The 132,722-nt window shown below is 43.9% G+C and overlaps 1 protein-coding gene across 3 annotated transcripts; it reads left to right on the top strand.

Moving 5' to 3' along the window:
* Positions 1-32,875: 32,875 nt before the first annotated feature.
* On the top strand, positions 32,876-118,696 carry TRABD2A (TraB domain containing 2A). Of its 3 annotated transcripts, none has more exons than XM_061364982.1 (7): positions 32,876-32,998; positions 40,588-41,148; positions 94,198-94,344; positions 96,512-96,686; positions 109,594-109,684; positions 114,952-115,218; positions 118,474-118,696. In XM_061364982.1, the coding sequence occupies exons 1-7, from the start codon at positions 32,897-32,899 to the stop codon at positions 118,652-118,654; spliced, it is 1,524 nt and encodes a 507-aa protein (XP_061220966.1). In that variant the 5' UTR covers positions 32,876-32,896; the 3' UTR covers positions 118,655-118,696. The 3 variants fall into 3 exon arrangements, with proteins under 3 accessions (XP_061220966.1, XP_061220967.1, XP_061220968.1); XM_061364983.1 differs by having other exon boundaries at positions 114,955-115,218; XM_061364984.1 differs by lacking the exon at positions 94,198-94,344.
* The last annotated feature ends 14,026 nt before the right edge of the window (positions 118,697-132,722 follow it).

Raw genomic sequence — 132,722 nt, forward strand, 5'->3', positions numbered from 1 at the left:
GTCCTGCAATTGGATCCCCACGGCTTTCAGGGGGTCGGCAAGACCCCATATGAGGGGAGTTATACATTCAGGATCCACCAGTATCATCACTGGGGACTCATTTTTAAGTCTAAGTTCCTGATCACACATAATTTGCAGACATGCTGCTTTCTGTACATTTTCTACTGACCGGTCTACTGTCCCTGTGATGGCGAGGGGAGTCCGAAGGGTAAAATCCCCTTTCCAAAGGGTTAAGTCCTGCAGCCGAATAAGTTGCTCTTTGAGTTAAGGACCAGGGTGCACAATGGTCAACAGTGGTTAAAAATACTCCTGGCCCCCAATATCACTCACCTTCGTTCTCACTTAGTAAAATCTGATCTCCCCCAGACAGCGATCCTCTCCAAACATGCTCGTTTTCTGATTCCTTTGGAGTACGACAGGATTCCTTTTTAAGTTTAGCTAATTCCATAGCAGTATATGGAACCTCTTTGTTGGTAATTTGTGGGAATTCATTCTCTCTGCCTTTGTAAGTGTATTCTGGTTTTAGCAAGGGGCAGAGAGAAACAGCAGGAGCGTTTAATTTTTCTAACCTTAGTTTTGTCTCTTCGAGATCTCTGTGGGGGTATTCACTTGTTTTCTCAGACTGTGAAGAGGCACTTTTCTCTGCAAGGAGTTGCTCTTTCAGGGGTAATTGCAAGTAGTTAGCCTGATTTTTCCCTTTGACTAACTGTTCTTTCAAGTTAACTACCTGGTCCCACAGGGCTTGGACCAGGTCTTGTAAAGTTTGAATGAGCTGAGATTCAGCTGTTGTTCTTCTCTAGCCTCTACTGCAGCAGCCAAGCTGGCACCCAGTATGGCACAGACAATTGATTTACCCTTTCCAGGCCGCAGTTTTGTGTTCTTTTGCAGGGTGCTTATTCGCTCTGTTATGCTTTGCAAACTATGACAATTTTAATTTGCCCACCTCACCCCTGCCAGAGAGGGGCGAGCATTACATTTGTCTCAAAGACCGTACAACACATGTCTGCCCTGAAGCGCAGCTTCGCAGCTATTCATTTCTGAACGGGACAATCTCAGGGAGGCAGCACATTTTGGTTCAACAAAACCCATTCCTTAAGTCCCAAGAGGTAATAAAAAGCACAGCAATAGGTTGGGGCAGTCGTCTCAAGGATCCAGCACATCTATTTCAACAAAATCTACCCCTTACACCCCTGAAAAGTAGACATGCAACACCTTACACTTTACGTGACATTACGGTACTTTTCACTGCAAGGCATCCTGTCCATGATGTCAATTAAATGTCAGGGTCCAACTGGAGAAAAACCCAGTATCAGACCTGTTTCCTTCATAGTCCCAAGCGTGAAATTAAGACACAAATGAGGTCAAGTACCATAATCAATCGGTTGGTTTATTATTTTCCAAAAAAAGGGAAATTTTTATTAAAAGGGGGATCGTGATAGTTAAGATTGGCAAAAAAAGTTAGAAATGAAGCAAGAGTTTGGGGTGCAGAGAGAGTGATAGTCACCACCATGGATCCAGCAGTGTCCCAGGGGTCCACTCTGTCATTGCTGGCGGTGGGAGTCCCTCAGGGTCTGTAGTCGATATGAGAGCAGAGTGTTCCCAAGAGTCCGTAGTTGTCATCAGAGGTGGGTGGGTGTCCTTGTGGAGGGTGTCCTCACAGAAGTGTCTTTCATGGTTATGCCTTTTTCCCCTTTTTGTTATGACTTGGCAGGAATACCTCTGCTCTTAATGTCACATATTACATGTTCCTGGTGGACCAGTTTTGATGGTCTTGCAGTCACCTCTTCAACTGCACATGGCTGCAGCAATTCTTGAGATAATGGACAGCAATTCCTCACACCAATCCTTGAGACAATGGGCAGAAGAGACTTACCTCAGCTCTTCCTACCCATCTCTCAGGCCATGGACAACGGATTCCCAGTTTAGATCCTCACACCCTTCTCCCAGGCAATGGATATTGCAGTCTTATCTCAACTCCTCCCACCCATCTCTGAGGCAATGGATTGGTGGAATCCCATCTCAGCTTCTCATTACAATCTTTAAGACAATGGACAGTGGAGTCTGATTTTGGTTCAGTCTCTCACAACTGACTGATGAAGGTTGCTTTCTAGACTCTTAAAAATATTGCTGAGAGGCATTTTAAATAGGAAGACAGAGACTCTGAACTGGGGTTTATGCCAAGAGTGAATGTATGCTTGTTTTGACCAGTACTGTTAAGGAGATGGGCTGCAGCCATTCACAGTTTCAGGCCTGCTTTGGAACAGGGAGGCCAGGGAAAGACTATTGCAATTGTCTGGGAGGCACTAGACACAGCATGGGCAAACTGTCTGCGGTATGTCATGTACCTGCACCTCTGACCCCTGTGGTGTAAAATGGCGCTGACAAAAGCCTCAGAGAGGCTGTGTGAATTGGCTAAGGTCATATAGGACTTGTGTCTGAGCTGGAAATGGTGCCCTAATCTCCTGGGACACCCCATTTCAATAATACCAGCCTTCCTGCTTAGCCTGGCTTTTCTTCTCTTAAACACTAGTGCATGTTCTCATTTCCCCTGTAATTAATTAGTAAGGAATAATTTATTCTTTGAGAGAAAAGCCATCTTTCTCAGCCTGCTGTGTGTTTAGACAACTGTCAGTCTCCTGAATAAATTGATACAATGACTATGCTGAATTTTTAAATCCGTACGGAAAATAACCATTACAGCTTTTATGTGTATGTGTGTCTGTTAACTCAACACCTCCCCAAGGAAGATGGGAGCTGTTGGCTTTGAATAGGCACTGGGCTTCCAGGCAGTGAGAGACATGGTTGCTGGTGCCTTGATGTCATCACACGTTTCCCTACCACATTGCAGGCAAGGAAATTCTGCTATGGAGCATGCTGCTTTGCTCTGCCGGGGGCTATAACCTCATCTCCCCATGGAAGGGGCAATGCGGCCCTTGATTCCCTCAGGCAAAGAACTGATCTGCATGGAGTGAGTTTGAAGAGGACAGGGCAGAGACCTGCCCGTGCAGCCATCCATGTGGTACATAAGGGACAGCTGCCCTTTTTTATGGCTATGTTGTTTTAAAGGCTGGTGCATCATCATTCTTTCAAAAGTGTGGTATCGTTGTGTGGCTCTGGATGCCAGTTTCCAGTAAAGGCCAGAGCTCATGGCTTCGAGGAGCACTAAGCTCTTGCTCTGCAGGTGCAGCTTTCTGTGAGGTGCGGTCGCCCTAACTACAGAAAAAAATCAGTGGAACAGGTGGTGCCATCTACTGGGAGTCGAGATTTTTACTTCTGCTTTGCTCACAGGCAAGACCATGTAATCTAATCTGGTGCAATCAGCGAGACTCCCTCCAGGCTTTATCTAGCATCTTTGCAGCAAGATATTCACGGACAGGAGGCAAAAACCATTCCCGCTGGCACCATTATAAGTCAGGATCTGAATTCAGCCTGTCTGTGTAGAAATTTCTGGGAGGTTCTAGTGTGACATCTCTCCACCACATAGTAACAAATTACTGATGCAAAATCACATGAAAGGACCAGAAAGTGCTGCTTCTGGCTTTTTGACCTTGGGGAAAAAAATATTAATCCTGATGTGGCAGAGTGGAGATTAAATGTCTTGTAGCTCTGACAGACAGATGCAGGGTGTTACACAGGGCTGGTAGCAGCGGAAAGCACTGATATTGCAAAGGAGCTTCTGGAGACATTCTCTGTTGTGTTTTTACCCAAAGTGTTTTCCAAAAAGCTTGGCAGAACACCCTTATAAACCACAGTTTGACACTAACCTCTGCCTCAGTGCCTAAAGCATTTGAGGAGCTCTGGAGCCTGAAGAGAGACCTTTAGGAGTCCCCCTACCCAAACACCTGGCATATTGGATGTAGCCATAGTTTTGCTTATGAAACAGATTGACTCAGACTGCTCAGCAGCCCCTGTGTCCTTCTGAACAGCAATTTCTCTTTGCTGTTCAGTGAAATATGTGTTTTCTGGTACGTGATACACATAGCCAAACACTGAGTCAAGATTTGCTTCAGCATACTATCATTTTGTCAGATCCCTAGGTAGATAGAAACTTTAACAAGCCATTTAATGCTGGCTGAAGTCTGTCCCTATTTAATTCAGTGAGAGTTTCATCTCTGATTTCTGTGGGAGAGCTATGATCAATGCCTTAGAAAAATCCCTTCTGAACTATAAGTTTGACTCTTTGCAATATTTGAATCCTCCCTCCCTGCTTCCATTTACTGCTAACAGCTTTTGTCTAACAAGCAAGCAAGCAATTAATTACTAATATTCTAAATGCTGTCTCCAGAAGTTATTTTAGACAAGCTATTTGCTGTATTAGAGCTGCAGCTCTCTGTTTTGTTCTCAAAAAAAAATTCGTAAATTAATCACATTGGCTTAGACACAGAAACTCATCAGGGCCATATAAATGCGTAAGTGCCCTGCCAAATAGATCTGAGACTTTTTCAGAACACAGATTAATATATCGTTTGGATCCTGAATGGAATTGCAAGGTGTATAGGGCATGGAGGCATGAAGATGGACTCCAAATCCTAGTCTAGCAAACTTCTACTTAAGTGAGATGGAGTCCTGTAATGGAGGAACGTGAAAGCAGCCCTTTCTAACACGCTCTGCTGTGAGCTGGGATGAGTGGGGTTTTTGCCATACTGAGTGTCCCTTCGCCAGAACAGGACCTTGAAGCTGGATTTCCTCATTAATGGGCTCTTGTTCAAAGATGGACTATTCATCCTTCGGCTCTCTGTTTCGTGGGGTTTGTTAGGCTTCTTTTTTAAATCCAGCTCTCTATCCTTGATGCTCTTACAGTCCTGAAATATGACTCTGATGACAAAGAGGCTGTGTTTGGGTAAGAAAAAGAAAATGAAAAACCACAGTACATTTCTTTGACTCCAAGAGGTATTTTTATTCTGAGAAAAGCATTGTACATTCAACAGTCCAGATAAAAACTGGCTCCGAGCTCAAGATCGGAGCATCCCGACACGTAGGAAGTCGAGGAAGAGGGTCAGGAGACCTGCGTGGTTAAATAGGGAATTGCTCGGTATGCTCAAGTGGAAGAGGAGAGTTTACAGGTCATGGAAGGAAGGGCTGGCCACTTGGGAAGAATATAAGGCTGCTGCTAGAGGATGTAGGAAAGCTGCTAGGATGACTAAGGCCTCCTTGGAATTAAAGCTGGCGAGAGGGGTCAAGGACAGCAGAAAGAGCTTTTTCAAATACATGGCAGGTAAAACTAACACCAGAGGCAATGTAGGCCCGCTGATGAACGGGACGGGTGCCCTGGTGACAGAAGATACAGAGATGGCAGAGTTACTGAATGCCTTCTTTGTCTCTGTCTACTCTGCCGGAGGCAGTCCTGAAGAGCCCTGTACCGCTGAGACCTCGGATGAAGATAGGTCAATGGAGCGGTCTGCCTTAGTCGATGAGGAATGGGTTAAAGACCAGTTGAGCAATCTGGATATCCATAAATCCATGGGTCCAGATGGGATGCACCCGCGGGTGCTGAGGGAACTGGCTGAGGTCATTGCTAGACCGCTCTCCATCATCTTTACCAAGTCTTGGGAAACAGGAGAGGTGCCTGAGGACTGGAGGAAAGCAAATGTCACTCCTGTCTTCAAAAAGGGCAAGAAGGAGGACCCGGGTAACTATAGACCGGTTAGCCTCACCTCCGTTCCTGGGAAAGTGATGGAACACCTTATCCTTGGTGCCATCTTAAGGCATATCAAGGATAAGAGGGTTATGAGGGGCAGTCAACATGGCTTCACCAAGGGGAAGTCGTGCTTGACCAATCTTGTAGCCTTTTATGAGGAAATAACACGGTGGATGGATGATGGTAGAGCGGTGGATGTGGTCTACCTCGACTTCAGCAAAGCGTTTGACACGGTCTCCCACAGCATCCTTGCGGCTAAATTGAGGAAGTGTGGTCTGGATGATCGGGTAGTGAGGTGGACTGTGAACTGGCTGAAGGAGAGAAGCCAGAGAGTTGTAGTCTATGGGGCGGAGTCTAGTTGGAGGCCTGTATCTAGTAGAGTGCCTCAAGGGTCGGTACTGGGACCAGTATTATTTAATATATTCATCAACGATTTAGATGAGGGAATTGAGTGTATTATCAGCAAGTTTGCTGATGACACTAAGCTGGGAGGGGTGGCCGACACGCCAGAAGGCTGTGCTGCCATCCAGAGGGACCTGGACAGGCTGGAGAGCTGGGCGGGGAATAACTTGATGAAATATAACAAGGGAAAGTGTAGAGTCCTGCATCTGGGCAGGAACAACCCCAGGTTCCAGTATAGGCTGGGGAACGACCTGTTAGAGAGCAGTGTAGGGGAGAGGGACCTGGGGGTCCTGGTGGACGACAGGGTGACCATGAGCCGACACTGTGCCCTTGTGGCCAAGAAGGCCAATGGCATCCTGGGTTGTATTAGAAGGGGGGTGGTTAGTAGGTCGAGAGAGGTCCTCCTTCCCCTCTACTCTGCCCTGGTGAGACCTCATCTGGAATATTGTGTCCAGTTCTGGGCCCCTCAGTTTAAAAAGGACAGGGACCTGCTGGAGAAAGTCCAGCGCAGGGCAACTAAGATGATTAAGGGAGTGGAGCATCTCCCTTATGAGGAAAGACTGAGGGAGCTGGGTCTCTATAGTCTGGAGAAGAGGAGATTGAGGGGTGACCTTATTAGTGCATATAAATATATAAAGGGGGATTGTCACGAGGATGGAGCCAGGCTCTTCTCAGTGGCAAACAATGAAAGGACAAGGGGTAATGGGTACAAATTGGAGCACAAGAGGTTCCACTTAAACCTGAGAAGAAACTTCTTCTCAGTGAGGGTGACGGAACACTGGAACAGGCTGCCCAGGGAGGTTGTGGAATCTCCTTCTTTGGAGACATTCAAAACCCGCCTGGACACGTTCCTGTGTAACCTTATCTAGGTGTTCCTGCTCCGGCAGGGGGATTGGACTAGATGATCTTTTGAGGTCCCTTCCAATCTCTAACCTACTGTGAAAACTGAGCAGCCTCCTGATTGATAAATCTTTTAGTCTTGTGTCTTTTTTTATGTATAGGTGGGAAAAAAGCCCTTTCAAAATTACTTACCTCAAAATCCGCACCTGAAATACTACTGTTTCTGGAAGAAGCCAAAAGCATCTGTAGGAAAATTGCCTTTGGAACTCTTTTGCCACTGTTCAATATGAATAGCTGCTTAATGGGAAGAAGGCAGTGTTGTCTCGATTCCTATGCTGACAGGCTTTTCTGAGAACTTTAGGGTTTTTCATATAAGACTGGTTGTCTTAAAAAATAGTGAATCTTGTAGCCCATTCTTATGAATGCCCAAACGCATACTCACATGTGCATAAATTCCATTAATATTCTTCCTGTTCTTAACCCTTGGCTTCAAGAAGGTATAAAACTGCCTCCTTAAAAGGAAGAGCTGGGAAGAAATCTTGATTTGGTGAAGAGATGTAATGCTTCCAGCCTTAGGAACTGGAAATATACTGTTTTTCTGAAAATCATGTGTAAGAGGGAGAGGGGACAGGGGCAAGAGGAAGTGAAGGGGGTTAGAAGGATGGGTAGAGCAAGTTTGGACATGACGCTTAAAATTATTTCCTGCTTAATCATGATGTCAGTCTGTGCCACAATGCCTCTTTAGATAGAATTTGAAGTGAAAACATGTCTGAATAGTTTGAGTGCTTTCTTTCAAGAAGATAAGTAGTCTCAGAAGAAACAAATAAAAGGTTTGGGTTTTTTTCTGCTAGAAGTGGTTTATTTTTGATGTGTGAGGCCTGATGCAACTCTTGTTCATGTAGCTTTCATATTCATGAAGATAATTTCACTGTCTCTAAGGAAGTTGCTCCTGATTTACATCAGTTTCCAGCATTCCACCCAAAGGAGAGTAAGAAGACTCAGGAGGGCAGGTTGAGTGAGCCCAGCACTGAACAGGAATGTCCCCACAGGCTTCAGAGCTGGAGGTTAAAGCAGTGTAAAGGATATGTCATATTCCTTGTCCTGTGAGCCAGTGACCTCAGAAACTCCAGTTTACACACCTTCACCCTTCGTTTGCTGAAAGGAAAAGGAAAAGTTTGTCATGGTACATTGACGTGAAGGCTGTGTGTGCAAGTGGCTCCAGGGAAATTTATAACCATGGAGCTTTCTTTACAAAAAGCCCTTGAAAGAATGCTTTGGGAAGGGAGAAGTCAAACTCTTCCCCAGTACCAGATGGAATGTGCAGCTGAGAATTTTTTATCTCCTTTTTGTGATCCAAGAGAACTGGAGGTGGGTGACTTGCCCCACAGAAGTGGTGGTAATACTTAGCTGCTGACATTGGTTTGTTTCTATGTATCCCTGGAGGATTTGCTACGGATCCAGGGGGACCTTGCATCCTCCTTCCCATCTGTGAGGAACAACTTTTATTAAATGTTGCTGGAGGAGAGTGGATGAGATTTGAAAAATACGAAAATACGGTATATGGTATTAGGAACAATGGAGAGACTTGTAGTGGCTTTAAGTGCTTTTGGGTCAAGGACCTCATTCAGCCTAGTACAGGCTAAATTTTACAAGGAGGATGAAGCCCTGACAGTGTGGCAGGCAACAGCAGTTTTCATCAGCAGCCTGGTTACAAGCATATGCTAACAAAGACCTTGTGCCCTAACTCAGAAGACTAGTTAACTGTGTTTCCCCAAGCACCATGGACTGTATGCCTTTGCGGACTAGTGCTGCCTACTCTGGTAGCAAAGTATTCCTCTCCCTTACCTCTCTTGACTCTGTCAGAAATATGACCTTTGATGCTGCTTTCATGAAGGCTTTTGCTGAATGTGACCCCAGTGGAGAGTGAGCTCTGCTCTGCCATGGATGGGGGTCACCATGTGCTGCCCACACATGAACAAACCAGGATTTTCTCCACAAGAGCCTCCTCATCTGGTGGCACAAGCACTATCAAGTGGAGGGGACAGTGAGTACATGAGTCTCCAACAACATGTTTTGTCATGGCAAATGGTGGCACAGGTTGCACACACTGCCTCTCGCTGCTGAATTTGAGTGTCACCTGTGCCCTCTCAGACAAACAAGGCTTCTCTGGAAACGGCTCATATCTGGCAGAGCAGACTTTGGGCTCTTCAGGAACCTGCTTAGTAAGGTTCCATGGGATATAGCCCTCGACAGCAGGGGGCCCAAGACTGTTGGTTGATATTCAAGGATCACCTGCTACAAGCTCAAGAGTGTTGCATCCCAACTGGAAGGAAGTGTAGCAGGAGGGCCAGGAGACCTCCTTGGATGGATAACAAGCTGCTGAGGAAAATTTGAAGGAAAAAAGAGCCTTATAAAAGCTGGAAGCAAGGACAGGCGGCCTGGGAAGAATACAAGGATATTATCTGGGAAGCTAGGGACCAGGTTAGGAAAGCTAAAGCCCAGTTAGAATTAGACTTGACTAAGGAGGTTAAGGATAACAGGAAGGGATTCTATAGGTACATAGCGAATGAAAGACAGACCAGATACAACATAGGCCCCCTCTGGAAGCTATCGGGAGAATTGGCTACACAGGATTTGGAGAAGGCTGAGATTCTTAATGACTTTTTTGCCTTGGTCTTCACTGGCAAAGGCTCTGACCGCACCACCCAAGTCTTGGAAGTAAGATGCAGGGACTGTGAGAATGAAGACCTTAGGCCCACTGCAGGGAAGGATCTGGTTCAAGACCACCTTAGGAACCTGAACATACACAAGTCCATGGGACCTGATGAAATCCATCCGCGGGTCCTGAGGGAGCTGGCAAATGAAGTTGCTGAGCCACTGACCATCATATTTGAAAACTCATGGCAGTCAGGTGAAGTTCCTGAAGACCGTAAAAAGGGAAATATAACCTCCATTTTCAAGAAGTGAAAAATGGATGACCCAGGAAATTACAGACCAGTCAGTCTCACCTCTGTGCCTGGCAAAATCTTGGAGCAGATTCTCCTGGAAGGCATGCTAAGGCACATGAAAAACAACAAGGTGATGGTGACAGCCAGCATGGCTTCACTAAGGGGAAATCCTGCCTGGCCAGTTTGGTGGCCTTCTAAGATTAGGCCACCAGAACTCATTGACAGGGGTAGAGCAGCTGATGTCATCTACCTGGACTTGTGCAAAGCGTCCAACACTGTCCGCATGACATCCTTGTCTCTAAATTGGAGAGACATCAATTTGATGGATGGACCACTCGGTGGATAAAGAACTGGCTGGATGACCTCACACAAAGAGTTGTGGTCAATGGCTCAATGTCTGGCTGGAGACCAGTAACGAGTAGTGTCCCTCAGGATCGGTGTTGGGACCGGTCTTGTTCAGCATCTTTGTCGGTGACATGAACAGTGCGATTGAGTGCGCCCTCAGCAAGTTTACCACCAACACCAAGCTGTGTGGTTCGGTTGATCCGCTGGAGGGAAGGAATGCCATCCAGAGGGACCTCGACACACTTGTGAGGTGGGCTGATGCCAACCTTATGAAGTTTAACCATGCCAAGTGTAAGGTCCTACATCTGGGTCGGAGCAATCCCAGGCACAGCTACAGGCTGGGCAGAGAAGAGATTCAGAGCAGCCCTGTGGAGAAGGACTTGGGGGTGTTGGTGGATAAGAAAATTAACATGAGCCAGCTTCAGAGTGTGTTCGCAGTCCAGAAAGCCAACCGTATCGTGGGCTGAATTAAAAGGAGCATGACCAGCAGGTTGAAAGAGGTGATCCTGCCCCTATACTCTGTTCTCATGAGACTGGGACCTCACTTGGAGTATTGAGTACAGTTCTGGTGTCCTCGACATAAGGAAATGGATCTGTTGGAACAAGTCCAGAGAAGGGCCACAAGGATGATCAGGGAACTGGAGCACCTCCTGTATAAAAATACACTGAGAAAGTTAGGCCTGTCCAGCCTGGAGAAGAGAAGGCTGTGTGGAGACCTCATAGCAGCCTTCCAGTATCTGAAGGGGGCCTACAGGGATGCTGGGGATGGACTCTTCATTAGGAACTGTAGTGATAGGACAAAGGGTAATGGAATAAAACTTAAACAGGGGAAGTTTAGATTGGGTATAAGGAGGAAGTTCTTTACTGTGAGGGAGGTGAGGCACTGGAATGGGTTGCCCAGGGAAGTTGTGAATGCTCCATCCCTGGCGGTGTTCAAGGCCAGGTTGGATGAAGTCTTGGGTAATATGGTTTAGTGTGAGGTGTCCCTGCCCATGGCAGGGGGGTTGGATCTTAAGGTCCTTTCCAACCCTAACTATTCTATGGTTTTATGATTCTATGATTCTACCACTTTGTGGAAAGTGATGGAGAGAAAGTGCAAAAATAACATAAATGCTGTATTTGAGTTGCACAGAAAGGGACATGTAGAACTTCCTTGATCAAAGGAGCATTAGGCTGACAGTAATATAATACACATCTAGGAAGTGTTCTCCCTTCAGCTGGTGAGTACTTTAAGTACTGGATGTGGTACAACAGTTTAGAAGGGAGGCTGGTGACACCTGTCTGCTCTCCAGATGGCACCAGAAACACCGCTCACAAGCCCATGTGAAGCTGTATCAGATTATCAACGTTTCTATGATGTATCTGTAAATTATGCTGTGCCTGCTGGTAACTCTGCACATTTACCTAATATAAAGTGAGGAAAACACAGCTTAAAGCATTCCCTGCCCTTTCTCCACATGACATCTTCTGGTGCAGCCCCATGCAGCCCAGTCCATTCTCCAGGTGGCCATGCTCTGAGCTCCCTGGAGACCCTGGGATGTGATTTCAGGCAGGACTGGGTGAGCTGAAGGTCTTGGAAACTGAAATTCAGGTTAGCATCTTTGCAGATCAATTCATAATTATTATGTTCAAGTGCCTTTTTTTCAATGCATGGCTTATGGTCTTCTTTGGATGTGAAGATACTCGGCTATGAAACTTCACCTTTGTGAGAAGCTCCTCTTCTTCCACTGAGTGCTTGCTCTTGTTGCCCCATAGCTGTCCCCATGCACCAGTGTCTCTGCCACTTCCCAGATCTTTAGGCTAGCTGGTGGTCCTTCCTGCCCTTCAGTGTTACTGGGAGCAAAAGGGAGATAGATACAGCTGTAAAGATGCAGTAAGTTCCTCTTGCAACTGCAGAATGACTTCCAAGAATCTTTCCCACCCTTCTTCTTTGATACTAAGAGCACCAACGCCTGTCATTGCACACCAGCTGTTGCCCGTGTTATGATGGCACTGCTTATGACATGTCCTATGCTTCCTTCCTGCAGCCGCTATGGCCTGCAGCACCTGCATTTTCTGAGAAAGAGTTTCCATGTGCACTGTCTGTACATTAAATAAGGCAAAACAGCTGCTTGCTGCTTGCTTGGCCTCCCCGTATGGGGTTTATCAGCCTTGGTTGGTTATAGGAGTCCTGAGGAATCTACTGACAAGAGACTGAAGTATCACAGGGTCAGGCTCTCAACTCTGCCTCAGCAAACCACTCACACCCACGACTAACTTTTCAGCACATGAAAACCCGTGTTGGCTACTCTGTGTATTTAGGGACTGAAGCAAATAAAGGCCAAGGCAGGGTAAATCTCAAAGTGCATTTCAGATCTGATAGCTGAAAAATGCCCACTTCCCTTCCAAGACGACAGCTCCATGCTTGCAGAATGATGCATGACATCAACCTGTCTCCTACCAGGTGCAACAATTTGGAAATAGATCTGTTTTAATTGTTATTGTGGGGGAACATTCTCTCAGACACCAGATCCTAATGCATGACTTCTGCAGAGGTCTGTGGAAGTAGCACAGGCTGGTAGGACCTGGTGGGCACAATCCTGCAGGGATGCATTTACCTGAGGTTTGCCAATCTGAGAGCACTACACAGTATGCACATGGGACTGGTGTTTTCATCTCCTGCTCTGAGATCATAGGTGAGTGTGGAAACCAGGGGAACTAAGAAATACCCTCCTATTTTAAGTGTCCTCCTATTTCAATCTTGTTCCACAAGGCCTTACTCCCTCGTGTACTTTTTGTGGTCTTTACCTCTGTACGTACATTATCACAGGCCAGACTTGAAAAGGGGCCGTTAAATGGAGATCAGCAAGCAGGAATTACATATAAAGGACCAAATGGTGGAGACCAGGTTGCTCATCACCATATTTGAGTATGTGTCATAAAGAAGGAGTGCTTTGGCTTGTCCTCTGAGACATCTGTGTGATGAATAGGTGAAGTCTGATGATCAGCAAGTGTTCAAATGCTGTTGAGAAGTCCAGGAAAAAGATGACTTGGTCCTTGCCAAGAGGAGGTAATCCAACAGCTTTCTGTAATATTTCAATTTCTACATGGCAGCACAAATACACGTAGTGTAGGGCTTAAGATGAGTTTCACTTCAGCTTTGGGTACACCCAGTGGTGTCAGGAAGGGCAGGTTTGTCTTTGAGAGATATCTGTCTGAAACAGCAGTATTGCATGTTAGAAGGAGAAAGGGCAAGATGGATCACTTCTCTGAATGACACGCTGGCTGTTTCAATGAGGACCAACACCACCTGCTTTTGACCCTTGCAAGCCAGGAAGGGTGAGAGTTGAATTTACATCTTTCAGAGCCTGCTACATGAGTGTTGTGGGCACAGGGAAGGCCAGCAGATTTCCACCTGGGGAGCACAAAGGGTGTAGGAGGCATGCAGTTTGAGGCTCCTGAGACAATTACCCTCCCAGCTGCTAGTGAATATCATTGTTCCATGTCACAGGCAAACAGTTTTGACAAAGCTTTCCTGCCTTCAGAATTGTTTTGGTGCAGGATTTGTTATCTCTCATGGAGGTAGAGAAGACTTTGGGTACTTCGTTTATATATTATCTTCCCAAGCCCAGTATCACATAGACCCTGGTGACAACCACAATTTTCATAAAGCAGGCACTGATTACAGCTGTGACCACAAAGAAGAATGCGAAAACTGGATTAATCAAGAACTCAAAACCATATAAAACAAATTCCACCTCTAGTTATTTTTCTATCTGACATTTTCACGCCTGTCCCATGACTTTTCAGGTACCAGAACTGATGGTGCATATATTGTCAACACTAAGCTGACAGAGATAACAGAGAGTTTAGTGATTTTATTGCTGATGCCAGGCTGATGGTGTGTGACACTGCAGCTGCAGCCCTGAGTGTTGCTACCTCTTGAGTACACAGCCCTTTGGTAGGGTGGTTGAATCTTCCCACTGAATGAAGAAACAAACCAGTTTAGCAGCTGTGACTTTGATTTCAAACACATCCCTTAGTGCTGATGATAGTAAAAGGTGCCTTTTGTGCTAGAACAGTTTCCTTGCTTCAGAAATGGCTTCAGGGATTTTCCTTTCAAGGGAGCGATACCTACAATGCAGCCAACTGTCAAACTCCACCATCTTAGCTGAAAGTCTCACTTTGATTTCCATAGGAGAATGCTGCTGTGGCTGACCAAAAGTAGAAGGTATAAATTTATTTGCATTGGATAGAGGAGTTTCTTTTTGCAGCATCTGTGAATGATCAGCATAAGGATTTTGTTTGATTGCTGGATTGCTAGCAAATCCAATTGAAACATCTGTGCATCAGATATGCATCCCTGCTGATCCATCTGGAAAACACATCAGATATCAGTTGTTTGACTTGCATTTGATTGGGCTGAGCAACCAGTAGGAAAAGAGAAACTACATAGCACAGTAAGAGTTGTGGGTGTCTGTTACGGGCCACCAGATCAGGGTGAGGAAGTTGACGAGGCCTTCTACAGGCAGCTGAGAGCGGCCTCACAGTCACAGGCCGTGGTCGTCGTGGGGGATTTTAACTTCCCTGGTGTTTGCTGGAAGGACTACTCAGCAACCCAGCCGCAGTCCAGGAGGTTCCTCCAGTGTATGGATGATAACTTCCTCATGCAAATGGTGGATGAGCCAACTAGGAGAGGAGCGCTGCTGGATCTCATCCTCACTAACAAGGAGGGTCTGGTCGAAGGAGTGAAGGTGGAGGGCTGCCTTGGTTGCAGCGACAACGAGATGGTGGAATTCAGGATCTTGTGTGGTAGGACCAGTAGAATAGCAAGTAGAATTGCAACCCTGGACTTTAGCAGGGCAAATTTTGGCCTTTTCAAGCAATTGCTAGAGGAAATCCCATGAACAAGGCTTCTTGATGGTAAAGGGGCCCAAGATGGTTGGCATTCAAGGACTGCTTTTTCTGAGCTCAAGATCAGAGCATCCCGACACGTAGGAAGCCAAGGAAGAGGGCCAGGAGAACTGCGTGGCTAAATAGGGAGTTGTTGGGTATGTTAAAGTGGAAGAGGAGAGTTTACAGGTCATGGAAGGAGGGGCTGGCCAATTGGGAGGAATATAAGGCTGCTGCTAGAGGATATAGGAAGGCAGCTAGGATGACTAAGGCCTCCTTGGAATTAAAGCTGTCAAGAGGGGTCAAGGACAGCAGAAAGAGCTTTTTCAAATACATGGCAGATAAAACTAACACCAGAGGCAATGTAGGCCCACTGATGAATGGGACGGGTGCCCTGGTGACAGAAGGTACAGAGATGGCAGAGTTACTGAATGCCTTCTTTGTCTCTGTCTACTCTGCCGGAGGCAGTCCTGAAGAGCCCTGTACCGCTGAGACCTAAGATGAAGACAGGTCAATGGAGTGGTTTGCCTTAGTCGATGAGGAATGGGTTAGAGACCAGTTGAGCAATCTGGATATCCATAAATCCATGGGTCCAGATGGGATGCACCCGCAGGTGCTGAGGGAACTGGCGGAGGTCACTGCTAGACCGCTCTCCATCATCTTTACCAAGTCTTGGGAAACGGGAGAGGTGCCTGAGGACTGGAGAAAAGCAAATGTCACTCCAATCTTCAAAAAGGGCAAGAAGGAGGACCCGGGTAACTATAGACCAATCAGCCTCACCTCCATCCCTGGGAAAGTGATAGAACACCTTATCCTTGGTGCCATCTTAAGGCATATCAAGGATAAGAGGGTTATAAGGGGCAGTCAACATGGCTTCACCAAGGGGAAGTCATGCTTGACCAATCTCATAGCCTTTTATGAGGAAATAACACGGTGGATGGATGATGGCAGAGCAGTGGATGTGGTCTACCTTGACTTCAGCAAAGCGTTTGACACGGTCTCCCACAGCATCCTCGCAGCTAAATTGAGGAAGTGTGGTCTGGATGATCGGGTAGTGAGGTGGACTGTGAACTGGCTGAAGGAGAGAAGCCAGAGAGTTGTAGTCTATGGGGCGGAGTCTAGTTGGAGGCCTGTATCTAGTGGAGTGCCTCAAGGGTCAGTACTGGGACCAGTATTATTTAATATATTCATCAATGATTTAGATGAGGGAATTGAGTGTACTATCAGCAAGTTTGCTGATGACACTAAGCTGGGAGGAGTGGCCGACACGCCAGAAGGCTGTGCTGCCATCCAGAGGGACCTGGACAGGCTGGAGAGTCGGGCAGGGAATAACTTGATGAAATATAACAAGGGAAAGTGTAGAGTCCTGCATCTGGGCAGGAACAACCCCAGGTTCCAGTATAGATTGGGGAACAACCTTTTAGAGAGTAGTGTAGGGGAGAGGGACCTGGGGGGTCCTAGTGGACGACAGGGTGACCATGAGCCGACACTGTGCCCTTGTGGCCAAGAAGGCCAATGGCATCCTGGGTTGTATTAGAAGGGGGTTGGTTAGTACGTCGAGAGAGGTGCTCCTTCCTCTCTACTCTGCCCTGGTGAGACCGCATCTGGAATATTGTGTCCAGTTCTGGGCCCCTCAGTTTAAGAAGGACAGGGACCTGCTGGAGAAAGTCCAGCGCAGGGCAACTAAGATGATTAAGGGAGTGGAGCATCTCCCTTATGAGGAAAGACTGAGGGAGCTGGGTCTCTATAGTTTGGAGAAGAGGAGATTGAGGGGTGACCTTATTAGTGTATATAAATATATAAAGGGGGATTGTCACGAGGATGGAGCCAGGCTCTTCTCAGTGGCAAACAATGATAGGACAAGGAGTAATGGGTGCAAACTGGAACACAAGAGGTTCCACTTAAACTTGAGAAGAAACTTCTTCTCAATGAGGGTGACAGAAGACTGGAACAGGCTGCCCAGGGAGGTTGTGGAGTCTCCTTCTCTGAAGACTTTCAAAACCCGCCTGGACACATTCCTGTGTAACCTTATCTAGGTGTTCCTGCTCCAGCAGGGGGATTGGACTAGATGATCTTTTGAGGTCCCTTCCAATCTCTAGCATACTGTGATACTGTGTTAAGAGTTGTTCTCTCTCGCCTCTCCATCTTTTTAGCTCTACCTTTTTGTTCCCCTGTTCACATTTTTGCAGTTGTTTATCTTATGTGGCACAGTATGGTGCTGAATATGGATAGGAGAGTGAAAGCCCACATTTCAAAAAGGCGGGAACACAGTTGTCCCTGGCAAAAATAACTGTATCTGTGATTGCCATCACCACAAGCATAAATGAAACATGTAATGAAATCTTTCAGAAACAGCTTTGAAATCTCAGCAGGAAAACAGGGGAGTGTTTCAACTGTGTTTGTGTAACAAAGATTTGAATATTTCTAGGTGTCTTCTCCTTTGCCTTTTAGATCATGTTGAATCAAACACAGCTGTGATACTAGACTTTGTTGTTTGAAGCTGAAGTCATATTTTCTTGCTGATCTGTGATTGTATTTATACCAATCACCCCACTCCTCATTGCTTCCTACTGCCCTCTTCCTTGGGTCATATGCAGGGGTAGTTATTGAAGTCTTCATCAGAAATACTTGTGCTCTTCTGGCTACTTTTTAGTAACCTCTGGAAGTGCAGACGTGCATGATGATGATTAAGAAGACTAATTTTTATTTTTTTAAATTATATGGAAAGCAACACAGCCTGGCTTATGACTTTGTATATCTGGTACAGCAACCACTGTATCATTCAGTACTGCAAATTCAGCCTGGGCCTGGGGCTTGTCTCTGTCCTTCCAGCAAGTAGTGAAGAATTCAGCAAGGTCACCTAACAGTGTGTGAGAGGAAAAAATAAGTATCTGTCTTGTTCACTTGTTCACTCTCCATTGCTTCTGCATCACCATGGGAAGTGATAGCAGCATGTTGCTGTGAGGTCTTAAGGCAGATGTGATCACCCAGGCAGCAGGTAGTAACTTAGAAGGTGGCAGCTTTATACAGACATCTTTCTGACTCCAACTGCTGTTGATACACCGTATCTGGAAAGCCAGCAGACAGATCCTCTGCTGGGAGCATGTCATGCTCTAGTTCCTCATGCTGCTCTAAAAGCAATGGGAACAGTCTTTCTGCACAGGCAGTATTGGTAAAACCCCAGCATTTCTGAGACTGAGGGAGATGAAGTCTTGCTCTAACAGCCTTGTGGGGCTTTCTGGCTATTATAGCTGACAGAGAGGATCTGCCACACAGTTTAAAATCACAGCCATCATCCTTCTAATGGTCTTCCCTCTGCAGCTCAAGGAAAGCTTGCTTGCGTGCCAGTTCAAACTTCCCAATATGACTGTGATATCTGGATAAATGCTTTTCAGACTGCCTTTTAATCCTTGTAGGAGCAGAGCAATCATTCAGCAGCTTGTTGGCCTAGCAGAAGAATCACCTCTTCTGTAGGCACCCGCTGCATGAGATCACAGATGTCTACATGGGAAAGGAAATCTTCTCATTAAAGGCTATGGCTCAGGTAAGTGTGCATGAGCTGTTTCATTTATACCGTGTCATTTGGAGGAAGAAATCTACTTTGGAGGAAAGGTCTTTCTGAATCAAAAAAAAAAATCCTCATCAAAAAAACCCCGAACAACAGAAAGACACAAAGTGGGACAAAAGCATGGATTTCATCAATGTGTATAGATATCTTCTGAAAGGAGGTGCAAATAATCAGAGCTAGTCTCTTTCCAGTGTGCACAGTAACAGGACCAGGGGCAGTGGGCACAAAGTGAAACACAGGAAGTTCCCTCTGAACATCGAGAATCTCTTTTACATTGTGAGGGTGACTGAGCACTGTCACAGGTTGCCCAGAGAGGTGGTGGAGTCTCCCTCCTTCGAGATCTTCAAAAGCCATCTGGACACAGTCTTGGGGAACTGGCTCTAAGTGAGCTCTGCTGGACCGGGGGGGTTGGACCAGATGAATTCCAGGGATCCTTCCTCTGCTAGTAGGTGATTCACAGCAATAAATGAGGGGATCTCTTCAAACTAGTGTGATGCAAGCATGGTCCTCACAAAGGTATTCTGAGCAGGGTCCACCAGCTCAGTGGCATGAAACAATGAAATGCCTTAGGCATAATACTGTGTTAGTAGTGATGCTTACTCTTGTGGAGCTCCCCCCTCTTAGAGGCATGAAAGCACATTAACTACCCACGTTTAATGACTGTGTTAAAATGAGACACTGGAAAGTTGATATGGGGTCATCTAGATCTAAGACAGCTTCACAGGCCAGTGCACTGGGCAATATCTCTTAGTGAACGAGGTGATTTTGCAATGCTGTACTTGTGGACAAAGAAGGAATAGATTCCAGCATTTTCTACCAGGAAAACTCAGACATATTCCTTTTGCTTCTGCCCTTTATGCTTGGTTCGACTGGTAACTGACAAAGGTAAGATTGCTGAAAGTGTGCCCAGCTCAGATCTAATAAATTATATAAAACAGAAGAGTAACAGAACCGGTTATGTCCTTGAATAACAAGCTGTAGTAACAATCTGTAACTACCTATTAAACTTGAAACACAAGCAAAGATTTGGTCACTTTTATTTTAGAATTAGGTACTTCTGCAGTATAAAAAAATAAAAAGCCAGCAAAAATATTTCCTTTCCATTATGTTGGGGGAAATGTGCTCCAGATGATTACAGTCTTTTGGTAACAAACAGCAGTGTGATAGACCAGATGGATTTTGAAATTGTGCCTCTAAATGATCTAAAGAATAAGTAATGATAAAATGCCCAGCAACTGGCTAGATGGAAATGACAAATGGAAGATTGTAATCCAGGCCCCACAGATGGCTCTCATTGCTCTTCATCTGGGGGGAATTTTTGGAGGCCGCACCCAAAATCAGCTCCTAATATTGAGTAATTAATTCACTCAATGTACTCATAGACATAGGTGCATTTTTCCAATGTCTGCCTGGTCTGAATCCTACTCAACTCTTTGAGCATGCAACACTGGAAATTTAGATGAGCAACATTACTGCTAGGACAGTTTGCTGCCTATGGAGGTCAACCTTGGCTCTGTGAGAGCTTTTGAGATCTTTTCCAGCAATAATAATCTACTTTTGAGGAAGAAAACAGACACTGAGAAGAACAACGCAAAGCATCTAAAGACATGGAGTTTCTGAAGCTGATCCAAAAGTGAATTTGGCCTCAGAACACATATTACTTGAGATACAAATGCCATTTTGGATGTGTTTTCTCCTTTCTGCTGCCACAACAGAACTAACTTGGGATACTGGTGCCTAAGCCTCTGTATAACCAGTTGCATAGCAAGACCCTACCTGAGATCCTTTGTTCTTACTGTTGATATTTGGCAAACTAGGCATAACAGACAAAATACTAAATATAGCAGTGGAAATTTCTGTATGAAGGGACAGAAGGGTGTTCAAGTCAGACTAAATAGATTTAGTTTCCTGGATTTACTCTTGTTTTATTTAAGCCAAGCATAAGTTTCCTGAGTTGCCCTCACGTCTTTGTGTAAACAGTTTAAGAGGACATCTTGATGTAAGTTGAAGCTAGTCTATTTGTAAGAAAGACCTCAATATAGAATCATAGAATCATAGAATAGTTTGGGTTGAAAAGGACCTTAAGATCATCTAGTTCCAACCCCCCTGCCATGGGCAGGGACACCTCACGCTAAACCGTGTCATCCAAGGCTCTGCTCAAACTGGCCTTGAACACTGCCAGGGATGGAGCATTCACAGCTTCCCTGGGCAATCCATTCCAGTGCCTCACCTCCCTTACAGTAAAGAATTTCCTCCTTATATCCAATCTAAATTTCCCCTGTTAAAGTGTTAACCCATTACCCCTTGACCTATCACTACAGTCCCTAATGAAGAGTCCATCCCCAGCATCCCTATATGCCCCCTTCAGATACTGGAAGGCTGCTATGAGGTCTCCACACAGCCTTCTCTTCTTCAGGCTGGACAGCCCCAACTTTCTCAGCCCATCTTCATACAGGAGGTGCTCCAGTTCCGTGATCATGCTTGTGGCCCTCCTCTGGACTTGTCCCAAAAGTTCCATGTCCTTTTTATGTTGAGGACATCAGAACTGTACTCAATACTCCAAGTGAGGTCTCAATCTCGACACCAGAACTGTATTCAATACTCCAAGTGAGGTCTCAATCTCACGAGAGCAGAGTATAGGAGCAGGATCACCTTCTTTGACATGCTCCTTTTAATTCAGCCCACGATACGGTTGGCTTTCTGGGCTGCGAACACACTCTGAAGCTTGCTCATGTTAATTTTCTCATCCACCAACACCCCCTAGTCCTTCTCCACAGGGCTGCTCTGAATCTCTTCTCTGCCCAGCCTGTAGCTGTGCCTGGGATTGCTCCGACCCAGATGTAGGACCTTACACTTGGCATGGTTAAACTTCATAAGGTTGGCATCAGCCCAACTCACAAGTGTGTCAAGGTCCCTCTGGATGGCATTCCTTCCCTCCAGCAGATCAACGGAACCACACAGCTTGGTGTTGCTGGCAAACTTGCTGAGGGCGCACTCAATCGCACTGTCCATGTATCGTGGTTTAAGCCCAGCTGCAAAATCATCCACGCCGTCGCTCTCTCACTCCCCTTTCCCTTCCTCCCCACCCCACTCCCAGAGAGATGGGGAGGAGAATCGAAAGAACGTAACTTCCACGGGCTGAGATAGGAACAGTCCAGTAACTAACGTATCACACAAACCACTACTGCTACCACCAGTAATAATAATGATAAGGGAAATAACAAGGGAAGAGAAAACAACCGCTCACCACCCACTGGCCGATACCCACCCCAACCCATGCAGTGATCCCAGCTTCTTGGCTTCTTTACCTTTTAGCTCGTGTCTGTTGGCCCCATTACAATAGAACTGGATCAGGCAGGAATTTGACAAAGTTGATTTCAAGTGCAGTATTTTGCAGGAGGTGATCTCTTTATCACATCTGGTGATAAAGGGTAAAAGTCAAATGTCAGAAGGATCGCTTTTTGGGTTTTAAGCAGGAGGTGTCAGAAAAGCTACCACAGGTATAACTGGCCTGTGGCGGCCAAGCGTTCATAGCGACGTCGCTTTTTGATTCTTCAATGTCGGCCCTTCCTATAATTGTGAAGCAGAATTCACCAAAAGTTGGATTGTTCACCCACCCAGTGAATGTGTGCTGGGATTAGACCGTCATGAGACAGGTTAGTTTTACCCTACTGATGATGTGTTGTTGCAATAGTAATCCTGCTCAGTATGAGAGGAACCGCAGGTTCAGACCCCTGGTGCATGCACTTGGCTGAGGAGCCACTGGTGCAAGGCTACCATCTGCAGGCTTATGTCTGAATGCCTCTAAGAACCTGCATAGACGCTGCTTGTGCTATTGCGGCATTGTTGCTTGTGATTGACCCAGGAGATGACAGTCTTGTCCAGAATGTATGGCTAAAGGTCTTGCCGAATCTTTATTAGCGAAGACAGGCCTTCCCCATAGGAGAAGTAAAACTCCTATCTTCAAACCAGGGCTGATGGAGCTTGTCTAGCCTCACACAGTCTTCCATCAAAGAGAAGGACACTCTTACAAAACCTACGACCTGTGGACTTTGCTGTCACCGTCCTAGATAACTAGGCCGTGTCAGTTAAACCTCAGGTTTAAAGGGTGGGGCCAGTGCTGCACAAGCTGCGCTTTACCTAAAAAATCCACTGCGCAGGCTGGAAGGGCTTACTCTCACTTGTCTGCATAGATGAGTGAGGGTCAAAACGGTAGGTGACAAGGTGCATGGGAAGCTGCAAGATCCAACATTGCATGCGGGCAGACTAGTGCATGGGTAGCTCTAGTTAGCTCAGGAGTTGAGAGTCATGACTGGACACTTCCTGATTGCCTCAGCACCCTTTTTTCCAACCAGATTTGCATATCCCACTTGCCCTTGGTCATCGTACTTGTAGTAAGCATGGTTCCCAAAGCCCTTCCCAAATCTTCGCTTGCGAAGCCAAGCCATCAAAAGGCAAATGTTTAGGTGAATAGGCTCTTGAGCTAGTTAGCTGAGTAAACATGGAAATTTTCTTGAAGGGGATCTGACAAAGCAGGTCTTCATAAATCTCCTGGAGTCCAGCAAGAAACTCACCCCTGTGTAGGTACTGGGAAGCAAGAAGGGTGCATTAAAGCCAAGACAACTTGACCCCCAGGCAGGAAGTCACAAGGTATAATTGTGTCCACAGGAGCAATTAGGAGAATCCCAGGAAGTGTGGTGTAAATTATCCCATTTCCTCCATCGGGGTTTGGCCAAGGATTATCACCCTTTTTGCTCAGGAGAGGTGCTTTTAATATCTGCAAGTGCCCATGTGTTGTTGCTGTCTCACACAAATGCACTGAACGAGCACTTCTAAGTAACCATCATGAATCAACACCGGCCTGAGTTCTTCAGGAAAAACAAATAGCCACCCCTTCAGCTTTTACTGAGGGTGTCTCTGTAATTTATGGAGGCCCAGGGGCATGTTTCATGAGGAAGTGTGATCTCCTCCCTGCGTTTAGGGTTACAGCCTGCAGGCCACTTTTAGAACAGTCTGGGTGCCAGCACAGGAAGAACATGTCCTGGCAAAACCGAACCTTATGGTCTTCACTACAAGCGTATTAGCTGCTCCTCATGAGCACATGGAGGGAATTTCCTTGCAGGATGACTTTCATCACAGGCCTGGAATTGTCACTGCAGAATTACCCCCTGTGTTTTTGACATCGCCACCTCACAGAGGAATTTGTCATGGGGGATGTGGGACACATAGTCACCTTTTTGTATCCTGACACACCTGTGATTCACCATCAAAACCAGAGCGGTGGCATCTTCCATGCTCCTTTTCTAAGGCACTGTCATCTCTCTCTGTGCCCTACCTGCCACGCTCCATCAGAGATCTACCCTTTAATTGATGATGGGGCTTATTTACAATTTATTAGCTTAGTGGGAAAGATTGTCTTGAGGTAAGCATATGGTTAGGAAAACCCCTTCTATATATAACTGGTGCTCCAGTATCTACTGCAGTTCAGTCAGTCTGCAGCTAAATTCCACGAGTGAGTAGACACTTCTGGGAGTTTAAGCAGCCAGCCTGGGATTAAAAGTGATTTTGCTGTGTGTGCAAGGCACTGAGCCCAAATTCACAAGGCCTGCCAGGGTGGGGTTGGCATTCTGGCAGCACTGGTAGGCAGGATGAAGGAGCAAGAGGCTGGGAGAAAGAAGTCCTTATTAGCAGAGCATCGTGAGGGTGTGCTAAGTAAAAACACACAGGAAACTTCTTTTTTGCCAGATAGGTCCAGGAAAGCAATCATGTGGGTGATGCAACAGATAACAAGTCAATGCAAAGACTGAAGGTATATCAGAGGCAACAAGGCTGCTGAATCGGTGTGCACAGCAGCCATGGAGTAAAACAGGTGGTGAATAAAGCCATGTTCTGGTGTCAAAGGGTTTTTGGCACCCAGAAAAAACTCTTGTACCTTAGTCCCAGAATGCAGAATGGGTATGTTGGGCTCTTTCGCCTTTCCTCATCAGGAGCTGAAATTCTGCTAGGGTATATTTGTCTGGATTCTCATTCAGGCAACAGCCATATAAAGGCCTAACTTTACAGGATACGTAATGAAAATTTTGTTCAGTTTTAATGAGTTATTCACAGTCAAATATTTGGAGAAATGATGCAATCTCTTCCCACCTTAATTTGCCCATCTCTCTGATATTCTGGCCTGAGAATGACCAGGATATATCCTACAAGACTTGCTATTCAGCTGAAGATATTTTATTACATTTTTAGACAGTTAGGAAATGCTATTGTCCTTGATGCCATCTCTTCCCAAAATCTTGCTATCTTTAGAACACAGCCTCTGTACAGATGATATTAAAACATTTTCTTTCTACTTCAGTTGCATGAATGTCACTCCATCTTGCTGCTGTACCTGTCCACAGACAGCCTGACACATCCAGGTACAGATCATTCTTGCTTTGCTGTCAAATTGCTTGACAATGAAAAGAGCCAATGTCAAGAAGAGAGCAGAGGTAAAAAAAAACAAACCAAAACCTTTAACTGGATTTAAAGTGCTATCTGTAACTTTTCTTAATGCTCTATACTGAACTGTCTGGCATCTGTAAATCAAATAGGACCAGGAAGTGAGAGTCCACAAAAAAACTAGTACTTTCATTGTTCCTTCTATAGAACTGGGCAATATATAGATTCCTGTGCTGAACCTAGATGGTTTTATTTGCACATACAGCTCTTCTGCCTTCTGTACAGAACTGTAAGAGCTGGCTCACCCTGGTACGAAATGCTTGGTACCAGTATGAATGCTTTGTGTGGAGTCTATATTGTTCTGCTGTTGGCCTATGATGTTGGCAGTTATTGAGCAGGAGGACCCAGGGTCAGATAGTTCATCATGTCTAACAGATATTGTGACAGCTACCGAAGCCTGAATCCCAGTAAAGTGGCCTGAATTTAATGAAGATGGGTAACAGTGAAAACACCAGCCTAGGAAAAGTATGATCCTACCCTTTAGGGTGCACCCACAGAAATCATGATTCCACCTTCTGGTCAGAGTGTCTTTATGCATTAACAGAGGAGTAGGGGCAAAGAACAGTACATTCCACATCCCTTTATCTGCAGAGAAAGAAGACTGGATTCAATGTCGAGTGCTCTTTAAAATCCCCCTCACTATCTTGTACAGATCCTGTCTGTGCAAGGGCACACCCCTGGGCTGCAGTCCTGTGCAGTCGGACTCAGGAAAGTAGCTCTGACCCTTTTGTGCAGTTTCCAGAAAGCAGATGAGATAAGCCAATGGGTGAGCTTCTGTCACTGATAAAAGCTAACCCCATGGCTGGGGAGGATAAGGGAGTAGCAGCTAGCTCATCTACTTCTCAGCTGCTAAGACAAAAAGGTCTGGGGGATTCATGGAACTCTTACTTTGGACCTTGTGTTTTCCAGCTATGGAATGTGTCCCTGTCTGGATGAAAGGAGGGTAGATGAGGTGCACAAGTCCTTTTGCTTCATAGGTTAAAACTAGGCTATTCCATCCAGAATCTTACCTTCAAGTGTGAAAGTTTATGGCACATTCTAGCAAAAGCCCTTGAGGCTTAAAAAATGAGGCTTTGGTTTAAAACAGTTGCATATAGACATGGCATCTAGGTATGAGTCCTGTCGACCATTGCAAGGCAAAGAGAGAGTGGAGTAGCTTCAGTGCATGGGCCTTGGGTCAAGGGAAGAATGGGCTGGCTTGTTAATGGTTTGGTACCAGGTTCTGGCTTGCTAATGGAATGGTACAAAAGGCTCAGTACCAGGTCTTTCACCTGATGGGGAAATAGCTTTGAGAAAAACTGTGTCCCCAGGAACTTTCCTCCTAAATGGTTTTACATGTATTTGGTATTAACCACATAGAACAATGGAGGTTTCAGTTTCCTTCGATTGTTCTTGTTTGGGTTTATTTTCCACACAACAGCGCATTTTACTAGACCTCAGCCTCAAAGTACAGATCTGTTTCAGCTGTGGTACTGTCCAAATGCTTCAAGTTAAGTATGCATCCAAGAAACCTCCTGGTCTTGAGCTTGAATTTACTCCTACTGCTTTCATGTCCCTGGCAACTCACTTACCTGAAAAAGACTATAATGATGAAAAAAAATTTGGTTTGTGTCATGATAGCGGGCACAGAGAAGGTAATTTGGCCCCTGTTTGTAGCACGTCTTTAACACGGGATTTTGGGAGTGATCCTGTGACCACTGAAGACCTGGACAGAGCTCTTGGTGGAGAGAGCACAGGTCAGATCCAGACCGGCTAAGAAAGTTAGGCAGCATTTCCAGCAGGAATGGTCATCATACCCGATAAGGGCTGGACATTCTTCCAGCTCTTTCAGATTACCTGTTGTGTGAAGCTAGGTGCAATATTAATAACTAAAGGGCAGTTAGCAGTTATTGGCCCCCCTCCCCAACCCCAAATGCTGTTTCAGCAAATAGGTTGTGCATTAAAAATAGTCAAGCTAGAGTTGTGCCGTTTCTGGGAACAAGTAGAAAGTACACTTATTGCCCCTTTTTTTCTTTTCTTTGATTTTAATTTATTTTTTTTTTCAAACCACCCCAATGAGAAAGTGAAGTAATTTTCTTCAATATTTAGTGGAGAGAAAGAAAATTCCCAGTTGTCTGAAAGCAAAGCAAGTGCTGACTAAAGGAAAATTAGCAGTGAAATAGAGCTAGAATAGAAACTTAATGTAAGCTCTGCTGCACTGCTGAGCTGACAAAAGGAAGAACTTCCACAGTCAAGTAAAGGATAATCACTGACAGGCTCATATCCAGCTATGTGATCTCTTGAGAGAGCTCAAGGCTAATCCTAAATTGTATGAAACTTTTTCAGTATGCTGTCTTTAATTTTCCTGGGACATTTTGCAGTGTGTGACACAAACTGCCTATGTACATCTTTGCAGGATCTGAGCATTAAATGCCTTGAGTCAGGGACTGTCATTTCCTGTGCATTATATAACAAATTTGTGCACATTTATATAGCAAATAACCCAGTAGGATCACTCAGTGGCTTAGTGCCATACAAGGACACACTCAAGTGCTTCTCAGAAGTCAGGCTTGAATGGGCATGCATGACAGACAATTCTGTGGTGCCATAAATGCCTGACCTGAGCTCCACCGCCCCATGGAAAAGTCCTGCCCTGCTGAAGTTTCTATTAAAATCATGCAGTTTCCCTTGTGCTGGAACTTCACTTTCATGATGCGCTCTGTAGGTCTGTTCTGCCTTAGTGACTACAAGGAGATATTCACCATATATGTGTCTGTTTATATAAAAAAACAAAAAAAAAAAAAAAAGAAGACCCCTTATATACTGCAAAGACAACATTTTGTAATAAGTTCGAGTGTTGCCTACTCTGTGTAGTTCTGCTACTCTGACAGTTTTGATAAATTTTTTTAAAGCCAGTTAGAAAACCAGAACCAAATGTTTTCTCTCAAAAAAAAAAAAACCCTCCCCTCTTTGTGCAAGTCTTTAATTACAGCTGCTAAAAAATCAGGATAGCTTTTCTCCCCAAAAGATATCCTGAAAAACTCATGTTACTTTAATGGATAAGCTGAATTAAATGCATTTCTATCTGGTTTAGACTTTCTTCACTTGTTCCACAGTGAAGTTGTTCTGATATTTTCTGGAAGACATCAGAAATCTACCTATGTAAACTGGAGATTTTACACATTGTGAATCCTTCCCAAGGGGCTCAGGCTTTCCAGCTGCTTCCCAGGTGGATGACTCTGTGTGCAGGACCAGGATCCACCTGGGTTTCCAGGGCTGATTGCTCCTGCATCTTTCCTCCAACCCACTGAAGGGCCTGAGAAGCAAGTGGGAAGAGAAGAGAGACTCTTGCATCTCTCCTTTCCAACACCTAAGCTGGTTTTTTTCAGCCAGCAAGGCTGAGGGCCATTTATGGGTTAGCGATGGAGCTACCATTCCCTGAGAGAGAGATGGACTAGCCTTCAGGGACCTACATTTCCCTTCCCACCCTGCAGAGCAGGTTTGGCCAATGTGCTTACTTGAGATTTCATGGTGCAGCAATGCTCAACCAGAGCAGCACTAAAGCATTAGATGGCAAGGGTTAGTGATGGACTGATTGGCATGCAACATGCCTTTTTGTGGACAAAATCAGCTGATATCACTCAAACTATTTGTGCTTCACCATGGAGCTTTCGTCTGTTTCTGCTTCTCTAGTTGCAGTGTGATTAACAATGCAACTCAGATATATAAACACTTCCTATATGCAAGAGATATGGGGTGCCTTCTTACTGTATTCAGTAAAATAATGCATTAATCATGTTTATCTCAACAGTGCTTTTCATTTTTTTGTCCTCACATTATGAATTAATAGCTGAATAATTAACGCTATTTTTACTATTTTGTTAGCATTTTATTCTCACCTTTTAAACGGTTTGGATTTTGATAGCACTCTTATAAAGACTATTTTCAGACTTGGGAAAGAGGTTTGTAAGCTGCCCTTTAACTCTTTCCAGCCTGGCTTCAAATGATCCTCCCTTTTATTTCTAAAGTGCGAGGGCCTAGCACAATTCAGAGCTCCCTGTTCTGGTCATGTACTTTCTCTTCACCTCCTTTCAATGCCTAAGAGATTTATTTTTGTTTAGCTTTCTCTCTCCATTCAAATTGAGATTACTATTATTAAGATGTGTTTAGAGAACAGAATTCCACTCTTTAGTCTTTATATTTGGCTTCTGGCTGACTATACTTGATAATTACATGTAACCACTTCACTTTGTAATATATTCCCCATATTTCCCTTCCAGCTGACCTAACACTTTCATACAGTAACATACTACAAAGTTCACTAACCCTTTTTATCTAGAGGCATAATTGGGGCTCTGTGTTCCTGAATCTCTGAAGTCCACATCAATCCTTCTAAGCAAACTTCCTTTCAAATGCAGATAGAGTACTTTTTCTCTACTTGGTAAAGAAAGCTCCTTTGCCTCCTTTATTATCTGCTTTATGATATCTTTTTCATAATTTTAAACTGTGATTAATCCTCATGTTTAATTGTTTTTAAAATCTATGTTGAATTCAAAACCAGCCAAATCCTGTTCGATAGTGGGTAAATCTCAGCTGACCTGCCTGTTAATGGACTCTGAATATAATTCTGTCCAGAAGTCTGTGCAAATCACTTTTGTGGCAGCTTCTTTCACTCAAGGCTTGCTGTGTTTGGCTGTACGAGGTGGCTTTCTTTCCTATTCCCATTTCCTAACATTGTTAATGTTAGGTAGCAAAGGAACCATGGATAAACTGGAGGTCTGTCAGGTGCACACGCACTGTACGCATACTGTGCCACATCTACACATGCCCCCTAAATCATCATGTGCAGAACTTTTGGACTGTGATCCTCTGCAGATCTGTCAGCAATAACAGCCACTTGAGGAGGCTTTTGCCTCTGATAGACTTTCAACCATTTCCATATAACTTCTCTTATGGCCTGGGAAACTGACTCAAGTTAAACGTCAGCTGACAAAAAAAGCCCCAGACAACAAACCCGAGCTATTTTTCACACATAGACCAGGTCACTACTTGGTCCCACCTGTAGGCATGCCTAAAAGCTTGAGATGTGAGTGTGAGCAGCTGCCTGTGTATGACAGCTGCTTAAACTCTGATGTTGTAAAAGACATGGCTGTGGAGCCTGTCCTTTCCGTTATCTTGAATTAACTACCAACCAGACAACTCAGGTCACAGACTCCCTAGGGTCTAAGGCCCTGATCAGAAAAGCATTTAGGCATGTGCTGCAGTTTACCCTTTCTATGCAACTTACATAAGCACATGCTTAGCCTTAAGCACATGCTGAAGTCTTATTGAAATAATTTTGCAAGGGACTGGGATAAACAAATCCCAGTCACTCTATGAACAGGACTTTGTTAAATAAAAATGTTGGGTTTATCTCTTAGGTTTCTGTTAATAGGTCTAGGATGTGGCTTTCTACCAAAACATTGCAGTGAAAGTATAAATTACTTCGAAAGTCTCTGCAAAACATTCTAGTTTTCCTTCCTCACTGCCTATTTTCCACTAGCAATTCACCACAAAGAATGCATTTCCCACCAGATCAAAAATAAAGCCAAGCAGCATCCTAATCTGCATTGCCTGTATGCCTGTGAGCTCTGTGTTTCAGAAAGTGCTGCTATGTATTTTGCTACTTTAGAACCTTGAGCGACTAAAAATGGTCACACAGAAAGTAGGAATTCAGTCTGGCAGCACCTCTTTATGCCATGAAAGATTTATTCTTGTTCTCTATAGCTTGATCTACATATTGCATGAGTGTTATCTGGCTTCCATGCTCCAAAATGCATACCAATTAAAATAGTTAGGGATTATAAATGTTGTCTATAGCATAAATGCCATACTATTTGTCAGGTAATGCTTTTTGCTCTAAATGGTTGGCATGACCTAACAAAAGAAGATGTATTACACATATTATCAATGTCATTCTTCTCAAAATCCAATGTATTAAGAAATATAGTAATGCATATAGGACAAGGCAAGACAGTGAAGGGGCTTGCTTCTGGATACCTTCTTCTAGAAGCAGTTACTTTGCATCAAAAATCTAGGCTATCTGGCCAAATGTAAAAAATGACAATTTCTTCATGTTGGTGGGAACTTTGCCATTGACTCTGAACCACAGTTTAACTTTAGGTTTAAATTTAACCTTAGGGACAGATATTTGGATCTCTGGCATTGGCAAAGATGAGTTTAAAAGTAAGAGTAGGCTAAAGCTAAATAAACAATGACAATTTGAGCCAGCAAAGAGCCTGAAACAGTTGGTCTGCAGCTTGCATGTTGCTTTGTGTATGGTATTTCCACAGACAGAGCAACGTTATCAAGAAATTAATAGCAGCCTTTTAAGACCATAATTGTTCACACAGTGTACCCAGCTCAGGGGTAGGTCAGGTCCACCAGCTGTTAGGAAAAGGCAGCATCATCTCCATTCTTCCCACAGGAAAGTGAGCATAACAGTGACTACTAAAGTAGAAATGGTAAAAATACTGTTACTGAATGTTGAGAGAAGATGGAGAAATGCATTTTGGAGGATGGTCTGAAGAAGAGCAGAACCTTTTTCTGCTACTTAACCTAGCAGATGCCAGTTCACAGAGTAGCATCTTTTCCCTCTTTGTTTAACCTTTGTTATCTTTCTGTTTATGCCTTCAAGAGGTTTTGATTTCTTCTGTGTTTGGAAGTCCTTAATTAAAACAACTGGGGATGGTGCAGGAGGGAATGTACCATGGAATAGCACCACACACCGTGGTGGGCAACGGAAAGTTAGTATTTTAACTTCAAGGGTTTTCTTAGCTTAAGCCCTAGATGTGTTGTTTTGCTCTATGTGAATTATACATGCCATATTGAAATTTTCAGGGAGATCCTATTGCAAATAACCTGAAAGCCATGGAAGTTTATTCTTTGAATTTCCAACAGAATAAATACTGTCACATTTCTGGCCTTGCTCAAAAGTTTAAAGAGTTACTAGCAATATGTACTTTTGCTTTAAATACCAATCTCCTTAGTAAACATGGCTGAATTTTGCAATTAAAGATGGCAATGTCTTTGGTGCAGTTTTTATCTTAAGAGTGTACCAGCAGTGGACACAGAGTTTTGGCACAGGGCTTCTTGAAATAAGAATACAAGAATGAAACAAAATAGTTCCTCAGTCCGAAGCTGACAGCCAATAAAGAGACCTAGGGAGAAATCACAACGTTCAGATTTCTATGTACTTCAGGAGAGCTGCATGCTGGGCAGAGACCGGCAGGAAAGGCAGGAGGCAGGTAGGGCAAAGGGGAGGCAAGGGACGGTGTCTTCGGAGTCCCTCCCTCAGACCCCGGGTGCAGAGTGGCTGCCGGGGCGCCGGGCGCATCCGCCCCAGCCCCCCCGGGGCCAGCCCGGTTCTCGCCGTTATGCGGCTTCTGCCTCAGCCGGGAGGAGGCGGCGGCGGGGCCCGGGGGATTCCCCCCACCCCCGATGCCGCCCCACTGCCCGCCCCCGGTGCGGCAGGCCTCGCACCCTCCCCTTCCTCCCCCCCGCCCGGCACGGGACCCTTTAAGAGGAGGGGGCAGCGGCTGGAGGGCTTGGCCAGGGGACGGGGCCGCTCCTGCGAGGGTTCTGGTGTTGGGTCTACCGTCAAAAAAAAAAAAAAAGAAAACCAACAAAAAAAGGTGGGGGGGAGGGAAAAATTAAAAAGGGCCAAAGAAAGAGCAAAAAGAAGGGGAAAGAAAAAAGGGAAGTGAGGAAGGAGATGAAGGGAAAAAAATAATAGAAGAAGGAAACTTGTGCCAAGTGGGAGAGAGCGGGATGGTACGCCGCGGCTGGCTTTGCCTGCTGCCGGGCTCCCTCCTCCTGCTGGCCACAGCGCGCCAGAGCCGCGGCCTCGCCGCCTGCCCGCTCCGAGGAAAGGTAAGAGCTGGCGCGGCGGGGCTCTGCCGCTCGCCGCATTCCACCGGCCTGCGGAGCCGGCAGCGGGAGGGCTGCCTGTGTGTCTGGGGGGGAGTCCGGACCTGGAGCGGGGCGCACGGCGGTCTCTTTCCTTCGGGGAGCGGCTCTACCCGGTGTGCGGCGGGAGCGGGACGGGACAGGACGGCTGCTGTCTCGGGGCCGGGCACCAGGTGGGGCGATCACCGGTGGGTCCTGACAGACGGGGGAGACCCTGGGGTGACCCCCAGCGAAACCCTTTGCTTCGCCGTGCGGGACGAGCTATGCCGCTCGCAGCGGCACGGGCTCTTCTGAAGTGACTTGCTGCCAGCATCCCTCGCTGGAGGTAGGGCAAGGCTATACCTCCTTGCCTTGCTGCTGAACGCCGGCGTGATGCAGCAGGTTCGGACCAACAAATGGTCGTGCCCCTGAAGTGGAAGGACAGTTCCAAGATGTGTTAGGTTTCGCTCGTCCTCTAACTTGAGCAGCCTAACTGTACTAACCAGGAGCAGCATGGGCTGGCCTGGCTCTGAAGGGTGACAAGCACAGCAGGGGGTCCCCATTGCAGGCTAGGAGTGATGTTCTGGCCAGTGTGGAGCTTGCGAGTAAGGTGTCATTTCCATTAAAAATCAGATATTGGTTAAAAACCAGTTCTAGTTGAAGTTTCAGAAGAATTTACTTTGTTCTGGTGCATTCTGTTAGAGCTAACATACCATGTGTGCAGTCCGTTGGCATCTGCTTGAACCTGGGAGCAGCGTGACCAGATGTGCTGTGCACCTGAGAGGCTCCTGGGACATAGGTCTAACCATTTATGTTCACCTGCTGCCCCAGGCAGGGTTACCTCCTCCAGCACATCTGTTAAGAAGTGCAAACCTGCTGCACTGGGAAGATGCCAAAGCACAGTAGCCTCACTGCAGGGTAGGTGTGAGAAAGCTTTGCAACTATGAAGAAGGTCTCTTCTGTGACATTTCTCTCATCTGCACATGCATCTTCTGGCCTAGGGACCTTGCTGCCTCCAGCCGAGCATGCTGCTCTCCATGCAGAAGGCTGAGTTATCTCTCAGAATTTAGGGCACTGCCAATTCAACCTTATGCCAAGCTACGTATGTGCCTCAGTGGAGGTGTCTGCCTCAGCTTGGGTTAGACAGAGTTTAACTCTGCTGTGGGGGATGGTGCCCTATCAGTTTGCTTCTACCTGGAACCAGTCTGTGAACTGACTTTATAGGTGGCCAGCTGTCACACTGCCATAAAGCCGGGTCAAGTCTCTGGAGTGAGTGCACTCTTCCCCTTGAGGGCATGAAGTGTGAAAGGTGTGGGCTGGTGCAAATCAATTGCAAGGAGCTAGTGAGATCAAGATGGAAGGGAACAGCCCCTTACAGCCTGAGCAGCAGAGGTCCTTGCAGAAATGGGTAGTTCACCAATTTGGTGGGACACACAGGGAGTTTCCCTCGAAGAGCCTTTGACTGGACTTCTGCCAGTTACCAGCAAATCTGGAGGTGAAATGTGTTAATGGTATCTCATTATCTGCTGATTACTCTGTAGTTAGAATGGGAGACCACCTGTAGTTCTGGTATTGGCAGGCTGTTTCCTAGGATCATTAGGGCGGTGGTGGTAAGCCGTAGAGGAATGGAAATGGTCTGCCTTATCTGCCTTATTTGCAAAGATGTTGGGTGCATCCTTATTAATATTTACATCAACCTCTTGGGAAAAATATTCCTTCTTGTCCCTGCATCATCAGGGAAGGATTTTTGTTGTTTTTTATCTTAATTCTTTATGGTATCTCTTATGTCTCTAGATTACTTTTCTTCTTTTTGTCAGGTTGCCTAAAGCTTCTGTCCTGAGAGAAATACGTGTATCAGTGCCTGCGAGAGAGAAGCTGCTATTTTAAGGAATGAACATACAGTACTTCAGAGGGCTTTCTCATCATCACTCCAAATTATAGTTAAAGCTGCAACCAATAATATGTCCCTCATTTTTTTTTTTTAATAGATATCTAGGAAGAAAGGAAGGCTTTAAAAACAGTTAATCTAAAATAAAGCATCCTTTGGGTTATATTCCATTTACTAAGTAATGTGGTCTGGTGATGCTGTCATTTTGTTTAACGTTCAAGTGTACTGGTAAATTTAAAGCCAGCATCCAGGGATTCACAGCTGAATGTTTGTGTTTGTATCTGGTTAGTGTTTTATGATGCATTGTTTCTGATAGGGGGGCCAATCAACTTAAATAGCTAGTTTTCCCCATATATGCACTTTGGCAAAGCAAGTGATTTGTCTACTCCAAACCATTGCTTTTTAGTTAAAGGCTTTATTTTTATTTTTTCCTTCTGGCAAATGGAGACTGAATGCATGTTCTTTTGATAGCTGTAGCCAGTGCAGTATTTATCTCCAGGCCAGTTCTGCTTAGAGTCTTAAGCTGAGTTTGAGAATGCCAGTAATGCAAGTGGGCAAAAGCTCAAGAGAATGATTATTTAAAATGTGCCTAGCATTTCTGTGTGCATTACAGTAGATGCATGAGGCACTCTACGTGGCAAGTGAAGGCACAATCTTTGCCTGAATTAGGTATAAATGAACATGACAAGATACAATGCCAGGATAGATAAGGAGGGAGAAAGCTATATAGGGAAGGTTATAGGGCTGTGTGCTTGGCTGAAACACTGCATGCCATGTGCTCTGCTTCTGTAGCAAGCAAAAAAAAAAAAAAAAAAAAGGAAAAATCAGGATAATATTGCAGATTGAGAAATAATCCAGTCCTGATCTGGTATGAGGTGTGGGTCTGAGTGGTGAGTATGAAGGCTAGGGGTCCTGAAAGACACTGAAGCCATAGAGGGCACCCGCTTGTACATTGCGTTACATACTTTGTGCTGGACAATGTATATGGTCTACATAGATGAGACTGACAGAAGACAGGAGGAAGCAGAAGTGATGTAGAAGGAAGCTGACCAGGTTTAGGTTTCCCATGTCTGAAGTTCACATCCAGTAGCTCAGGTTTTGGACAGCAGTTTTCCTTCTTCTCTGAGACTCTGTTCCCAATATCACCACAACCTACCTTCATCGATTTGTTTTTAAACTTCCATGCTTTTCTTCTAGATGGTCAGAGCACTGCCACTCGTTGCATTCTTTGTTCCTTCTGTTTTTTGCTGCAATATTTTCTGTATGTTTACTATAATTTTACTCTTGACAGTCAGTATGTCATTTGGCCCAATTTGAGCTTGTTTCTTGGAAGAAAGATGGTGCTTTTTCTGATCCTATTTGGCAACACTCTTCCAGCAGAATCATTACTGCCTCACATGAAATGAGGCATGATATCTGACAAATGCAGTGGTATTTGTGTATTTGAAGACTACAAGTTGCATCCTATGGCTGGATCTATAAATCTTGCTGGAAAACCAATCTGCTACGGGTAGTTAAATGAACAGAAACTGAGGGTCGTGGGGTTGATGGTTTTTTTTTTTTTTTGTTTCTTTGCTTATTTGGTTTATTTTATTTTATTTTTTAATAAATCTATTGGAAAGATAATGAAACTACCCTTCAGTTAGAGCCTGTGTTTTGGTGAAGTAGATAGAAGGAAGGCAGAAGGTCGTGGGAGTTTCTAGTGCCACCAGTGCCATCAGGTACGTGATTAGAGAGCAGGTGTTAGGATATGAGCTCTGGTTTCAGCTACTGATCTGCAATACATCACTTTACTCTCCAGGTCTTCAGGACTTTTTTGGTCTTGTCAAGACCCTTCCTCAACTCCCGAGGAAAAACCCTTGATGTGCATCATGCTTTTTGATGATTCTGGCAGTGCCTGACACTATTGTCCTATCATTTTGGAAAAGCATTGTATAGTCTTTTTTGTCCCCATTCCATCTCCTGGCAGGCAGTGGTGTTTCGGTTGGGGAGGGAGGCTTCCCAGTCTCACAGTAGGGAGTAAATCCTCATGGGTCCCGGCACATTGTTTCTGTAACAGTGTCAGGCTGAGAAGCTTCTTTTCCTTCTCCCTCATTTCCCTGCTGGCTGAGGCAAAGCCTTTCTCCTTTTTTATTCCAAACACTTTTTTTGGCTGGGCTGATACCCTAATCAGTTCACAGCCAGCTCTTTGTCACTTGGGGTGATGAAGCTGGGGAGAAGCACTGTGCCACAGTGCTGAGCATCCAGAAGTACCTTGATCTGGCACTGTGTAGTGGGAGGTTAAACTTGAGGCACAAAGGAGGTCTGGTACGGCTAGCATGACATGGCCCGGGGTCTTGGTATGGCCAGCAGACTGGGAGATTTGTGTTCTCTTGCATGACCGCCACTCTTCCTGAAGCTGCCCCTCCATTTTTTTCCCATTGCTGCTAGTTTTATCCATCATGAGTAATGCAGTGAGTATCGCCTGTAAATGACCTGTAAACAATGGAGACAGAAATATTAATCTTGATATAAGTGTGTATATATATATATATATATATATATATATATATATGAGCACCTGACTTTTTGTTGTTACGCTGCTGAAAGTGAAATTCCTGGAGCAATACAACCCAGCTCTCTTAAGCCTCCAGACATCACTTTGGCTGTAATTTACATTAGTTTTAAAGCACCCCTTCCTGGTGGAAGAAAAATTAGGTTGTAGCACCTTTATCTACTGCATGCTCTTGGGGAAGTGAGGTGAGAGAGGTGCTGCTAGCGGTAGCATGTATTGCAGACCTGAACAAGCCTCAGCACTGCTCCTGTGCTATCTCACACCTAGAACATTGTTTAACAGATTCCCTTTTATGGTTTGGGGGAGAAATTATAGCCTTGGTTTTCTCTCTCTGAAGCTGCAGTGAAACATATGTGAGCGCCAGGAGGTGACAAGAGACAAGACAGTGCCAGAAGGTACAGCAGGGGAAGAACAGAACTGCTCAGGCACACCAAGGACTTTGCCTCATCCCTTCTTACACAAAGCAGTAGCAGGCTGTTTACAGGGGTCTGGCATGGAGGTAAAGCAGTGTTGGAACTCCAGTTTCTGCCTCTTGGGGGAAAAGGGGATGTCAAAGGAGTGTGAGGCACTAGCATGTCCCAGACAGCTGTAAATGGTGGTAAACTGAGGCCTGTTGTCTGATCCCCTCATGCTGGCTGCAAGTAATTCTGAGAAGGGAGGTCTGAATGGCTCTTGGGGTGGGTTGCCAAGTTCATTACGGCTCCTGTTGGTGTGGAAGCATCAGCAAGAGTGCTCAGCTGCTCTGTTTTGTAAGGTCTCAGTCTCCAGGACTGTGTGAGAAGTTTTGCTAGGTCTCATCCTGCTTCCCCTGCCTGTGCTGCAGGCTCTTTAAAGGGAGACTTTATTTACTTTGTGCCTGGTGTGATTTTCTCAGTGGTACCACTAATAGCTGGCAGTATTACTCTGCTTTCAGTATCCAATTGTGAAAGCTGAGGGAATTTAAAAAGCAAGTAAAAAGTAAGGGTACAATGCCAAGAGCCTTACTAACTTGCCTGTGTGCAGCAGTCAGGAACCGTGCTGATGATCTAGTACCATTCATCTGGTCTTGAGCCTTCTGGCTAGGTTTATTCAGGAACTGAATTGAAGTTTTAAGCTGGCTGGTGACTGCTTGTTGCTTACAAATCCTTGCAGTTGTGGTTTTGTTGTACACTGCCTCATACATGATCAGACTTGTGCAAAGTGAAGGCATGCTGACCTCTCGACCTAGTGCCTGTCCCAGGTGTCTTGTCTTTTTGCTTGCTTATGGATATCAAGTGGCACTTCTGCTCCTTCCTCCTGGAAGCTGGCTGACCACTACTTCATTTCTTACCAGACAGTGTGTCTCCATTTTATCCTTCTGACTAATGACAGGAGTGAGCCCTGTCGCCTTTCCCTCTTTGTGTATTCATTTCCAGTGCTCTTGCTGAGTCTGTGTCAGATTCATACTCATCTTTTGCCCTGTTTTTTTTAACCTTTGGGTGCTGCATCATGTTTGTTCTCCCTTCTTCCCATGGTCTTCAGGAGAGTTTTTATGGTCTGTTCTTCAGAAGTGCATTCCAGGGCTGTCCTATAGGATACAGAGAGGTAGCGTGGTGTTATCAAGGCCTGAAGTATCCGTCAGGCACTCAATGCATCTGAAGAGCCCTTTAGAGTATACTTGGTTTGTTGGTCTGTGCTGGTAAGCTGGACTTGTGGTAGCACTTTGCTGAAGTGCTGCCTGATCTTGGCCTGGGTTTGATGTAGAGAGCTGCTGGAGGAGGCTGTCTGGGATGAGCCATTGCAGAGCAGTCTTTCAAGATTAACCTTTCTGACCCTGGGTCTTTAGTATCAGAAATTTATAGGCAGTGTGCTTCCAATAAATTCCTCCAAGCAGCCTGTTCTGCATTTGGCAGTTGGGCAGGCCTCTTGGATCAGCACGCATGCATGCTTAGCCTCAAAGCTGAGGTTAGAGTTATCTTCTGGCTAAAGGCTGACCAGATGTTTTGAGTGCATCAGGAAGCCTGTCCTCTTACTTAGACATGCAAAGGCTACCCTTTCCTACCTGTGCAGACAGAACGGTTTGTGTTCATCACGCCAGTGAGGACCATGGCACCAGAGGGGTGCATGCTGTAGGTGACACAGGTCATGCCTGCTGCTGGTTTAAAATGACTTGGCAGGATGCAAGCAGGATCCATTTTGCCCTGTCTGCCCTCCTGCCATGTGGGATTGCTTAGGGTTTCACCACAGCCCTGTACTCTGGTGATCCTGGGGATGTTGTGAGGCACATTTTGCAGTGGAATAAACTTGAGGTCTAATTCTGACTTTGTGATGGTTGTGGTTTTTGAAACATTTAAAAAGCTAATTTAAAGAAAGAAGCTTTTTCGTCCTCTGTGTTTGTAAGAGTATGCCCTGAAACCACAGGCTGTGTTTGGCCTGTTAGAATTTTTGCCCTTATTTTCCGAGGTATTGCATGCGCTTCTCTGCTCCTTAAAAAAGTGGAGAACTGCTGTGATGGGTCTTGACTGTCTGCCTGTCTGCCGTGTGCTACATCCCTGTACAACTGTATTTCTGCTCCAGCAAGTCTGCCTGCCAGCTGTGCTTTGTGTTACTCATTTGTTTGGTTTCATTCTCAGAGTGGAAAGTTCTGACATGCTGTAGCACCCTCTGACTAAGTGTCACAGCCATTTCTTTGATTAAAGGTGCTTGCTATGCTGAGATGAGAGGCATCAAGGCAAAGGTAATTGAAACCCTGCTGTCCTGCTCTGCTTCAGCAATGTGATAGCAGCTTCTGATGTCAATAAACGGTGGAAGTTTGATAAGCCTCCTGCCTGGAGCATGGCCTACTTGGGCTGTGCTCTGCTGCTGATTTTGGCAGATACTCAGGTGATGAGCTGTGGCGGTGTTGCTGTTGAGAAGACCCAGTGTTACCTTTCAGGAGGAGAAAGCCAAGGTTAGCCTTATTGTGTTTTTAATTGATAAAAACTGAATTTTGACCTCAGGGAAAAGGGTGGTCAAAGAGAACACTGTGTGAGCAAAAGCACATCAGGAAAAGTCCATGCTGGCAAGCTGCTGAGCCAGGTGACGTGTTGGCTTGGCAACATGTTTTTTGTAAGGCCTGTACTGCAGTGGTCCTGTATAAACATTTGTACTCAGCTGTGTCTCTCTCTCCCCTAGCAAAGTGAGCTGAATTCCTTCTTGTGGACCATCAAGAGAGATCCCCCATCTTACTTCTTTGGCACCATCCATGTGCCATACACACGTGTCTGGGATTTCATCCCAGAGAACTCCAAGAAGGCCTTCCAGCAGAGCCACATTGTGTACTTCGAGCTGGACCTCACCGACCCCTACACCATCTCAGCTCTCACCAGCTGCCAGCTCCTGCCGCAGGGGGAGAACCTCCAGGACGTGTTGCCCCGTGATATCTACCGCCGGCTCAAGCGGCACTTGGAGTATGTCAAGCTCATGATGCCGTCCTGGATGACCCCAGACCAGCGGGGCAAAGGACTGTACGCAGATTACCTCTTCAACGCCATTGCTGGCAACTGGGAGCGGAAAAGGCCAGTGTGGGTGATGCTGATGGTGAACTCTCTAACGGAGGTGGACATCAAGTCACGAGGTGTGCCTGTCCTGGATCTGTACCTGGCCCAGGAAGCAGAGCGGTTGAGGAAGCAGACGGGTGCTGTGGAGAGAGTGGAGGAGCAGTGCCACCCTCTCAATGGGCTGAACTTCTCTCAGGTGAGAGGGAGTGGTGTGCAGGGTGCCAGCCTGGATGCTTGGGTAGATGTCACAGTAGCAAGAGTACAGGCTGGGGCATGTGGTAAGTGTGCTCTACCCAGACACTCGTGTTTGCTCCATGCAACCTATGCCTTTGCCTGTGCCCTCAGGACAGTTTCCTAGGTGTAGGAGCTAAGGGCATGTCCTAAGTTCATTTAGACCTGACCTGGGGAGACCCCTGTCCTCTTCCTTAGCAAGATCCATCCTAAGAGGCACTGAACCTTTGCATATCTGCTCCCTGACCCTGGCTCAGATGCCCTGTAGGAGCCTAGGGCAGGTTGGGCCTCTGTGTCTAAACTGACTTCTGTAATAGCTAGGTAAGAATAATAGCTAAGTAAGGTGTGACCACCTGTGGGAAGCAGGGTCACAGTGGAGTACAAAAAGCTGAGAAGTAAGCACTGGGGACATCCTCTGCACTGGGAAAAGTGGGGTTTTGTTTTGGTGTTTGCTTTTTTGTTGTTTTTGGTGTTGTTTGGAGGGGGTGTTTTGGTTTTGTTTCTTTGAAGTCAGGGTGTTTTTTTTTAGGGGAGTGGGTTTTTTGTGGTTTTGGTTGTTTGGTGGTGTTGTTTTTTCTTTGTGTGTGGTTTTTTGTTTGTTTGTTTGTTTGTGGTTTTTGGGGGTGGGAGAAGGGTTTTGTTTTGGTTTGGTTTGGGGTTTTTTTCTGTTTTCTTTCCTTTGAGACCAGGCGAGGGTCAGCACAGCTTCCTGCGGGGATCTCCACAGGCTAGTGCAGTCCCTTTTGCAAGTGCCTTTGTGTTTGCAGCCAAATGGAGTTTAGCACCATCGTTCATGCAGTGTCACACCAGGCAAGTAGAACAGTCTATGTGTTGTCCACGTGTTGGATGGGGCGGTCCTCTCTGAACTAAATACACCAGAGAGAAGCATCTGTTGCTGTGTCTGTCTGTCTGGTGGGACCACAACCAGGCACAAGGCTGTTCTCTGGCCTGGGGTATCTCTTCTGCAGGCAGGTTCTAGTCTGGCGAGAGGAAGTGGTGTTTGCTTAGGAATAGGTGAGACCTACTACTGCAGCATGGCTTGCTATCCAAAGGTAGGAGAAACTTTGATTATGGGGCATGGGAGTTCCAGCTGATGCCTGAACCTTTCCTCTGCATCCTGAAGCAGGGCCTGTACCTTAGCGCAGTTTCCCGTGCTAGAAGGGAAGGGGTGGAAGAGGCAGAAGTGGACGTGCAGCCCAGCAAGAGCAGGGACAGTAGTTCAGAGCAGATGTCAGAAGTGCTTCCACCCCAGCCCAGTCTTGGTGGAGGAACATACTGCAGGGAATAGAACAGCAGTCCTTAAATGCAGGAAGTGCATCTGCAGTCCTCTCTTCCCTTCTTTGGAGATGGGCAGCTTTATTCACATCTCCACTCTTTCGCAGAACTGTGCTTTTAAGTCTTTGTGCTGTTGCTGCTTGCTCACAGCCACCCTAGGAATGAGTTGGGATGTCTCATCTCTTCTATCTCTTATCTGGTTGAAATGTTATTAACATTATTGCATGTATTTTTTCTTCTGCTGACCCTACTCTTCTGGTTTAGTACAATAGAAACCAGAGGATAAAGGAGGGTTTGGATGTGCTTTCTCCACTGTAAGCAAGTGGTAAGGAGGCTGAGAAATACAGGTTGCAACTATGTCCCTGTTAAGTTGATGCAGCTGTTGACACTTACTTTAGGCCTTCACAGGTCTTTCTTCAAAGAGGTGCTGTGGCTGTGCTGTTTTGCTGTTGGAATAAATACCTGCAAATGAGCCAGGAAGCTGTAAGGAGTGGGGGACACAGAGCTGTAACATCCAGAGTTGCCCAGCCTTATGGTACTTGTGAGAGGCCAGCTGAAGTTGTCGCGGTACCCAGAACTGCAGGAAAAACTTTGCCCTGGTCAGAAAAATCAGTCTGTGATTACCCCAAGGTAGGTGGAGATGCGCAAGTGCATCATGCGAAGTGCAGCTCCTCCTGCACGTGCTCATTTTTAGGGGATGGAGCACTGCGCCTTCTGGGAATAAATCTAGACCTGCTACTGCACCACAGATTTCACGCCCTCCCTACTAGATTTCCAACAAATGCAGCTTGAGGAAAGGGAGAACCAGAGGCAGATAATTTTTTTATTTCTAAGCCAGTTTCATGATTGGTTCAGAACCTGACTTGTAAACCCTCATGGTTGACAATTCTGTAGATCTTTGATTGCAGAGCCTTCTTCTCAGTTTGCTTAGGCAGTTAATAATGTGTTTAATATAAACCAAAGACACTGAAATAGTATCTTTGAAAATTATTTCCTTTGGTATTGTGCTGCTACCTGGGAACCCCCAGTATCAGACCACTTTTGTGTTTGCCTTTCAAGTGGATGAACACACAGGGATAGCTTACAAACTTCTGCTGGGGAAAATCAGGATGCAAAACCATAAGGAATGGTATAATCCTGTGCAAGAAATGGTTTGTGGTTGGGTTTACTTTTCCTTTTTTCCTTTTTTTTTTTTTTTTTTTTTTTCCAGCAGAGTCAGAGGGATGTTTTACTTGGCAGAGAAGCAAGTTTCTGCATAAGGTTTGCACTTTCTTTCATCTATGACATAGTTGAACTACCTGGTGAGGACTCCTAGGTCACTAACAAGCAATATGTTATTATTGGAAAGGTTCCACTCTTAATCCATACTATAGGGTAATGCCTGGTTGGTGTGGGTCTGTTATTGCAGGTCAGTCTAGAACTTCATAATCGATTGTGTCCATGGGGTTGCACAGTGCTCAGTAGCTGTGAAGTGTGAACAAACCCAAGCTAGAGAAGTCATTTTTCTTGCAAGGGGAGAGAGGAAAAATTAAATAAACACCCCCCCCCACACACACATACACTGCCTATATGGTGGTGTTCTTTGGCCGTTATTTGTTCCAGTTTCCTTTTTTTAATCTTTTATGACTCTCTTACTTCACCTGCCAAACCTCTTTGTTCTTGCTGGGCTCAAGCTGGCTATCTGCATAGACAGGCCGTTAAAGTATAATGTCTATACGGTGTACACAACCTGTGAAATGCTTTAATGCCTCCTCAATCACCCTCTCTTGTTCCAAGATCTATGCAGCTTTAGGGAGTATGGAAAGATTATGTTGTCTGAATGCCAAGGCCATGGTGTTGATTTTCCTGTTTCATGCTGTTTCTATCCTAGTTTGCCTTAAAGACTTCTTTCCCCCACCCCACCTTCTTTGATGCCTCTCATTGCAATGCCCTAAAAGGATGCAGACCTCATTCCTAGCATCATCTGGGCTTCCAGCAGATAAAAAGCTTTGTAGCTATACAGTATCTGCTGCTTTGGACTTCCAACACTGGGGTCAGTCCCTCGGACCTCCCAGCTGTTCCTTTCAAGTTGCGCATGTGCTTACATGCCTGCTGGATTGGAGGCACTAGTGCTCCAGCCTAAAGCCTGTGCAACTTTCCTGTTGGCTCCAGCTGTAATGTCACAAACATCAGTTTGGTATTGGCTCAGAAAATGAGCTAGCCTTGGCCAGTACTGTGCCATTTGCTTGTAAACAAGCTGTGCTTGATAGATGACTCTACCTGTTAGTTTTGGGGGTTTTTTGAGAATTGTTTCCCTAGTGGCTTTCCTGCATCTAGACCTTTCCACAACTCTGTTCCTGCTTGAGTATCTGAATACATGGCTGCATCCTCAAAAGAAGTCTTCAAAGCTGCTTGGGTGATGAGCAGGGAGCCACTAAAGGCAGACTGCTCCTGAAATTCTGGCTCTGGCTCTGGGACTGGGCACTTGAAAGTTTTGTCTTTTGCATTTTTCAGCCACTTCCTCATACTGTAAGTTACAGATAGAAAATAAAGCAAGGGCTTCTAGGATTGCTCATTTTTCATGAATTAGGACATTAATTGTTCATGTTTCTACTCAAAGAGCAACCTCTGCAAGCAACAAAGCACTGAGGGATTCCTACTTTCTCTAAAGGGTTTGTTCCCAGCACTTCCAAGTTCTGGACCACTGACACGACTGGACTCCTGCTTATCAAATACAACCATCCTGATGTAAAAGCAACATCATTTTTCTTGCCCACTTCAGTGGAAAGGCCACCCTAGATAGCCCCTGATATAAACCCGTTATTTAGAAGCAGCCCACATCTGTGGGGAAAGTAGAAAGCCAAGACACCACTGCTATATTATATGTGGAGGGAAGAGTTGGTTGGTTTGTTTTTCACCTTCTAAGGAGAACAGAAACAGCAGTGATGGCTTGAAATTAGGCCCACAGGATACGGTATGAAATTGGAGAGAATTGTGCTACTCCGCTCATTTGAAACAAAGGGCTTTTTCTCGTACATTGAGGTGATCAGTTACGTTTCTCTTTAATTTTTGGGTTGATGAGGTCAGATTTGGCCGTGTTTGCATTCACAAAATCCCAGTTCAGGTTCACCTTTGACAATAGCAGTAACAGAGAACCTCGGAGGAAAAAAAGCAAGGAGAGGAACAGGGTGTGCACTCTGCAAGGAGCAGTTCAGATCCAAACCTGGAGCAAAGCAAACAGCAGTTGCTTGATAAAAGAACTGACAGAGGAGCAGAGCACTTAACTGCTGAACAAGTTGTTCGGGACACTAATTGTGGTGGATGGGACACTACTTGCGGTAACCTGATTGCATCTTCTGCCCTGAGGGTGTAACTTCAAGATGTATGTGTCAGTAACAGCCCTTCCTCCTCAGATGATGGTAACATCAGGGTTTTCTGCACATGAACTGAAACAACTGAATTGATCCTATTTGTGTCTTTGGCTGCTGTAGTCTGTGAACCAAGTTTTCAGTTTGTATGTAGACATACCTGCAGCATCGGTGTCTAGACATCAGGGACAGAGAATGTGCTGGCTGGTGGGAATCAAAGTAGTTAAGGCTTCACATTTCTACTGTCATAATTAGAGTTTAATTAGGATCTTATTAAGGACCAGGGGAGTTCAGTGTACTTCCCTTGGTGAGAGTAAAATGGGGATTCTGATCTGCTGTCTTTTCATTCAGAGAGGTGGAGACTGTTTCAAACAGCCTGGGCTCTGCAGTAGGGCTTTGAAATTCCAAACCACAGATTTTGCTGTGACAGCAGTTTGCATTGGTCATGTGCCATTGTAAGCTCCTTGCATTTGCAGTCTTCACTCTTATCAGCTAGGTGGATTTTTCCACTAAAAATGCCTTTTGCCTAGAACATATTAGAAGATGTCACGTAGTAAACATGACTGTTTCTCCTTGCAGATCCCACAGATGGCCCCTTGCCTGTGGCTAGCTCCCGGTGTTACAGTGTGAGCATGCCAATATACCTTCCTCTTTTCCCAGTTAATGGGGGTTGGGTGATGAGTTGTGTACACTGCTCTGAGAGTGCTCCCGACTGAATTGCCCCACTATCGTCTGGCAAGTCAACACTAGGCTGGTGGGTTGTTGGCAGTGCCAAGTGTCTTTCCATGACAACTCAAGTCCTTTGGCTTTGGGGAAGAGTACTGCTGCTGCAGAAGAGCACTGCCCTGTCATCAGCCTCAGGGGTCCTAGGCATCGGAGGCTGCTCAAAGGCGAAGGAGGAAGCTCTGGGCTGGATGCTTTTTGGAGCAACTCAACCAACAGTAAGAAGGATGGAGCAGGGAGGAGATGTGGGCTTGTGTTGTTCAGCTGGTCAGGAAGTTGGGTGCCTCTATGCTAAGCTTTGTTCTGCACATTCTCAGGTCATGTGCAGACTGACAGTGATCGGCCAGGGTGGCTTGATGCTGTGTCTTTGATGCCTGATCCTAAGGGTTCACCACTTACTGGCCATTAAAGACCACTGAGCCGTAAGTGTGGGGCTGTAGTTGCCAGTTTTTCCCTAACACAGCAATGTTGCAACCTGACTAGACAGCCTAAGGGCCCATGCCTGCCGAGCTGTAGAAAACAACTTCCTTTCTGATCTAAGAACTGGACTGCAGTGCCGTCACCGTCCCATCCAGCAGCTGTAGGGCTGTTCCTTTATGGACCAGACTGGATTGCCAGTTCTGTGGCAATTGGCTCCTGCATCTGAGTGACAGAGTTCCTGTCTTGTGGCAGTGTTCCTGAATACTAATTTTTAGTGTTCTTCAAGAAACCTGGACACATTCAGACTGAAAGTAGGGCCCAGCTTCAGCTTTCAACTGTTGGGTTTTGTGAAGGTTTGTATTCCACCAAAGAGCCTCTGTTATCAACTTTCTCTACTTTGTGCAGGTACTGCAACTGTAATCAGTTTGTCCTTCAATGTTCTTTTTGTTAAATGAAACAAACGAACCCGCTGAGCCGTTCCCAGTGGGGCACATTTTCTAAGTTTTAACTATCCCTTCAGCTCTTCCCAAGCCTAGCAGCATCTGTCATATGTTGTGGCTGTCACACGTGTGCTTGGTGCAGCGGTATTGTCACTGTCCTCATCTTTCCATGTTTATGCTGTTTGTCTGTGGTTCTGTCAGCACAGTGATTTTTCTGAGTGCTCATGCTTTGAGGATTCAAAGTCCTTTTAACCCTCACTGTTTCCCAGGAAAGAGAGAGTGTCACCCTTGTCATACAGTCCCTCTCTGCTCTGTGGTGAAGATGAACTGCAAGCCAGCAGACAGTGTTTGTTTTAACAGGAGATACAGATTACACAGCACCTCTGCTCTTTCCCCCTAAATTTTTTGCTCCCTGACCTTTGTTTTATCTGCAAAATCCATTAATGGTAGAGTTGGGTTTGTTGGGTGTTTTTTTTGCCCTCTGAGTTGTTGACATGTATGTTGAATGGTGTACGGTAAAGAACTTTTCCTGAAGAGGTGTTAGTAGTTTGCACAATTGTTGCTCATCATCATTTACATTTTCAGGTTTACTAGAAACTACCATTTCTGTTTCGTGTCTTCAGTGTGTAATGTGTTTGGTTTGTATTTCTCTAAATTCCTGTTGCCATACACTTTTCAGAAGTCTGTTTCCTAATGCTGTTGCCTTTGCTGAGTAAGCTTGAAAGCTTGCAAAAAGCTACTAGAATTTCTTTGAAAGGGTATGTTTTCCATTATCCTTGTTGATTTGCAATTTTCTGTAATCCTAGAATTACTTCCTATAATCTTCTTGAAGGCTTTTATTAGCTAGTTTGGAAAGGTTGACTAAAAGTAGGATGAGGCTGAAACACAATTTTAAGATGTGTATTGCTTTTTTTCTGGCCTAATGCAGAAAGAGGCAGCAGGAGCAATTCTTAACTGTTTTTGATAACAGAGGAAAGATTGGGTCCCTCAGTAAAATTATTGTAAGGCAGCAGGCTTAGCAGGTAGATACACGTCCACACAAGACACCTTTCTTTTCCAGCATGCTTGGATGAAGGATGCTCAGACACTAAGACATGTGAACAAAGGGATTAGACAGATGGATGAAGCCTGGTCTCACCAGGGATTCTCATACATGTCCCAAGTGCCATCTTTGGCTCAAGACATCCCTCAGCCCCTGACAGGTTGAATTGAGGACATGTGCCAGGAAAAGAGCCACTCTATATGTGTTCTGCCATCATTGGAGAAAGGGTGCTGGGCTTCTGTGCAGTACTTGCCTGGTGCCAGGCTCTGCTGAGAGCACTTATCACTGGCTGCCCACTGTCCTTCCTCCTGGTTGTCCTGGTTGCTTTTGGAAGATTGATGCCAGGGCAAGCTGATCTCTTTAGTGCTGCCATAACCCCTGTGTGTTCTATGCCCTCAGAAAATGGCAGCTGTTCCTGCCAGGTGAAATGGTGCTCCCAGAGAGCAACAGCCCCTTTCCTCCAAGGCCTGAGCCTGGTGCTTGTGATAGTCCTGCATGCAGTGCTCACAGCCTGGGTTGTGCCCAGCCTCCTGGAGCATGCAGGGTGGGTGCCTGGAGCCTCAGTCTGAGAGGAGTGGCAGTCAAAGCTGGTGCTCAGACACAACGGCTTTAAAGCTTTGCTGGCTCACTGAGAACAGGAGGTTGTCTTGGAAGTTGATAAGGAACAGGTCAGCCAACCTAAGCTTGGCAGTGCTCCCACTGGAGCACTTAGACATCCCAATTTCCTTCCTTTTCATGAGGCCTATCTCTTTTTTTGAGCATGCAGAGGTCAAATGTAAACAGACAAGCACGTGGGGAGCAGTTGACTGAGCAGTCTGAAACCATTGAGAGGTTTGCGGAGGGTTCCATCCACGCAACTTTAGAACAGTCTTGTCAATTAAAACCGAATGTTTAACAATGTTTGGTCTGCAGTTTTCTGTGATCACAATACTGTCATTTACTGTGTAAGGGAAGATTTAGGTAGCTGGCCTTGTGCATTTCTCAGTTCCTTTGCGCTAACAAGATTAGCAGGATTGTTAGTTTTGGCCAGAACTCAAATTAATTTTTGGCAAAAAAAAAGGAATACATTGTTTCAGAATTTACTTACATGAAAGGTCTGATAAACACATTACAGGAATGTTCTAGAAAATAATTTCATACTTCTTTTTATTTTTAAAGGCAGTCCTGTGTGTTTTTGTTTTGACCTGGGTTGCTTTCTGAGCATGGTTCTTTTTGCACAGAGGCAGCATCATCAGTGGGCTCAGTGCTAGGGCCTGTTTTTTCCTCAAAGCCTTAGTTTCTGTGTGGATTACTTACAATTTATCAGTGTGCCCCAGTCCCCCTGTGTCCCCCAAACAGTACCATGTGGGAAAAATATTTATATGACTTTATGGACAGTTAGGCTGTCAAAGCTCAAATTAATTGAGTTTACAATTGTGCACCAACTCTGGCTGATTTTGTTGCAAATAAGCCTGCAATTTTGTATCCCCAGTGCTACTTGATGGGTATGTCTGGTGGTGAGGTATCATCACACCAGCCTTTGCAATAGCTGTAGTGAGAGACCCCACTGAGATGTGTGGCTCATGCCTTGTTGCAGTCTTCAGTGCCCCAAGCACAGTGAGCCCTCTCCACCTTTCAGAAGTGGCACTTGGCTTACTGAGTTGTCACACAGGATGAGCCATCCTACCCCAGGCAAAGAAATGGGTCTCATCATGTGCTCCACTTGCCTGAGCAAGGAGTCCGCTCTGAGTGTGGTTCAAGCCTGTTCACACTCACTCTTGAGGCAAGGCAGCAGGGGACTCATCGCTACAGCTCCCTTTGCTTTGCTTCCCTGGCACCTTCAGGAATTTTGAAGACCTTCCTGCCAGCACAGAGGAAGTGTTTGGGCTTCTTGTGGTAACTAATTCTATAAATAACACCAGAAGCTCTGAAATACCAGGATTGCTGCAGGACTGCAAGTGATTTGCTGCTGAATATGTCGCAGTGCAGGGTGTTGAGGACCATGCTACTGAGCCCTGGATTCCTCTGATTCAGTGTGGGCCACATTTTCAGTTGTTTCACATAAACGCTTTACCTTTGCTAGCTGTCTTGGATTAACTGCTTAAAGATTGTAACTGCTGTCAAAATTTGAGCTTGTGTCTGGACATTGTCCTAAGCATCTTCCTGCCTCTCCACCTGCAAACCTTTCATCAGGCCATTGAGTCCTGGCTCCCTGGTACACCTGAAGAAACAGGATGAAAAACAGGTTTTGTTACTGCTTTGGGCTTCTCTTCTACTTGTTTTTTTTTCAAGGGGGAGCTGGATAAATGTCTCAGGTGCTTAAAGTCCACTGGTCTTTTACTACAGTTCTACCCCTCTGCTGCATATTCAGAAGGGCAGGTAAGTTATGTCAGAATCCAGTAGCAGAGAGGGGGATAAAGCAGCTTAGCTTTCTGCAGTTGCACAGGATCAGCACAAAACTGACTCTCCCAGGTCTTTTACTAGACATTTGAGGCTGTGCAGCTTTGGGAAGGCTTTACATTGTGGTTGCTAACCTGCTTGACCAGCAAGGAAGACATGCTGTTAGCCAGTGCCAGACTGATAGAGGTTTACCTTATTATGGCCAAAGCAGCCTATTCTGCTGAAAAAGTGCAGCAGTTTGACCACCTGTGTGCACTGATTAATCTCAGCTTTGTGCCATCCCATGCCTGTAGGCATATGAAAATTCCCCCAGACTTCCATGCCTGGGAAGTTCCTGCCCATGGAGTTTCAGGGTATCCCCCAAAGTGAAAACATACCAAATTCCTCTGTAGCTATTTAGGAGAGGAGCTGAAGTCCTGTCACTGTTGGCATGTCTGGTAAAATCCTCTCTGAGAACTTCTACAGCTGAGATTTCTGTACTCAAGCAGATATCCTGAGGTAAAGTATATCTATATTCTCCTTGAAACTTGGTAGACAGGTAGCATACCTTTTAGTCTTGCACTGGTGAGAGGTGAGCAAGCAGACCCATTCTTCCCAGTCTCGCTGCTTGCTGTCAGCCTCTCACCAGTCCATGTTCTATGACAGCTCAAGTATTTAAAAAAAATGCGCTGGGCACTGCACTTGCAGTTTCCCAAGTGCATTTTCAGTTTCCCAAGTGCCTGCATAAAGGATTGACCCTGCAAAATGCCGGTATGTAAGGAGGGGTTGGGAACTGCTGATGGAGGCATTACTCCTGAAACAGTTCATACTGTATAGCTTAAGTCTAGGCTCCTGGACAGTCTCTGCTGCTCAGCCAGTGTACAGTAACTTGTGATCAAATTACCCTAGCCTAACAACTTTGTGTGAATTTATAAGCCTGGTTATTAAGATAAATAGGCTGTTGTTACAGCTGGAGTTCAGTGGGATGAGATGCATATTTGGAATGTTTAAAAATAAAGTAGCTACAGGCATGTTTTCTAGGGAGGATGAAATGAGGAAGAGAGGTTGATGCCGCACGTCATCTTATTTGCTGTGAAGCTGTCGGTAAGCCAAGAAAAAAAGACATGGAAAGCTTAAGGTTGTAGCCGATGAACATCACAAGAGACAGAAGTACTTGTTATCATTATTGCACAATGCCTGCGTGAGCAGCTGCTTGAAACTACCAGAAGAGATGAAGAAGAAAAAATTAGTTATTTCGGGTATATTTTTGTAGCACTGGAAGAAACCTGTTCACCTGTAATGCATAGTAGAATAACACTATCTTGAAGGTACCACAGCTGGCTTGGAGTAATGCAATTTCAGACCTCATCCAATTTAGCAAAAATGAATCACTGAACTGAAAAGGATGTTTGTCTTGGTACAAGTAATTGTGACTGATACAAGTAATTGTAATCTTCTATGTGAAAAGGGAATATATAGTCACAACCAATAATATGTATGATAGGCACTTTAAAGTGGCCCAGTTTCCCCAAACTGAAAATAATTATAGGCCGAATAAAGTGGGAGGAAGAACTTAAGCATAAAGATGTGAATGATAACTGGGAGTTATTCAAGAATCCTGTATTAGGGCCCTGAGAAACCACAACTTTGCATTTGCAAAGATGAATTCTTAGTTATAAAAAAAAAAAAAAAAGCTGTTTTGGTTAACAGAGGAGATGAAAGCAGCAATAAAAAAAACAAAATACAATGAATGGAAAAATTGAGGAAGCAACGTGGACAAGTAATCTGTGAGAAAATGCAGACAACTGATAAGAGAACTGAAGCATACCAATGAAGAGCCTTTGGGCAGTGGGTTTGGAACAAAAGAAGGGATTCTTCAAATGTATAAGGGATTCATGAAATACTAGCAGTAGTACAGGCTCCATACTGAACAGGGTTGCAAAACTGTCCTTGTGAAAAAGAAAGGGCAGAAATAACCGGTAACTATTTTGTGGTGTTTGGAAAGGAGAACACTCTGTGTTCATAGCCTTGTCATAAGGGAATGTTTTCTACTCCAATAAGAAATTATTTACAGTAATTAGGAAAAATGTTAAGTGTCTTTTTTTTTTTTTTTTTCCTTTAATGTACAAAACATTAAGAGTGGTTAACTTGCAGTCCAGAATATTTAGAGACTAAGCCAAGGAGCTCTTTAAACCACCAGTATAGGTACTCAAAAAAACTTCAGGGGATTGGAAAAAACCTACTGTATCAGCATTATTCTGGGACAGTGGGTAACTTCTCAGGCTACCCAAACTTCAGTTTCCTCAGAGCATAAAAAGACTGATAGGCTCTCAGCTGGTAAAGAGGTGAGAAAGGCAAAATGGTGCTAGTCAGTTTCCCTTCAACAGGAAACTGGCCTTGTCAGACCAATGTGATTTTGTGAGATGAATTGTTCATACTGTCTGGGAAAGCTACAGCATGTCTGCACAGTAGCATTGTAATGAATCTTCTGGGAACAATCCAGTTTCCTTTGCCTAAAATTTGGTTTATTTTAGGCTAGTTCATTTTGACATTAAAAGCGAACATTTTCAGGCTGCAATGAATCCTGGCCAGCTGGCCAAAGCATGAGTTAGAGCTCACTGTGCTTTTGCAAAACTGTTTCCAAAATGTCAGTGTGGTGCCACTGTTATAGATAGCATTGTGGATAGGTGGGGATGTCTCTTCTGTCCTCCCCATCTTCAGTGAGGGTTGGGAAACTGGCCAAATGCATTGCCTTACTCAGGCAATTTTCAGGCTGGTAGCTTTTCAAAGCCTTTACAGTGTTTTGAAGACCTGTCTTCAACATACCTGTTCCCTGTCATGCTGGATTAGGGAAGCCAGGTCACCTGCACAGCAGCCCATTGTCTGTGGCTGCATAATATTTTTGTAGCTTCCAGAAGTTATGGGCTTACTGGGGAAAGTCCTTGAGAGAAAGCACTCTTTTCTTTTTCCAATGCCATCATGTGTGATCATGCATATGCAGTAGCTAAGCAGACATCTAAAATGTAGAGGAATTACATCCTTTAGCAGCTCAGGAGCCTAAGTGAATTAAAGTCTATGTGACTGTGAGACAGGAGACAGGTGTTAACATACAGCATTGTCTTGTAAGAGATGTATGCTGGTCTATAATTGATGCTTGTTTATATCCTTCTGCTAGGGATGTCCCTCTGGAAGGAGCCACCCTGCAGACTTTTTGCTGAGCTTAGTGCTGGAGGCTGTGATTTTGAAGGGAATGTGGGCTTTTTTTCCCTCTGTGACTAGTCTTGGTGAAAAAACTCAGAGCCTGGCAAAGAGCTCCCTCTGTATGCAGATAAAGTTTGCCAAAGGTGAAGCAGGTACATGGTGGAAATTAGAAAGGTACCAGTAGTCTTGTCTGAATGGATTTTGTGAAAAGTCAGCTGTTTCTTGAGGCAGAGCTTGTGTAAGTCAGGAAAGGATCTCCTGAAGACACCAGTGAATTTATGCTTCAGTCCCTTTGGAAGAAATGGGAAAAGTCTAGGAATAAATTCTGATGTTAGTTCTCTATACAAACATGCCCACTGGCCTTACGGAAAATACTCCTCTCTGGAAGCCCAGCTGGTGTACACTGAGTTTACAGATGCTCCCCCCTGCAGGTGATGGGGCCGAGCTTCACTTTTGATCCCTCCCTGGACACTGCTTTCCAGAGAGGCATCACATCAAGGGAAATCACCAGTTCCATATATCAAGCATATTGTATACATTTCTATAGTGTAACGTTGCAGGGTACTAGTTCTGTAGTCACATGCCTTTGTCACAGTGTCTTACATCCTGAAAACTAATTCCTCATTCAAACGTTGCAAATCATCGTAGATTAATTTGGCTTCTTAGAAATATACAAGTTTTTCCACACTCACTCCCTCTTTTTAGTCTTTATACGTGTACCCATGTATACAGTACCTGAGTTTTGAATATTGACTGAATGACTGCATTACGTGGGCTAGAACCAGCCAAAATACTCTCAGCTCATGAGAAAATTGTTGCAAGTGACCCTCCTGTCTTCCTACTGTTTCACGCTAATCAGCTTGTCCCCACTGTCCCTAAAATTTCACTCTTTCTCCAATTTATGTGGTAAAGATACAGCATTAAGAAAATAACTATGCTCAGTTCTACTTCCCCTTGTCCTGTGTTGTCTTCTCCTTCCTCTCTCCCCATCTTCACTTATATTCAGTCCAGGACAGACTTCGCTGCTGATGCAGAAGCCAAATGCAGTGTCACTTTGCTCACATGGTTTTATGTTCAGCATCAGCACCTAGGGTGTGTGTGCAGCAGGAGAAGGGGAGAGGCAAAAGGATGGGATTTGACTTACTCCTAGGTTCTGTTTGGATTTATTTAAAATAAATCCACTGCACAGGCCCGAAGGGTTTACCCACACTTGCAAAGCCCTGCAGCGACAGGCGAGGGACGAAACGGCAGGTGATAAGGTGCACTGGAAGTCGCAGACCCAACCCTGCATGCAGGCGGTTCAGGACATTGGTCGCTCAAGTCTGACCCAGGAGATGACAGTCTTGTTCGGCAGCATCCTGAATGACCAAGCAGCCTTTTTCAAGGACAGCACTGCTTGCTCCATATGGAGAGAGGCCTAGAAAAGGTGGCCTAACCAAAGCTCATCTCCCCCTCCACCTGGTTGGCTAGCCGCGGCCAACGGGCATCTTCTATTGCGGTCAATTAAAAACAAAGAGACAAAGGCATACACCTGCCTCCAAAGGTGTGTCCAGATTGACACTCGCATGTTGGAACATAAGAACCATGCTTGATACAGTGAACAGTGGGCGTCCTGAGCGCCGTTCTGCGCTAATTGCCCATGAATTGTCACGTCTTAACATCGATATCGCTGCACTCAGTGAAGTTCGCCTTCATGAGGAAGGTATCCTCAAAGAACATGGTGCTGGCTATACACTCTACTGGTCAGGCAAACCCAAAACTGAAAGTCATCTTTCTGGAGTCGGCTTCATGATTAAAAACTCCATAGCCTCCAAACTTGAAAATTTGCCGATAGGTCATTCCGACCGTATTATCTCCTTACGTCTTCCACTGCACAATAAGCAACACGTTGTGCTTTTCAGCATATATGCTCCAACTCTGCAAGCTGACCCTGCAGAAAAAGAAAAATTCTACTCTGACCTGCGTCACCTCACTCAGAAAGTTCCTATAGAAGATAAGATCATAATCCTTGGTGACTTCAACGCCCGAGTAGGAAAGAACTTTGAAGCCTGGAAAGGAGTACTAGGCAAGCACGGTGTTGGCAACTGCAATGATAACGGTCGTCTCTTACTAGAGTTCTGTGCAGAGCAACAGCTTACCATCACCAACACTATCTTCCAGCAGAAAGACAGCTGGAAGACAACCTGGATGCATCCACGATCTAAACATTGGCACCTTATTGATTATGTTTTAGTGCGCCAGAGAAATATTCGTGATGTCTGCCAGACCAGAGTGATGCCTAGTGCAGAATGCCAAACAGACCACCGCCTTGTGCGCTGCAAACTTAATTTCCACTTCAAGCCCAAACCTAAGAGGGGCGGCATTCCAAGGAGGAGGCTCAATGTTGATAATCTTCAAATAGCTGCAGTGAGGGACAGCTTTCAGGCTAACCTTCAAACTAGGCTTGAAGACCAACTTATAGATTCTTCTCCTGATGCGCTTTGGCAACATATCAAAAACAGCATCCTGCAGTCCTCCGTAGAATCCATTGGGTTCTCCTCAAAGAAAAACAAAGACTGGTTTGACGATAGCAACCAGGAGGTCCAGGAATTGCTGACAAAAAAGAGATCTGCTCATCAAGCACACCTCGCTCAGCCACTCTGCCATGCAAGAAAAGCAGCCTTTCGTCTTGCATGTAGCAAACTCCAACAGAAACTTAGAGACATCCAGAACAAGTGGTGGCTCAACCTAGCAGAAAAGACTCAACTATGTGCAGATTTGGGTGACCACAGAGGATTCTATGAGGCTCTGAAGGCAGTGTATGGACCCACATTCCAGGTTCAAAGCCCCTTACTTGGTGCAGATGGCCAAACGCTTCTTACAGATAAAATCTCCATCCTGAATCGTTGGTCTGAACATTTTCAAACCCTCTTTAGTGCTAATCGTGTAGTCCAAGGTGAAGGAATCCAGCACATTCCGCAACATCCGGTGAAAAACGAATTGGATTTAGCCCCTACCATGGGAGAGACTCTTAAGGCCATACAGCAGGTGAAAACTGGCAAGGCAGCTGGGGTTGACGGAGTCCCACCTGAAATATGGAAGCATGGAGGCCAAGCACTCCACGCTAAATTTCATGAGCTAGTTGTGTGCTGTTGGGAACAAGGCAAAATACCGTCAGACTTTCGTGACGCAATCATCGTCACTCTGTATAAGAAAAAAGGTGCCAAGTCAGACTGCTCAAACTACCGTGGTATAACTCTGCTCTCCATTGCTGGTAAAATTCTTGCAAGAATACTATTGAACAGACTAGTACCTGCCATCGCAGAAGAACTTCTACCTGAAAGTCAGTGTGGTTTCAGGGCTAATAGAAGTACCACAGACATGGTATTTGTTCTCAGACAATTGCAAGAAAAGTGTAGAGAACAGAATAAGGGGTTATATGTAACTTTCGTGGACCTCACCAAAGCTTTTGACACTGTGAGCAGGAAAGGCTTGTGGCTGATCTTAGAACGATTAGGTTGTCCCCCCAAGTTCCTCAAAACGATTATTCTGTTACATGAGGATCAGCAAGGCCAAGTCAGGTATGGTGATGCACTCTCTGAGCCTTTCCCAATAACCAATGGTGTGAAACAAGGTTGCGTTCTCGCACCGACCTTATTCACAATCTTCTTCAGCATGATGCTCCAAAGGGCTACAGCAGACCTCGACGAACAAGATGGCATTTATATTCGATATCGTACCGATGGTAGCCTATTCAATCTAAGGCGACTGAAGGCCCGCACTAAGACCCTAAACCATCTTGTCCGTGAACTGCTCTTTGCTGATGATGCCGCCCTTGTTGCCCACACAGAAGCAGCTCTGCAGCGTTTAACATCTTGCTTTGCGGAGGCGGCTGAGGTTTTTGGGCTGGAAGTCAGCTTGAAGAAGACAGTAGTCCTCTACCAACCTGCACCCCAAGAAGATTATCGCCATCCCCATATTACCATCGGCGAGTCAGAGCTTAAGACAGTTCAGCAGTTCAGCTATCTGGGAAGCATCATTTCCTCGGATGCCACAATCGACAAAGAGATAGACAACAGAATAGCAAAGGCATATAGAGCCTTTGGAAAACTCCATAAAAGAGTCTGGTGTAATAAACACCTGAAGAAAAGTACAAAGATCAGTGTCTACAGAGCCATTGTATTGTCTACTCTTTTATATGGGTCTGAATCATGGGTCATCTACCGTCATCACCTGCGACTCCTGGAACACTTTCATCAGCGCTGCCTCCGTACAGTTCTAAACATCCATTGGACTGACTATGTGTCTAATGTCACTGTCCTCGAACAGGCAGGGGTCACCAGCATCGAGGCCATATTGCTGAAACTGCAGCTGAAACTGCAGCTGCGCTGGGCAGGGCACGTCTCTAGAATGAAGGACCACCGCCTCCCCAAGATCGTGTTTTACGGTGAACGTGCCACTGGTAGCCGCAAGAGAGGTGCCCCAAAGAAGAGATACAAGGACTCCCTGAAACAATACCTTAGCCTTGGCCATATTGACTACCATCAGTGGTCCACCTTGGCCTCCAATCGGGAGACTTGGAGGCACACCATACATAATGCCGCTGACTCCTTTGAGAGCTCACGAAGAACTAGTCTCGAGGAGAAAAGACAACGCAGGAAGAATCGTGTCCCACCTGTTCCACCCAAGGAGACCTTCTGTTGTGCTTTTTGTAGCCGGATTTGCCTATCCCACATTGGCCTTCTTAGTCACCAGCGCGCCTGTAGTAAGCGTGGGTAAATGCCCTTCCCAAATCTTCGTTCGCGAAGTCAAGCCATGATGATGGAGGTTCTGTTTCAGGCTGTTGTTCTGTACTTCATCCCACATCAAGGACTTGATTCTCTAGGAACAGTAAGGTCTGGCTCCCTGGCAATATATATGATCTTGCTGTTGTCACTTTACCCATTGCCTCTGAATTCCACAGGCATTGGGAAAATCAGTCCAGTTCCCCTTAAGGATAAGCATACTTTTTCCCCCAGAATACAGGGCTCACACCCTTTTCTTGGGTAAGCACTAAGGGGCAGAGCTGGAGGTGAGCTGTAACTGTATTCCTGACAGTATTCCTGACTGTATTCTTTTTTCCAATTTATTATCAACATTTGGCCTTTTTTTTTTCTTATTTCTTTTTTCTTTTTTTTCTGTGGGAATGCGCAGAAACATTTATTCCCAAGACAGTTAGATCTGATGTGAACTGGTGGAGCATCTGAGGGTTGACTCCAATGAAGCTCTTTGGCCTCCACCAGGGCTCAGGTTTAAAAGCAAAGGAAGCTGTTAAGCAAACTTCCCTGGACCAGTGGGTGATAGACATCACCTCTGCAAGAACATCAATACTCATGCCAAGCTCTATGCTGGAATGCCACAGACCTCCTGGGGGTCAGCGTCGGAGGTTTTCTCCTCCAGCATCAGGTGCAAGCATGTGTGATGTCCTGGCAGATAGTTGCAGAGCTGGGGCAGCAGGTCTCACCACTGTGCTCCTATGCTCAGCATATGTGCACCAGGTGGTGGTCTTACCTGCCAGATGATGATTGAGAAGGAAGCCCAGATTCCCACCCACCTCCCACAGTCTTGTTACATGCTACATGAAAGATGCCTTCTGTGCTTGACTGTGTTCCTGGTGTTATTCATATATCCATGTGCTCTCTGGTTGCACAGCCAGAGCTGCAGGGAGGCATCAATAGGATGTGGGGAGGGGTGGGATAAGGTTTAGGTTTCCACTCACTGACAGCTCCCTGTGCGGTAAAAAGGAATTCTCTTTCCTCCAGCTGGGAAGCAGAGGACAGAGCATGAGCAGGTGAAATGGGTTCACCGGGGCATGTGCTCTACATAGAAAATGCCATCCCACAGAGGGTTAAAGAGCTTCCCAGGGTCTGCAGTGGTGGGAGCTGCACAGACACCAACTTGAACCTGGTAGAGGGAGCAAAAATGAAATTTGATGCAAGGCTGAGAAAAGGCTATGTGCTCTAGGGCTGCTGCATTTTCTCCCCAGCCGAGGTTCCTGGTTTCTGTGCTCACCTGCCTTTTTCAAGGACTTGTGCAATGAGCCTGAAATTGTCTGCATTGCCTTTTTGTCCCAGGGGACAACACAGTGCTTCCCTTCCGAGCCTGTCTGTAAGCTTTCGATAAAGCGCACCTCTTTCTCTCACTTCCTCCATCCCTTCCTTTGATCCATTGGCTTTGAAACTGGGATGTTGCACCTTATTAACCATGATCTTCTTCAGCCCCAGTGTCTCTGTTTGCAAACGCCTGCCTCTACACTCTGAGAGTGTGACTGTGTGCTTCAGCACAACTGGTCTGCTTGAACTCAAATTTGGTTTTTTGTTCCCACTGTGCCTTAATCCATCTTGGCTTCCCTGGAAACTGGCCGATTTATCATTCTAGACTCTAGACACAGGTTGCGTAATAGAAACTTGGGAGAGCCACCAATGCATGAGTCTTCACCTTAGCTATTGTAGGTATTAAGCAGGGCTTTCAAACATCCTGTGGATAACTTGCTCTGTGTCCACTTTTATTTGCCGTGGCCAAGTTGTTTTCCTCCATTCACTTCAGTCCTTAGAGGCAAGTAATTGCAGATCAGTTAGCTGATAGCAAGAACTTTATCTTGGCTACAGAAGGTACCAGCAGAAGATTTTATTGATGGGCTTTCATAGCTGAGAGTTAATGCTGTTGGGAAAGCATCTTTCTGAGAAATCTACTGCATTTACTTTTAATGAGGGCAGAAACTGTACTTGCCTCAGGCTGATTTAGGTAGAAGCAGTTGCCCTTTACCTCTACTGTGATTTCTAAGAAGAGTGGCACTGGAAAATTAAGGTATTGTGTTGTTGCTAAGACTCACAGGAATGAAAATCAGGTAAAGTCTCTAGGTCTCAGTGGTGCTGAAGCCTATCCATTTCTCAACCTTAGCTCCTACCAGGAAGATGATCTTATTTTCAGACAACTGCCATCTTATTTGTTGAGCAGCAGCAGAACTGTGACAGGAAACAGCTCTGTCCCAGCAGGAGTCAAGCAGCAAAGGGATTGCTGGGTTAGACTTCAGAACTGCACAGCATGAACAGCGATGGGAAGATGGGTTGGGAAATGGTGCATGAGTGAAGGCTGAGGTCAGATTTCTCAAGGACAGAGACTACTAAGCCTCAGAGGTATTGCAGGGTCATGAAGGAAGGGAGAGAGGGTGCACATGAGACCAGCTTCTAGTCTTGGCATCACTGCTTTCCCTTCTGCCTCTCCAGGCTGTGCCTTTGGCAGGCACTTCATATGCCCTGTAGAGTTCTGGTTGCATTTATGTGTTTGCACTTCAGGAATATCTGCTCATGTTGTTTCTATCTGATTTTTAAGTAACATGCAAGCTCGCAGAATTTGGCCTCCAGGCTTTTCAACGTGTCTGGTCTTGGCTTACACCAGGCTCTGCTGATGAAATGTTGCAGAGATGAGTCATTCGTGCTGTACATTATCTGGCAAATGAAGTGGCAACCAGAGAAAGCAATGCTTAACTGCAGAGTTAAATGCACAGCTCATGAGATAGGTGCTTGATGTTCTCCATCACTCTTCATTTATCCCTTAAAGTTTTGGATGTCCAGGTCTTTTGAGGGCCCCCTTAGAGAGCTTCACAACTTGTCCTAGTGAGACAGTGAGAATACCACATGGGTTTGCCAGACAGTGCCTCCTTGTGCTACTTTGTGGCTAGGCAGACCTTTCTAGATTCAGGGAATCAAGAGGGGTGTGTTGGGATCAAGCAGTCTAGTTGTGGTGGTGAAAAACAGCCCATACAGCAGAAATAGACACAGGTGTAGCCCATTATGGTTTGTATTTGAGTGCAAGCTTATAATGCTGTACAGGAAGCTGACTGGAGAAGTGTGCCAATAATTGCCTAATGTTGCATCTATAACTATTAGTGGTGTGGCCTGTTATAGCAGAGTCCTCTTCCTGTGTAGCTGGCAAAAGTCTGTCTCACCTTTTCATTCTCTTGTCTTGTCTGCTGTCCCTAATTTGCAGTTTGTTACTCTGTGGACCCTGTTGAATTTAACATGCAGTTCTGTGCGCCATCTAATCGAATGTGTTAAGGGATGCTCCTGTTCTGCTTTGTAGATCAGTTCCCGTCTCCTGGGCTAGGAGGGTTTACCACCGCAAATTGTGCAACAAGACAAATTTTATTCTCTTAATGTGTTTTCCAGTGAGCAATGAAACATGAAATTCCTGGACAGAGAGTGAACAGAGAAGTTCCCACTGCCCCAGCTCAGCCTGACTCTTTAATGACAGCTTTGCATTTACTGCTTAATTATAAAAATTAGGAATCATGGTTCTACCTAGATTTCATCCACGGGGTACTTAGGAAATGAAACATGCATAAATTTACTTCCACCTGTATGATCTCCCATTTTCTGGCTATCTGAGGCATAGGACTTCCTGAGCTAGAGATACATTATTGCTGAAGAATGATAATTGAATTACAGCTATTCTGTTGAACTTGGTTAGCACAGAGAAGATGCTGACCAGGTGGGCACAGAGATGAAGGAATGGCTTTGTTTCACTGTCCTCTAAGAATAAGAGGAAGTTAGCCTACATTAGCAAGGCAAGAACAGATAACCTTTCCAGAGCCAAATACCAAACACAGTCTGGGTTTGGAGATACAAAACATATATTGGATTTTTTAGTTGGAGAACACTCCTGAGAGTACATCTAGGCAAAAGACAGTATGTGGGTACAGCAGGCAACTGGAGGAGGCAGTGTACCACTGGCTACCAGGGTCATCTATCAGTTATGGCCTATGAAAGTACTTGCGGGCTTGTCATTCCCAAATGTAGGGGTTGCATTACTAACAAGAACCCTGTTGCTGCTCTTGTAAAGAGCCACATTTCAGTGGCTTACAAATCAGAGAAGGGTCCAGAGAAATCATGGTGGAAAACGCATGCAGCAGTATGCAGTCAGGAGCAAGGAAATTGCTAAGCTGAGTAGCTCGAGAGAGGACGCCTTGAACACCGGAGCGGGGGGAGATCAGCACCCAGGAGCCTCAACTCAGAGCGGCGAGAGCAGAGCCACCGAGGGAGCCTCGAGTCCTCGACAGGACCTGCCCAGGAGCCAGCAGCTCAGCTGACGCGAGCAGGGACTCACAGGGGGCGGAGCCAGGAGGAGCGGCGCTAGCCCTGATTGGTTAAAAACCTGCCCCAGGGAGCGCGGGGCGGCAGTTCGAGCGGGATGGTGAGCACTCGCCGTATGACCAGGGCTCGGTCTGGGAGCTCTGCTCTGGCTGCCCCGGCGGTGGCCACCGTAGGCACCCAGACAGAGCCGATGAGAGGGGAGGCTGCAGTGCAGAGCTCGGGGTGTAGAGAGTGCCTGCACTGGTCTGGTGAGGGAAAGGTGCACAATGGGCAGGGCTGCACTCAGTGCCCCCGGTAGAGGTTCTCCTGCAGCAGGTGGCTGAGCTGCAGGAAACTATTAATAGGCTACAAGATGTCAGGGTAGCTGAGAGGAAGCAGGAATGCTTGCTCCTGCCCAAACTGTGCAGAGTCCTCAAGCTTCCCCTGTAGCTCATGGAGGAAAGAAGGAGGTTGTTAACCCTCGAAACTGGGAATTGGTGACAAAAAAAAAAAAAAAAAAAAGGAGGAAAGGCAAAAGCAAGGGACTTCCTCCTGAACCTGTTGTCCCCACGCAGAACCGCTTTGCTGTCCTGCAGGGGGCTCATGAGGAAATGCACTTGTGCCAGAAGCCGCCGGCTGATGCACTAGTAAAGAAGATTTGAACTGGTGCTGCCAGGAAAAAGCGGCAGGTCGTAGTGGTAGGGGATTCTACTTTGAAAGGGACAGAAGCACTCGTCTGTCAGCCTGACCCGGTCTCAAGGGACGTGTGTTGCCTACCAGGGGCACGAATCAGGGATGTGGCAGAGAGGCTGCCTGCTCTGGTAAGCCCCACGGACTATTACCCACTTCTGGTGATACATGTGGGTGCTAGGGATATAGATAGTAGTAGCCTGGGGAACATAAGGACTACAGAGCCCTGGAAGAGGTGGTTAAGGGCTCTGAAGCTCAGATAGTCTTTTCGTCTATTCTCCAGGATACAGGGGAGGACCTAAAAAATGCTAGGAGGATTAGCCAGGTTAATAAATGGTTAAAAGGGTGGTGTCACAGTCAGGGGTTTGGGTGTCTTGAACATGGGACCCAAGTTTGGAGGCCAGGTCTAGCGGGGCCTGATGGAGCTGGTCCGATAAAGAAGGGGAAGAACAGTTTTGGTAGGAGGCTTGCCAGAGTGGTTAAGGAGGCTTTAAACTAAATGTGTTGGGGGAGGGGAGCATCATTCCATCCCAACACTCCCAGTCAGTTACCAGCACCTATAATAAACACCCGGAGCAATGTAGAGATACTCCGGCTACTCCAGCCAATGAGCTGGCTTCATTTGGAGCTCAGCTCAGATGCCTCTATACAAATGCCCGTAGCATGGGGAACAAACAAGAGGAATTAGAGATGTGTGCTCATCTACGGGAGCATGATATTATAGGCATCACAGAAACATGGTGGGATGGCTCCTATGGCTGGAGTGTTGGAATGGAAGGTTACAGACTCTTTAGAAAAGACAGGCCTGGCAGGCGCGGAGGGGGAGTTGCCCCTTATGTTAGGGATAGGCTGGAGAGTATGGAACTCTGTCTGGGGACTGGTGAGCAGATAACAGAGAGCTTGTGGGTCAGGGTTGAAGGGAAAACAGCAATGGGAGACATTACTGTGGGGATCTGTTATAGACCACCTGATCAAGAGTAATCTGCGGATGAAGCACTCTATAGGCAGATAGGAAAAGCCTCACGCTCACAGGCCCTCGTTCTCATGGGTGACTTCAACCACCCTGACATCTGTTGGAATGACGGTACGGCCCGGCACAAGCAATCCAGGAGGTTCCTCGATTGTGTGGAAGACAACTTCCTTCTGCAAGTAATAGAGGAACCGACAAGGAGAGGTGCCATGCTTGACCTTGTGCTCACCAACAGGGAAGGGCTCGTTGGAAACGTGGCACTGCAGGGCAGCCTTGGATGCAGCGACCACAAGATGGTTGAATTTGAGATCCTTAGGACAGTGAGAAGAGCGTGCAGCAAGCTCACTGCCCTAGACTTCAAAAGAGCAGACTTTGGCCTCTTCAGGAACCTGCTTAGTAAGGTTGCATGAGATATAGCCCTAGAGGGCAGGGGGGCTCAAGGCTTTTAGTTGGTCTTCAAGGATCACCTGCTACAAGCTCAGGAGTGTTGCATCCCAACCAGAAGGAAGTGCAGCAGGAGGGCCAGGAGACCTCCTTGGATGAATAAGGAGCTCCTGAGGAAAATTCAAATGAAAAAAGAGTTTTATAGAAAGTGGAAGCAAGGACAGGTGGCCTGGGAAGAATACAAGGATGTTGTCCGGGAAGCTAGGGACCAGGTTAGGAAAGCTAAGGCCCAGTTAGAATTAAACTTGGCAAGGGATATTAGGGATAACAGGAAGGGATTCTACAGGCACATAGTAAATAAAAAACAGATTAGGGAGAACGCAGGCCCCCTCAGGAAGCTTTTGAGTGAACTAGCTACACAGGATTTGGAGAAGGCTGAGGTTCTGAATGACTTCTTTGCCTCGGTCTTCTCTAGCAAAGGCTCTGACTGCACCACCCAAGTCTTGGAAGGCAGATGCAGGGACTGTGAGAATGAAGACCTTGGGCCCACTGTAGGAGAGGAATTGGTTCGAGACCATCTTAAAAATCTGAACATGCACAAGTCCATGGGTCCTGATGAAATCCATCTGCGGGTCCTGAAGGAGCTGGCAAATGAAGTTGCTAAGCCACTGGCCATCATATTTGAAAAATCATGGCAGTCAGGTGAAGTTCCCGACGACTGGAAAAAGGGAAATATAACCCCCATTTTCAAGAAGGGGAAAATGGATGACCTGGGGAATTACAGACCAGTCAGTCTCACCTCTGTGCCTGGCAAAATCTTGGAGCAGATTCTCCTGGAAGGCATGCTAAGGCACATGAAAAACAACAAGGTGCTTGGTGACAGCCAGCATGGCTTCACTAAGGGGAAATCCTGCCTGACCAATTTGGTGGCCTTTTATGATGGGGCTACAGAACTGATGGACAGCGGTAAAGCAGTTGATGTCATCTACCTGGACTTGTGTAAAGCGTTCGACACTGTCCCACACGACATTCTTGTCTCTAAATTGGAGAGACATCAATTTGATGAATGGACCACTCGGTGGATAAAGAACTGGCTGGATGGCCGCACACAAAGAGTTGTGGTCAATGGCTCAATGTCCAGCTGGAGACCAGTAACGAGTGGTGTCCTTCAGGGATCGGTGTTGGGACTGGTCTTGTTTAACATCTTCGTCACTGACATGGACAGTGGGGTTGAGTGCACCCTGAGCAAGTTTGCTTTCAAATGTTCAAAATTCAGACATCTCAAAACTTGAGAAGTTGCTAATGTAGAGGAATTATATGACTAGGAGTTTATACAATTACAAGTGACAATTCTTTTGGGGATATGACTGAATAAAGTGTGCTGATTTTGAGGAGAAGGTATAGTGCAAAGAAAATAAATAGGAATGCTCATCTTTTAATTCATTACACTAACATGTAATTGACGAGGTTGGATGAGGCCTTGGGTGATATGGTTTAGTGTGAGGAGTCCCTGCCCATGGCAGGGGGGTTGGAACTTGATGATCTTAAGGTCCTTTCCAACCCTAACTATTCTATGATTCCATTCTAAGAAGGGATCAGAGGAAGTGCCAGATATACTCTCATCAGTGGGGTACTGTTAAAATAGATCGTTTTGTCTTCTACAGGAGAATGAGGTGTGTAACAGAGTGAACCCTTCATCTGTTATGTCCTTTAATCTTTCAAATTACAAGTGGAAAACTTCACTAGAAATAAGAAACAGCCCAGGAAAAGGGGCTGATTTGGGACTGAACCTGCAAGAGAGAGTTTCCATTCAACCATCTTCTTTGTAATGTCATTTTTGTGGCTGCTTATCTGGACCTTCTGATAAACAGGTTCAAACATGTCCAAGCAAGGCAGTCATGTCAGCTGAATTAAATAAATGTTTGCCTCTTCTTAAACATCTTCCAGCATCAGTACCCTTTGATGCTGCTGTTTTATAGCTTTTACTTTTTATGCTACAGGCAAGCACTGTAGCATTTCACTAGGCAGCTGGGACACAATGTGGATGCACAAGAGCAGCAAGTAGGCTTTGAAGTCCCAGCAGTGAGTGGGCTGGTAGTATAGCTGATGCATGCAGCCAAGGCCTGGCTAGCATCTTGTTCTGGTTTAGACAGAAGGGAGAGATGAACAAGATGCAGTACCATAAAGGAGTGAATCAGAGTATAACGCATGCTTCTGAATAATTAATTTGCTCACTGTAATAGTTCGGGAGGAGCAGCATGCTGACATACCTCTAACTGTTCACACATAATCTAGGCTGGCCTGGGCCCTGCACTGCAGAGTAGCATGTTTTGCGAGTGCCCTACCTATACAAAATGCATCTTCCCTTGGAACAAGAAGAGCATAGAGCACATGCTGTTGTCGGACTTGGATATGGGAAGTGTGAGATGAACAATCAGATGCTCCAAACACATAACTCTTTGTGTCAGGATAGCTGGTTGCGTGGTCTCCCTTACCTCTCTCTGTGTTTGTCTCCTCAGAGCTATTAGTTCTGACATGTACTAGAGAGTTGCCATCAACACGAAAGTAGGCTGAAAGCAGAGGCAGAGCTTGCAAGACAAGGTCTACAATAGAGACAGGCTTTGGTAATCAGGAGGAGATGGGAGAGCCTTACTTGCAAGGAGTGGCTGGAGGCAAGTTTCTGCAAAGAGGTCCTGTGGGCTAGATGGGCAGTTGTTGCTGTTGTGCTCCTGTGGACTTCCGCCTGTCTTGTTCAGGATGACAACATGATGTAGTACCCTCCCCATCTCACCCATGCATCTTCTCTGAACCAGTTGTGGCTGCACTGTAATTCCTCACTGGCAGCTCTGTGGAGGGCTTTGACTAGGTTTGCTTTGAGGATTTGAGGTGGACTCTCTTCTACTAACAATTTTGGTGAAAAGTCAGGGAAGCATCAGTTTGGGAGAAAAAACAAACAACACCCCCCAACAAACAAAAAGAACCCCAAACAAACAAACAAACAAACAAAAAACCAAACAAAAACCACACAACAAAACCCCCAAAACTGTCAGATGTAGTCCTGATGGTTTGAAAGAGATAATTTCTAGAACTGTTTGAGGTTGGTTTGTTTGATGTTTGGTTTGGTTGTTTGGTTTGTTGTGTTGGGTTTTGTTTTTTTTTTTTGCAAAAGGATTCTTTTCCTTTGCAGGATGCCATGGAATGGTATGCGACAGAAAGTGTGCCTGGTATCTCCAGGCTGAAACCTTACAATAGGAAAACCTGGCTTTAGTTCCCAGCGCTGCCACTGCCTTTTCTGTGCCCTCTGTTCCTTGTAGAACATCGGGATTAATGGTGCTGTGCAGAGCCATTGTGAAGATGTTGCAATGAATACACTGTTCCAGTACTTGGAAACAACAGTAATAAAGCAGTTCACAGGAACAGAGGGGGTAAAAACATGCTGCTTCTGCTGTTGGCTTTCCAAAATAAAGTATATCCTGTACATATGCTTTAGTCACACTCTAAGTTCCGTTTAAGGACTCCTGAGAAACTGATCTTTTCCTAGCTTGAGAATCTGGTTTCCTGAGTAGTAACAAACCTATTTCGGTAGCCTTTTAGAGGTTGTTTTTACTGCAGAGCAAACTGAAGAGATATGTGAGGTAGTCTCTCTGCTTTGAATAGCAGTGAGGTGAACTTAACCCTCCAGTAAGTCTAGCTTTTTCATATGCAGTAATGATATTATAATAAAATAGATTTCACATATTTTCTTTCAGGAGTTAAGAATGCTTTTTTTTTTTTTTGAATGGCAGAAAGTGGAAACATGCATCAAAATTACAACAGACGTGCTTCTGTGGATGGGTACAAAATCTATTCTGTAAGCAACAGCCAAATAATTGACTAGGAGAAAAGGAAATACTAGAATAGGGTTGTGTTGCTTACTCTTTTCACTGTGCTCTTAATGTTTGTGTTAACCTCGGGCGATGCTGCTCGTGTTTGTGATTTTTTCTATATAAAAAATGTTTTCCTGTTAAATTATTTAGTTTTGTTAATTTATATTTGTTAATTTGTTATGTTATTAATTTATTTTTGTTATGTTTGTTTAATTTAAGCACAGATTTCATTAGGATTGATAGGGGACCAGTATTGCGAAGACCCAGCTGTAGCATGTCTTAATTGTGTTTTGACTCTTAATAGATCTCTGTTCCTCTAGCAAGAATTAGATTGTTGTGTTTGAGAAGGTTATCTTCTAAAACATAATTTCTTTAGGGCATAGTGCTGCACCATAGTGACTCTCTAGGTAATTTGAGGGCTGGGGAGGGGGGCAGATGATCTCTCAGAATTTCTTTATTTTCAGGGCTCTAATCAGTGTAAATTGAATTATGCTGGAGACTGGAACAGTATTTCACTCTTCTGTCACCTATGGGCATGTTGAATAATAGCAGGAGAATAATTCTTTTCAGATTCAGGGGGCATCTGGCAGATGTTTCTATGTGGTCTCAACCTAATGTTCCTGAGTGCTTTGTCTCCTGTGGTTAAATGAGTGATGCTGGGTCATGATAACTTTTAGTTCAAGCCTATGGTTCATGCTTGTGGGTTTGTGGGGTTTGTGCTTAGTGCAGCGAGTAATTCCCAGTGACTGCTGGTGCCTGCTGGTGCTGTAGCAGGTGCAAAGCTGAAGAGAGGAGCATTTGAAAACCTGTGCTGAACACCATCTGGCGAATCAGTGCAGAAGTCTCCTGAGAAGTAACTTGAAAGTGCTTCTGAAGTTCCTGTACAATTTTACTATAGGCTTCTTGCGGTGTGAAGTCAGAACTCACACCCTTTGCTCCTGTATGTGATATTTGCCAGATAAGTGGGTATGTGTTGGCTGAAGCAGGTTCTAGGAAGTGCTAAGTGGATTGTAAGAACAAGTCCAATTAGTCTCAGTGGGATTTGGACTCCTATGTCCTCTGCAACTGAAAATCTTTGCTCATTAGGGCTGTCTGGGACAGACAAAAATCTGTATAATGCTGGATTTTTGAAGGAGCTATTTAAAGCACCCTTGTTCTTTTCAGTGACACAGTTTGTAAGAGGATGTTAGGTCTGAATCTCCTGACAGTTACTTTGCTTGTGTTGTTACATCAGCGTCACTGCAGAAGGAGCTGTGAACAAGTAATATTTCCAGCAGTTAGGGAAGTGCAATGTATCTGCTCAGATTTCTGGGGGTGAGAAGACTCTTTGCTTCTTGTTGATTTGGCTTTGCTGTCAGCCTCATTGCTATGTAACAAGGATGCAAAGGAAAAGCGTCAGCACGCTTTTTGGCCTAGAGCAGAGGTAAAGGTCATGGCTTGCTTTCCGAATGCTTTGCTGAGTATCTTTTCCATGGATTATGCTTACAGCAGAGACAGCAGATAGACAAAGACAGGTGCAAACAACCATCTTCCAGATATCCTGAGTGGTGGGGTGGGTTTTAGCTTTTGAAAACATGGGCTTGATCTAACTTAGAGGGAAATGTGAACCTTTTGCACATACAGTTCACACTTTATGTTATGAGATAGCATTGTCCTTACAGGAAACAAAACAGGAGGGAGCCTAAATGGGAGAAGATAAGCTATGGAGTTCTGCAGCTTAAATGGTTCTTCAGCACAGTCCTGGTAGCTTATCCTCTCTAACGTGTTCATAGCCCCAGGCCAAGGAATCATATTTTCTCAGCTGTGGATTTTAATATTACAAGTAAAAGTGGGTGGGAAAGGGTTTCTTCTTCTATTCGAGTTTGCCAGGCTATGGAAAGATCTCCCTTTTCAATTGTAGTGTATGGCTGTAATCTCAATTTTCTGAGAACTAGTGACCTAGAAGGGCTTTTACATAGCTGGAAATCCTTTTGGTAGCTCTGAAATTACTTATTTTTAAATTGTTATCCCATTATATTCGTTTGTGAAAGTTAAATTTTGTTTTAGGGTTACTGACTCCCAAAGATTTGAATTGGGCTGAAAGAGGAACAGGACTTTTTATGTGCAGTCTCTCTCTATGCAGGTACACAATCACTTAATCAATTAGTACTTAATCACAGATTAACTTTGGAGAACCAGTTTTGAAAAACCTCACTGTGACTTTCAAAAAGCTGGCTAGATGTTCCATGTGCTGATTTCCTGGGCTTGTTCTGCACTCTAATAGCTTTGATTTCTTTCTGCCCAGCACTTTTCAGAACACATTTTTGCTTGCCATCTTGGCAGTCATTAAATATCCAGCTGTCGTATACGGAATTCTTCTGGGCTTTCAAGTCGTTGGTTATGTAAGGTAGTAGGGAAAGAAGAGAGTCTACCTGTGAATTGCTCTGAAATACAGTGCTGAGGAAGGCAATGTGAAGTTTATCTTACCTTCTATACTGGAAGAAGGCTTATGGATATATTTGGAAGTTCCAAGAATTTTCTGGAGAATTTGAGGTCTGAGTAAATGCTAAGTCACAGGATCCTTTTCGTCTGCTTTTCTCTCCCATAAATATATGAACTTTATGATTCAGGCAAAGGTAAGAGCAGCTGGTGCTGTTCTAGTCAAGGGAAACATGTACATGTGGTAAGACTAGGGGTGCTGCAACACCTTGGCAGTAATTCCCATCTTCTACAAAGATTTAAACTTGGCTTTTGCTTCTGCTCTGCAGACTGTTCTGCCAGCCCTCTCCTGAGGGAGCCCTTCCTCCTGAAGCCTGCTGATTGCTGCTGACAATATCAAGCTTCTGGCCACTGAGTTTCTTGCGTGGGGGATCTGGCTATGTGGTAGCATGACAAAATGTGGGCGAACTGCTGGTTACTGTTATTCCTTCTTCTGTTCAACCTGCTGCCCTGCTTCCATGCCCTGAGGCAGCACTAGCACCCAGGAGTTTGATTGGTGCACACATTCTCATCCTGCTTTTTAACTGTCTCCAAGTAAAATCCTCAGACAAGCTGTACCAGGGATGCAGCTTTGGGTACTGCTGATGCTGCTGCAGTTGTAGCTTTGTGTGTATGTGTGGCTTTGTGTGTGTGTGTCCAAGCTTGCTAGTGTGGATGAGGTCTTACAGCTGCTGTTCTGCCTCAGTTATGCCTGGCTGTCAGTGCTGGATGCATTACCTACCATGCCTGAGTCCCAGAGGGAAGGTGAATGTGCTACGTTTATCCCTGTTGGAGCTGTCCTGTGCTGGGGAGCAGCCCTGGCTGATCTGTAACAATGGTCTGGAATGGTCTTCAGGCTTCCCTCAGCACTACAAGTTTGTGGCCAAATGGAGTGTGCATGTGCATATGAGCATGCTAAGGTGGAGCAGGAGCATGATGGGAGGTCATATGTGTGAAGGGGATCTGAGAATGACAAGGGCAGGGTTTGGCAGAGAGATGGTTTATCAGGAAAGACTGGAGTACTGAGAAGTCATAACTTTTCTTGTGAGACTTGTTTTTTTTGTTTGTTTTCTTCTGCCATGGAGACCTGTGGATGGGACCCATGCATGGCAGACACTGATGTCGTTCCTTGACTGCAGTTAGGTTCTTAGTAACCTTTTCTGACTGCTAGAAATATGCTGTGAATCTGTCTATGCTGTAGGAAGAAGATGAGTGGCTTGTGAGCTCTGTGGATATACATGAATGGTTTCTGTTCAGTAAGTAAATTAACAGGTAATTTAACAAGGACACTTCGTAAGTTAAGTAGGTTTATAGAATAAACTGCAGTGGCTCAGATGGACTTAGATTTCCAACATAAGGGTAATGACTTGTAACACAACAGACTCATAGATCATGAAACTGATCTGACTTGCGTTTCCAGTGTCGTCATCACCTCTATATTTTGGGAGGTATATAATGGAGTGTTTAGCAATTGCACATCTTTTTTTTAACTCCTCGGGTGGTCAACCTATGAAGGACACATTCTTTTACACTCCCTGTTCCCCCATCAGGCTATTTGCAGCATCATTTGAGAGTTCTGAAGGTTTTGAATGGCCTTTGGGTACCCTTGAGACCTGCCTGCTGATTGTGATGGGGATCACCGTGTTGGCACATATACAGAGTGTGTTTTACCCATGACCATTTCATCTGATCTCGAGAGAGTTAAGCAACATCAGGTTTGGGTTTTGTCTCGGGTTAGATAATGATATAGGAGGACCAAGAGATTTTCCCAAGGCTGGACAGCCATGAGTGGCAGGGTATGTGGGATAGTATGGGCAAGTATCTAGGCCAGTGGGCCCCTCCAGTGCTTTGGAACTTCACCACTGAACAAGTGCAAAATCTGGAAAATCTAGTAAAACACTTAAATGAGGTCTGTGGTCATCCTGGTCATACCAGAGAGAGAGAAATCATGGCAACATGCTGGGGCTTGGCCTACACTTACAGAGCCCTGTTCAGCACTATCCAGCACCTTCAAAGGGAAAAAAATGTCTCTGGATCTGATGGCAAAGCAACAGACAGAACAGCTACTCCAACTCCAAATACAGCAGCTACACCAACCCTAGTGACAAGTACAGCAGCTACTAAAACTCTGACTACAACAGACAATGCACCTACTCCAGCTCCAAGCACAGCAGCTACACCAACCCCAGCAACAAATACAGCAGCTACTCAAACCCTGACAGCAGCAGACAGTGCAGCTGCTGGTGCTACTCAACCCCCAAGTGCAGTGGCTGCACCAACCCTGATAACAAGTACTGCAGACACTCCAACCACAGTGATAGTCGCTGCAGCTAAACCAAAGGACCCGTTAGTGCCACTATCAGTTGCCCCTGTACGCAAGGGGGAAAGCAAGCAAGAGGCACAAAAAACAATCCATACAGTGAGGAAAGATGGAGAAACAATGCACTTACTACATGGGACAGCATCTGAACAAGAGTTATTATTACGCGAATCAGAGGAAGAGGAAGAAGAGGTGACTTCTCGACCCTGGACTTCAACCGAGCTACAGAATATGCAAAAAAATTTTACCCATCATCCAGGGGAGCACATCATCACCTGGTTGCTCCGATGCTGGGACAATGGGGCTGATGGCCATGAACTACAAGGTAGGGAAGCCAGGCAGCTGGGATCACTTGCTAGGGAAGGGGGAATTGACAAAGTAATTGCAAAAGAGAAACAGTCCCTCAGCCTTTGGAGGCAGCTCTTGGCAGCTGTGAAAGAAAGGTTTCCATACAAGGATGATGTTATGAATTGTTCGGCCAACTGGACTGCGATAGAGAAAGGCATCCAGTCTCTGAGGGAATCAGCCATTGTAGAGATGATCTATTGCAGGTCAGATGCTGGGAATGATCTGTATATCCAGATGAAATCAAATATACACCACCCATGTGTCAGAAATTTACACGGAGTGCACCATCTTCATATGCCCACTCATTGGCATCAATAACCTGGCATGATGCAGCACCACCAACAGTGGATGAAATGATTTGTCAGCTCCGAGAGTTTGAAGACAGTCTCGCCCCTTCCATCATTTCAGCTGTGGAAAAACTGTTCCAGGAGTTCAGACAATTGGGAGACTATCTATCTGATCTATCTAGCTCCTAACATGTACAAACCTATATCCCAGCTATTAACAAAAGGCATCCTACTGATCGAGAGAGAAGATATAGGAGGTACACGCTACTTGCCACCCTGTGGTTTTACCTGAGGGATCATGGAGAATTCATCAGAAAGTGGGATGGAAAACTCTACCTCAGCTCTAGAGGAGGGGGTGCGTGAAAGAGGAGAACAAAGGTCAAAGATGGTAATCCTGTGAAAGCTGTGGCTTCAGTCTCTGGTGAGCAGATTCCCAGATGGAGTGGAAGAGCTGATTTTACTCCAGTTCCTGTGATAAAGAAGACTAATCCCTTTCTACAAGATGTAAGTAACCAATATTGTGATCACTATTAGAGGGGCCCTGCCTCCAGCCAGGTGGAGGTAAGGGACAATTGAATTTACTGGACTGTGTGGATCAGATGGCCTGGCACATCAGTCCCACAGAAGTATAAAGCTCTAGTAGATACCTGTGCACAGTGTACCCTGATGCCATCAAGCTATCAAGGGGTGGAACCCATTTATATTTCTGGAGTGATAGGAGGATCCCAAGAGTTGACTGTACTGGAGGCTGAAATCAGCCTGACTGGGCAGAAGTGGCAAAAGCACCCTAGTGTGACTGGTCCAGAGATTCCATGTATCCTTGGCATAACTACCTCAGGAGAGGGTAGTTCAAAGACCCAAAAGGGTACCGATGGGCTTTTGGTATTGCTGCTCTGGAGACAGAGGAGGTGAAGCAGCTATTCACTTGTCTGATCTCTCAGAGGATCCTCCTGTTGTGGGGTTGCTGAAGATTGAAGAACAACAAGTGCCAATTGCTACCACAACAGTGCACCGGCGGCAATATTGCACCAACTGAGACTCCCTGATTCCCATCCATAAGCTGATCCGTAGACTGGAGAGCCAAGGAGTAATCAGTAGGACCCGCTGATCCTTTAATAGCCCCATATGGCCAGTGCAAAAGTCTAATGGAGAGTGGAGACTAATAGTAAACTATCATGGCCTGAATGAAGTCACACCACCATTGAGTGCTGCCGTACCGGACATGCTAGAACTTCAGTATGAACTGGAGTCAAAGGCAGCCAAGTGGTATGCCACGACTGATATTGCCAATGCATTTTTCTCAATTTCTTTGGCATCAGAGTGCAGGCCACAGTTTGCTTTTACTTGGAGGGTCGTCTGGTATACTTGGAACTGACTGCTGAAGGGATGGAAACACAGCCCTGTGCCATGGACTGATCCAGACTGCACTGGAACAGGGGCAAGCTCCAGAACGCCTGCAATACATTGATGACATTATTGTGTGTTGGGATACCGTGGAAGAAGTTGTTAAGGGAAGAAAATAATCCAAATCCTGCTAAAAGCTGGTTTTGCCATAAAATGGAGTAACGTCAAGGGACCTGCACAAGAAATTCAGTTTTTGGGAATAAAATGGCAAGATGGATGTTGCCAGATCCCCACACATGTGATCAACAAGATAACAGCAATGTTTCTACCTACTAATAAGAAAGAAACACACTCTTCCTTGGGTGTTGTGGGGTTCTGGAGAATGCACACCCCAAATTACAGTTTGACTGTAAGCCCTCTCTATCATGTGACCCAGAGGAAGAGTGATTTTAAATGGGGCTCTGAGCAACAACAAGCCTTTGAGCAAATTAAACGAGAGATAGTTCATGCAGGAGCCCTTGGACCATTCTGGACCGGGCCAGATGTAAAAAATGTACCATACACCGCAGCTGGGGAGAATGGTCCTACCTGGAGGCTCTGTCAGAAAGCTCCAGGGGAGACTCGAGGTCCACCCATTCGACTTTCGTAGTCAGTGATACAGAGCATCTGAGGCCAGCTATACCCCAACTGAGAAACAGATACTGGCAGCCTATGAAGGGGTTCGAGCTGCTTCAGAAGTGGTTGGCAGTGAAGCAGAGCTCTTCCTGGCACCCCGGTTGCCCGTGCTGGGCTGGATGTTCAAAGGCAGCGTTTCCTCTATCATGCAACCGATGCTACACGGAGTAAGTGGGCCACACTAATTACACAACAAGCTCGAATAGGGAATTTCAGTTGTCCAGGAATTCTAGAAGTCATTAGGGACTGGCCAGAGGGCAAAGATTTTGGAATGTCACCAGAGGAGGAGGTGATGCACGCTGAAGAGGCCCCACCATAATAATAAACTGTCAGAAAGTGAAAAGCAATAATCATTGTTTACTGGTGGGTCCTACTGTGTTGTGGGAAAGCATAGGAGATGGAAGGCAGCTGTATGGAGTCCCCGACAGCAAGTTGCAGAAATTGCTGGAGAGGGTGAATCGCGTCAGTTTGCTGAGGTGAAAGCCATCCAGCTGGCCTTGGACATTGCTGAGTGAGAAAAGTGGCCAGTACTTTATCTCTGTACTGACTCATGGATGGTGTCAAATGCCCTGTGGGGGTGATTGAAGCAATGGAAGTAGAGCAGCTGGCAACACAAAGGTTAAACCCATCTGGTCTGCTGCACCATGGCAAGATATTGCTGCCTGGGTGCAGAATTTGGTACCCCATGTAGATGCTCATGTACTCAAGAGCTGGGCCACTGAGGAGCACCAGAACAACCAACAAGTGGATAAAGCTGCTGAGATTGAAGTTGCTGAGATGGACTTAGATTGGCAATATAAGGGTGAATTATTTTTGGCCCGGTGGATCCGTAACACTTCAGGCCATCAGGGTAGAGATGCAACTACAAATGGGCTCGTGATCGAGGGGTGGACTTAACAGTGGACACTATTGCCCAGGTTATTCATGAGTGTGAAACATGTGCTGCAATTAAGCAAGCCAAGCTGTTAAAGCCCCTTTGGTACAGAGGACGATGGCTGAAGTACAAATATGGGGAGGCCTGTCAGATTGACTATATCACACTCCCACCAACCCGCCAAGGCAAGTGCCAAGTGCTTACCATGATGGAAGCAACCGCCAGATGGCTGGAAACATACACTGTGCCCCATGGCACTGCCTGGAACATTATCCTGGACCTTGAGAAACAAATCTTGAGGCAACATGGCACCCCAGAGAGAATAGAGTCAGACAGTGGGACTCATTTCCGGACTAACCTTATAGACACCTGGGCCAAAGAACATGGCATTGAGTGGGTACCCGTACCATGCACATCCCCTACTATGCACCAGCCTCTGGGAAAATCGAATGGTACAATGGGCTGTTAAAAACTACACTGAGATCAATGGGTGGTGGGACTTTCAAACACTGGGATACACATTTACCAAAAACCACCTGGTTGGTCAAAACCAGAAGATCTGCCAACAGGGCTGGCCCAGCCCAATCAACTTTTACATAATGTAGAAGGGGATAAACTTCTTGTGGTGCACATAAAGAATGTGCTGGGGAAGACAGTCTGGGTTATTCCTGCTTCAGGTAAAGGTAGACCCGCTCATGGGATTGCTTTTGCTCAGGGACCTGGATATACTTGGTGAGTAATGCAGGAAGATGGGGAAGTCTGCCGTGTATCACGAGGGGATTTGATTTTAGGGGAAAACAGCCAATGAACTCAATTGTATGGTGTTGCCTGCTATCTAGCACGTTTATAGCCCACCAACTAGATGTCTTCAGGTCACCATTGACTGACCCTGACTTCCGTCTGACCATCATCCCAACAAAGAATGAACTTTGACAAAACCAGATGAGCTCAGCATTGACCAGACAAGTCCTGCAGTGTCATCAGCAGGCAACAATCCAACACTGCACACCGTCTCTCCTGCTGTGAAAGACTGTTACAAGAGATGGAGCCCGACATCATGGATCGGATGAACTCAGCAGTTTTATAGGGATTGGTCCTTGCACTAAGGAATGGTATCTCTCTTTGTGTGTGTGTGTGTATGTATATAATATATGTATATATGAGTCAAGAGCGATGGTATATTGAAGCATGACTTGAATGGTATGGAATAAGAGGTGGATACTGTCCTGGGTTCAGCAGTAGCAGTCATTTTTCTCCTTCTTAGGAGCTGGTGCAGTGCTGTGGTTTTGACTTTCAGCCTGGGAACAGCGCTGATGACACCAGTGGTTTTAGTTGCTGCTCAGTGATCTTTACTCTGACCAAGGACTTTGTGAGTCTCATGCTCTTCCAGGGAGGAGGGGAAGCCGGGTGGAAGCAGAGACAGGACATCTGACCCAAACTTGCCAAAGGGGTATTCCCTACCGCAGCACGTCATGCTGAGTATATAAACTGGGGGGAGTTACCCGGAAGGGCTAGATCACTGCTTGGGTTGGGCTGGGTATCAGCTGGCAGGTGGTGAGTGGTTGTATTCTCTTCCCTTGTTATTTCCCTTATCATTATTATTATTGGTGGTAGCTGCAGTGGTTTGTGTTATACCTTAGTTACTGGACTGTTCTTGTCTCAGCCTGTGGGAGTGACATTCTTTCAGTTCTCCCCCCCATCCCTCCAGGAGCAGGGGGGAGGAAGAAGGTGGGGGAGCGGGTGAGCAGCTGTGTGGTTCTGAGTTGCCCACTGGGCTTTAACCACAACAATCCCCTATGCAGTCTCCTAAAGATAGGAGACAGCCGGGAGCCTTAATCTTGTGGCTACCAGGGAAACCATTTGAGTGGCTCACAGGGAGTTACGAACTGTTAACTGGGAGCAGGAGGACCAGCTGTGCTCTGCATCCAGGCTCTGCTGAGCACTCTCAGCCTTTCCCAACAGCAGTGTGTCTCTGTGTCCAGTCACTTGTACCATGTGAGCATTTGTTTATGACATCTAAAAAGACTTGCTGAAGGTATGGAAACCTAATTCATCTTGTCCCAGGGCAGGAGATGCACGCCAAAATGATGCCTGTGAAATGAGGCTAGTGGTGTCTTAAAACCAGCGGTGGAGGCCATGCAGTGACCCTGGAGAATCCATCCCCATTTCATTCCTTCCCATCTTAGCTTCCACACATAGCTAAAATACTTGCTATTGCAAGCTGAACTGATATCTTCTTGTCATCCCCAAGCTGTGGACTACAACTTGATGGCCTTTCCCTTTGTTAACTACTCTTTGTAGGCAGTGTGAACTGTGGTGACACCTGTCTCCTTCCCTCAGGCTTCTCTTTTCTGAATTAAGCTAATTTCTTCATCTTTTCATGTAGCTTAGGTTTTCAACCCTCTGAACAGTCTTCCTTTTCCTTGCTGGACTCTGAATTTGTTTCTGTCTTAGCAGTGTCCAAAATTAGATGCAAGAGTCTGGCAGACACCTCTAACAGGGCTGGATAGGACAGGTTAATTACTTCAGTGTTTGCAATTACCTCCTTGGAAACTGCCTTTTTCAAAAGCATCGTGTTGTTGACATATTTTCCAGTGCCCTGCTACCCACAAATGCTGTGTGATAGCATGGCTACCTTCCCAGCAATTCCCTGCATTTATTTGTCTTATTGATTTTTATCTTTTACTTCCCATATTATCATTTGATCTGAGATTATCCTTTAATTTTACCATAATTGCTATGAAATATTGCTCTGTTTCCAAGGAAGTTCTGAAGCCCTTTTTGACATTGGAATTTAAAGCAACAACAAAGAAGCGTATTTGTCATAATAAATATCTATGTATGGAGATAGAGAGCCAGGAGTTCACAATCAGTTTTGTTACTTTGTTGTTTTATCAGAAAGGCACATTCGGTTTATAGTGAAAGCCCCTGTGCTGGGAAGACCTCATCAATTCACTTGCTTAAACATATTGCCTGTTTGTAAGTATAAAAAGTCCTTTGATTTCAGTGTCCTTTTCATTTGGAAGCTTGAGAGATACCGTGGTCCTGAGATCCAGATTTGTAGAAATGTTGAAAATGAATTGTAATTGCACATTCATGCCATTAATGTAGTAAATTCCATGAGCTTTTGCTGGATAGGAAATACGTATTAAATAGTATTAGAATGTACTGAGAATAAAATGAAATGTGAAAGGATTATAATGTTGTAGTGCACACAGCTATACTAGTTTGTGCAGTGATCCTGAACGGAGTGTTTGGATTGCAGTATCTGACTTTTTGCAGTGTTGCAGAGGTCACAAGCTATATGTGACTGTGGATTCTCCAAGCCATGGTACAGCTGTGGCTAGTAGCACAGGGTGGTACGTGTTACACAGGGTGGTACTAGCTAAAGTTCGTATTTGTTGTGCATTGGAATGAGGGGTAGCAATGTTTGTGGAGCTCTGTCTTAAAGAGCGCAGCAGTCTGCCTGAGATCCTCTGCGGAGGAGGAACACTTTGCAGTTTGAATCTTTAGTGCTGGTCCAGTTTCTGGTAGTTCTGGTGAGCTCTTTTCAGCAGGTTTGATGAATACACCCAGTTACTCTTTATGAAGGGGAGCCATGGTAGCATTTGGGTTGTTTTTACTCCACTCTAGAGTGTGTGCTTTCTGCAAAAGCTTCTTTTGTGTTAGCTATAGTGCTTGCCAACACCTTTTTAAAACACACAATTTTCCATTATAGGTTTTTTAAAGAGAACGGGACTGAGGTTGAAGACCTCATGACAAAAGCCAGAGGTATTTTCTTGTGTTAGGAATTTAAAAGACTGTAAAAAACTTTATGGAAGCAGACATGGGACTTCCCTTCTACTATGCCCTCCCGCCCCACTCAAGTGGTAGCTTATAGATATCTAGCTGCCACTCAAAACCATCAAAAAGCTTCAGAGGACTTACTGGGTTTAACCAAAACAGTTATTTCTGCAGCTCATGCTTTGTGCTTATGTTCTCTTCCAAATTAAGGACATCGTCTGTACAGATTTGTGCTCATTTGAATCCAGCTCTTTTTACTCAACTTGTTAAATGAAGGATTTGTTTCTAGGGTAGGTAAAGCTAGGGGGTCTAAGGAGTGTGATAAGAAAATGCAGTGAGCAGGAAGTGCTTTAAAATAGATTTTCTGGTGGCCAGATGTCTGCAGAAATATTCATTCCACCATTTTGAAGCAGGGGAGCAAAAGCTGTGGAGGCAGGAAAGGGAAATAATAGAGAAGCTCTTCATGATGGCAGAAAGGCTGGAGCAAGCGAACATTTTAGTTAAAAGCCAGTGTTGTTATGGACTATCAGGAAAAGAATAGAGCTGGTTTTGGTTTAACCAGGAAGTTATTGATGAGAGCAGGGTGAGAAGATGCCTGGTAAAAGTAACCATTTTGAAAACAGCAGGACACGCAGCCAAGGTTTCTGAAGGAACCAGTACAAGTTTACCATGAACTTCTGGTCAGCCTTTTTGAACATTTGTGGAGAAAAGTGAGATACAAGAAAACTGGAATAGGCAAATGTAGTAAAAGTCATTAAGAAGATAAAAGCATGTCCTTGGAAATTGTTAAGCAGAAAGTTTTCATTAAAATAATTTTGAAATGTAACAAAAGGTCAAACATTGCAGCACTTACATCAAATGATGTTTTTCAGCTATTTTAAATTTAAATTGAATTAGCCCTTTCTCATGCTGGAGAATTGCAGGCCATCTTGTGCAGTGCTGTTGCAACAATTCCACCGGCAGAGGAAAATTATGCTAGGCTTAAAGTGTTAATTATTTTTATTTCATGATTGCTTGGCTCTGTATTTTGATGATGGCTTTTAAAATGTGCACTCATTTAATGGACTATCATCTGATGTCCATGGATGACTGGTCTGTCTGACCAGAATTTAAATACTGAGATGCACCAACTATGTCCTTTACATAGTGTGCTGAGGGTTGGCCCAGTGTCTTTTGAGTAGTAGCTGGTCATTGAAGATAAAAGATTGTACTGACAAGACTTTGACTGCCTCTAGAGCAGAATTACGTGATTGCTGAGTAAACAAAAAACAAAAGGCCGGATTAACTGAGCCATAAGTAAAATTGTCTGTATATTCCTTCTCATATACAAAAATGAAAGTGCTAATAATATTTTTAAGGGCCTCTCTGAAGAGGGGTGATACAGTGTGATCAGAGGCTGGTGTCTAGCAGACAGACTCAGAAGGGAATAATGTTTTGGATTGACATTTACGTGATTATCTTTGTTGCAAAAAGAGAACTTGGGAGATGTCCCATGTCCCAAAGCTGCAATGGTTTGTTAGTTTCCATAGCCAAGGATAGGGAACAAAGGAGCTATTTGTGAGGGCGTACAGCCTTCAATTCTTGTTTTACTTGGTTTCAAATGCTCAGGAACATACATACAATTGCACATACTAGCTGTGAGCCCGGTGCATGACTCAGGTTTACACCTCTCAACCAGTGGTGCTGCTATTTTTTGTCTGTAAACTCACTTTCCTGGGGTACATACTAGATGAGTCAGCTTTAGTGCTGTCCACTTCATCTGAAAGGCCTCCTGGAAGGGATTATACAAAGGGGTTGCAAAGGATTTGGGTACTGGGTTTGGTACTAAGCTTTGATACTGACCAGGGGACATACCAGAGGAGTGAGTTGTCTCTCTTTGATCTCACTCTAACCATTTAAGGATGCGTGTGGAAGCACTTCCTTCCTCAACGCTTCTGGTCACCTGGCATTTATACTGTCTTTTTAGAATAATCTGGTATGCCACCATTGCAAGGTGAGTTTGGTATTGGAACATCGACACCTATGTCCATTGATTCTGGGAGTCATGGACAGCCTAGTTATAAAAACCAAATATGACGGCAGCTAGCATGTGAGTATGAGCACCTAGAATGTGACCATCAGGAATGAGCCCCATCCTCCTCCCCACCTTCGGGCCAGCAAAAAACTGGAGTGTTTGAGTGAGTTTTGGCTCATGTTTGGTCTCCAGCCCAACAAGGGCACTTTCACTGATTCTGGGGCTTATTTGGCTACTCATGCAATCAAGTTGAATGCAAACAGGTCACACACAAACAAGCAGAAGGGGAAGACAAAGTCTGGAATAAGGGGCTTGGCATGGTAAAGGAAGGGAATTTATATAGAGCTCAGGTTTGTGCAGTAGGAAGAGAGGCTTCAGCCAATGTATCAGAACCAGCTCAATGTGCTTATACGGTATGAAATCCTGTTTCTGAGTGCAAGACTGAGAGCAGAAGCAATAAAATGAGATGCTAGTAGGAGTGTTACTCTTAATTGCCACACAGCTGAGCTGGAAATCTGTACCTGGTTATGACTGAATTTTTTGGACAGTAATGTGCATGCACATGACAAAAGGCTTTAATGTTCTCTATCCTTGGAATTCACCTCTGTAACCACAGGAGTTTATAGATTTCCACTGGGCTTACAGAGATAACAGTGGGGTTGATTTTGCAAAACTTCCAGGGACTTCTGAAACCTCTTGAGAAATGTAAGTTTCCTATTTCATAAATTCCAAATTGCTCAGCAGGTTCTGGAGGCCTCACCCCATTTCAGGGTTTTTTTTTGATTTATACAGGAGTTTGAAATGCTGTTCTGAGCCATAGTGATCTCATTCCTTATTTTATCTGTCACGAGCAGATGTTCTATGTAAGGTTCCCTAACAAGATGTTTGTTTGATGTGGATGTGAATTAACTTGCAAATCAAGTGTGTTAACAAGATAATAAATATGACATGTTCTGAACAGGAAATCTGTCTTGTCCTGGTACGTTTGTGTTTATTTGTTTGAATGGTGCAAAGCCTAGAAAACTAGCATTGTTGAGAGCAGCTCATGTCTCATATTGGCTGATGATTGATTTTTTGGATGAGTGTTCATAGGGTAATGTCTAGGAAGATTCCCACACCAGCAGGGTTTTTGTGGCTTTTCTTCCAAGCTGAAATATTTCTGTGTCTGAAAAAAATGGGGAAGAAGTAATACTGACATTTCTCTGTCTTCACTGAGTTCCCTGTCCAGCTCATATGTAAGGAGGCAGAAAAACCCGAAGATGAGCTTGGGTGAAAAAGCAAATTAATGCTGCTGGGAAAAGAGTACTAGAAAGGAAGGGTAGGTTTGGAGCTACAGCTGCTTTGAAAGGTGAATGAGAACCAATTTAGAAACATAATACTGATAGTGTGTGGTGGAAAAACACACCAACATGGGGATGCATTGTGTATCGTGACATACTGTTGTGTGTAGTCTTTGAGAAGGGATGGGTTGAGCTGCCTTTGTGCTGTGACATGAGCCAGTCTAGTGGGGTCCCTCCCTGTTAATGACTGTGGTAAAAGTGTGTTGCTTTCCTATTTAGGAATGAGACACTGCAGGGTAGCCAATATCAGAAGTCCTGCTGTAAGGAGGCAGCTTTGTCTCAAGAGTTGTTTCTACTTGGAAAGGTTAAAGATGAAGACAGATGGGCAGCATTTTTCTGCTGTGGTAAAATGAGGAATTTGTAGAAGCTTATTAATAAAAGAGATTGTTTCTTCTATGTATTGGATTTTGATACAAGTTTCTCACTGCTGACTTTATTTTTCCTGTATATTAATTTAGAGGTGGCATTTGAATCCTTTCATATATTTAAAAAACACCCTATAGGAGCTTTATGGGTGGGGGCATATAGTGTATTTGAAGGGATGGGTACCTTCTTTTCATAATATATTGTGTCACAATCCAGAGTGAGGTAATCTCTGAATTCTTTTGTCATTAATCCAGTGCCACAACACTGCACAGACACATGACTTAAGGACCTGCCTCTCAGATTTTAACTGAAGAGACATGAACATAAGGAGTTCTAGTAGATGTTGCCTGACATAGAGAAGATGCACATTAGTAATGATATGTAAATGTGTAATGAGGCAGGAGGGAGGCATCTTTCTACAGGTTATTTGGGGTGGATAGTAGTAATGAAGTTTAACACAAGAGTTGGTCTATGGGTGTTCTCATTCAAATTTGAAGTTTTCAGACCAGACTTTTTGGAGTGCAAAGTGCAAATCTCATGCCTGTGCTGTATAGACATTCTTGAGGGTTTGTTGTCCCCAAAAAATTAAATAAAAAAATAAAAAAAAAAATAGAAGGAATTAGATCACTTGGAATTTCCTGGGAAAGACCCTTTTAGTCTAAAGTCAGCTTGTCAGAATTTACCCATCTTGGGGAGGATAAACAGTTCAGTTGCTTAAATTTTGTTGGCTTGATACCTGCTTGTTGTTTTGTTTCTGTCACAGTCTTAGCAGATATTCAGCAAGCAACTGCTGTTGTACAATACTGCTTGTCTGTTATTTCCAAAATTGGATTTGGAAAATGATGATTCACATCCCATTATGTCTTTAAAATCTTTTTCATAATTCTGACTGCACCAGAGATTTTTGTTCCGGTGCTGAAAGCTGCAGATGTTAAGCTAATATATTCTTGCATCTTTCTATGCATGGAGTTGCTAGTTGGGTTGCTACCGATTGCGTTACAGCTTTTCTGCTTAATTTCTGCAAAACCATTGCTCTCTCTAGAAGACTACCAAAGTGTTCCTTTCGAATGCCAAAGTGTAACATGCCCAGGAGATACATCTTGCCATGCTATCTTCTTAACAGCATGTTTTGTCATACTGCAGAGCCTTCCTGCATATCTTAGGACATTTTAATCTTAACAGTCAGACTTTTGTAATCCTAGTGACTTTGTGAAAAAGATGAGCTCTTGGCAGATGCCTCTGCTTTTCTCAGGGGTCCTTGTATGAAGGTTTATCCAGGAAACTGACCCTGACAGTGAGTGCATGTGACCATGTGCTGGAACTGATATGGGGAATGTGACCTGCCCTGGCCCTTAAAAAAATTATTTGACTATCTTAGGGCTCAAAAGCACTGAATAACGCTGGGTTAGCTCATTGTTGAGACTTCTGTTCACACTGTTAACTGAAATAATTCAGAAATTTATGTTCAGTTGGTGCAAAGGGTATGAGTTTAGAGATACACCATGGTTTTCTTGACTTACAAAGTAAGCAATAGCTTACCTGGTCTGTAGATTGTTTGCAAATCAGTTGAACTTAGACAGTCACCCTAAGGAGTTCAATAATCCCTTTCAGGGACAAAACTGAAAGAGAAAACCAAAGGAAACCAGAAAACCCAGATACTTGTTAACAATAAACAGCCTACCTTTCAGAAAGTGCTGAACACCCAGCATTTCCCTGATTGCGTTGGCAGCAGGTGGGTTTTCATGGGTCCAATCTTTGTCCTGCCTGAAACCAGCTAGAGACCATCTCAGCAGTTCTCATTTGAGGTTTTTCTTGCCAAGTCTACCACAGATGTAAACTCTTCCCATGTATCTTGGAAAGGTCATGTCGCTCTGCTGTGCTCCATTTGAAGCATGAAGTTTCTCTTAAAGTTGTTCCAAGTTGCTTTTTACGTAAACAGTGATTCAAAGCTCTTCTGTTTAGAACAGCAAACAGACACCTGGCTTAATTGTTCTTTTGAGTGGAAAAAATGTTTTATCAAAGCTGAGTGTTTTAGACTGAACATGTCTTCCCAGGTGGCAGAACTTCAAGAAAATCCAAAGTATCTTGATGCATGGTAACCAAAAGGCATATGATAACTATCTGATCTCATTCATCACATTGCAAGGCTAGAGTGTTTATTAAGTCTTGATTTGCTCATGCTTACATGAATTATGCAAGTAATGTACATCAATTTTCCAGAAAGGGAGAAGCACTCAAGCTAATGAAAAGTTGCTTTTCTGAATTATTCCATTCCAACAAAAAAGATGTACAAAAACTGGTGATAGTTGTTGCAAACTTCAGTGTTCTGCATTTCTAAAGCATACAATCTTTTAGCAATCTTACAAGCCACGGTCAGGTTTAGTCCTAAGTTATGCATGGCCTATGGTAGAGAGGACAGGTGAAAAAATAATCAATGCAGGTGCTGAATTTTAAAAGTATACCCAGTCTAAGCCCAAGGAATCCTAGTTTCAAAGTTTTTGCTTTGCAACTGTTATTCTTTTAATACAATTTTGAGATGGGTTTGTTAAGTGTCTTGTAAAACAGATAATTATGCAAAAGAAAGAAACCATTACTACTAGTATACTAGTTAGACCGTCCTGTAAATTTGAAAGTGGGCATATGACCTAAGAGAAATCTGGATTCCTAGTAATTCTTTTGAATTTGGTTAATTGTTCCCATGTCTGGGCTTGACCTGAGTTCAGGAGCTATGCAGCAATGCTAATCCGAAACAGGCTGGACATTGCTAACTGAAGAAATACTGTGTAGGAAACAGACAGGAGTTACAAGTATCTTGTGTTGGAAGTCCATTAGTTTGCTTTGAACTTTGGTTCAGGACTGTAGAAAACCTGAAAAATACACAAAGGGCTGGTCCCTAGTTTTGTTTGATGAAGTAAAAATGTATCTGTTTACAAGCTCCTTTACAAAGGTGGAATAATAATAGGGAAAAAAAAATGTTTGATCCTTCTCTGGTAATATGCAAACATGCATCACCAGTTCGTTTCCAGCACAAAGCACGGATTTTCTGCACAAGGAGGAACTTCATGAAAGCTTCAGGCATTCCTGCAGCATGAGGAACCCCAGTCAGCACCTATATGAAGATCTCTCAGGGACAAGGTGCAGCAGCTAGTTCATGGTCACACGACCCTACAGAAAGACTGGAGGAAGTCCAAGCAAGGTCATGGAGGTGTCTAGCTGTGAAGTGCAAACTGACCTGTGGAACAGGAACAATCTATTCCACTGCTATTCCACATTTAGCACATAGTGGGTTGTTCACTTCTGCTGTCACTGAAAACATAGAAGTCTGTAAATCAATGTAAATTACTCAGATGAAAGGCTATGTATTAACGCAGTAGATGAGTTGCACTTCTAGCAGTGCTATAAGCAGTGTTCCTCTTATTCAGCATTATCTACCATCCTCCTGTATCAAGAGAAGGATGATAAATTCATTCACAGCTTCAAAAGTACCTGATAAATTATTGAAAGTCCCTTGTTTTTATAGCTCCTAGTTAAAGAAGGGTTGGCTTGTGTATTTCTGATATAAATCTCAGATAACAACCAAAAATTTCAGAGTGTCTTTTTGTTTGGTTCTGGAAAAACACACTCCAAGAATCTGGCACCAGGTGAGTTTGTTGTCAGCAGACCAAAGATCAGATTCTTCACTGCTACTACCTCTGTCAGCATCTTTATGTCTGCTTTGATGCAGACTGTCATCTAAGTGCCTTAGATGTTCATGCTAGGGAAGAGATGCTCCCTTTGCTTGTATGCTGGCTTTTCAGAACAAAAGCCATAAATAAAACCCAGCCCATGGGAAAATTGTAGCTGGTAGGTAGCCTAGAATAGTTTCCTTTTCCTTTTGTTTCAATAACTTGTACCGTTTGTCTCTTGTCCTCTGGGTGAGTTCCTTGGATAACATATCTCTTCTAGTCACCTGAATCCAGTCTTTCTCACAAAAGTCTTCCCAGTTTGGGAAGTTGCTTCCTTTTTCTCTCTTCTTTATAAAAGCTTGTTGCAGGGGCCAGAGGGAACATCTCACCTGCGGCAAGAGCCCTGAAAGTGCCTTTGGCTACTCTAGAGGCTGCAGATGGTGAGTTAAATCTCCTATTGGTATCCTCTGCCCCTGTCAAAATCGGATTTCTCCTGCCTGTGTGTGCAGGCTGGTGTTTGCAGGATTCCTTGTGTCTCAGGTTCAGGTTTCATCACCATTCATTCAGATGAGTTCAGGTTTCCAGGCTCTGAGAATTCCAGCCTCAACTTTCTGCCTTGAAGGCAGCTGAGATGCAAGCACCGGACATCTAAGAAGCTGAGTCACACTGAAGTGAGGAATCCCACTTTCTTCTCAGCACTTGGTTGTTGAACCATTATCATGACAAAGGAGGATTATTGACTTTCATAGTCATGATGCCTTTGATTTGAGGCTCGCTTTGATTTGGGGCAGTGGTGTTCGCTGGCCTAGGGAAGCAATGTTCTTCTCCAGGTGAAGAGCAAGGAGAGAAACACGCTTTTGAGAAGGAGGACGAGGGGAAGAGTTGGCTCAAGAGGCTGAATGGAAGCCATAATGGATGCAGTTAGTCACTGGGAATGGCCCAAAAGCCGCCCATGATTCCGTAAGACAATTAAAAGCAAATTGTCCGGCTGAGCGATCCCAGAGCAAGGAAGATGCTCCCCCAGACTATAATTCAAGGGGCTGAATGGCCCTCAAAAACTGAGAGCAGAGAGGAAAAAAAAAAAAAACCAAACCCGAAGATGAGGCAAATGATGGAACAGATGTGAGCGCTTTTGTTAGGAAGACTTGGAGGCTAGCGGGATGGCGATAGGCTAATTTGAGGCACATAATGCCAGGTTCCTTTCATATGCAGAATAGCACTTTGATCCAATGTGGATGAAAGTGCTGAAAAGTGGAGAGGGTGGCAGGGGGTCTTTTGTCTTTAACAAAAAAGGCATCTGCTGGGCTCTAACCCCCTTTTCCCCATCCCCTTAGCCTAGCAGGCCACTCCAACAATGCTGGCAAAGGGGACAAGTGTCCCCTGACAGCTGAAGAAATCTCCAGGAGGAGAATGAGGCTTGCAGCAATATGTATGCCAAGGGAGCTTAATCGATTTTTTCCACAGTACAAAAAGGGAGCGGACTGGGGTAAGACAGATCACAGTGGAAATGGGAGGTGAGAGGAAAAAATCCCTTTCTAATAAACTTGTTACTTTTGTTCTCCAAATACGTCTTTTCAGGAGATGCTTTGATGCTAGTATGAATACACTTAATGGAGCAGAGTAGAGTTAGACTTGCTGGGGGGGAGGGGTGAAGTAAGGAAAAATAGTTTTGCAAGGAGGATGAATGTGATTACTATGGATCCCAACACAGGAAAGATTTTGGTATTAGCAAAACAGTGCAATGCAAGACAGATGAATACTTTCTGTACCACCTGTTGGAGGAGCACAGCTCAGTGCAAATTCTTGGTTTTGATTTTTAAGCAAAATTGAAAATTTCTCATTAAACCTTTCCTTCTTTTCTGTTGTCTCCTTTACTTTTTGGACTTATTAGAAATGAAAGACTGCAGGATTGAATGGGGAGCTAGGAAGGCAAGCAGTGTTTGTGCCAAGCAAATACAGCAGTTGCAGATCAGCTGCTCATCTGGTCCCTGCTTCTCATGCTCTGTTGACTTTCTTCAGCTTTTCACATCTGGTAAACAAGACTGGGATCCGATCCGCAGTTTGGCTGTGGTTTTCCTCAAGTATCGCTTTGCACCTAGTCTAATGTTTTGTTTGAGAAATAATGAGTTACCAACTTCTGAAGACCCACCTCAGCAAATTAAATCCTTTAAGAACAGTAGATTCAGGAATCTTCCTTCTCTTGACATTCTGACAGTGTTTATCCTTACTATTTACCAAAGATAACCTTCTCACCAGGGCACAGCTTTAAGCAACACCTGGTACTGCAAAGACCTCCTCCTTCTTTACCCCCAGACCTCTTCTCTTTCTGCTGGAGTGTTACAGTTCCCCCAAGAAGTTACAGAAATTGAGAGATATAACTATCACATTCTCTTGAGAGGCTGTGCACACACTGATGCCAAACACTAATCCTGTGTAGTTGTTCAGTAGGTGTGCCATGATCCCCCTCCAGCGGATGCCTCCATTCTGTTGAGACCAGCTGATGTGGAGAGTATTTTTGGCAATAGCATCTCCTGTTCTCCAGCTATGCAAAGCTGCCATAACTCGTTAAGGAGGGCTAATTGTCAAGGACATTGATGCTTTTTTGAATTCTGCCCATTTTATATCTTGACTTTTCTTGCTCCCAGTCCTTCGACTGTGATCTTGAATGATACAGAGGGACTTGAGCTGCTACTGCTGCTGTCATCAAAGGAGCTGAACCCACCTCTGTCCCTCATAGTGACAAGGTGAAAGTCCTCCCTGTGGGTGGCCTTCAGATGGTTCTTCTGTGACTTCCTTCTCAGGTGCTAGCTATGTACAGTGAAAGGATGCAGGTCTAGATCCAGATGGAGAAAAACATTGCTCATGGGGAAGTCTGCCCTGGAAGGGAACAGCCCTCTGAAGTTTGCCATGCCAAAGAAAAACAGCCCATGCAGTTCTACACAAGCTCCCTGCCAAAGCTGCCTCACCCAGACAGCTTTGTGGCATGCCACCAGTAAGATTATAGATATGAGGGGAGGAGGGACAAGTTACACTATTTCTGTGTAAATGTGTGTGGTAGTTCTCTGTAACTGCAGGTAGTAATTGCAGTTTTAAGCCACACTCTTGAGGCAGAGTTCTTGGTCTGTTTGTAGTTTACAGTGTGCTAATTTCCTAAGGCCAGTGGTTGGGCACAAGGAAGGAAGATGCCTGTGTGGCTCTACCTGGCTGCTATGAACGGGGCCAGGCCTGTTTGGAGAAGAGACTGAATATATTTCACCTGAAGCACAGGAGGGAAGAGATGTACATGGAGCAGAGGGCAGCATGCAGAGCAAGTGACAGCAGGAGTACAGGCTGTAGGAGTACAGCAAAGAGAGGAAGATTTGCTTTGTTCTCATGCCTTGCCCAGCAGGCTGGTGTTTTCTCCACAGGAACTGGTTACCCTCCACTGATTTGTGTTCAGATGAAAATCAAATGGGAAAGATTGCAAAACCTCTTTGATGTGCTTACTCTACATTGAGGCAGCACTACCTGACCAGCTTAGGAGACCATCACAGGTATTATTCCTGCTGTATGGACAGGAGCTGACTGGTCTGTGTTTCAGAGGCTGCTGAGTCTAGAAGGGGCCATATTGCTTTAATGGTAAGTTGTCCCAGCAGATGCTGTGATGTTAGTCATATAACTTATAAAATAAGCCATTTCCATGAAAGTGTTTTTGGCTGAACTGATTGTACCTAAAAGATTTTCGTGGCATAACCTAGCAGTCCTGGCTGTAGGAATTCTGTATTTTCAGCATGGATTTGGTTTGTCTTTCAGTGAATCTCATCTGGTCATTAACATCCATTAGAGCTTCTCTGTGTGGGAAGTGAAGCAAACGGCAAATGATGGCTTCAGGGTAAAATAAACCTCAGTGTACATACAAACTTTTGTTCAGACATGAAGTGGTTTCAATTTTTTTTCTTAATTTACTTCCAAAATAAACAGAGTTCCTTTGCAAGACAGACACTGATTAGTTTGACGTGACTTACCTGACTGAGTGTAATCAGGTACTGTAATCAGGTACAGTTTTACCAATAAAGCAAATTCTTGCTTTTTTAAAAAACATGAGATGGGAGTGAAAGTTGCTATTCATGAACACCCTTCCATTACTAATGCTAAGTCATGTGATTTCATATTCAGTTAAATACACAGTGGTTTGGATCCAGACAGGCACCCTAGCTGTAGTGAGGATAGCATGATTTCAAGTTTGGTAGGACCTGCATCTTTCTGTAGGAGGTGGGTTGTTTTGCTCAGGGAAGGCAAATTGCCTCTGTTCGTTCCCACATCTGCCCTGTCCTGTAATCCCAAAATTTGGTTCACATGATCTTAGTACTTTGAGAGTATGCTTACTCATGTGTGAGTTACGTGGTGTTGGTGATATCTGCAATTCCAGAAAGCTTTTTATGATATTTGAGCAAATATCCAGGAGCCCTCATTAGGCTGCAGGGAGTCCCAAAGCTTGGAAAATAACCCTCCCAAAGGGTAATTTCTGAAATATTTCAAGACCCCAGCAGTATCTCTCAGCTTACTTCCTTTACAAATAAAGAAAATAAGCCAGGAAGTATTAGAAAGGCTTGTTACAGTTGTCTGTGGAATGCTAATCAGTGGTAGCTTGTGTTTGAGAGACATTTGCAGTGTTTTACTTGCCACATGTTGATGGAGAGCTGCTGCTTCTGCAGGTGAGTAGCCAGCTCCACACCCCACCAGGTGGTTGCTGGCATCCCATGATCAGCCTCAGCAGTTTATGCCCTGAGTCCTTCCTTGGCTCCCTGTTTTTCTGGGTCTCAGTGGCCGCCTGCTGTGGTAGCAAGGGGAGGTGAAGAGGTGCTGGGTCATCTGTTTGGCTCCAGAGACCTCTTTCTAGTGCTGCTGCAAGCTGCTGTCCTGTGCCTTTTACGTGGTGGAAATCCTCACGGGATGTGCATTGCCCCAGGAGGGAGGCATCTGGATGGGCAGTCCCCTCTGGGTGAGGCCCTGAGGCCATTGTCCTGGGTGAGACATGCTGTGCTGGAGGTGGGGAAGCAGCAACACCTGCAGGAAACCTCTGCTAATCTCCCTTCCTGGTCAAGAGAGAGGCTGCCCGGGCCTATGGTTCAGCTGGAGGCAAAGGGAACAGGAGCGTTTGCATTCCCAGGCAAATGTCAAGGAGAAGGGAGTGCAGGAGGCAGTCAACTGGTGGAGAGTGCTGGGCCGCTCACCTCAGACTTCACTGGCGGGGAGGGTAGAGGCCACTATCCTTCCCCGGCCTGCTCTGGTGAGCCATTCCTGCCACAAACAAGCAGGGTATGTGGGAGGAAATACAGAGCAGGAAACAGTAACAATTAGTGTTCCTTGCGAATGAGGAAAAAAGTACAAACAAGGAGAAGCCATGAGAAGCTGTGGAGATGTGAGCCCATCAGGCCCTAGGGCTCAGTGGTGGTCAGCCAACTGTTGTCTAGAGGAACAAGACTGCTCCCATTTCAGGCTGCCCCTTTGAATTCTCTGTATTAATCTCCACGGGCAAAACCTCCTGGAATTACGTGTGGTGAGCCAGTTCCCTATGAGCAGGACTGAGCTGTGAGTACCTGCAGACCTGGAGGCATGGGTTGGTGATGAGTGGGCTGGAGCATGAGCAGCTGCAGAGAGCCTTTGGTAGGTGGCTCTGTATCTGTGACCTGTTCAAGGGGTGAGACGAGAACTCACCAGGAATTCTGTCTTTTCCTCTCTCTCCCTCTTCCTCAGGTGGTCTTTGCGTTGAATCAGACTCTCTTGCAGCAGGAGAGCCTCCGAGCAGGCAGTTTACAGATCCCCTATACAACAGAAGACCTTATCAAGCATTACAACTGTGGAGACCTCAGCTCTATCATCTTCAACCATGACGCTTCTCAAGTGAGTCTTGCCACCACAGCCCTTGTACTACGCACATGTCCTCATAGTGCTAACCCCTGTCTCATGCTCATTTCTCCTCAGTTAGGCCCTTTGCAGGTGAGAGCCAAGGCCACACTGCTGGTTCCTTGCACATCTGCTTTCCTGCGCTTTCTGTCCCAATAGTCTGCATCACCTCACCCCCATCCCCCCTTGCTGCACACAAGCAGCGAAGGCACGCCTGCCTTTCCCTTTTGGACAAGTGCCGTGTTTGCTTTAGTGTCAAAGCTCTATGAGTTAATCCTTTATTTTCTTAAGGATCCTGTGGAATTATGCTAGTTTAGATATGAGCAAACTTAGTGCCAACAGAGAGCAGCAGCAGGCTTTTTTTGTGCAAATAGTGACAGAGAAATGTACTCGTGACTTGGACACTTGTGTAAGGCTGGGCAAGTTGCAAGTTTTTAATGTCCCCTATCAGTATGACTGTGTACTGTGGACAAGGCCCAAAGAAGAGTAATGGGGTGAAACAAAGCAAAAATAGATGTAGACTGAATGTTAAGGAAAAGAAAACCATCTGAGGTCTCTCAGACTTGGTTTATGGAGACGGTTTCCTAAGCAGCACAGTGGAATGCAATGCTCTGATCTTTAAACCAAAAGAAAATGCCCAGCAGGGACCAATTTGGCCTGTTTGGGCTGTGAGATTAGCTAATGTCAGGCTGAGGCATCAGGTCTCTGTTCTGGTCACAAGGTGCTGCCTGACATTTCGTCCGCATCAACAGAAACAGGCTCTAGCCTCACAGTGCTGAACAATTAGATTTTGGTACCTGGGCTTTCCCTGCTAAATAAGCATTTTTATGGCCTTTTGATATACATGTTTCAGTGCTACAGAGCTGGAAATACTGTCATACTACTCCTTGCTTCTCTGGCACTGAGCTTTGCATGCATGTTGTTACTTTCCTGTCCTGTCCACCCTTGGACAGGACAACCTGGTAATTAACACTGCTTAGCTCTTACACTGCGTACTTCATTCACTGATTTCAAAGAGCTTCTCAAAGGATACCAGCACCTTACGAGCATACAGTTGATGCTTCACTATTCTGCTGAGGTGTTACAGACTGCAGGCAGGTGACATTGCCTTGAGGTCCTTGGAGAGAACACCTCTTGCCAAGACATGCATGTCTGAGGGAGCAACTGCCCTTCATTTTCACAAGGGACTCCACCACAGGGTAGTATCCCTGACAGTGGAGCTGAGTAGTAGTAGTCTGCAACTCTATCAGCCTGTGTTTTTAAGCGGCACATCTCTGTAAATTGTATTTGATCCCATGTTTGCCCTATAGATGACCCAGTGTGGGCTAAGAACTCTTTAAAAACGGTTGGTAATGGTCTCTGAGTGGCTCCAGAGCCTCTGCTGCTGCTGCAGTCTTGCAAGGGAAAGTACCTGGTTTAGCAGCTCTGCTCTCCAGAAACCATTGCTTGTACGCCCTTTCCTTAGAGGTCCCCATAGCCACAATGCCCAAAGGTGTTTGCTAGAAAGCCAGGGTAGCTGGCCCACATTTCTTTCCAGTAGCAGGAGGTCATGATAATGTGCAGCCACAGCTGTCCTGGAGACCCCAGGGGCAGAGCAAGTATTCTAAAAGATACCTTGTGGACAGGGGAACTGGAGGTGGTAATACTTCCTTTCTTGACAAAATCTGGTCCTCTTCTTTTGGAAAGTTAGGGAATGTTATTGTTAACTAGTTCAAATTGCACAGTTCTTTGACAGCCGGAGGGCTGGGGTGGCAGTCATACTCTCTTAGAAGAGTGTAATTATCATTATAGTTATGTCATACCTATGGCAATTTAAGGAAGAAATATGTAGCTAAAGATAGCCGGGGCAAATATTTACTTTCTTCAGCCAAGAAATCAGGATTTTTGATCTATGGTGTCGCAAATTGAGAGTATTTGTTTACTCTGCATAAAAAAAAATTCAGCTGGCTGGCTTATGAAATTATATGTTGAGAGAAATGAAGCACTATGCATTATTAGAAGTTTGCTGAGTCATTTTTGATCTTTGTTTGGGTTTTGTTCTATTGGATGTGCCTTAACAGGCAAAGCAACCAGCACATTCAGTGATGGAGCAAAATGCCTGTGCATGGTGGCTGCCTGTGAAATAAATGCCCGTTTCATGAAGACATTTTTTTTATCTATCTAGGTCCCAAATTTCATTAATGCTACTCTTCCGGCCCATGAGCGTATTACTGCCCAGGAGATCGACAGCTACTTCCGTCAGGAGCTCATCTACAAGCGAAATGAGCGAATGGGCAGGAGGGTGAAGGACCTGCTGGAAGGGTACCCGGACAAGAGTTTCTTCTTTGCATTTGGAGCTGGTATGTGATTGAGGTGCCCTTCAAGCTGAACACATTCTTTCCATATCTTTTAGACACTTTGCTTCAGTTTAGACAGCTTGCTTCAGTTTAAAGAAGGGTCAGTACTTCTACCATGGTAGGCACAGCTTTGCCCTTAGGAAATTTTTTTCAGTGCAGGAGACTGTTTTTCTTCAGGATTCAAAGAGCTCACAAGTGTATGCATTGATTGCAATATTTATTAGTTACAGACTTATTTGTACATGCATAGCCAAAGATACTAAACCAACTACAATGCATACAAAAAAGGACACACTTGTTTATGGTCTGGCCAGCCAAATGTAGGAGGAACAGGGAGCTGAGATGAAAGGTAGCAAGTCAGAGGTTGCACCAGTGCTTGAAAAAACCTTTCAAGAACACATCCAAAAGAATAACATCCCAAATTGTGTGAGTCTAAGAGGCTCATTAAATGCAAGGGGAAAGGAAAGGTACTTTCACCTTTTTTCTTCCTGCTGCCACTCCTTTCCTCTTTCCTGTGCTTCCATTACAAAGAAATTGTGTCTGCCACTGTTTTGGAGCAGAGCGTTGAGCCCAATTTTGAAACTGACAATTTTCTGCCTGGTAGTAGCCAGCAGGAATCTATAGGCACATCCAGCAGTGGTTGTGTGTTAACTCACTCAGTGGGGTTAACACCCACACTTCAGACTAGGGCTGGGTGGAGGGTGTAAATAGGATTGGTTTGCCATGATTTCTGTTCTTTGTTCTAGCTCCAGGGAAGGGAAGTGAGGATCAGTGTTTGAAAAGACAGGTGCTAATTCCCAGAGAAGTGTAGTATCCACTCTGCCATGAACTATATGGGCCTTGGCAAAGGGGGAGAACTGCAGCTCCTGTCAGGATCCACGTGATGTTTTCTGGCCTTAGTAGCTACTGCTTTAGTTAGCATGGAAGATCTAGACAAGGCAAAGAAAATATTTAATTAAACACTCTAAAAGTATTGGTATTTGAAGTCTGTGTGAATCTCTTCACTCGCAGCAGAGAGTTGTGGTTACAGATTTATCGTAACAAGGGTGCTGTGTGTGAGGGCAGGGAGGTAATGAAAGGTGGCTGATAATGTCTGTTCAGGCATGCATGAAGACTGTAATGTGCTATCTTCATGCAGTATCATTGCTCTGTGCTACTCTCTGCCATAAAGGGCAGTGAAGCAGGCTCAGTTATGTAGATTTTGGTCATGTTTATCTGTAAGCTAAGGCCAGAGCTTTGCTTTATTGCACTGCTGATGTTCTGATTGCACTTGTTGCTGGACTGATGTTCCTGACCAGTACATATGTCAATCCTGAGTGCCAGTTGCATCAGTCGCAAGTAGCCAGTTTTCTGAAAGGAGGCTAGTCAGAGATGTTTGAGCTCCAGAAAATTATTCACAGCTGAGCTGTGAGCAGTCCACGGAAGTGGACTGATACAGATGCAAGCATCACTTCGAGTCTGTCTTGTCCCAGGAGCAGGGTCCTTTGAGAAAAGAGAGCCGTTTCCCCTTCTTGCATACACACACTGCCTACCAGCAGCTGCATTGAACAAATCATGTCTTTAAGGTGCGTTTGTGTCATTTGTTTCCCGTCCCATCAAATTCTTTTTCTTGTCATTCTTCTGCCCCAGACTCTCTTCATTGTCATTAGTATGCACAGCTCTGCCCCAGAGCCCGGAAGCTCTGCAGGAGCAGGACACATCTCTCTCTTTCCCAATTCTCTTGTTCTCAACCTTCATGACAGTCTTAAAACCCTCACCAGACTTCCTAGATTCTTGCTTTCCTCCTTCCTCTTACTTTCCTTTTCCCAGTTGGCCCCTCCATTTCCCCTGGTGTCCTCTTCTTGTACAGCAGAGTTAAGATTTACCCAACAGTGCTGTACTGCTGCACTGCCTGGAGCCTTGGGCCTGTATGAACACCCTTGATCTGTGGCTTATATGCACATAGCTTGATCTCCAAGTAGCAGGCATGCTCTTCTTGTGCTTTTCCATCAAAATTTTCAATACAGACAAGTTCCCTGTTTTCTCTGGGGACTATAGAGTAACTTTGAAATTGTCTCTAATTGTCTTGGATAATTGTCCAGGCTCTATTGTCATGCTTTTTTGCTAGCCTCCCACTTTTATCAGCACTATTCCTCATTATACATTTGTTTGACTGCATGGAAGTTTCTTTACTTAATTTTAGAAATAAGAAGTAAAATCACATAATATAACACAGAAAAGAGTTCTGAGGTCTTCTGAGTGCACATTACAAATATGAGTGCAGATTTTATTGTTTTCCAGCAAGCTAATTTAACATTTTGCTTATGCAGATTGGTGTACGTGATAGATAATTCTGTGGAAAATTGTTTTTATGCTAACAAGTAGTGAAGATGAACAAATGTTCTCAGTTTTGAGCACTGCTTGAGTATTGTACTGCTGTTAATTACTGGAAATTGGTTCCAGGAAAGTGCTTACATAAGGCAGGTTAGAGTGACCTGTAGGAGAGGAGGAGAAAAAGAAAGGCTGTGGGAACAGGAATAATCATCACCACATTGTGGTTTTCTCTTTTCTGGACATCAGTGAAGAAGTATCTTCCAGGAATGGCTGATAAACTGCCATTTATCAGTTTGATAAACTGCCAGTTATCAGGACTAGGTTGTGTTAAAATGGTAGTAGGATATCAAAGGGTCTCCAGGTTCTAAGAATGAGAAGACTTATAGTTATTTCTTTCCAGATTTTTTCACCCCATGTTTTTATTTTTAAAAGGGCTAGGCTTTTTGTGAGGAAATTTCATTTTTTTCCACTAGCCAAACACCACTGAAAATAGTTTTATCAACATTATATCCAAATAAGGTCATGGTTTGTGGGTTACTGTGGTATTATAAATACCCCCTCTTGTTTAAACAACTAGTTGTATTTTTATTTTAAATGGGGGAAAATCAGAAAAGATTGATAATTTATTTTATAATCTAAGTGGATTGATATGGTTTAAAGACGTGTAATATTGTGCAAAGCAAGCTCCTGTCTCCTTGCAGGTCTTAATACAGCTGCATGGCTACAAATGTCAATTTCTTACATGGAATTACAATGGGGTAATTTGGACTGTAATAGATTTGGTTGTTAGATCCAGCGTATTTTGTGCTTTCACTACATTTTAACAGATCAGACAAACTCCCCCATATTTTGTTCAATATGTGTCACAGAGCTCATTTCTAAAACTGGTATTGTTTGGAAGTAATTTAAGCTTGCACAAAAGTGGAGAGCTAAAACACAACAGACCTTGCTGAAACTATCACAATACCTTTACTTCTGGCCAACATGCAAACATGAAAAGTTTCAAGACAAAATAAATCTAGGGGAATTAGAGAAAAGTATGGGACAAGAGAGATGGTAATGCCAGCAGCTTTCTACTAGGCTTAGTTAAGTATTTTATCCTAATTGTGGATAGGCCTTTTTGTATGATAGCACTAGAGTTACAAGCCAGTCCTACTCCCTTTTGCAGTGAAATGTCAAAGCCAGCTATAATCTTTCACAAGCAGTCTCCCTTCTCTATGCATTTTTAATTTATCTGAACTGCACAAGGGGCATACAAGATCGGAATGCTAAACCAAAGTCAAGCACATGTGGTTCCGTAAAGCTAGTCAGGTAACACTATAGGTTTTTTGTTTGTCTAAGAGGTACCCATTGACATAGAGAGGGCTGCATTGTCCTGCTGTGCTTTGGAGTTTTACCACTTGTACAGGTCATCCATCCTGACCACTCCCAATCATCTTCTTGTTCCTAACAACTTTGGAAAATTTGTTTCATCACCTTCCCCAGGAATAGAGTGTGGCTGACCAGTTTGTAGTTCCCCAGCTTCTTCTTGTCCTTCTTGAAGATAGGAGTGATCCTTGCTTTCTTCCAGTCCTCAGGGACCTTGCCCAATTGCGATCACCTTTTAAAGACAATTAAGGATGGCCTTGCAGTGACACTGGCAAGTTCCTACAGTTTCTCTGGGTGTATCCTGTCAGAACTTCTACATGTCTGGTCTGTTCGAACATTCATTAACCTGATCCTTCTTCACTCAGGGTGAACTTTCTTTGCCCTGGACCTCCCTAGTCATAGGAACCTGAGGTACCTGAAAGCTGGTTTTACCAGTAGAGAAGGTGACAATGGCACTCAGTACCTTGGCCGTTTCCATATACTTTATCAGGTCTCCTGCCCTTTCAGCACTGGGATGACATTTACCTAGTCTACATTTTATAGGTATCAGTAGAAACTTCCTTGTTTCCCTTGATGTTTTCCAGCAGATTCAACTCTAGATTGCTTTGCTTCTGTATGGTCACTTTTATCCCAGGATGAGCATGGCTTGTTTGCTTTAGCTTGCTTTCTATTGAAGTGGCTAAAAAGAAGAATAAGAAAAGAATAAATAAGAACAAATAATAAGAGAGAGGAAGAAAAAAAAGTGTGTTTTTTTTTATGGAAGAAGAAGAATACTTAGTGGCATGAGAGACTGACTTCATTATGACAGGCAAGGCCTCAGGTAAAGCCAGAGTTTCTAGGAGCAAAGTTAAAATTCCCTCCAGTCTCTTCGGCCTCTTTGAACAGCTGACAAAATCCAGAAGAGACAGCTCATGAATAAGAAGTGCAGAGGGATTTAAGATGCTTTATATCCCTGTGGATGAAATGACTGACTTCATCAAGACACTGGTTGATATGACAGCTTCAGAAGCTGGTCCTTTTAATCTTATAAACACTAGCAAATTCCTTTTTCTCTCAGAGGTTATTTTTTGCTTTGCTGCTGCTGAAAAAAAAATTGTTCTGAAACTTTAAAGTATAGTGGAGGTTGGCAAGCCACCATTAACAGTAAGAAAACTAAGATGATGGTGAAAACTTCTTCAGCTACCATTTCTTCTAATTACTGAAGAAAAAATTGAATGTGTTTATTTAGCATTACTCAGACTATATGGGTTCAAACCTCCAGGGACAGGTTGTTTTTTTTCCCGTCTTTACCTGCCTGCCCCTCACAAGACTTTCAAGAAGGAATTGTTATGAACAGACTAATGAACCAATATCCAAATTAGCAATCCAGCTAAGAGTAGCAGTTCTTCATTGTTGTCTTCCCAGCAGCCGAGTCAACTGATACTCACTAAACTAAACTCTCAGCTGCTTGATGTATGATCCAAAAACATGCAGAAAAAGAACTTGGATATCCAAACAGAAGCATAATTGACCCTGTCTGGGCTGAAGATGGGTGAGTAACCTATCATCTTACCCACCTGGACAAGGAAAAGAGAGAACAGCTACGGTTATCCCAGGGTCTACTGGAGTCCTCCACGTGGCTTCCTCCAGCTTCTGTAGGTTTTGAGGCATTCTTTGGGTTCTGGGAGACTAGTTGCTTATGTATCAGCCTTATGAGCCAAATGCACTGGATCCACAGGCATGTCTAATGCTTTTTCTCTTGCACCTACATAAAAAACAAACAAACAAAAAAACAAAAACAAAAACAACTGGAATTGTGCTGAGTCTCTGTCCTGAATGGTGTGTTAACTGGTGGTGTTTCCATGGAGAGCTGCTTGAAATGTGCTGTTACATCTGGCATTTTTTGATGGGAAATTATGCAAGAGTCACAGGATTTATTATCTTTGAAAAATAAAAGATTGGAGAAAGGACCAGTGTTTGTAAAAATAATCAACAGTGCTAAGCCCAGGATGTCTCTGTTATCTTGTGTAGATGTTTACACCTGTAGAACAAAACCAAATAAAATCCTCCCATGGGAATATGAAAGTTGCCCAGGTAAATGGGATAATAGTTTATTGTTGAAATTCAGCAGGAATTCAGAACCCAGCATGGAAACTATGTCCCTGCCATTAGTACATTTAGGACTGAAGATGTGGATGTACACAGGGAACATAAATTTATCTATGCCTTGTATAAAGGATTTGAAAAGTGTAATGAGGAAGCTAATAAAAAATCCACAAGAAGCTGAATCTTGGTAGATCCTAGAAGTGGACAAAAAGGGGGCAGTGGAGGAAGAGGGCAGGAAGATAACATAATGGTAGAACAGAGTAAATGAGTCTTGTGAGGCCAGTTTGCTTCTCCCTTGGACACAAAGGGTTTGCTGATTGCCCACTTGCTTCTTCTGTCCCTGGAATGCAGCATCATTTTTGTCTCTTTGAGTGGGAGGAAAGGCTCAGTCCCTGAAGGTGTGCCTGTACCTCTGTAATTTGAGAATGCCAAATACAACCGGGCAGCTTTGAGATTGTTTTCTTTAGTAGCCTCTTTTGAGTCTGCAGAATGCTAATGACAGGGTTTATTAGGACAACAACCCCTGAAGGGGATAGATAATGTTGTGTGGAGGCAGGACCCGCATCCAGAGCCCCAGGGTTCACATGAAGGGCACTCCTTCTGACATCTCTGACACATGAAATGAGCAAAGCTTTGCATTCCTCCATTAGTGGCAGAAACTTCTGTTCCATCATATTAATGCAACTGCCAAAATCAGCCAAGTCAAACAACTGTGTGCTGTTTCTGCTCAGGTACTGACAGTTTGGTAACCATCAGCTTCTTATCAGTGCTGGGGTAAACCCACTGCTACCATTATTGGGCAGCTACAGTAGGAAAACTTTGATCTTGTAAAATATGTTCTAAGCTAGTGGGATTTCAAGTCCTCAATACCTTTGGAAAGCAAGCAGTGGTGTGGAATGGGAGCAGGTCCAGTGGCAGAGGTGGCTGTGAATCCTGCAGCTCAAACATAGCATTGGTTATTTCCTTCCCTTACTGCTGACATAACACTGGTTTCTAGTATAGTCACTTACCTGAGAGTTGCCTTCCCTAACGAGTCTAAGGCTTTAACAGTGGAAAACTCTCAGTAAACGCCAATGCAGATGGAGCCCCAGTGGCTAAGGCTGGCTGAACAGAAGCTGTTTGTTGTAACTCACCTTTTTACAAAATGGGGTTGTAAAATTTTCCCTTATTGTAGCTGCTGTAACCTTGGCCTTTTAATCAGTGGGAAACACTTTTCTGGCTTTAATTTGTGCCATTATCAGGAGGTTTGACTTTGTCTAAAGGTAAAAATGGAAACCCCTGGGACTATGCTCTTGGTCTTTTAGTATGTGTTCTGGTACCTTAGATTTTCCTGATTTGGAAACACTGTTAAAAGTGAGAAGATTTATATTAGATTTAGTGTTAAACATTTCCTGCTTGAGAAATAGTTTTAATTTCAGTGGCAAATCGTGAAACCTAGCTGCTTTATCCATTACCCTTGTTTTCCATATGTTGTTTAGATTGTCTAGCGTAACTCCACAGGACTTCCTCCCTCTGATTCTGGGACAAGAGAAGTGTGAGCACACCCCACATGGGTGCATGGTGCTCATGTTTGAAAGCAGTATCTTCTTCTTAAACAGTGTGTACAGAAATCAGGGATCTAAAGGCAACTAATCTGCAACTTAGTTGATCTCATCACCCACTTTGCTTCTCTTGCTTTGAGTTATTCTAAATATTTTGTCTACCCTTTTTTCGCTTCATAACTTTACTACTGGGTAAAGTGACTCCATGTTCTGCATCCCAACGTGTACTTTAGAAGTATACCTGTGTGCATGCGTGAGGCAAAGTCATGAAATTTGCCCCTGAATTTCAAATGAAATCACCAAGTATAGGTTTCTTCAAGGGTGCTCAGGTAGGAATGTTGCCACTGCTGGTGTGGCCAGATTATATAGGAATTTCTCTGCCTTTTTGCAGAGGATCTTTTATAAACAGGGTTTGGTAATATCTTGGTTACATAAAGCTGAGGGCTAGACGTCTATGTGCTTGCTGTGGTATGACTGCCTCCAATATGGCTTGCCGGATTTCACCAGTAAGATATGGTTAGGGTTATCTTTCTCTGCTCACTATATGAGAGCAGGGTGAGGTCACTTTGTGATATGTGTAAAAAAAATGACTCTGCCTGTCACTTAATGTCACAGAGCATGAGCTGTCTCCTAGCCTTGTGGCAAAAGGTTAAACTAAGTGGAGATTTGGGGATGAGGAGGAGCATCCTTTTCTTTCATCAGGTTTGCTTGTATTTCACTCCTTTCAGGTCTTTTCAGAGAATAAGAGACCATGGAGTGGGATGAAGAAAATTCCTTTTTAAGAGTTCTTGCCTGTGGGGACACTGTGGGTTGGAGTACTGTACGAGTACTTTCAGTGTCTGTTCTTAGTCATTGTGTCCCAAGAGCTGTGTCTTCCAGGAGCTCAGCTTCATCAGGCACCTGATGTCAATATGATGTCTTTGTCCACCTTATGGACTGATGAACCCTAAAGTGATCTGGACCTGTAGGAGGAATAGGATGCTCTTTTTTTGCAGTTTCACTTCCATCCTGTGAAATTGTTGAGACAGTACACTGCATTCTCTAGATCATTGGCTGGATCTTCCACACACTGAACTGCAGTTTTTCACTGCAGATACCTGTAGTACTCACTTGGGCCATGCATGTCCCTGCTCTCCAGATGATCAGGAATTCTCTTGTGCTTGCATTTGCATCCTTTAAGGGAGCACTGGCAGTTTTGAACACTTCTCCATGGGTTTATTGGGTTCAGAGACTGCTATTGGAGAATACTTTCATTACTGAAAGGGCAGCAGAAGAACCCAGCCATGACAGGCACTTAGAAGGGGATGAACTGTCCTTTGTGCCTCACAGTTAAGTGATAATTTTTGCTGAATTTTCTCTTTTCTTATTCATGGGGCTTTTTTTCATGGGTAGCGTAATAAACCGCCTCATGTCATGGCTTTGTTACAGGCCAGTAATTGTAATCCATCCACCTATAGGTGTCATATTCACCTTTCTGGAGCATGTTATATGAATTTATCTGTGTTAATACTTGGAAGCAGTTTAAAAAAATTATAGCAGATGACCATTGCCATGGGCATTTCCAGGAATTTTCTGAATAATTGTAAGTTCTGTATCTCTAAAACATTCTTAAAAATATTTTTTTCAGTGACCCATAGAGTCTCTGGCACCAGAAGTCCTGAGCACTCCCTGCCCAGCCAGAGAGAAACATCCTGCTTTCTGATCTCCCCTGAGGCTAGAATTATTTGTGCCATTTTGCACTATTAGGATCATGTGCTGTAGCTGTTCCCACCACTTCTTCTAGGTCAGCACTCCAGATCAGGTTTCCTAACAAACAGTTTTGTTTCTTCACATGTGTGTCCAGTGATTCATTGTCTTGGGACATTTGTAGGTGGTGAGGTCCTGGAATGTTTCTGAGGCAGATGGGAAGTGCTATTTTTCTACTAAGAAGAAAACAGACATGAAAAATTATGTGGGCTTGTGAGTTTCCTTTTAAATGACTCTAAAGAGAAGGCAAAGACGATTTGTGTGTCAGCTTGAAACTGTGGATTTTGCTGAAATTCAGAGAGTAACAGTTTTCCACAGTCTGAAATCTCCCTTTATATGAAAAAAAATCAGGAACAGAAGCAGAACTTCTGTTAAGCAGCATTTCCTTATCCATTTCACTAGATGTAGAAAATTTTCAGCCTCATGATGGCTCAAATTCATGTTCAGGAGCCTCTGCTGAAACCCACAGTCCTAGCAGAGAAAATGCCTAGGTGAGAATGCCTCTGTGTGCACTGGCAATAAAAGCTGCAAGCAGGGGACATAGATTTTATGGCAACAGTAGTAGCCTGTATTCTGCAGGATTGGGTACTGCTACTGAGGAAGGTCAGGCACTATCAATGCATTTCCAAATGTGTGGACTAGTCTACAAGTGGACATTAGTCAAACAGCGTTGAGCATATTGCCTGTTGCAGTCCCTGCATGCCATCTCCTTTCAGTGCAGATTAAAGGCTGGGGTCTTATTTACTCTCCAGTAGAGTGCATGGCTGAGCTGGTGCACACAACAGCTTCTTAGTTTCATTTTGAGCTTGAACACAGAATAGAGATTCATCGCTCCCCACCCCGTACCAGAGTTAATTGACCTCACAGAGACATCTCTTCACCTAGTGGTGTGAAGATAATGCAGGGCTGTGTACAGAAAGAAAAGAGCAGGCTTTCTGATGGGACAGGGCCCAGGGCTTTTCTTTTGGGGGGCATTCAAGTGTATTAGGCTGAAGTAGAAAACAGGTGAAAGAGGCCTACTCCCTGTCATGTGACTTTGGGCCAAGTCTTCCTTGCAGGAGAGCTGCTTAATCCTAAACCTTGAAGAGTGAATCTTTCTTATGTTTTTCACATTTGTTTTTGATGATCAGGTCTCTCACATACCACCAGGCTCTTTCTATGGCAGTTCCCAGGAAAGAGGCAGAAGTGCTGACTCTAGAGAGGCTTCTGGTGGGGTCCTGTACCTCAAACCCTTTCCCTTCTCTCTTTTTTTCATTTTGCACCTAGCTCAGGTTGAGCCTGTAGGTCCTCTGAGCCCCAGACCAGCTCTGTCTCTCAAAGCACATATGATGTACCTTTTGTATAGCAAACACTGACATCTCTTGATCCTTTTATGTACGTAGCCTGAGCAGCTCCTGGTTGGTCATGTCTTCTGAGCAACCTAGTATCACATACCTGTTTGTATTTGTATGCATCTGTTTCATACTTATCTATTCATTTGTTCTGTTCTCTTTTGTGGAGTATTAGCACATCATTTTTCTTCCCAATGCAGACATAACTCATTTCATTGGCAACAGTGAGCAAAGGCTTTCTGTAAAAGCCTGTGCACATGACTGTGATATAAAAGGTATTCTTATCACTCCATCAAATTAGAAAGAAGATTAAGGCCCAGCTTCAGGAAATCACTCAAGCAGGCTGACTGATTGAAATGGGATTCATCCGTATGCTACAGTAATTTCCCACACACAAGTCTAAATCACTTCTCTGAGCAAGCATAACTGAAGATTGATGGGAAATAGTATGTTTGGTGATGTGATGTGAGCAGCTATTCAGTAGCTCACTCCCGAAATGTGTGAGTGTAAGCTCTTTAACCTGCCATGAAGAAAATTATTTTGCCACTATAGATTGCTTACCTTTGTCTTGTTCCTTTCTTCCTGAAAGCTTTGGATTAGGAAAATATTAGTTCAGAGCCTTGGCTTTTCATTGCTGAGGTGGGCACTGAGCTCATCCAACATTGCTTACATGGGACGGATACCTAGTCTGAGCTTGCTATATACACTGCCCCTATCCTCATTAATAGAGATGCACTTTTAGAAAAGTCTAAGCTGTCTTAACCTCATCCTTGTTCACAAGGGTTGGATCACCTTTGGGAATCACCCCTTTTCTACTGTCTAGAAGCAGGGGAGGAAGAGTGAATCCCCATTCCCTTTGCACATATATTTCTCTCTGTAAAAGGTGGGAGATAAATATATAGGATCTGTCATCTTATATACCTTCTGTTGGCCTTCCAGTGGCTAATTTTACTTAGTTAAAATGTTTAATTACAGTCATTCATGTGCCCTGATGCATCTGGTGGTTTTGCTGATATGAGCTAATTCTCAGTTAACTGACCTGGGCCTGAACCATTGGCAAAAAACAGATACCAACTGTATTAAGTTAGGTCCACATAATGGCACATTAGCTTTACTCTTTCTGAGAGCAAAAAGGCTGAGGAGCTGCAGGAAAATCAGAGAAAATATGGTACTCAGTGAACATGCATTGCAGTGTTTGGTTGAAAAGTTTCATTTGAGCTGGATTGTTTGCATTCTTAGGATCTCAGGGAACCTTCGTCTTGATAAAAGTCTATGCTCAAATGACACCATCCAGCTGTGATGCTTTAAGCTGGTAGTTCGTAAGCCCTAGGTGTTAAGGCACGAGAAACTGGAAATTTGTGCTCCAGTTCATTGAATCTATTTTGGAGTGAGAAATCATAAATCTGTTTGGTATAGTCCCCTGTTAATCTCATCACTATTGGACTTCCCTGTCTATCTCCTTGATACTTGGATCATTTTGGTGTTTTTATTCCATGTACTTACGAAGAATATTAACAAAAGCCAAGCTTTTTCCTGAAGTTATTTATCAGTTTTAGAACTGCTTACATCTAGAGAAACAAGGGAGCTCTCTCATAAGACAGTTTCTCAAAGCCTAATTTTAATTAATTTAGGCTGTTTAATGAACAAATGTTTTCAAGAAAGCTAAATCTATGAGGAACTGTACAAGGCTTCTTTTGTCCATCTGATTCTCAGTAGCCTTGTATAATAAGGTGTCAGAGTGATGGTGGAAGTCAGTGAGTATGCAGATCACTGTGCAGAGCATACAGTCCTCCAGGGATAACTCCTGCATCCTTTGAGTAATCATTTACACACTATGATACTGAATTATGGGCTGACCAGCCACCACATCTTTCTGAAAACAGAGCAGAGACGTAAATCAGAGAATTGGGGCAGATGTAAGCTAGGTTAAGTCCACTCAAAAATGCTGTCGACACAACTGAAGTGATGTTTCTGTCCCTGATGGCTTATACAAAGGAATGAAAGGGGATGATCTAATTCGTTGGCTTTCAGAGCTATTTTCCAATCTCTGCAGTTGAATGATTCTTAATAACTTAAAAATTGTTAATGATGCTGACTGACAGCTCAGTGCATTTATGATGCCAGAGTATGTTAAAATGATGCATTCATTGTGGTCAGATTCTGACCTGGTTTGCACCACTACCAGTTGTAGACTTTGTGCTGCTCCTGAACAGGTGTCTCTCAACTTCATTTCTTATTGCCCCAAGAAACTGAGAATGGCCAGATAATCCAACAGCCTGTGGGACCAGAGTAATTTAGTCACATCTGCATTTAGAGAGGCAGAATGTGGTAACTGAAGTGACCTTGGGCAAGTTAAGCAATCATTTGTTAGAGATCTTGTGTTTCTGGTGCATGCTGGGGGCAAGTGATAAAACACTACCTGCTCTGAGTGTGGCAAGCCTCCAATGATGAGGAAGGACTTTGTTGTTCTTTTCTCTCTTTCCATGTGCTCACTGAGTTCTGATGTCATTCTTCTCTTAAATGCAGGTCACTTCATGGGCAACAACACAGTGATTGATGTTTTGAGGAGAGAAGGGTACGAGGTAGAACACACTCCAGCTGGACAAGCCACCAACAAGTAATGCATTCTTTTATCTAGTGAGCAGCCATTGGGAGGGTGGGTAAACAATCGTGAAGAGGTAATGGCAGCTGGAACTATTCCTAACAATGAGCTGCGCTCTGTCTGTCCTCCCCAGCAGTTTGTTTTTCTCTTCTATGAGGCAGTTTGGAAACAGGATTTTACTTGTTTTGGGTTTTGTTTTTTGGTGGGTTTTTTTGTAGGATTTTTTTTTCCCGGTTGGTTGGTTTTTATATTGTTATGTTGGGGTTTATTTATAAAATAAAAATATTTTTCCGCTGTTAGTTTTTAACTCTTAAAAAAACAACCATATGAGTATGCATGTTTGGTTTGTCATATCTGGATAGTGTCTTATAGAGTATGCATGTTTGGTTTGTCATATCTGGATAGTGCCTTATACCATATAGGGTTCCAACCTTCTCCTTCCTTCCTTTTAAGTGTTTAACTGCCCTACATTTTAACACTTCCATTCCTTTACAGTGCTATTTTTGATTCTTTCTTGTTTCTCTCAGCCTGGAATCTGACTGACCAGAGTCCAACCCAGCCTTTTTGCAAGCTGTCCCCATGAATGATTGCTCTCATGTTCCCTGCTCTCTTCTGCATTTTTAAGCCAAGATACTTGCTGTTCTGGTTCATCTTGCAGCTGTCTTTTGGGATACAACCTTTCTCTTTTTATCTCTCACTGGGTGCCTTTATCCATCTCCATGGTTTCAGTATCTACAGAATGCTAAATAATCTCCTCCATGCTCTGCTGAGAATTACATGTGCTCTTGACTTACTGCTTCCTGGACTTCTTGCCACCATCCTAGGGTCTGGCAATCCTTGTCTCCCCTTCTCCAGACTCTTGCCAAACACATATTCTTGTGTCTCTGGATACCGGCGCTCTTTCTCATATTCACTGCTAAAAGACCACACTGAAAACAAGGTTTTATCCCAGATATTGTACTCTTTCGCTTTTATCCTCTTTGCCAGGAATCAGGCAGGCTATCCCTCACTGTTTACATCTTCATCCCTTACATCTGCTTACACCTACATGCCTTACATCTTCATCCCTTACATCTCACCCACATTTCTGATACGGGGCTCTCAGGTAGGATGATCACCCTTTGTGCAGAGTTCTTATTCTGTGGTACAAAATAATAACAGATGTTTTCCTCATACTCTGGTTGCTTCACCTTTCTCTTTGTACCACATTTGCTGTTTTTTTCAGACCAGGAGATTCAAACTCTGGCAAGTCATGTTTTGCTATGATTCGTGACATGGACATACATCATTAACTTTCTGTGCACTGAAACAGACTGAGCCAAGACTCATCCTCAGGAGCACATGAATGCAGCTCCTAACACTGTTGCCACCAGTGGGCAGGTAGTTTGACATGGAGAAACTCTGTATGCTTAAGCACGAGACTTCATTGTCCTTAACACTAAAGTCACATTAGACAATCCAGAGTAACAGTGTTTATATGATAATCAAAAAACTGACTGCATTGAAACTTTTGTGGCACTGTTTTTTATCACCCAGAACGTTCATAGCTTAGGTATTCCTATAAACAGCCATAGCAGCTTCTTGAATCTGAAAGGAAGATAAAGAGGTACTTGAGAATAAAGAAAACCCAACATTGATCTGTAAAGGTATAGCTGTAAGGAAGTCAAGAGCAGACAACTGTGGAAAGGAGGGCTAGATCTCACTCATTAGGGAGGCAGGTGTCAGTGGTACTCAGGGTAGTTTAGAACCCAAGTGGCTTGGCAATGACTGGTTTGGCACCCAATTTTCTGACCACATCATGGGTGTTCATTGTTAGGTCAGTGACTCTTGTGCATTGAAAACCCACACTTTGATACTGGTTGCATCTTGAACATTTCATTAGGGCTACTGGACAGAACATCTTTCCTGGAGTCTTTTAAAGCTGAGTGAAAAAAACTAAATAAGATGGCAGTTTAGTCTGTTCTTTGGGAAAAGGTGTTTACATTTCTGGATTACTTGAAAAGAGGTTTAAAAATATGAAAGAATTTTCAAGAAAAATGTGAGTTCTAAAGAAGAAGAGCATTTGAGGTGAGGGAAGACCTGTAGAGAAGAGTATGTCTGAGTCTTGGGGTTTGGATGATGGGTTTCACTTGATTGCTATACTGGGCTTGTAGGAACAAATACCAGGACAGTCTGTGTCAATAAAACCATATCCAGCTACTGTCCTAGATAGCTGTGCTGTAGTCAGTCTAGTCAGTGCCTATCTACTATTTCACAGGACAAAATTCAGAAAGGAATGAACTGGAGGTGGTTGAACTGAGAGCATTCAAGTGGCTGCTTTACTGTCAGATACAGTAGCTGAACAGTCCTGAAACAAGAGCATGAAGAAGTCTGCAGTTGTCTCCCTTCCCTGCAACATGACATTGTGCAATAGCAGCACAGTTGACAGCTTCATGTACTCTGGCTAAACCCAAAGACCCTTGTGAGTTATCATGTGCATCTGTGAATGCAAAAAGATGAGGGATCATCATTATCATTCTTGTAACAGGAAAACTGTTGGGTGCAGTCACACAATTCCACCTGCAGATACGACTTCCTGAGGTGTCCTGCTTATATGCAGGGGAAGGGGATTAGTGCTAGTACTGGCATGTGGAGTGTGAGGGCTTTTTCTTTGTGGTGTCACCAAAGCAAGGAAGGCAAAAGAGGTGCTCCAAACATGCAGTAGCTCAAAGGACAGTTTATAAATAGTGCCACAAGTTCAATCAAGCTCCTACTGTCTTATTTTGGGTTTTAACTGTTGTTCCTGATTTTAGAATGCATATATATATTATAAAATATTCATCACATAATCACAGCTGTAATTAAGGTGCTTCCTGACTCCTCCCTTAGCTGCTGTGCTGGAAGAGGGAATTGGCCTTGGAACGAAGTATATGCTTTTGCATCTGTGTGCCTTTCACTGTCAGTCCCTGGAAAAATTGCCTGCAGGAAGTGTTAGAAAGGAGGTTATGCATATGAATGTCTGTTATTAATCGTGTTTTGAGGTTGCAGGAGTCAGAATAAAGGACTGGCCATGCACCTTGGAGATAATCTTGGCTGTGCCTTTGGCAGTGTTGAGCTCCAGCATGGTATGGCCATGGGTTTGCTAGGGGAGGCTGCAGGCAGCACGGCAGTCTAATCTACAGAGGAGGGCTGGTGACCATTCAGTGACTTTCACAGTTAAGGAACAGGCACAGTGAAGAGAAATCGGGGAAAAGGGAAACATAAGCAGAGGACCTTCAGAAAAATCTAATGAGGTCACTGGAGACACTAGCAGGGGGGTCACTGTGTAAGGCAGTTAAAGAGTGGGTGATGTGAAGATGTTGTGGAGGAGAGCCAAAGGGTCATGACACGTCAGAGATGATAGTGAGAGTGAGAATCACAAGGATTTTTAAAGAGATTGATAGCCAAAGGCCCATTCTGTGTCAGCCTCTGTCACATAAAGTGTACTGCATGATCAACCTGTGATTTTCCTCGCAGGAAATAAGATAAAATCCTCTTCATTTTCCATCTACTCTCTCCCTCATATTCCAGTCTACAACTTCATTTTTTCTTCAGGTTGGACCCTCTTTATTCTCCATCAAATAGACAAACCCACAGTGATGGGCTAGCTTGAAAATTGCAGCCTCAATGAAACATGCCTCTTTCTCAACTTCCTCATTTCTATGCCATTGCAAGGTAGAAAGGAAGTATGCTGTGGTTCAGGGAAGATTTCACTGATAGAAACCAGGTTTCTGCACAGCGCTGTGTGGTCCTCTGTCACCTTTCTGTTAGCTCTCTGTTACCTCTCAATTTCAACCCAAGCCAGTCTCCAATTTTGTCTTGTTACAGAAGACTCCTGCATCTCTTCTCTTCATGAAGGAGCCATAAAGATCAGTCAGATATTTGTACTGTGCCAGGAGTGGATAAGAGACTGCAGCCTACCTGTCTGGGAGCATAGATAAGGAGATGTTGCTTGCTCCAAATACAAGGGAACAGAGCTTGAGTAATCAGGGTGGAGCAAATTAATTTTTTTTCAATACATCACCTTTGCACAGAACTGGGTAAGAATAGCCCTTAGAGCTTTTTCTGGGCTCGACAGTCGTCCTTTGGGCTTCCAAGATTTGCCTTGTGAGAGAGTTCATGCATGCACATAGGCTCACAATAGTATCTTGCTGGAGCTGCTTTGAAATCTGGATAATGCTGCCAGTCTAATACAGGATCTGTGCAGCTAGAAACCCAAAGTCCTGACTCCTACTCCTTGTTATTTGCTATGTGTGCAAAGCTCACTTCTGCACTGTGAACAGAGAGAGAGCTGCAATTGCTCAGCCTCCTCCCCTCCATGTGGACCTCCATGATATACCCCTTTAAAATATATACCACTGATATACCCCTTTAAAACCACCACTTCATACTTCTTGTTCTGCTCACCTGAGTGGCAAAATAGCATTATCTCCTTTTGCAGATCATCATGGAGACAGTAAATACTTAGACAAAGTCAATGCCACTATAATGAGTTGACCTCTGGTCTTTTATGTGTAGACATACCTCCTCGCCCAATGTTCTATAAAGGCTATGCGTTTGCTGCTCTGTACCATCTGGCTTCATGAAAGAAAAGATGAGAGAATGGTGAACTCGGCATTGCTACAGCTAATCTGCTGCAGACTACATGGCCCAAAGGGTTGCTTAGTTATTGCTTAGTTATTGAGGCATTTTCTTCAAAGACCATAATTTGAAGATGCATTTCTGCCGTCATGAGCTACTCTGTAGACTAGCTCATTACTTACCTTCTCCACTAGTGAGAGCTGTTGATCTAGGACTGGCTCCTTCAGCTAGCGTGCCTTAGTTGTCCTGTCCCTGCACCTTTCTCATGCTCCCCAAGTTAGCTGGCTCTGGGCAGGAATTGCTGAAAGGAATAATCTCTATTCTGCACTACATCAGACTAGAGGAGTCTAGTCTTGACCTTCTCTGACTTTAAGGGTGATTTTTTTCTTCATTCTTTCTAGATATGCAAGGTTATTCTCAAAAGTTATTCCAGCCTTAGCCAGACTGCATTCTTTTCTCAGTTCCAGATTACCTCTTTTCCAAAGCTTTTTTTCATTAAAGAGCACTATTTTGATCAGAAAATTGACTCAAAGACAATGGGGCAGGAATACAAGGCAGAGGAATAAGCATCCAGCCACTGTCAGGGAGAAACACCTGGTTTATATGTGCCTTGATGGTATCTGTACCAGGATTCTGCCTCAAAAGCACTTTCAAATATTGTCTATGTTCCCTCACTCTTCCAGCAGAAAACCCACCAAAACCTTGTTAGCCTTTTCATCATCATCGCTGGCACACGGTCCCTACGTTGTATCCCAGGAACTCCCACTGCCGCTGCATCCTCAGAAGGAGGAAGAAAGGGAGGAAGAAGAACTGCTGCCTCACCTGCTGCTCCCTGATAGTACTGATGTGCTGGAGAAGGTGGACAGGAAGTACAAAAAGAAGAAGAAGCAGCAGCAGAAGAAGCAAAGATTGAGACAGTTTAACGACCTCTGGGTTCGCCTAGAGGAAAGGTAGCTGATGGCTGGGAAGGGAGGAGGGTTTGTCATACAAACTCGATTTTACTTAGACTTCTTAATCCAGTATGTCAAGCTTCTGCAAGGGCTGGATATATACTGAAGGCTGGATCTGACCTTCTCCCTCACTGTGGTTCTTGCTGAAATATTTACTCAAGGCTCTTTGTGCTTTTAGTAACAATAGCTTCTTCTACATTAGGTTAGGTTTCTGGAAAATTAGGCATAATACAAATGGAAGCTTTGTCTGCACGATTTTACATTTAGAGTTGAGGAATTGTGAGTATATGGTGGTCCTCTTTATCACAGGAGGCTGTGTTCAGTGGTAGATGGGACATACCAAAGCCTTTGACCTTTATGTGGAAAACGTCATATCTGGCACATATGCTCCTTGCATTTGGACAGTATTTATGCAGTATTTCCAGTCTCTGTGTTCTTCCAGTCTCTAAAAATTATGTGAGCCCCATGGCATTACTGAAGATCTAGAAAGGGGGATGACAACCTAGTGGATGATGGAGTTAATATAAAAATGGAGTGTGTTGTGAGGCAAAGGTTCACACAAACCCCCTTGTTATCATCTAAACGAGCTTACTTACTTACAAGAACTACAGCGGCCTGCAAAAAAAGCCAGCTTGTTCCTTGGTTATGGTAGCTATAGGCATGTGGCTGAAGGTGTACTTTAATGGTGACCTCCTGTCAGATAACACACAGGCCTGAATCTGATGTCTTTTGTACTTTGTCCCTCTGTTTGTGTTTCTGCCACACTCAGGTTGAAAGCATTTTATTTTCTGGTACTGTGACTAACCAGACAGGACAGGATGATGAAGAAGAGCCTGCAGTTCTTGAAATTAAGCCTCTACATTCTTTCTTTTTTTTTTTTTTTTTTTTTTTTTAACTCTGAAGAATATTTCTTCCTGCTCCCCAAGACACTGAGTATATCTGAGTTCTCCTGTGCCTCTTTTGTCATGTCGCTGGCTCACAACTGTACCACTGGTTTGAGTAATACATTGCCCAGGTTGGCTCCAAGCAGGTGCAGCAGCTGTTGTTCTGTTCCAAGCATTCAGACATTTTAAACCAAACTCACCTTCTTCTCTAATAGAGTATTTTTGTGCCCTGTCTCTGCTCCTCCTTCCAGCCTGAGTGTGAGTAGTTTGGAGAGAAAGGGGAACAATGCACACGAGGGTCTGCATGCACCTACACACAGTTCAAGATTCACCAGTACAACAAATGCTAATATTGATCAGATTTGGATTTGTCTTTTAGTGTATCATTTACTTTACAGTTCACAGAAGCTGTTTGTGAACTATTTTTTGGGTGTCTGTTGACACTGTTGAGTTGAAATGCTAAGGGATGATCTGGAGTCTTTATGATCCCAAGCTCCCATCCTGCCTGCGGTCTGACACATGAAGTTTTTCACACACAGATGTTCTCATGAAGCTCAGGGAAGTCAGTGAGCATCCTGATGTGAGATATGCATGCACTTGCAGCACCAGTGCCTTCAAAAGAAAAGGGAAGTTGGGAGGATGTGCTACTGTGGCTAAGCTGGAGGTACATTAGGGCTTACATACTGAATTGCAGCCACTGCAATGCAATAGTGAGATAAAAGCGAAGCTGATGACAGCTCGGAAAACTACTGTCTAAATATGGGAGCACCAAATGCTTCCTTTGTTTTTGTCATGAGAAGTGGCTGTCATCCATGCACGGACCCCGCCCGTGTCTGTAAAGAATTGGGGATCACGCCCCTCCGGCCCTTCCGTGTCGCTGCGGTCTGCCTAGTCAGCAGTGGGCCGAGCTGACAGCCCCACCTCGTGGCACACCCACGACATGTCACCACTGAAACGGCGCAAGCTCACACGTGCAGAGCTCGTCTCACCGGCAGTCTCAGCCGTTGCGCTGCGCATCCTCCCGGCTGTTCAGGCACAGGTAAACCTACCAGGTTTCTTATGCGTGGGCCATTCTGTGAGGTCGGCAGTGTGAAAAGCACAGCGCAAGTGATTTCATACAGTCTTGCAGTGGGCTTGGCAGCATTGCTTTGATTGTATGCATCAGCTGTCAGCTGTGTTTCTTTGATGTGCTGCCAGCTGGTTTCTCTTCAGTTATTGTTCAAACCTTCTGTGGGGCCTTTGGGTATGGAAGGGTGAGCATTTTAATAAAAGATACTAATTGCCTTCAATTCAAGTAATCAAAGCATTTTTGCTTAATGCAAATGGCCAAAATAAGGCAAGAAAAGGGAGTGGGTGGAGGAGAAATGACTCTACTTTTCTATCTGGCCGGTAGATTTGCTTTTAATTTTGGCCAAATTTGTCTTCTGGCTCACACAGCACCATGGGGCCTTGGGGTATATGTCAGCCTCATAGCTGTGAGGTCAAGCATGGTTTCCAATGGTTTGCCAAAGAGAGCAACACCTTTGTGGTATATGACCCTTTTGACTCCTGACCTGCCATGGTGTGGGAGCTTCCTCAGTTCAGGACAGTTGGTATTAGCAGCCTGGAGGATACAAATTTCTCTCCTCCATCATGTGTTGCCATAATGGGAGTTCAGCATCACATAGGCTCTGGCTCAGTTCTCGTTCATCACCACCTCAGAGTGCTCAGCACTGGGAGCTACTCTGGGGTGTTGTGATCTTTTCCCACGGACTCTAGAATACATTTCTGGAAATGGCTCTTTCTCTCCTTAAAGCATGTCATGCAACCCCCTTGTAATTCCTGACCTGTTGAAGGGAATATGCAGTACAGGAAGTAGCTTGGTCCATGCTAAGATGCACGTACTGAAGCATGGCTGGGGAAGATGGATTGATTCAGCTGAAAGCAGGTGCCTTACTCCTGCTGTGCTCAGCAAATATCGCTGCAGTGACACTCCTCTGCAACAAAGCTTTTTTGGTTCTTACTTATTTTCTGCGTAGCTGTAAGGTGCTAGGAATACAGCTGTCTTGACTGACTGTGTGGGAACAGTGGGGAGGCTGGCTGGGTGGACCTGAGTGCAGCCTCCTAAATCTCTTCCTTGTTCTCCCTGGAGGCTGCTTTGCAGTTCAGCTGGGCACCCCAATCCACATGGGCTGAAGTGGGAGCTGCCCACACATATAAGGAAGGGATGAGGCAGCACTCTGCCATTTGGAAACATAGTCCTACCATGAGAGACCGTTCCTAGCAGCCCAGAAAACTGACAGTAGGGCACAGAGGCTGAACAACTCCTGCTCTGTGGGCATTAGGCAGTTGTGGGCTGAGTCTGGACTGACATTCTTTTCTTGCCTTGCAGTGACACCAACCCTCCTCCCCGGATCCGCATCATTAATGGCTACATCACAGTTGAACCCCAGCCCCGGGGCCACGGACGGTCCAGTCATGCTCATGCGGACACTGGCAGCACTTCTGACCTCTCCTGTTCCCTCTTCCTTACGCTACTGACTTTGACTTTGCATATGATAAGGCTTCATTGAAACATAGGGAGAGTCAAGCTGCAGGGCTATGCAGCTTGCAGTGAAAAACTTACGTGAAAAAAAAAACCACCAAAACAAACAAACAAAAGTAGAAGACTCTGAGTGGGACACCTATTCTTTGGGCATTCTTAAACTGTCTCCTTTTCCTGAGTCTGGATCATTAACACTATTAACTGGTCTGACCTGCCCAATACAGGAGAAGATATTTTAATGAAAGTGTTATTTATCCTTCTCTTGCAGAAGAATGACTTCATGTTATCCCGTAATGCTTTGGGGAGATTATAATGTTGCTGTAACATAGCTGTTATTTAGCTGTGTGAGCCCAACTAAATTACACTTTTTTCACCTTCAGTGCCTTGTAAAATGATTTACATACCACTAACTTGTTTATTAGAACAGAATATTTTGGTCATATGGATGCAGCTGGAAAAGAGAGGTTGGCATTTTATGCCTCTGCCGGTAATGCTTTTAATTCTTGCTTGTTAGGGCTCCGAATTATTGCATATAGAGGTTCATGACAACACCTTCTACAATAGAATAAAATGGTAAAGACTTGTTAACAGAATATTTCTGCTGTCTGTTTGGTGCTGTTGTAAGATGGGTACACTTGAGCCTCCAGTAGCCAGACAAGTCTCATAAGCACAAACTAATGTACATTTAAGAAAAACAAATAGCCTGGGGAACTTCACAGTCATAATGTTGGACACTTTCAAAGTAAGTTCTCAGGAGGTGGTTTGAGAAGCCCGGATGCAGGTTTTCACTCGCTAATATATTGTTATTTTATAGCTGGATTCACTTCTGGGGGAGAAAGGGCTTGCTTTTCCTTAGTTACAAAGACGTACTGCAGACCAGACAAACTGGGCACATATGTGTGTATTTACCAGGGCATCTGAGAGGGCCACCAAACACACTAGCATCTGAGTGTGTTCTGCCAGTTTCTAGCCTATGCATTGTATTGCTTCTCACTCGCTTCCGCCTGTGTAAAATAGCTGCTGTGTAAAGTAGCCCCAGGCTGACTTTTCACTGTGCTCTCTCTTCCATGGCTGCTCCTGAGCTTTGCCTCTGTGAGGGGAACTGAGTTGAGTGGAATAGCCACCAAAGTTTTTTTTAGGTTGACATGAGGGAAGAGTAATTATAAACCACTCACAACAGAGATCCAAAGAAGCACTATGGATAATTCAGTTCTGGCAGTGTAGCTAATTTTGCAGCCTGTTTCCAAGTGTCTGACTGTGTCAGAGAAATAGAGATGTCCTGGAACTGATGGGTTGTGTGCCTACAGAGGCTGCATCCTGGGAGTTTTTCTGCAACGTAATCAAATTCTGTCAAGGTATTTTTGAAGGTCTCAGGGGCCTGGTTTCATACCAGTGAACTAAATTAGTGGTTCCTACCCTTCACTTCCAGACCAGTCTTTGGTGACTGGTCCTGCGACACCAAAGTCTTGAAACTGTAACTGCTATGGAGAGCAGCTGCACATGCTACCCAGCTGTTTACAGTGACCACTGGAGAGTGATAGATTTGTGTCCAGTTGTTTCTTCCCAATTCCAGAACAAGGAAAGTTTGTCAGAATTGAAACAGCCAGATACTATCTGCTCCTAAGGTCTGCAGCAGCAGCCACCCTTCTCTGGGCCCACAAAGCATCAGAAAGCAAGCATTCCCATTCTCATGCCGCTGAGCTTCAGTGCCCCTCTGACTCTGTCCCTCCTAAGCAGCTACAGTAGCTTTTGCTGCCTCACAACTGAGATTCAGTTAGGCCTGTGATGGGTAACAGAGTTGATACAGAAGTCACTGGGAAGATGCAGATACTTTTTCAGTGCAAGGGCTGGAACTGTGTGTTGTCTCCTGTCCTAAGTGCCTCCTACCTTGAAGTGGTGTAACAAATTGTTCCTTGTTATATCTGAACATCCTGTTCTCCCTTTTCCTTTCCTTTGTGCTTCCTGATTAGTCTGTGCACTTTGCTTTTCCCCTCCTTGCTTGAATTGTTTTCATAAATCATGTCTCCAGTGTTCTCAGTGAACAGATCTGTTTTGAAGTGATTGGGACTCTTGCCATGGGTTCGTTTTGGTCAAGATTTCTATTTCTCTGTTGGGAAGCCTAATATTTGTGAAGTTATTAGCTGAAATTAAAAAACCTACTCACTTCAAAATATACTGGTTTGATAATTCCACACACCCTCTGGATTAAATTGTGATGTTGGAGAGTATAGGGTTATAACCATCACCGATGTTCAGCAGTGTGTTGTGAATTCATGTGGATATTTGTTCCTTGAATCATCTTGATTAATGGACTACTGTGTTATGACATATCTGCTTTTTAATTATTATATGTACATAGGTGGGGGAAAAAGGCCTTTTCATCGGGAAAAGGGCTTCTTCATAAATTCCTGAGATAGTGAGCACTTGCACTTTATTTCTGTTTGCTGGTGAAATGGACTGGGTATTAGACACCATTTATTTTGAGCTTCGCTGACCTTCCAGCAGCTACCCTGCAATTTCACAGCTTTTCCTTTCTGTTGCTGGTCTCTTTAACTCACTGAAGTTTTATTTTATGATGTGATATTTGGTTAGCAACAGAGATTTCTTGTGAAGGATTGCAGGAGGCGTGACTTCTCTCAGTGTGCTTTCATACACAGCAATGTGGTCTTATCTGTCACAGCTTTTCTGTGAACTGTGAATGCTCCACAGAGAGCTGATGATCCAGTGCTGATTTACTTCCAAACCCTTTCAGATTAGGACGTGAAAACTAAAATTACTGAAATAAAAAAAAAAAAAAAAAAAGTCGTGTTCTTCTGATAGAACCTGAAAATGTCCACATGCCTCCTAAGCAATAATTACAACAATATGAGAGGGGCTGCATAAACTGTGCTCACTCTAACCTGTGATGTGTCTTAAGGACCTTGCAGAGTTTTGCTATTTTAAAGGTGCAGTAGTATGAAAGAACACAGATTAATGAAAAGAACTACAAAAAAAAAAAAAACTTGCTTAGTGATTCATATTTCTTTCTTTTCACTTTGAAACTCTGGAAAGAGGGTTTGGGTGTTGGGTTTTTTTCTGGTTTTAACCATTCATATAGCAAAATCATACTTTTAAGAGATAAGGGGGGGAAAAGTGCAGGAGTTACAGAAGGCAGGTAAATAAAAAGAAATTATGAAATCTAAGCACTTTGTTTCTCTTTTTTCTCTGCACTCCTTTTTTCCCTCTGTACAGAGCTCTTTAACTGGGGAAAAAAGAGCCAGGCACTGAAAGAGCAGATCCCACTCCTGAAACACAGGGTAGTTTTGTGTCTGGTCTATTCTCTTCCCTGTAGAGTTGAAGCCATAAACCATGTTACTCCGTAAGGTAGCAAGCTGGTACAGGTCAGTGGGTTGTCAAGGCTCTTTTTAATCAGCAGTTAAAAACACTGTGACACAGTCAGTGTGTAAAAATCAGGCTTAAATATTTTATATGGATAACCAAGGAATGTGCCATAGAAGATGTGTTTTGCTAATCGCTTGCTATACAGAAATTGGGACAAAACATGTCATTTTTACCCTTTGTCACAAAAATAATAAAATATAAGCCATGAAAATTAATTTTAAAAAAGTTATCTCATTATATCCATGGTGACACTGATGACTGTTTTCTGCCTTTCTTCTCTGCTTCATCCTGTAAACGCTATGAAAAGTTTATTCCCTCCTACACTGCAAAAGGGGAAAGCATTGGATTTTAAAGTGTCATTTGTATGTGTCTTGATATAATTTGTATGTAGATGCGTAAGCAATTGAATAACCAGGATACCAGCAGATACTTTGCTGTCACAGCTCTCTTGCTGATGCTTGTGACGAATGACTACAGGTCTTTTATGCATTATCACTTTTATTTTTATTTTAACACCCCCCCAATCAAGTCACCAGAACTTTATACATCTGAAGACAAGAAACAAAGAAACAGTTTTTTGCTGTTTTTTCCTGACAGATGTTACTATTTGTGCATCTTCTCAGTTCTCCCTACTCCTCTGCACCCCTACCCTGACTCCAAATCAGTTTGTGCGGGTTTAGACAGTACCTAAAGGGTGTAAGTCTTCTTGAGAACTGAGCTAAAGAAATTCAGTTGTTTTGAGAATTCTGAAAGCGTCGCCTGTGGTTAGACAGTGGGCCAGGTTGAGGCTGGTCTGATTAGCTGCTGGTCGAGACAGTGTTCCTGAAGACTGTCAGCTGATTCTTCCTTTGTGGAATTGCACCAGATAGTATAGATATAGAAACAAAGCAGCCTGACCCTGAGATTAGCAGGGAATCAAAGCTGCACTGAACACTTCAGATAAAAAAAACACAGTGTTCATCTTCTTCTTCCCCCTTTTAGAAATCAACCTTGTAATTTTTTAAAGCCCCTCTTATTAATTTAGTGACTATTCATTGTAATCTTATAAGCATTTGAGTAGAGTTTAGTGGAAGGAGGTGGCCCCTTCTAAAGAAATGGGGGAATGAAATGTCTTGATTATGTTCAAATTAGCAATATAAGAAAATAAGCTCCTGTCTTTTCAAGTCATGTTGCAATTAGATGTGCTGCTGCACAGAGTCACAACTTTTGTTATAGTGATTATCCATCTTTTGCAAACATCCCAGGAAAAGCATTTTATATGTCTGATTTGAACATAATGAAATGTTATTATAAGTTTGAAGTTACTGGCCTGCCCCAGGGTTTGATACTGGGCAAGGAATTTTCCTGAGACCTTCCAGAAGTGGGTGCCTGTCCACATTTACGTGTGGAAGGCACATGACATTTTGTGCTGGACTTTTGTTGGATATTGCGTAATTATTTGCCAATGTAGCTTCAGGGACATAAACTTACGCCTAAGAGGATCAAACTAACAAAGGCTATTAAAAGAATTGGAACAGAAATTCTACAAGCAACAAAATCTTGACTATCAGGCTCCTACACTTTCATGAAAGGTAAAAAGATGTGTAACAGAAGTACAGCAGTTCCACATCTGTACTTAGCAGGCCACATAAACCAGCTATCTGTCTTGGGGCTTTAAAGGTTACAAGCACTCAGCTACTGTGCAAAACCCCTCCCACTGAGAACAATTTAGTCATTTCCATTACTAACGAGACAGCACATAACCAGGCTGCTGTGAGATGTGCATGTAAGCAGGCTGTCTTCCCCACATTACACTTATGCTGGAATGTTAGCTTCCTGTAAATGCCATGCATCACTATTTCTTTTCTGCTGTGTTGTGTGTTTCCTCTGTAGCTTATATTGCTCACCAGTAAATTCATACTACCAATGGGTTTAGAATATAATCATTAAATGAGTGCTTTGTGAAGGAACTTGTTCTCTAGAAGATGACTTAGACCAGTGTCACTTTGGTGAAGTTTCTTCATATTCATAACGATACTAGAAAATACAAAGTCACCACAAATCACCAAATGTGTCCTCAGTTCCATTTGTATTTTGAAGGGTCTAGCAGATGGGAGAACCTCTTCAATCTTGCTCCCACATTTTCAAGCTTGATGCTTGAATTGCCTGGATGTGTGGAGTTGAAACAGAATGAAATTCCTCTACTGAGCTGAATTCACAGCACTGTTTATTTATTGATCATTGTGGGTGCAGTTGTCCGTTATCTGCTTATGAGGTAAAAAGTGTATGCTGGAGTTAATTTATATGGCAAGACTCAGATTTGAGTAAAAGCAGTTGTTCTGAGAATTCTGAAAACGTCACATGTGGTTAGACCAAGAACTGGATAGCTGGGAGAGAAACAGATAAAGCAAATAAAAGGAGTTCCTGCAGAAACACAACCTCTGTCTAACCAATCAGCGTCTGGAGATAGGGACTGAAGCCGACCAATAAACATTTAGGTGTACACACTAATTTGCCCATGAAGCCAGGTGTCAGTAATGGACTAAAGTACAGTGATTGGTTTACAGCCTAAAAAAGGACAAAAATACCCCTTCCAAAATTTCAGTGGTGGCTGCTAATAGGCTGAATATTTTTCAAATGCCCACTTCTTTACTGAATTTGTTACCTGTTTAATCTGAGTGACTTCCTCTAGTAATGTATTCAAGATCTGACTTGGAATTTCCTTGAAATTTCCTGAATTTCATTAAGACTCATATTTATTTTGAATTTTTTTCATGCTTGCAATTTGGGAACTGCAACTCTTGATGTACTGGTTCTGATTTTTAAATTCAGAGTAAGTACACTGTAGAACTGGAGGTGTTTAATGCCAGTCTTTTCATTATTTAGAAAAACATAATGCAGTAGAGGTCTCTGTGGCACCTCTGTCTTGCTATACATATCCTGCCAGACCTATCTAGGTCTTATTTCACGAGGTGAAACACATGTACACACGTTAAGCAGTATTGTAAGTTTAGAGGCCTCCACCTCTATCAGCTCCAGATTCTGGGGGTTCCTCCTACTTGGCAGCTAGACCCTGTTCTAGTCACCCGGAGGTCTCTGTGCCAGACAGCTGGACGTGGCTGCTACTTCCCCATTCACAGGTTCAACCAGCAGTGAAGCTGAGCGCGTATGCTAAAGACAGGCAGGTAGGCACACGCATACACATACATGCATGGACAAAAGACACTGGTGTGGTCAGTCACACACACTGCCACAGATAAGGCACTTCCTTCGACAGCACCCACCTACCAGACTGTTTTACCTATTGGTGGGGTCAACAGAAAGGACACAGTCACCAACAAAAGAGTAGGCTTATTTTACTGCCTATGTCAAGGTAATTGCTGCAAGGATTTGGACAACATGTCCTAGCAACTGGGAGATCCTATGCAGTGCGTCCACCAGTAGGTGAGGTCTCCAAAGTCACTGCAAGAGGGTCCAGATTTTATATAGTTAAATAAACATTGGCAAAACTTCAGGTGCAGAAACATCTGGTGTCATCCTCCCTGTTGGATTCTCCCCAAAGCCTGGCCAGGTCTTAAGGAGCCCAAAGACATTCATTATTTTAGCTTTGGCCACATATTTCTCAATAAGGGAGATCTCCATCTATTTTAACTTTAATCATGTATTTCTCAACAAGCAAGTATCTCTATTTTCTGATCATATGGATGTTGTATTTTTGGCCTTGCACTGTCTCAAAACTAAGAACCATTCTGCTGGTTACTATTACACAATGTCACAACAAAGCTTTTAATAGATAAAAAATGTTCATACTGAAAAATAGATGGGCAATACATTGCATATATGATTAATGCTATGCATATTAGAATATAATACATTATTGTTGGGTTGTGGGGTTCATCTTGAGTTCAACTTTGGTTCAAGGCCTATTGTTCAGGCCTCAGTACTGGCCTCTGCTGGTCCTTGGGCCTTGGTGTCAGAAGGAAGAAAGATGGCCATTAGAGAAGCTGGGTCACAGGTGACAGGGGAGGAAAGGGGGAGAAATCAGTCTAACTGGTACCTCACCAAACAGTGTAAAGGCTCCTGTGGTAGCAGGAGGGTCTGAGCTGTGCTGATGACTTAAGAATGATCTTTGCAACACAGCCTCTTCTCATTGTCCGTCATCCTGAAGAGGATGTCTGGAGCATGCACGTCATCCCCTATGATCTCTTCATTACTTACTTGAAGTTCTGAGCCACTCTCATGAGTTGCAATTCTCTTTCTCTGACTCAACCAAGTCATCCATCCATTGGATCTCTTTTAAATAGCCATTCTGCAGGCAGTATTTCTGCTGCTCTCTGGGGAGGGCCCATCTGGTTCTTGGGAGTTTTATTAGCGAGGCTGATACTGAAGAAAGAAATTCTGGATGCCTCTTTGTAGACTGTCTAGGATTTGAAGGTTAAATGATGGTGGGAACTCTGTTATTCATTTTAGCTAGTCCAACGTAGCATTACTCATGCGGATAAAACCCCTCTTTATCTAAAAGTTGTAACTTGTGTTCCTTTAACCTGCTTTCCAAAGATTCGTGACTGTTTATTTATTACAAAGTCTGAACACAATATGAAATACTGTACCTATTACAATATTCAGGCATTAAGAGCAAACAAACTAATGTGTGCCTTTCGTGGTAATTCCTGCCTGATATCTGGGATATGTCATCTTTGCCAAGGTAAGAAGATCTTTTTTTCAAAGAAACTATTTTACAGTCATTGATTATGGTGATGTTTGGCTTTTCACAAAGCTACTGGAGTATGCAGTATCCCTCAGATAACACTAGATATTGCCCATGTGCTTTAGAAGCTGATACTCATCATGCATAACGAAGCTAAGCTTGCTTGAGTGCTTTAGAACAGCTAACCTGGGGACAAGCTATGAGCCTCTTATTCCAGAATTATTTCACCCACCGATATAAATATATCTCTGCCTCAGTTTATCTGGCAGTTATTTCTTCTTATTTTTCTCACCACTCTTTGGACCTGGCTGGTTCATTTGAATGATGAATTGGAAGGAGATTCTTAACTGTCTGCTTAAAATATCTTCTCTGTTTTTTGTTACCTCTGTGGAAAGCAGTGCTACCCAGGGTGGTATATATGAAGGTGAAGGTATGCCAAAATTGTTACTAAGCCTCCAAAATATCCTCACCATTTTTTATATCGTATAATGCATCTTCATGCAATGTCTGTTGTTGTTTTTGTCATGTTCTCTTTGGGAAAGGAGATGTATAAAAAGATATATAAAAGATGTAGAAAAGATAAATAAATATATATTTGTATATTTTTATATATTTTATATATAAATAATATATAAAATATATAATATATTTTTATATTTTTAATATTTGTATATATTTTATATATATAAAAGACATACAAAAGATATAAAAAGATATATTAAAAAAGTATATGTTTAAAGCACTGAAACAGGGAATTGGAGTACTTTGTTCAGATTCTTGCTTGGGCACACATCTTTTAACTGTTTTGGCTGAGTAGTTTTGCTCTATTCGTGACTTCTTGTCCCTTTTCTTAAGAAGAGACCTAGGGCTTCTTCCTTCCCACATGAGGATGCTACATGTATTCCATGTAATGTAAATGTATAACACTTATGTTCTGTATAAAAGTGTATCTAAGTGCTTCAATGGAAGTGATAAAATCGTGTGGGGAAAAGTATACTTAGAGATTAAAACCATTAGAGGCATCACCTCTATTAAAGATAGGAAATCTATCCCAGAATATTCAGGTCCCCAGAGTATCATGTATTTGTGGGAAATTCTGGGGCCAGAGTGCTGGCAGACAACTCTGTACATCCTGGCCAGACCCTTGCTCCTCTTGTGGGGGATACCTTGAAATCTAGCTCATTTCCTTAAAATACTTCAAAGTGCTTTATTATTCTCATACTGTTGTAAATACCAGCTGGCAAATAATGACCACACAACCGCTCGCTAACTCCCCCAGCCCACTCACAGCACTGTAAACTACTAGGAAAAAAAATAAATCTGTCCCAGCTGGAAGCCATATGTTTCAGAGAAAATTTACAACTACATGTGTTTGTACTGATCTGATACAAGGAAGCATTATACGTATGTACACTGTATAATCATCACCTTACTTTAGGAGACCCCTGAGGCCATCAAGTGTGTACAAAGCCACTTCCACTCCCTGACCTACTGCTTTTGTTGAACATAGGAAATGATTTTCTTCCTGATGTCAGCTGTGTTTCGTTGATTTTACTGCTCTACTGCTAGGGGTTTATATCACTCTTTGTTTTTTGTATAATTCACCTAGTGGAATCATATGCTAAATCCTGATTCTGTATGTCATGCAGCATTTCAAACACAGACTGTTTAGGTGACAAATCTATGCACACTGTCAAAAATGCTCAAGCCCTCAATAGTTGACAATTAACAGGCAAAACATATCTACACAGTGCATGTCCTCCTGTCCAATGTTGTCTTCTTGTTTGGTGTGCCTTCTCTAGGTCCTTTGAATTTCAGAGCTTTGAGGTCCAGACAGGTTCTGCCTTCCAGGTGTGGGACTAAATATTTTCCTCCATCTCAAAGCAAAAGGCAAGGCTGTAGTGTTTGGACACACAAATGCCATCTTCAGCACACTTCTGATAGGCCCACGATTGCAACAACAGAAGTCTGGTAACAAAGTGAAAGAAAAGAACCCAAGAATACAGCTGTTCTTGAAGAATAGCCTTCACAAAATGGAGTTGCTTTTTTATTTGTTCAATGTGTTAATTTAATTCTTGCAGTAAACACTGGTATTCTGTCACCAGCAAGTGGTCTCCACTAGATCTGTGTTTTGTCCTAGGCCCTCAAGGTAACACCTCCTAAGTTACCCCAGGGGAAGGGTAGGGTGCCCTGTACCCACGGGGGCCCAGAACCCCACTGCTCTCAGGTCTATGGCTGCAGTCACCATGGGCAGATTCTGCTCCACTCCCTCCAGTGGTACCCATCAGTTACTTCTGCACCATCCCTCACATGCAGCCCGCACTTCAGAGGTGCAGGCAGATGGAGAGCTCAATCCCACACTGCCATGCTCGTATGCAGCTTTCTTTGCTTTCATAAAGCAATTTCTTTGCTTTACAAATGAGAAAACAATGTAGTGGTTACTCAGTTAAAGAGAACAAAAGTAGTTGCAATTTTCTACTGTGTACTCTTACAAAAGAATATGGAAAAAAGTAGCAATCTTTTAAGTATCAGTTTAGATGAAAAGGGAGTGTTTCACTTACAAAAATATTTTGTTACTTGCCTAATTTTTAAAGCCTAAACATTTCAATAGTATAACTAGATTTAGAGATTCTGTAACTTTATCAATTATACGGAACATTTTCTTGAAAGGTGACTGAATTTATTTTTCATCCTCAACATTATTCATGTTTGGTGCTACAGACAATAGTCAAGTAAATGTAAATGCTTTAACATAAAAATGTCAGAATGGGACAGATGAAAGTAACAGCAGTAACTGTAATACGGTAGCATAATCCAGTAAAAACATGTTAGTAAAAATTTTCTTAGATGAAAAATGTCATATTCAAAATTTAAATGCATAGGATTCTTCATAATCCTATGATGACAAAATATTTTCTCAAGGCAAAACTTATTTTCATAGTTGTCCCACAGTCTTATAAACAGTTACAGTGCTTATCTTAGTACGATATTTTTCTCATAAATAGAAACGCATTTGCACTAAGAGCAAGAAGCAGGAGTGTGCTGGCTCAGATGTGAGTTTAGCCCTGTGCAGACCAACCCTGACGCAGACCACCTGGAGACACTTCCTTCCCTCTGGGCAGTCATTCAAAGGCCTGGAAACAGATCTGCTATTTCTCATTCTTGTTGATTCCTAATAAAGGCTGAGGATCTTGGCACAAAATTGAGAACTGTTTACTGCTTCATTAAGGTTGCTTTTGATGACAGCACTATTAATATAGCATCTGTAGCCTCCTTAAGATAGATGGGTCCTCTTAAAGCACATGTAGATGGATGGCAGAAACAACTCTATTTTTATTTTTCCGTCACTGGTGAGTAACAAACTGCTAAGAAAAGAAAATAAGAAATGTTTCATGCTGTGTAGTTCGTCTTAGTTCATAAAACACATTGGATTTAAACAGCTGAAAAGAGAGCACCTTGTCGTCTCTGATAACGGTTTTACAGCTAGGCTGTATGTCATAAGAAATCCCTTCATCTGGAGAAAGTAAATAATCATTTAAAATATGTCATTGCCTTGATATGAAATAATGATGGGATTATTTATGGTTAGATTTTATCTTAAGAAGGTTCCTTACCTGGCAAGCAAATGGTTGTGGAATGTTGTTATATTGTGTGCTCTATTCTAGTAGGCATGGAAAATATGCCTAGCCACCTTTCTAGATGCCTGGAATGATAGTAGGTGTGCCTGTCTTAGAGACAGATACAGAATGAAGTATTTTAAGTATATGGTGTCTTCACACACAAATGGTTGAGATCTGAATTGTATGAAACACTTTGTATTATGAAGACCTAAATAGTTTATGGTACAGATGCTTCATAAATGTAGGATTCCTGGAAAGTAAGTGGTTTGAATGCATGACATTTATAGCGGGCAGTAAAGTGAGACATCTGGAGGTTGATAAATACTGTGCTCTGCAAGAAAATGCCTCAAAAAAGACAGCAAGCACATACTTTGTGTTTGGAATAATAAAACAATTTTATGAAACTGAACTATTCAACACCTTTTGCTGCAATTGGAAATCACAGTGGCAGAAGAAATATTGAAAGGAAATAATTATTTTTACCCTACAAACTCTCCCACTGGTATTAGCTATATAGCTGTCAGAAATAGTAGAACTTATGCTTAATAGAAATACACAAGTTGGGTTCTGTTTTCAGTTTTCTTGTTTGTAAGACTTAAGCCTTCCTGGGCAATAATTGCCAGGATTTTTTTTTTTTTTTTTTTTTTTTTTTTTTGCAATTCTTTAGGAAGAGTGGGTAGATGTCAGAAAAAATTGCTGTACTTGGAAAGTACTTTTAATGTTCCTGATATTCAAATGCATTTTCCTGGTAAGGCAAAAATGTTCTTACAGATGAATAAGTCTTGGCAGAAGATAACGATAACATTTAATCATCTATCAAATACTCTCCATGCTCATATTCAGCCTGGTATAAAACAACAGCATGACTTACCAGTAGATGCACTTACTTAATACTTAAACTTCATACAATTACATTTCAAAATGTATTTCAAATGCATTATTTTTAAATAGTATGAGAATGTTCCATCTTACTGTTTCATCTGAGTTTTATTATTATTGTAATTTACTAAACAGATCTTGTTTTTAACTGAATTTTGAACTCCTGGAAATTTTGACTGAAACTGTGTAAAATCCTCATGCAGTCCAGATTCAATTGCAAGACTGGTAATTTGCCCTACAAAATGCAGGAAAACAGGAGAATGTTCTCATGGATGATAGTCACTTGAGGTTAAAATATAATAATAATAATTAAAAATGTTTCTTTTTTTAGTATGTTAATTTTTTACCACTAACAAAATAAAAACTGTCTTTGTATATTATACCACAAAGGAATGTTACAGACAAACTATTAGAAATGTGTAAAATAAATACAGACTCCTAGATCAGCACTGAAGCATTCTGTCTTTAAGCCAGTATGACCCTCTTGGAATAACATTTAATCATAATGAAGTTCATTATATTTGGTTTTGTTGTTAATACTCTTTAGTAAATAAATAAGGCACAACATTCACAAGGTATTAAGTAGGCAGAAATATGTCTCTTTATAACTAACTTGGAAATTAACCTGAAGTTAGCTTAGGTAAAGGACTAGGCTCCTGAGGAGATGCACAAGACTGGCTCATTGAAGTGGAAGCAGCGATGCATACTTCTCCTGTGTACCTGACAAGCTGTGCTGTTGCTGATTATCAGACCAGAACAAGAAGGGTATGATTTCTTCATGGACTCCTATATCAGTTAAAACCTAACTTATTTTCTGTGAGACCTTCTATTTTAAATTCTGAAATTAGTCCGATCCTTCAAAACTTACAGAGATGTTTCAAGTGTACCAGCAATTGAAATGAAAGATGTTAATTCCTTGCAGCATAATAACCTTATGGTTTGTTTGGCACCCTTGAAACTTTCTCAGGTTTATCAGTAATTCTTTTTTGTACTTCTTTCATACTGATTATACTGAATGTCTCACTCTGCTTGTGGTGTTGATTTTACTCAGCGTTCAGAATATGAACATGGTCATTTACAGGATATAATAGAATTAAAAAAAATATTTTTTATGTTCATAAGTTTTTTCTAGCGTCTGAAATGTTTAATATGCTGCTGTGTTATGCTTCAGCTATAGGTTCATTTTTAAACAGAAAGCAGTCATATTTCCATTTAAATGGGTTAAAAGACAGATCTGGTTTGTTGTAAGCCCACTGATATTCATATGCTTGAGTATCCCTGTGTTTACTCCACTTTGGAAATTCTTGCATCATTAAGTAAAAGCTGTGGAACTGCTTTAATTCCAGGTGATAGCAAGAGCTGTGTATTGGGTTTGTATGACAAGGTTTTGGTAGCAGGAGACAACAGAGGTGGTTTCTGTGAGAGACTGCTAAAAGCTGCTGCTGTGTCTGATAAAGCCAATGCCAGCCTCTTCCAAGTGGGATCCACTACTGGTGAAGGCCAAGCCTACCACTGACAGTGATAATGCC

Source organism: Neopsephotus bourkii, unplaced genomic scaffold, assembly GCF_033783945.1.
Source record: "Neopsephotus bourkii isolate Nb327-2 ecotype Australia unplaced genomic scaffold, CSIRO-AGI_Nbou_v1 NB_1261, whole genome shotgun sequence".
NCBI lineage: Eukaryota > Metazoa > Chordata > Aves > Psittaciformes > Psittacidae > Neopsephotus > Neopsephotus bourkii.

Bases quoted from the DNA above. Each gene is read 5' to 3' on its own strand.
- TRABD2A (XM_061364982.1), top strand. From the start codon at position 32,897: ATGGTACGCCGCGGCTGGCTTTGCCTGCTGCCGGGCTCCCTCCTCCTG. The intron at 41,149-94,197 runs GTGAGAGGGAGT...CCTCTTCCTCAG, and splicing joins ATGGGCTGAACTTCTCTCAG to GTGGTCTTTGCGTTGAATCA. The intron at 96,687-109,593 runs GTATGTGATTGA...TCTTAAATGCAG, and splicing joins CTTCTTTGCATTTGGAGCTG to GTCACTTCATGGGCAACAAC.